Consider the following 144,179-nt stretch of genomic DNA (forward strand, 5'->3'; position numbering starts at 1 on the left):
AGTACGGTTTTGTCCCAAAAAGGGTTTTCCGACGAGGTTTTTAATGAGGCAACAAGTACAACGTGTTCTTTGAACAAGTATGAAGGGCAAAACGAGCACTCACCCGGAGGAAAATAACAGCACTCACCCGGCCTCAAGGCTCGGATCAGTGCTGGGGGACAACCGTGCCCACACCGACGACGACACCGATTAAAGTGGACAGGAAGATTCAACATTTGCTACGGCAAAATAAGGCTCGGCCACCGGCCACAGCCTCCAATGTAAGGACCAAACGATCATAATGAATCGTGTCCCATCCAAAAATTGCTACGGCAAAATAAGGCTCGGCCACCGGCCACAGCCTCCAAATGAGACCAAACGATCATAATGAATCGTGTCCCATCTTTACACTTGCTACGGCAAGGGAAGAAAGAGTCAAAACTCCCATATGTACAAACGTTTTACAAAAGCAAAGTTGTCAAAAGCTGTCAAAGTTAGCAACTTCCTGTTAAATTGTACTCTACAAAATAGCAAGGGCAACCGACCAAAAGCTCGATAAGACCCCTAAACGGGGGCTGAAAAGACACCGGCCCTAAAACAAAGCCGAAGTAAAATGCCGACTCTAGTAAAACGGCCCTCGAAATTCGGAGACGACCGAACTCTCGAAGAGTCGGATAAAAAACCGAACAAGCATGGTGAATCGGTGACCACGAGTCACCTTACCGTAAAAACGGACCAGCAATCGCAGTAAAAACAATGACAAACATTCAAACGGAGAAGCTGGAAAGATGCACTTTTCATTTATATACAACTGATGTTCTTTACATTGAGAAAAAGAAAAATGAAAGTTCTATAAAAAGATAGATGCCAAAGTAATGGCTCTACACTATTCGGCATGGCTAGAGGAGGATGAGTGTTCGGACTCGGTCCGCTCGGAGTCATCTGACTCGGACCCGAGAGCGCGGTTGGCCTTCTCCTCCATTCCTTTGGCTTCTAGTATCAGGGCCGGAAGGTCCTCGAGGCCGTGCTCAACTTGCTCGAGGGTGAGGCGCCGAGATTTTCACTTCTCATACTCGGCAACAATAGCGGTATGAGCCTCGGCCGCCTCCACACTTCTCCATGCTTCCTCCAAATCGGCTTCAGCCTTGGCCAGTTTGGCTTCTATATGAGCCCGGTTTCTTTCAAGGTCATCTTTGACATGGTTGGCCGCATCCAACTTGGCCCAAGAGTCACATCCCGCTCTATTCGCCCCCTCGAGTTCGGTTCTAATACCCTCACATATCCGGGCCCGCTCCTCGGCTCTTTCCTCCAAAATTCTGCTGCGCTCGTTGAACAAGGCAGCCTCAGACTCGAGCTGCCGGTTCCTCTCGGACAAACCCGTAGCATCGTCGGCCTTCACAGTCCCGGTTCTCCCGAAGTTGGGAAACCGTGGCCTCAAGTTCGTCCAACCGCATAGAGAATTGGGTCTTATCCCGGATAAGGGCGATCTTGTCGGCCTCGAGACTCCGGTTATAATCGGTCATGGCGGCCAGGTCGCTCGCCAAACGACGGTTCTCCTCCTTAACCGCATCAAGCTCGGGGCGAAGATTGGCTAGTACGGCCACCCGGCTCAGCTCTCCCTCCTTCTGCTGAAGTAGGTGTTGATATTTCTCCGTCTCCCGGCCCTGGGCATCGAGTTGGCCCCGGAGGTCGTCTATCTCGTGTTGGGCACGGATGAAGGCCTCGTTAACCAGCACCACACTCTGCAGATAAGACAAACCAAAGGACTTAGGCGAAGAAGGGATGGCATTCTGAGAATAAAATGTACAAGGGTGGTTAAGAATCTTACCCGGTTGCCCGCGTGCATACCCTCGTTCATAAGGCACGCGCAAGTGACCCGGTCATTTTGCGTTTGTCCGAATCCGAGACAAGGGGGACGCAAATAGCTCGCAACGCCCACTGGGCGTGATAAAAGCTAAAGTCTTCGGGGACAGTGACTTGATAGCACGATCGGGTCTCAGGGTTCCACGCTCGGGGCTGGGAAAACATTCACCAAACTGTCCCTAGCGCCGGATTCGGATGCTCGGTTGGCCGGCCTAGTGACCCGAGGAATAGGAAGGTGACCGAATCCCGCTGCTTCGCAAGAAGCGGGGGGAGTCCCCGAGAACATGTCATCGAAATCATCCACACGATGAGCTGGAGTGGAGGAACTTGGAGCGGCCTCAATGTTTTCGGCAAAGGCCAGGGGCTCCGCAGTCACGGCAGGCTCGTACCCGGAAGATGGACGGACACCTGTGGGGGCCTCGATCTCCGGTTCTCCCGCTGCCCTTTCACCGGCCTCGGCAGCTACCGCTTCCCCGGGTCTTTTCCTTTGCAGGGGAGTATCCTCCGAAGAAGTTTCACCTGAAATGTCGACAAAGTCAATCGACCGAAGAGGGACCGGTGAAAGTATTTCTTCCGCACCTGAGTGTGGGGCAGGAACCAACGGGCCTTCGCCGGTAGGAGAGATGGGCTGAACGGAGGCCACCTCCTCCGGAATTGGGGCCACAGAATGGACCGGGCCGACCCTCCGAATGACGATGTCGGGTTCGGCCTCCTCCCTCGATGACCGGGCGACACTCCGTGCCTTCTTCCTTTTTGGTGTCGGCGCCTTCTCGGAGGTCCTCTTTCTTTTGGCGGCATCGTCAAGGACACGGGAAGAACCCGCCGTGTCGAACCCGGATGACGGTGCAGGACGAGTGGTTCCCGATTCGGGCCTCGAGGCCACCGAGCCCTTGGGCAAACCTGAAAGGCAAAGGCAGTAGCGAGGGTTGTGGATTCAAAAGGCCACGAGCAGTGGAAAACACAACAAAACATGAAAGAAAATATTACCATGGTTTTGCGCCACCCACCGGCCACGAGACAGGTGAGCCCATGTTCGATTCTCATAGGGGTACTGGCAGAGGAGCGCAGTGACCCATTCGCTCAGATCGCGAATAACGGGAGGAACGTATCCGTTGGCTGAACAAAAGCAAAGAGGAAGCAGTGAGGCAACGAAATCGAAGAAGAACAAAAGAATGGCTAAATGCATAAAAACGATTGCCCAAAGACTCGGACTTACGCTTATCGTTCCATTTCTCCGGAAAGGGCATGTAGCCGGCGGGGATGATGTCCTCGGTTTTCACTCGGACATATCGCTCTAACCAGCCCCTGTCCCGGTCTTCGTCCATCTTCGAGAAGAACGGGTTCCGGCTGCGCTTGACAAGTTTTATTACGCCGCCCCGGAAGACCCTCGGGGAGTACAGGCGTATCAAATGGCCCAGCGTAAATTCCTTCTCGGCGTTGTTGGCTAAAAACCGGAGACACGCAACGACCCTCCAAACGATCGGACCGATCTGCGCTAAAGTCACACCGTAGGTCCGGCACATATCGAGGATGACCGGATCAATTGGAGGATCGATTTTGAGGGTAAAAGGGTAAGTATATACGAACAAGAACCCTTCTCGGTGATCGGTGACAGATTCATCTGGGCCCGGTGCAAAAACCCTTACTGGGCGGGTATCCCATCCGCAGTCGGCCCGGACTACGTCGAGTTTTTCCTCGGTAATCGACGAAGGGTATCGCCTCACATCGTATCCCCTGTCCGAGACAGAGGACGGCTTGTCGACCTCGAGGTCTTTGTTAAAATTGAATTTGGCCGGAATAATATCCGAAACTGCGAGCTCGATTTTAGCCGGGGATGCAGGACCGGATCCCGGGGGTGACATCGGTGGAACTTCGTGGGAAGTGGATTCAGACATCTCGAAAGTACGAAAGGAGAAGAATTCGAAAGTGAAAAGGGAAGTGAAGGAACTGGTAATTCAGGGATGACGAGACAGCAGCACCCAAACCAAAGCGATTGGTGAAGTCAACTCTTTTGCACTAATTTCGAGTTAGTAAGTTAAACAGCAAGTCGAATGCAGCAGATGACGAATTATGGGAACGTGAAGGAATGTAGAGAAGAGAGGAGGCTGAAGAGAAACAGGATGTGAAAATGATAAATGAATAAGTAATGGGCCTTATATAGGCATGGAAGGGGAACGGTTACCGAGGGAGCCCAATCGAAAAGCGCCGCGTGTCCCCATCATTAATGAGAGGCAACGTGACACGACGTGCAAAAGGCGGTTGGTAGAGCCGTTACGTAGTCGTTCCCGCCAAAATGTGAAGATAAGAACGAGCTGGCCGAGTCACCGGTTTCTAAGGTTATTCACTCCCCGCTATCCCGATGGATCGGCATAACGGGGAGTGAGGGGCTATCTGTGTACGGTGAAAACCGGACATAACGTAAACCGATGAAATGAGGACCGAGGCAAGGAAGATTGGAACGTGCGGTGAAATCCGAGAGCTAAACCGGAGGAGCGCGCGGACCGGAGGGCGAGTGAGGACACCATTTGGTCCGTACAGCCATTGATCCGTGTGACCATTGGGTCCGTATAGCCGTTGATCCGTTTGGCCGGTGGTCCGTTTGGCCGTTGGTCCGGTACAGCCGTTGCAAGTGAGCCACGCGTCAGTAGCGCCCTGACATGGTCAGCCACCAACCGTGCGTGTGTCAGACGGCGCCGTCAGTCTAATCCCACCAAATCCGCTGGGTCCTTGTTATTATTATTTTATTTTATTTTAGTTCACGTTGTACGAAGCCCATGGAGGCAGCACTATAAATATGGGACACCCCCCTCCTTTGGAGGGGTTGGCTCCCTTTATCTTTGAAGAACATTTACAATTGAACATCTCTATTTTCATTCCCCTCTCATGCATTCGGCCTAGGCCGTTTCTTTGTAGAATTATTGCTAATCATATAATACATTGTTCACAAACGTTTACATCTTCGGCTGCTTCATTAGTAAGCCTTCCAATTCCTATTTCCTTTATCTAACATACATCAAGAACAAAGCACATATCCTATACCCACTTACAAATTCAATTGATTATCCGATTTCGGGGTAAACAGTTATACTTTAGTAAATGTGAAGAAAATTAAATGTGATGAAAGAAAGATTAGCATGTATTAAATTGAGATCTAATAATAATAATTTAATTTATTCAAATTATCTTTTAATTAATACTATTTCTTTAAAAGATCTGAAAAATATGATACTTTTTCCGTCCCAATTTAAGTGACATTATTTGACCGGGCATGGAGTTTAAGCAGGAAAAAAAAGGACTTTTAAAATTTATAGTCCAAAATAAGCTTTAGATATTTGTATGATTATAAATCATCGCATAAAGTTAAATTGTTTATATATATAAAAAGGTGACATAATTTTTGGGATAGGCTAAAAACAAAAAATGTGCCACACAAATTGAGATAAAAGGAGTAATAAACAAATAAATCGAAGGAAGTATTGAGTAATTTTCGATTGACGAGGTTCTGTAATAATGATGGGACAAATGCAATTTCTTCCTCTATCTCTGCTTTTTCTTAATTGACAAAGTCTGCCTTAATTCGATGGCCACAAATATTAGCATCTACAAAAATTCTTGTGCTGACAATCCGAAACGATAATCCAATCTACTTCTATCACACAATTTACTTTCTTTTGTAACGAAACGACAATCCAACCTATTTCGGTCACACAATTTAATTCATTTGTATCAAAACTCCCGTCCGCGGTAGAGTCAGGATTTCATCAACGGAAAGCAAAATACAAAAGAAAATAATAATAATAATAATAACACAAAAAAATTAAGAGAATTCAACATTTATTAGATATATATATAAAAAAATAACTTTAATCTTATATATAGTTTTGTGCGAAGGGGTTTGTGTGAATCTCGCCTCTTAAATCCTCCCATGCTCCATCTTATTTTACTAATTGAAATAGTAATGTTCATTAGCATCATCTACACTACTAAAAAAGTAGAAATTAGCGACGAACAAATTTTATTGGTTATTAGTATCAGATTATCAAAAAAAATTATTAATTGAAATAGTAGTGGTCATTAGCATTTGATTATCAAAAAAATTGTTAGCTACGAACAACAACAACAGCTAATTATTATTGGCTACGAAGCAATTTAGCAATAAATTAGTAATGAAGTCCGTTATTTTATATTATATATATATATATATATATATATATATATATATATATATATATATATATATATATATATATATATATAAGGGAGGATCAAATTTTTTGTTGTCTCACAAAGAATTTGATCCACTTATGCTGCGACATGTGGCTTCTCTTTTGACTTTAATTATCCTATTCTCATTTGTTCACTCAGGGCCCATATAATTAGTGTATAGTGATATTATAGTACTCTCCCGTTTCAAAATGTTTGTCCTACTTTTCATTTTAGTCCATCTAAAGAAAAGAATGTTTTTCTGCTTTTTCAGCAACTCTTTAATTTTAACTTTCTACATGCTATGTTTAAGACCATAAGATTAAAGGTCATTTTGATATATTCTACGTATCTTTAATTTACAAAAGATTCAAAAGTCTTCTCTAATTTCTTAAACTTCTTGCCAAGTCAAAACCAGACAAACATTTTAAAATAGAATGAGTAACTTCTGGCGAATCTTTTTCTGCCTCTTACTTCCTCGGGTCATATTATATAGTACTTTTAATTTTCATATTTAGTTTAATTTCTTGCCAAGTCAACCTAGACAAACATTTTGAAACGGAGTGAGTAACTTTTTGTGAATCTTTTTTGCCCCTTACTTCCTCTGGTTCATATTATATGGTACTTTAGTTATCATATTTAGTCCAACTTAACTTGCTAAGTCAAAACCAGACAAACATTTTGAATAGAGTGAGTAACTTTTTGTGAATCTGTTTTTGCTCCTTACTTCCGCTGGTTCATACTGTATGATACTTTTAGCTTTCATATTTTGTCCAAATAAATATTTTTTTATATAGTAATTAAGAAGGTATTCTTTGGGTTTATATATCAAATTTATTATTATTTAGATAAGTGAATTTTTACACAAATAAAAAACCGTATTAAATTGGCACTCTTTAATTCAGGGGATTTAGTGAAATGCTTCTTACTTTCTAAGGATAAGTGCTTTCTTAAGGGGTGTGCCCAAGCTAATATGGACCTACTCGACTATTAAAATACCCTTTACATTATTTGGCATTATATATTTTGGCAAATTTTAAGCAACTTTGGAGCTAAGTTTTCATTTCTAACAAGAGAATTTTATTAGATCTTGCTAATCACTCTTGGTCTTGATTCTAATTTGTGTGGCACTTTTAGTTTTCCTAGAGTCAATTTGACTAAACTTTGAAGCTAAATTGAATTAGATCAACTGAAAATGTTAAATTAACATTAGATTAAACTATATATGAAGAAATAAAATTGATTCTTGATGTTCCTTTAATAATTTTTTTTTTTTTTTTTTTGCTTAATTTTGTCTAAAATTAAGATTAAATCACCACATTTAACTAACATAAATCCTTGCTACATGAAATATTATAATAAGTGAAATTAAAACTAATAAGTACCAAAAATAAATATTTTTATCTATAAATACATAAATATATGCTCACAAATTCATAAAAATGACAATTTTTTTAAAATTTATGAAAATTTTACATTATTTGAATCATGTTACTTCACAGAATGTCGAGTCGCTCATGTTCCTGTGGTATTTTGATAATTCTTCTACCAAATTTTCTTTATCAACAGTAAATATTGAACGTGCCACTGGATTTTATTAATTATACGATAAAATATGATACAACTATACTTTTTTAATTAAAATTTCTTGCTTTTATATTTTGAGTTTGGGCCCGGACTTAGCACGGGACTAACGTAGCTAGTGTATATATGTATATAGACAGGGGAAATTTTCAAAAATATAAAGCCCAACATAAAATATTAGGCACGTAGCGCAATACACAATATTATACTTCGGGAAAGCATTATACATAATGTATCAACCTTGTATAAAAGTGTATAAAATGTGTTTATACTCAAATATGACCTAAACTAGGTAATAAACTCAAAATATGGACTACATGATATAATATTTTCTCACATTAGACATAGAACGTAATTTCTCATTTAAAATAAAATCAAAATTTTAAAACTAAACTATTTCTAAATATAAAAGAATATTGGTATTCTTTAAAAAAATTAAAGGAAAATATATCACATAATTGAGACTGAAAAAAATAATATATTCTTGAAGTTTTTATCACTTAATCATGATACATTAAAGTTACTCTCTTGAAGTTTTTAAGAGAGTTAGTTTTCCTCTTTTAAGAGAGTAACTTCTTAGGGGTCATTTGGTAGTTGGATAAGAGACAAGTTATCCATGTATTAATTTCTGCATTAACTTATATTATGTTTGGTAGCTAGTAAAGAGACATTTATTCATATATTAATTTCTGCATACTTATACAACGTTTGGTAATGGAAAAAACATTTGACTAAACTTTGGTTAGAAATCTAAAAGGACTGACCAGTAAAAATTCTCTCTCTATACAATTCCTACCGTTACATCATCAACGACTAACTCCACGAAGATTTCCGGCCACGCTCCTCCTTATGGAGTCGGCGGTCGGTCCTAATTTGGTACCTAAAGTGCGTCCCCCAGACCATCTCGGCGCTACGATGACTCCCCAAGATCCTAATTCATCCAAAAATTCCTATAGATGCGCGTTTATTTCAAACCCACGACCTCGGAAAACAGGCCATCGCCGAGAATCGATTACGGCGACAATCACATCACATAATGGAACACCTGCTGCCATCTTTGATACTGATGAATATTACGGAATGATGGCAGAGGAATGCAAATTCATAATTGTTGGAAAATTTATGAAGATTCGACCCCAAATTGAAGTTGTACGGACCACAATCAAGGAATTATTTACTCTAAAGGTACAGTGCAAGTTGGGGTATTCGACAATCGACATGTGTTTATCGAGGTTTTTAATGATGAGGACTTCAACACGGTTTATTTTAGACATGCAATTGAAGTTGAAGACCAAACGATGTGGCTTAGTAGATGGTCACCGGAATTCACTCCTGATGAAGACAGCCCCCTTACTCCGGTATGGGTTCTTCTTCCTAAACTTCCATTCCATCTATACACATGGCATTACCTCAAACAAATATTAAGCATTGTTGGTACACCTATGGCTATGGACCTTGCTACGATAGGAAGAACCAGACCTAGCATGGTTAAGGTTAGGGTTGAAATCGATCTTTCAAAACCTAGAATTAATCATATATGGATTGGATCAAAGAACTCTAATAACCCTATGGTGGGTTTTGAGCAGAAGATCGAATACGAAGGAGTTCCTAAGTATTGCAATCATTGTAGACTACAGGGACACTCCATTAGCTAGTGCAGAAGACTTGAAAGAGAAATGGCAGATAAGAAAAGGCAAGAGGAGATCAATCAAAATAGCAACAAAGGTGACCACGGGAAAAAGAAAGATAAGGTTGTACCTTCTAACAGTGATAAACAAATCCCAAATGAGAAAGAGACAGTGGAAAATGGGGGAAATTCTCAAATGGCTACAAAGGAAAAACAACAACCCCACAAAAGAGATTTTGGAAAGAGTCAAACAACCCAAGTGCAGAATGAGCAAGAGATAAGGGGAAGGACTTTGTCTATTGAAAAGAACAATAGTAACACAGCTAAAAGAGGTAGGAGTGAACCACCCAAAAAAGTCTACTTGCCAACAGGAGCTATATTTGGAGTGGATAAGCCTCCTCCAACTAATGAGGTGGTGATCAATAAAAATAAGAGCCTATAAGATAAGGATCCGGAATTGAGGAAAGATGAGGTGGGTCTTTCTTGAAGTGGACAAGCCCCTTCCCGATAATGAACTCGCCAAGAAAAGTAGTGTGGAAAAACAGAATGTGCCTATTATTGAGAAAATGAACTTGGCTATTACATGTGTTCCTATTCCTGAAAGCTCAATTTCTAGTGAGAAGGTTCCCGAGACATCAAAACAGGATCAATCCCAACATATTATTCTGAGTACTGCTCAAAGGGAGACTATTATTATTGATGATCCAAAGGCCCTTCAGGTAGTATTATTTGAAGATGAGAATGAAAAATAAAAACATGAGCAATAATGGATGATTGAAAATCCCAAAAAGTCAGATCTCCCAAGAAACTGAATAGCACTTCTCACGCACCACCAATTCAGAACAGATTTGCAGAATTGCTTGAAAACAAAGAAATAGAAAAATTTGAAAATGTCAATAAAGTAAGTGCTAAAAAAAAGACTCAAAGCGGAAATGTTGATCCTGATGAATGGGCAGAAAGTTCCTCTACTGAAGAAGAAGATTCTACAGGAGACTCATCGGATGAGGGAGCAGAAATTTTAATCCAATCTGTGGTTGGAAAAGAATCAGAGGTGCAAACTGATAAGATGTCCGAAGGTGATGAAGGTAATGTTTCTCAGAAGAAGGGTAATATGATCACCCGGAACCAAAAGAAAATTTTACACAAAAACTCCAATACCTCCAATAATGTTTAAGATCTTAAATTGGAATATTAGGGGGATGAAGTCTCAAGTCAAGTGAGAGGCTTACTTTTATGACAAATCATCATCAGATTTCCTTTGTTGCACTGCAAGAACCATTTATGAAGGAAGACAATATTGATACTTACAATAGAATGCTTGGTATGGATACTTGTCTTGCTAACATTAGCAATAAGATTTGGGTGTTCTGGAAAGCTGGTATTAAATGCAACATCTATTCCAACGATTCTCAAATGCTTACTTGTAAAATAGAACAAGATGATCCCAATTCTGAATTCTATATCTCCATTGTTTATGCTAAATCCAGAAGTGCTGCTAGAGAAGAGCTTTGGGATCATATGAGAGCCTTTGCGTCTACCATATCCCTCCCTTGGGAAGTTTTTGGGGACTTTAACAGTATCCTAAATTGTGATGAGAAGCTGGGAGGAAATGCTCATAGGTTGAACAAAAGTTTACCTTTTCTATAATGCCTCAGTGACTGTAATCTCTCTGATATGGGTTACTTTGGTCATGCTTTTACTTGGTGCAATGAAAGAAAGAATCAAGATATCATTTGGAAAAGGCTTGACAGGTTGACTGCAAATGAAGAATGGGGTAATTGTTTTACAAAGACTACAGTTCATCACCTTACCAGGGTGAGTTCTGACCATTGCCCCCTTCTAATTTGCTGTGAAAATGATGATAGACAATATATCAAATATTTCAAATTTTTAAACTTTTGGGCTGATGAAAAGGGATTCTATGACGTGGTGAAGCTGAATTGGGAAGTTAAGATTTCTGGTAATATCTTTTGGGTTGTTCGATGAGAAATTAAAAAAGGTTAGCAAGGCTCTTAGTGAATGGTCCAGAAATAGCATTGGAGAAATTTTCAGTAAAGTCCATCAATTGGATAGCCATGTTAATAGATGTGAAGAAATTTATATGAGATCCTTGAATCAAGACCACAGAATGGATTTAAATAAGGCTAAAGCTGAATTAGTTCTACATCATAAAATTATTGATAGTTTTTGGAGGCAAAAAGCCAATCTCAAATGGCATCTTGAAGGTGATGACAACTCTCATTACTTCCATACCATTGTTAAAGGCAGAAGAAGAAGAAGATTAAACATTCACTCTATCAAAGTGGATGATCAATGGATGGAAGGTGATGAGAATATTGCTATTGCTGCTGTCCAATTTTATGAAAAATTATTTGGCAAGGATGATAGGGACATTGACATGAACATGATCAACTTACTCCCTAGACTTATTAGGGAGGAAGACAATGATATGTTATTGGCGAGTACCTACTAATGAAGAAATTAGGAAGGTACGTTTTTGATATTGATCCCAATAAATCGCTAGCCCCTCGATGGATCCAATGGTTTTTCTTCCAGAAGACTTGGAATATTATTGAAACAGATATGGTAAGGCTGGTCAGTCTTTGTTTTTGATGGTGAATCTCTTACCAAGTTTTATACTAGCACTTGCCTTGTCCTTCTACCAAAAATTGAACATCCTCAATCTTTTTCAGATTTCAGACCATTAGCTTGAGCAATGTAACTCAAAAAATTATCTCCAAAGTTTTAAATGAAAGTTTATCCTCCCTCATTCCTAGGATTGTCTCTCAAAACCAAAGTGGATTTGTAAAAAGGAGAGCTATAGGGGAGAATGTTTTACTAGCTCAAGAAATCATCCATGGCATAAAGATCCCTAATAAAGGGGGTAATGTGGTTATTAAACTTGATATGAATAAAGCATACGATAGGCTTTCTTGGCATTTCTTGTGTCTTTGTTTTAAGAAGACTTGGGTTTCTTGAACGGTGGGTTCATATGATCCGGAATCTCCGTCCAATGTCCGGTATTACGTGATTCTTAATGGGAAAAGGCATGGCTTTTTCAAATCTGAGAGAGGTGTCAAACAAGGGGATCCCATATCCCCTTCTTTATTTATCATTGCTGCGGAAGTTCTGTCCATGCTCCTCAATAACTTGTTTGACAAACCTGAATTTAATGGCTTCAGTATGCAGCCTAATGGTCCAAAGATAAATCATATCTCCTATGCAGATGATATTATTATATTTTGTTCTGGTAAGACTGCTACTCTGAAGCTTATTATGGCTACTTTAACTCAATATGAGCTCAATTCTGGTCAGCTGATCAACAAAGAGAAGAGTTGCTTCCTGGTGGCTGATGATATCTCTACTAAAAGAAAGAACATCATTCTCAGAAATTTGAACTTCCAGGAGAAACAATTCCCAATTACTTATCTAGGATGCCCTTTATTTTTTGGAAGGAAGAAGATTCAATATTTTACAGAGGCTGCTACCAAAATTATTCAGAAAGTTGATTCTTGGCAAGGCAAAATGCTATCTATAGGTGGTAAGATTGTTCTTATCAAACATGTCCTCAGTGCTATGCCTATTCATCTGCTATCTATATGCCAGCCCCCTAAGAATATTCTTCAACAAATTGAGAAAGTTTTTGCCAACTTCTTTTGGGGTACTCATGAAGGTAAACATAAATATCATTGGGCTTCATGGGAAAAAATGTGTCTTCCTACCAGTGAGGGTGGAATAGGTGTGAGGAGCATGATTGATATTACTGATACCTTTTCTGCTAAGATGTGGTGGCAATTTAGGACAAAAAAATCCCTTTGGACTGATTATCTAAAGGCTAAATATTGCAAAAGGGTCCGTCCTTTGCCTTGGAAAATTCAATTATGCCCGTTCTCGTGCTTGAGAAGAATGATGAAAATTAGGCACAGAGTGGATCATTTTATTCTCTGGCAGGTTAATTCAGGTAACACAAATTTTTGGTGGGACAATTGGTCAGGTCTGGGCAGTCTTGCTCAGTTTGGAATTCCCTCAAAATCTATCAAAACTATGGTCTCAAGCTACATTGACAACAACAGATGGAATACTTCTAAACTTTCTCTTGTACTTCCCATAGAAGTGGTTCATCATATTCAAGAAGTTAAAATTAACCCTTCCTCTGCCTTTGATCAGCCCATTTGGACTGTTACTGCCAGTGGGAGATTTGATTGTAATTCTGCATGGAATAAGCTCAGAACCCTTCATATCTCTTCTATCATTAATATGATGATTTGGCATAAGAAGTGCCCTTTCAAAGTATCTTTCTTCCTATGGAGAATCCTCAAAAACAAGACATCGTTGATGTTAATCTTGGAAGATTGGGTATTAATTTACCGTCTATTTGTTCATGTTGCGTCAACCATGCTCGGGAAGATGAAGATCACTTGTTCCTCAAGGGCGTTAATTGCCAGAATGGTATGGGATTATTTTTGCAAAATGATGGGAATACCTATGGTTCAAGGTAATATGAGATGGATGCTCATCAGTTGGTGTATGGCTAAGAAACACAACAACCTGGAAAAGATGGTGATTCAAATTCTTCCATGTATTATTGTTTGGCAGATCTGGAAGGATAGGTGTAAGGCCAGGTTTGAAAAATTCTAAAATGTCTCATAATAGAATTATTCTCTTATCTACTCAAATGCTTAACTTGACTGTTCATAAACAGTTCCCTCAAATACCTCCTTATATGAAATGGTATCACTTTTTTGAATTAATTGAAAAGGCTAGAAATTCCTTCTCTATAATTCAAGTCAAATGGAATCCTCCTAACAATGGTTGGGTGAAGATTAATTCTGATGGCTGCTCTAAAGGTAACCCTGGCTTGAGTGGTGGTGGTGGTGTTATCAGAGACCACCTGGGCAATTTGGTGATGGCCTATGCTATGAATCTCAATATTCAAACCAATAACTATGCAGAGGCCATTGCCATGAAATCTGGGATTGATTAGTGTATCAACAATGGTAAAAGAAAGGTGATGATTGAAACTGACTCTATGATGCTAATCCACCGGATCGGGCATTGCTTCTACCCCTTGGCCACTTCAAACATCATTTTGGATATCAAGACTCAACTGAATTTTTTTGAAGACAAGACCATTAATCACTGTTTTAGGGAATGCAATAAGGTTGCGGATCGTTTGGCAAATTTTGGTTTGAACTGCAATGGTATTATTTGGCTCTACAACTCCCAGATGCTACCAAAAGAGGTCAAAGGTGAGATCAACATGGATAAATTGCAACTTCCCTCCTTCAGAATGAAACACCTCAAGAATTCATTCTATCTGGACAAACAAATTCTCCGAATGTACAACTTTGATGTTCCTTAATGTTGTTTCTTTTGTTGAAGAGTGCTTTCTATTAAGGAGCCTCTATTTCATAGCTTTAGGCTATTTTTTTGGGAGCTTAACTTGATACCTACATCTTGTACAAAATGGAGCATGTTCCATTCTATGGTAGGCCTGATTTTCCAGTTCTTTCCACTTTTGTACATCTTTCTGTTAATAATATATCTTCCATGCCCTAAGGAGTAGGGATGGAAAATTGAAAAAAAAAAAATACAACGTTTGGTAGCTAGTTAGGAATAAGTTGTTCATGTATAAAATTAGTATGACGTTTGGTTTATAATTTAGAAACCCGCATAACTAATACATGAATAAGTTATGGGGGAATTTATGTATTATTTTATGCGGGGTAGAATATGGAATAACTAATACATGAATAAGAAGTTGAAATGACAATATTACCCTTATCATTCCCCACTTAAATACTTTTCTTTTCTAAACCATATTTTTATATAGTTTTTTAATATAATATTTTAATATTTTTCAAATAAATAATATTTTAATTTAATCGTAAACAAATTAATTTTGAGAAGTATATATGTAACGACCCGCTAGGTCGTTATGTGCGTTTTGACCATTTTACCCCTGCCGATTCATTCCGAGACTAGGAGTGAGCCTAGTGAAAACTTAAAGATTTAGAATTCTAAAACGAAGGCAATTGATTTTATTTTGTGCACTTGTTTGATGACTTGTTTTATTTCGTTTGGGGGTTGACTTAGTAAATTAGACTTCTGTTGGGAATTCCGAGGCCACGGGTGAGTCCGTAACGTGTGTTTACATATATGTGCATATCTGATTTGTGTATGTAAGGCCTCGGATTGATGTTGGTATTTGAAGAAAACTTGGTGAAAAACCAGAGGATTCTGATTTTGGTGCGACCGCCACAGCGGGCATGGGGCCGCTGCAGCACGGCGCTGGCCGCCCCCGCTGCTAATTGGGTCTTAGGGAGAGCCCGCCATACCGGGTGTTGTACCGCCATAACGGGATCTCTATGGCGCGGTCTTGACTGCTATGGCGAGTCGGAACGTTTAATGAGGTCCGCCGTAGCAGTGGGTCAGGCTGCTACAGTGAGATCCCTGCATCGCATAGTGACCGCTACAGCGGTCGACGGGAGGCAGAAACCCACTTTTATATTTCTGATTACGAGTCATTAGTCATATAACTCCAAAAATAGTTCCCAAGAAAGATGAGGTGATTATTCAATAGCTTGGTGGAATCATCCTTAAGGGTAAGTTCTAAACTACCATTTCATTCCTTTACCCTTCACCTTTAAGTTCCCATGGTTAGTTTTAAGGTTCATTAATGGTGGATGAAAGTTCTAGAACCCTAAATGCATGAAACCCTTATTGGAAATTGTGGAATATTTTTATAGCACTGTTTATATCATCTAGAAGTGTAGGTTATCACTTTCTAGGATGGAAATTGATTAACTATGGTGAGAATTATGTATTGAGACTCAAGGTTCCACCCAAAATGGGGTTTTTTGCCTAAAATCTTATTTGAAAGGGTTAAATTAATTAGAAACCTATTAATTGGAGGATTGTGATTGTTGGGACTAAGGGTAGGATAGATTCACCCTTAAATACTGGTTTCGCCCGTTCGAATAGTTATGGGTGGTTTGGGGTATTCTTTCCCAATGTTGATTTCTATGTTGATTAGATGGTCTATCGCTTACTTAGCATTACATTACTAGACTTTGAGCATTCCGAGGCGTTACGAAAGGGGAAAGCTCTAACGAAGTAGCTTACATTTGTTCAGTTTTGCATCCGAGGTAGGTTATGGTTTACTTGAGTTAGACTTTGATTAATTGATTATATATATAGTAGAATTGGCGGGAGAAAGCATGATTAGGTCTTTGGACGTGACATCTGGTTGGAGATTACTTAGGTTGGTATGATTGCTAATTCTGTGGGCTTATCGCCATTACTTTTTGTACCGAAACCTGAGGTGTATTTGTTATGATATGGGAAGGAAGGAGTTGATATATATATATATATATATATATATATATATATATATATATATATATTCTTCTTGTTGATTGAGATGACTTATGCATTTATGTTGCTGTTGAGTTGATTTATTTGAGTCTTGTTGTGACTTGTGACTTGTGACATGGTGCCTTGTATTCCTTGACATTGATATTATTGACTGATCATGTTTCCTATTGAGTGTTGAACTGGAAGTATGTTGATATTCGTCTTCTGATGAGATACAGAAATATATGTAAGACACATTTGATAGGGGGTGAGGATGTGGTCTAGTTTACGGTACATTTGACAGAGTGTGAGGATGTGGCCTAGTTATGGGCTCGTGATTCGAGGTCAGTTCCGGAGCGAGTGGTAGATGGACACTATGGGCCCCCTGCAAGTCATGACTATTGTGCAAAAATGCCTTTAGCATGTGTGTACAGTTGAGATACTATCATTGGTTGCATTTCATTGCATTGGATCTTATCTTATTCTTGTGATTGGTTGATGACTGTTGTTGATTTTATTTGGTTGTGTGTTGTTGTGCCTATCTGCCTATTTTGTTGATTTTACAAATGCATGCATGATACTAATCTTAATCGGCCTATGATATCTACCGGTACAAAGTGTTTGTACTGATACAATCTTGCTGCACCCTTTTTGAGTGCAGATTGCGTGCTAGAGACTTTGTCCAGACCTCACATTTAGCCTGAGGCCATTTCTCGTTCAGATCAGAGGGTGAGCTCCTATCCATGCCATGCCGCCTGAAGATCTTTCCTTATTGATGTCTATTTCATTTCTAGATACTTCATTTCTAGATACTTATGCTATTTCAGATTGTAATTTATTCTTTAGACAGCTTTATGTTTAGAGTTCTTGTACGATGACTTTCAGATCTTTTGGGGTTTGTAATAGTTTAGAATTCCGCACTTTATTTTATTATGGCATGACTAGACAGTTTTATGATTATCTCCATTGTTATTGATTTATAATTGGCTAAATGAATGAGAATGTTGTTAAAAGGTTGGTTGGTTAGCGTGGATGCCATCATGACGGGTTGGGTCGTGACAATATAATATTTAATAACTTTTAATATAACAAACCAACATCCATAGAAATAATTTATGCATAACTAAACCTTGCATAACTAAATTATGCATAACTAATACCTGCATTACTAATACTTGCATAACTAATACCTACATTAATAATACCTGCATTACTAATACCTGCAGAATCCTAACCAGCTACCAAACGACCCCTTAGGAGTTATGGACATCCACCATAATTCTAATATTTCATAAAAGAAGCAAACTAAAGCATAAAGCTTTATATAAAAGTTTAAAACTCAAAACCAGATGGTTTACATTAAGGCTTAAAGGCCTCTTCATAGGTTTACAATGTTAAGAAAAAATGTTTATCCATCAATGTGGAACTAATCCTACTAAAAGATAAAAACAACAGCTAGTATCTCAAATGTAGTGTACGGAAAGATATCTTTGCTAAAGCGGATGTTCGATGGTGATCCCATCACCAATAGTTGTGGCGTTTCAGTATTGGAAAGAATGTTTTGCTTTTATGCTACTTATGTAGTTCAGAGGAAGCACATCTTGTTTACTCACATTTACATACGTACATGAGGTAAGTGCCTATATATATATATATATATATATATATAAGGTAATAAGGATAAGGATGATTAGCTTGCATCACCATAATGTACGCATCTGCATCATCATGAGGTAAGTGCCTAAATCACCATGAGGTAAGTGTATGCATCAGTCAGAAAAGGAAAATAATTAATTTGACTAGAGTACAATTAGGTTTCTATTATCTTTAATATTCTTTCCCTAAATTTTAGCTATAAAAGTTACCCTGATTAACCCTAACAAGTATAATAAGAAATGATATGTTTTGATGACATGACAAACCTTAAGGAACTAGATATAATTAGGTTCACTTGTGTGAACTTGGTTAACCTTATGATATATCATATGCTGCTATTCTAACATGCTCCTTGAAGGATCAGATGCCTGTAGGATTTGCTCATCTATGAAAGACCAGATATGTTTATTCAGAAGGATTAGATGGGATTAGGTCTCCAGCCTACTCAGCCAACAACGTAGCTATAGAGCTACTGGCAGTGTAACCAACACTTACAACTTATTCAAAGGATATATGAGGGACCAGGTTCCTCCAGATAAAGGTCCTGGTCATTGAAGCGTTGAAAGTCCAAATCCACAGCTGTAAAGTGTGCTGCTGAAAAGTACAATGCAGCTGTACAACAGCACCTCAGCAAGGCCAATTGATTAACTGTCCAGATTTCATGAGCGGTCACCTCTACCCTCTCTCTCTCTCTCTCTCTCTCTCTCTCTCTCTCTCTCTCCTTGCATATAAAGACATCATCTTCCAAGAGAACTTACTCTTGTACAAAAATGTAGATCTCAAGTGCAAGTCTCCACTCTCCAAAAGGTGTACAAGAACAAGGTGTTAGCAGATCCAATGACCTATTCTCTACAACTGAAAATGTGTTGAGTTCTAGGATTGTTGAGTCGTTGTTCTTTTGTGCTTAAACTGTAAACCTACTCTTCCATAAAAAGAAGTTGATTGTAGGTGTTTTGAAGTCTCAAAGGTTTCTTGTTGGAAGTGTGTTTCCTCAAGCCGTTGAGTGGTACACTAGGCTAGAGTTGGCTTAGTTATATTAGTGTATGGGTGGCTAGTGTTAGTCACCGTGGTGAATTCTCAAAGGGTGCCTTTGAGTGGTACGCTAGGCTAGAGTTAGTCTAGGTGCATTAGTTGAATTCTCAAAGGTTGCTTATTGGAAGAGTGTCTTCACAAGAACTTTGAGTGGTACACTAGGTTAGAGTTAGTGTAGGTGTATTAGTATGCTTGGCTAGAGGTAGTCAAGTGTAAGGGTTGCATAAGCGTTATTGTAAGGGTGAGGGGTTATGTGAGTTAACTTCTAGTTTGCAATAGAGTTGTAACCTGAGTTTGCTCGGTTAGTAGAGTTGAAATCCTACTGGGGTAGGTCGTGATTTTTAATTCCTTGAGTAAGGAGTTTTCCACGTAAAAATCTTGTGTTGATTCTCGTACTGTACTGCAGAAGGGAGCTGGTACACAACCAGGTCCCTCATACATGATTTGGTGGACGCATAGCCTGCAACAATTTGTATCAGAGTGGGTACTTTCTAAAAGGCTAACACCTGGAAAGGATCTCCATCACGGCTATTTCATCAAATCTGGAGAAAAAAAAATCTATCACAAGACCACTAAGATCCAACAGAGAATATCATGGATGGTGGAAGGGGAGAAGGCATAATTTTTCATGGCTGAGGATCTAAGTTGTGGGACATCATTTGTGATTGACCTTATGTTCCTATGAAAAGTTGTGGGGCTGGATCTGGGACTGGTCAAAAAATTTAGAAGAAGCCAAGAGTTGACTGACCTAATTTCCAGAAAAGGAAGAAGGTGCTACCTGCATAGACAAAAAAAAAGCTTAAACTCACTCGTTCTATGATTGTATGAGACCCAAGATACCTTGGGTTCCAAGATCAAATGGGTGAATCTGGTTGCAGGCTTGAGTGGGAAGGGACAGTCAAAAAGTTACATGAAAGTAGACTGCTAGAAGTATATAACTGAGAGAATGGACGATTCCCCTCATTCAAGGACTTTCAAGTGGGAGTGTGAAATGACGCTGAACAGGAAGCACTTTGGAAGATATTAGATGGGTTTGATTGAGCTCAACTTGTTGCCTTTCCTCAAATTTCCTCATGCTTGGCTATGTTAGGAGCAAATGTACAATGTTAAATGGTGTTTTTTAGTGGCATCTAACTCACTCTTGTATCGTTACAGGTACACTCGGGTAGCAGGATCAGGAAAGCACAAGCATAAGTGACACTGCACATCTCAGAGCTCTTGTATCGTCTTCAAAATTGTCAAGGGACCTAGTCACTATGACCCAGGTTAGTAGTCTCTTTGGTGCTTAATATGTCTCGAACTGTCTAGAATGCCGCATCATTATGACTCTTTCGCTTCCTATTCCAAATTAAGCCCTTTAAATGCCTGTCCATCTTGAACCTCTTCGGATTTTAAAAGAAAACCGTTCTTTCTTCAGATCTTGCCAAAAAATATCACCATATCTTAAATATGAATCGTCCTTCCTTACTTGCCAGAATCTAAACCCCACCATATCACTACCAGATCCAAAAATAGTCTGAGTCTAGTAAGCCCCACTTCCATTGATCATTCTAGAATAGACAATGGACTCTATGAGCCCTGTGTAGACCTTCTCCTTGATGACTCTAAATGGGGGAGAGAGAAACATATCTAATATCATGGAAAGTGGAACTAAAATTGTTAAGGGGTTTGTGGAGGCCTTCAAGGCAAAAGAAAGGGGTGAAGGAATTCAGAAGCATCTGATGACAAACTGATGAAGGGGGAGGAACCCATTAGGGAAGAAATGGATGCAATCCGCAAGGCATGCAATTCATTGGAAGAAGGGTATCTGTCACGAGTAACCCTTGTGGTATTGCAGAAGAGACATCATACACATTTGCTCCCTGCAAATCACAATGATCCTAACATGACAGACAAGGATGGAAACATCTTGCCAGGTAATGTGATGGCTACCAAGATGTGCTACCTTATGGAGCCTGATGTTTACTGGTATAGCCACGCTAAAATCCGAGGTACTAGCCATCTAGATCATTACCATGTACTGATTGATGAGAATAGATCCGGTGCAGCTATAAACTGGCCCAAAGTCGCAGGTGTGCAAACACAGAACCAGCCAGAGAAATCCGTGTTTTTGAAACGCGTAATATCTCTTATAAGTTGAATTCTGTCAATCTTAATTTTGGAAGACACCTTAAAGCAGCTTCTTCCAGTAGGCTTATTCTTTCTTTATTCAACACTTGGTGGAGCTGTAAAGCTCAAAATTATATTTTTCAGACTATCTTGAGCATCACCCCATTATTATATGCTGGGAACTATGGAACGAAAGATGCGCTGCAAAGTATGGTGCTAAGAAATTTTATATTTCCAGAGTTCATTATTTTATTCTTAACCATCTCCCATCTCAGGTGGGTCATAATATCAATATCGATGAAATCTATATTTGGAATGGTAGTTGTGATGTTCTTACCTCCCTCGCCCTCGTATTGTTTGTATAACTGTGGTATGGAAATATTCTTTGTTTGGTTGGGCGAATATCAACACGGACAGAAGTAGGTTGGATGATGGAACAATTGGAACATGTGGAATAGTTCGGAATCACAGGGGAGAACTCATTATGGCATTTGCGCTAAGGACTGGGAAATGGCTCTAACAACTTGGCTGAGGCAAATGCGGCACTTTTTGGATTAAAATGGTGCTATGATAATGGTCCTCATAGGGTTGTGCTAGAAAGCGATTCCAAATTAGTGATTGATATGATCTACAATAAGAATAAACCTCCATGGCACCTAGAAGATATCATCAGGAAGATCAAAGAATTAAGTATCTTCAACAATGTTTATTTCAATATTGCTACCAAGAAGCAAACCAAATTACGGATGCCTTATACAAATGGAGTCACAATCCATGACAAGATTATGGACCAATCCAGTGAACTTCCAAGGACAGCGATAGGACCTTACCGAATGGATAGGCTGCAGGTACCTGCTTTAAGACGAAAAGTCACAAAAACATTATTCACCCGGAATACTTAGTATGTAAGACATGTGAACTAAATGTTAGTTTTCATGTCTCCAGTTTTTTGTTTTTCGTTTTCTTCGGAGGTTTTTGATTTTATGTCCCCCTCCTCTTGTCAATAATTATCTCTTTTATGATATATAACGAGGAGGTGAAAGCCTGGGTGGATGGGTTTAGATTAAGAAAAATAAAACCGACCTGCATCACCCTGAAAATAACATTCTCATGCAACCTCATAGCCATGATAGATCAATAACATGTTTCAAGGTACAAACTCCACTGTAGAGGGGCGTAATTTTATTGACAAAAAACAAATACGAAAGATGAAGGCTATCAAACCTTACCTTCCTACACAAGATATATATCAGAAGATAGTACATATGGTAAAAGCACTTTGATATTAAGAAGAACAGTTAATAAAAAGCAACATCCCCTAGATTTTATTTAGACTAAAAGGAAGTCCTTGATCCAAATGGCAGAACGCTTTGGGTATCTTTTGAGATTATCCGCCTAGTCTTTAAAGTTGATGCCAAATCTCTGGCTATACCCGTCACTCCATTGAAAATTATCTAGAAATGACCATGCGTAGAAAGCTTTAACATTTACTCCATGACTGAAAAAAAAGTAAAAAGAGAAAAAAGCCAAAAAAAAGGAAGAATATATTAATTGTATCCCAATGAATATCTTAAATAAATATTTCTCAAATTCAAATTAATGAAATAGTGAGTATCAATTTACAAGGTCCTACTGAAAAAACAAAGTAGAGGTTCTCCCTTGATTGCCTGATAGATCGCGAAAATATGAGATTTATAGAAATCAACCCTCTGAGAATCATTGACACCCTCTTCAATTTTGGTAACATTTAACTCAGTCATTCCTGATAACGTAATAGCAATCCAAAACATTATAAAAATAAAAATTTAGGTGAAATTGCCGATATATACTTTAACCTATTCAATAGGTAGTTAAAATTTCATTTGGATGTAAATCCGCAATAATTAATTGGCTTACCACATTCGGTGATGTAAACAATTGGATTCTTGTAACGATGCTTTATGAAAATAAGAAGCTTTTGAAGTCGCCATGGAACAACAGATAAGGTACTTGAACCAGTCTACAAATAATTGAATTTAAACTTGTTGGATTTTTATTGTGGGTTGGGTCATGGGTCGCTCATGACCTGACCCGGCCCTAATTGAAGATAACGCCAGTATAAGCTTCTTGAAGTTAACACCCAATATAACTCCTACACACTATTTAGTAAGTGTACGTGGTTTTCGGATGAAAACTTCAGAATCGCTTTTCTTTTTTATATAGAAAAGAACGTTTTTTTCTCCATGAATAAGTTCGCAAAAATATTCTCCTCTTCTAAAATTCTAAGCAAAGAACAGACATACAAAAGGATATCTAGTTCGTGAATAGAACTTTGTTTCCTAGTGAGACGAAGTCGACCTTGGGCAATTTCTTTGGTGGTAAAATCAACAACTTCCGCTGCAATTGAAAGGTACACAATTCGTTGTTCTTGCCCCAATCGTATCAGAGCCTAGGGCTTTATCTGATTCTAGTATGTGTTTCTTCGTTGTCGGAAGCATGGTTCAATAGTCACAGATTTTCGAGACCTAACTATTATAATATGATGCTAAAAGTTTCATGCGTTGTGGTAGTATGTGACTTTGTATATTTAAAGCCTAAAATTGGCCAAATTGAATAGTCTGACTTTTTTTGTTTGTTTGTTTCTGGTCATGTTTTTTAACCTAACACAGTTATTCTATAAAGATGGACTTGATAACTTGGTTGGAATCCATTGGGATTTGAGAATTGTTTTTTAGTTATCTATTACAACTAGAAGTTTTGTAATTTGACTTCGTGTCCATCAATCAAAACCGTGTTAAACATGAGAACATTTGTTACTGTTGAAATCATGTTGGATTTTTTTTTTTTTTTGTTCTCATTTAAACCAAAAAAAAAGACATACTGGAAATCTAATTACGTGTTTCAGACCTTCAAAATTTCAGCATGAATCTTATACATTCATAATCTACTTGTTTAAAGCTTTCCGTTGATATATTACTCATTAAAAAACGGATTTAAAACGAGTACGATATGATTTATTGAAGTTATGCTGAAAATTATGACAGTTTTTTTTTTTTGGAAAACAGCATTCTGTAATTTAATTTCTGGAAATTGCTTGTTATGAATTATAATTTTTGGTATATATTTTCAAAATCTACTCGTTACAGGCTTTCCGTTGATATATTACTCATTAAAAATGGATTTAAAACGAGTGAGTTATGATTTTTTGAAGATAAGCCGAAAATTGTGATAGTTTTTTTTTTTTTTGAAAAACTGCATTTTGTAATTTAATTTCTGGAAATTGCTTGTTAAGAATTACAATGTGCGATATAAATTCAGAATCTACTAGTTACAAGCTTTCCGTTGATATATTACCCACTAAAAACAGATTTAAAACGAGTGAGTTATGAAGTGTTGAAGTTATGTTTAGTAAAATAAAATAAAAGTTTTTTTTTTTTTTTTTTTTTTTTTTTTTTTTTAAATTTAAAAAAACCTCCTAATAGCCATGCCATTATATTGGTATATGATCCTTAAACGTATTTTTGTCTTCTACGAGTAATGTGGCTTGTGTTGTCATATTGAATGGTATGTCCACTCTTATTGTTTCATTGTTCCCATTTCGTACATGGTGGACAGGACAAGCTCTAAGTACTCAAGTGGGAGTTCCCAAAATCGAGCAAGGAGACAATGTAGAAGAGTACGTTGTCGTGGGACACATTTCCATGGACGTGAAGTCAAAAGGAATAATGTTCCGAGGGCGACGCAAAATCTACTAAGGGATCAAAGGGCTATACGAAGGGAAGGAGAGAAGAAATTCAAAGAGTTTAAAGCTTTTAAGATGTCTCCTAATACTTCAGTGCCTGAACATATTGAACTTTTTCGGTTGCAACGAGAAGAACTGGCTAATTTTATTGAAATCTCGGATTGGGAAGATTTAGCAATTTTAGTAGATTGCCTCCGAGAGCCTTAGAGTGGTATTTTAGTTAATATTTATCACGATTTCTTTCCAAGTCAACATTTTAAGGTGTATGTTCAAGAACTTGAAGTGGAGTGGGAGATTATGAACTTGTAATTTGAATTGTGAATTTCTTTTCAATATATGGTTATGTTGTTTAACTTTCTTTTAAATCCTGTTTATTTATTTATTTTAAATGGGTTGAGACTTAATTGAAAGTTATTAAATGAAATTCACGCTAAGATTTTTTTTCCATTTTTGATTAAACGTTTAGACTGTAGATGATGATCAGAAACTTTGTGACCTTTCGATTTTACACTAAATGTGAAGTCATTTATGGCAATTAATTTGCTTGAGTGTGAATATCACATGCATAAATTTGTTAAAGTAAATATTGATGAGTATAAACTTGCTTAATTGTCTCAATCAACATATATGACATCTAAGAGCATCATTACTGACTTAAACAAAGGAGAAAAACTGAATGGCGAGAATTATGACATCTGGAGTCGTAAAATGTGGTATGTACTAGAAGAGCAAGATGCTCTAGAAGGTATTAACCATGTTTTGGTTCACCCAGACGAGGGTAACACTGCCCAACACAGAAGAGATCTGGAAACTTACAATGCATGAAAAAAGAAAGATTCTACTGCATGTGGAATTATTGTAAATTCTGTCGTTGATGATCTCATTCACGAATGTGAAGAATACCCTACTGCTCATGCTATGTGGGTACACTTACGAGAGACTTATGGGGGTGCCACACTGACCCGCCTTAGACAACTGACTATCAAATTTGACACTTACAAGAAGCGTCATGATCACAATGTCAAGCAACACCTTAGGGTGATGTCTAACATGATTGCTCAACTCAAAAGTGCTGGTCATGTTCTCTCTGATGAGCAGCAGGTTCAGGCAGTGATCCGATCTCTTCCCAATAGTTGGGAACATTTAAAGGTGAACTTAACCCATAATGATAGCATCAAAACTTTTTCTGATGTTGCCTGTCATGTCGAGCTTGAAGGCGAGCGGCTTGGTGCTGCTAAAACTGTATCTAATGCCTATGTGGTAGAATCTAGTGGCAAAAAGTCTTCAGGATTCAAACGCAAGAAGAATCGAAAAAATGACGGAAAGGGTAAGGAGACTGGAGAAGGACCGTCCAAGAAAAGGAACAAGCCAAATGCCAAGAAAGGAAAACGTTTTTTCAAGAAGAAAGACAAGAGTAAGATGAAATGCTACAACTGCCATGTTCCAGGGCATTTTGCTCATGACTGTCCCGAGCCGAAAAAGGTAGCATTTCAAAACGCATCTCTAAGTGCTACATATGTTTCTAGCACTGTTTTACTAACTGAATCTTATCCTGTGTGGATTGTAGACTCAGGGGCCACTGACCATGTTAGTCGTGATAGAGAAGCATTTGTGGAGTTTCGTCGAGTCTCACCTGGATCAAGGTGGATATATGTAGGAAATAATACAAAGCTTGAAGTCAAAGGGATAGGCACTTGCAAAACGGACTTGCGTGGTGGGCGAACTTTGATGTTGCATGACGTCCTATATGCTCCAGAGATCCGACGTAACTTAGTATCTATGTCTGTTCTTCTAGATCTAGGTTTCGATTTAAAGTTTAGTCGTAATGGTGTTAGAATTACTCAAGACAATGTTTTTGGACTTCGTTATGATGGTATTATCGTTTTAGATTGTAATCCTTCAACTTATGACTATTATGTTGACTGTTGTGTAATGACATGTTATTCTAGTAACAGTGATGTTGATGTTATTACATGGCATGCAAGATTAAGTCACGTAGGGCAAGACCGGATGAATAGATTGGCAAAGGAAGGGCATTTAGGTCCTTTCTCCAAAATTGAAAAGCCAATTTGTGAAAATTGTCTTGCCGGAAAGATTACGCGTAAACCATTTGGGAAGGCTAAGAGAGCAGATTCCCCATTGCAATTAATCCATTCTGATAGTTGTGGTCCAATGAATGTGAGGGCAAGGTCAGGTGCTTTGTATTTCATTACATTTATTGATGATTTCACGCGCTTTGGTTATGTCTATTTGATTTCTCATAAATCTGAAGCACTTGAATGCATTAGAAAATATATGAATGAAGTTGAGAATCAATTAGATAAAAGTATAAAAGACTTTAAGAATCGATAGAGACCATGAATATTTATCAAAACAGTTTGAAGAATTATGTAATGAAAAAGGCATTATGAGACAGTTAACTACTCTTTACACACCTCAACAGAATGGTGTAGCAGAAAGGAGGAATAGAATATTATTGGACATGACAAGATCCATGATGGCGCAGGCAAATTTGTCTATCACCTTCTGGGTTGATGCGTTATTGACTGCAGCCTACATACTAAATAAAGTGCCTTCTAAATCGCTTCTTCCACTCCTATTTATGAGCTATGGACTGGTCATAAACCGAACTTGAATGATCTATGACCTTGGGGTTGTGCTGCATATGTAAAGGATCATTTTGGTAAGTTTGGAAAACTAAGTCCAAAAGGGAAGAAATGTATCTTCATAAGATACTTAGAACACTCCAAAGGGTACATGTTCATTGGTGAATTAGAATATGGAAGTATAACTGAAATTGAATCCCGAGATATCACATTTTTAGAAAATGATTCCTAAAAAAGGTGAAATAAAAGAAGGAGAGCCTCTTTACGAAATGTTAAATTCAGATGATCAGACAATGTCTTTGGACATGTTTGATAGTCAAATAGATCAAGGATCGGTTCCTGGTCCAAGTGGGAGTTTTGAATCCCAAAATCCTTTAGAGGAATTTGAATTTCAATAGCATAAGAGTACCAGAAAAAGTGTATCTAAACGATCTTATGGGATTGAAGATTATGTTTTCCTGGTGTCTCCCACAGAATTGGATGAGCCTAATTCTGTGACTGAGACTTTGGCAAGTCCTGGAAAAGAAGAATGGATGAAAGCAATGAAAGAAGAATTGGAGTCCATGAGAACCAACAAAGTCTAGGATCTGGTTGACCTTCCTTCTAGGCATAGAGCTATTAGGAACAAATGGGTTCTCAAGGTTAAACGTAAAGTGGACGGGTCAATAGAAAGATACAAGGCACGATTGGTCGCTAAAGGTTTTACCCAACAAGCTGGAATAGATTATGAGGAATCCTTTTCACCAGTTGTGAAGTTTACCTCAATTCGGTTACTTTTGGCTATTGTTGCACGTTTGGATCTAGAGTTACACCAAATGGACGTGAAGACAGCTTTTCTCAATGGAGAATTAAACGAGGAAATCTACATGGAACAACCTGTAGGTTTCATCGTTAAAGGCCAAGAAAAGAAAGTTTGCAAATTAAAAAGATCTATTTATGGCCTGAAGCAGTCTTCAAGGCAGTGGTATTTGAGATTTCACAAAGAGATGATTTCATATGATTTCACCATGATCAATGAAGACCATTGCATCTATGTGAAGAAGTCCAATGGAATGTTTGTAATTCTTTCCCTTTACGTGGATGATATTTTATTAGCGGAAATAATTTGGAGTATGTGAAAACTATCAAGTCATGGCTTTCAAAGTCATTCGACATGAAAGACATGGGTGAAGCAGACTATATATTGGGTGTTAAGATCCAAAGAGATCGTTCCAAGAAGGTTTTGAGTCTATCTCAAGAAACTTATATAAGGAAAATTTTGGAACGCTTCTGAATGAATAGTTGCAAACCCATGGATACTCTTATAGCAAGAGGTGAGACTTTAAGCCTTGAAATATATCCAGAGACTGAAAAAGAAAAAGAAGACATGTCTTGAGTTCTATATTCTAGTGCTGTCGGGAGCTTGATGTACGCTATAATGTGCACTCGTCCGGACATTTGTTATGCCGTAGGTCTGGTTAGCAGGTATCAGTCCAATCCTGGAAGAGATCATTGGAAAGCTGTGAAGAGGATCTTTCGGTACCTGAAAGGAACTGTTGATTATTCACTATGTTATAGTGGAAATGATTTACACTTGAGAGGATACACAGATGCTGATTGGGGTGGTGACCGGAATGATAGAAAATCGACATCCGATTATGCTTTCTTACTTAATGGTGGTGCTATTTCATGGAAAAGTAAGAAACAAACTTGCACGACTCTTTCAACTATGGAAGCTGAGTTTGTGGCTTGTAAAGTGCATCCGCGTACAAGAAGCTGTTTGGTTAAAAAGATTCTTTGAGCATTTGGGCGTAGCAAAGAATTCTCAAGGATCAATGATTTTACATTGTGATAGTCAAGTGGCTATTGCATGCACAAATGATCCTAAATATCATAGCAATACCAAACACATTGACATCAAGTATAACTTTGTAAGAGACACAGTAGCAAGTAGAGAAGTAACTTTGCAATACATACCTACGCGAGAAATGATAGCTGATCCTTTTACAAAGGCGATATCTAGAGACCTATTTGAGAAACATATTATGGCTCTAGGTTTGCTTAGGATATGATTATATTTTTGTAAAATGACTTGGTTGTTATAATATTTTCATCAATATTTGACTCTTGAATTTGTGTTCATATCTTCTATGCATGTGATGATGTAATTTTATTGATAAAGTGTGTCGAACAAGTCGCGAGATTAGCTTTCTCACACGAGCAATCACCTCTTACGTTGAGTAATGTGAAGAGATATGTTCCACCATCATGTTATGACTTGTTTTGAAAGCCAGATATGAGTTTCTCTAAGAAGATGGAGCTGAGGATCATCGAAGAGAGAAGCTCAGGTTAGACATCTGGAGGTGTCTAGATCAAGATCTGTACGGTGTTGAATAAGTGAATGAATAAGACACACACGCCATTAGAAGATGAGAACACCGTAACACGTGGTTCATACCACGTGTGCTAAGCGACTAATGGGTTAATGGAAGAATGAATCCCTGCTTCTTCATTGTGTGAGACCTCGAAAAGTTACATTAACTTTTCCATGGAATACCCTTTGACCTTTGACTGTTTCTTGAAGTCACAATCAGTGTTGCTACTTAAGCATGTTACTAATAGCCATGAGTGATTCGGCAATGCAGTGCATGTCTAGGAAAGCAGTTGATTTGGAACAGATAGATTCGAGTAGAAAGGGAAGACAATAAAATTATTAATTTAACTTGTATTCAAAGGCCGGCCATTACACTTACCATAAGGGTGTCAAGTGTAATTGTGGATATAAAGTTAAACATGTACTCAAGTTCACCTCTTTAGAGGACGAGGGATTAGATAACTAGCTACTAGTGTAGCGGATGATATCTGGGGTATTACGAGTAATATGATCCTTATAATTGATAGTGGATTCTTTCCGCATGTGATTGAATTGCTATATGGAGCTCTTGTAAAACCTTAATAGGTATTGGCTCTTGAAGCTCGTAGGTCGCACGAACTATTTGTCTGTATGAATTATGTGTGTTATTAGCATGGTACTGATTTGGGTCTAGTCCACGATGTGCGAAGTGGGAGATGTGGGATTTTTATTGTGGGTTGGGTCGTGGGTCGCCCATGTGGACCCGACCCGGCCCAATTAGAGAAGATAACCCTGCAGGAAGTTACTTAGAAGTTAACACCCAATATAACTCCTACACACTATTTGTAAGTGTACGTGGGTTTTCAGATGAAAACTTCTTGTAACTGCTTCTCTTTTATATAGAAAAAGAACGCTTTTTCTCCATGAACAGCAAGTCTACAAAAATATTCTCCTCTTCTAAAATTCTCCCTAAAGAACACACATACAAAAGGATATCTAGTTCGTGAATAGAACTTTGTTTCCTAGTGAGACGAAGTCGACCATGGGCAATTTCTTTGGTGGTAAGATCAACAACTTCCGCTGCAATTGAAAGGTACACAATTCGTTGTTCTTGCCCCATTATTGATTTATAACAAAACTCTTGATGAGAAAACATAAAATAGACACACGCGTGCGAACACATTGTATATATTTGTATTTTTATGTTTATTTTGTATTTTACCTATTTGTTATAGCTTTAATGACTTAAATCCTAATGAGATATTAGCATCATAATGGCAAGCAATACACGTTCTAGGCCATTAGATCAAATGGATAAAATGTTAAATCTATACATGTGAAAATGAGATGTACAGATGTCCCAATAAGGGGGTATGAGAGGTTGACTATGGTGAGCATTATAAGAGGTAGAGGTAGAACAAAGAAGTATTGGAGAGAGGTGGTTATACAAAACATGACATACCCTCAGCTTACCAAGGACATGGACCTAGATAGGAGCATATGAAGCTTGCTGATTAAGGTAGAAGGTTAGTAGGTAGTTGAACGTCATCTAGTTTCCCTTTTCAGTAACTTGTTATTATTAATCTCCTACTATCTTATTCATTGATTTTATTATTACATATTGTTTCCTTTGGTTCGATTACCGTGTTAATTGTAGTTGTTATTATTATCTTTTCCTTTATATTCAAAATGAATTATTTACTACTGTATTTTCTTTTCATATCCGATTTTAATATGCTTTACTCGAGCCGAAGGTCTATCGAAGACATACTCTCTACCTTCAATAGGTAGGGACAATGTTGCGCACACATCACTCTCGACAGACCCCACTTGTGAGATATTATTGCGTATGTTGTTTTAAATAAAATGTTAAATCTGACAAATCAAAGTTTTTTCAATAACGGATTTCAAAAGTGCTCATTTTTGGCACACTTGAAAGACCAAAAATTGTTCATAACTATATTTAAGGAATCATTTTAAACCTACCCTCAAACAGAGGAATCATTTTTATCATTTTCACTTTGAGTTTCATGGTCGTAATTATTTTCGTTAAATTATACGTCAATAAATTTAGAAAAGTGAAATTTTACTACATATTAAAGAATTAAATTATTAACTTTTACCGTAATGTATACTCTATATTATCCTAAAAGTAGGAAGTATAAATGTCAAAACTGAATTACCAGGACACCTATCAAAAGTTTAACGATTATTTTACTTCACTAAATTAAACGCTACTCCTGAAACCAAATTATCTTTTCAACATTTATGTACAAAAAATGTAAAACCATTATACAAATAATGATGCCTTATAAGTCTTTTCCATTATCTATCATTACTGATTACCAAACACTAGTAAAAATAGAAATTAACGACAGATAAATTCTGTAGCTAAACAACAAAACTCGTCGATAATCCTATTTAGCGACATATTATCAAAAAATTGTTAATAACAATTTAGCGACGAATTCCTAGCTAATTTCAAATTTTGTAGTGAAAATAGAAATATATGATTTCATTATTTGATCTGAACATGAACATGAGAGTAATTGAAGAGATCAATTAACTTGCATTTAGTAGTTGCAATTAGTGTTTTTCTTATGGATGTATGTAAATTTTTATGTTTTTTGAGTTAACTTTCTTATTTTCTAAAGTTTGACTCTTCAATATTCTAGATGATTTTATGTGAATTTTGGCTTATAAATAGTACGTCAGTTTTATTAAGAGACATATCTTCAGTATTTGAAAATATTCGATGAAGATATATATTGTTGTGGTGATACTTCTTTTATATTGCTAACCAAATTCATGGAGGTTGAGATAATGATTATTTACAAAGTTTTCATTTTTTTGGCTTGAAGAACAAGCTAATCAAGTATTGGTGAAGAATATTAAAGGAGCACTTCAGTATCTCTTATAAAAATATGTTTTCATCTGTAACCATGAACTGTAGTTAATGCTTTTTCTCCATTCCAATAGTAGTGATTTCTGTTGAAAGTGCCAACAAATTCTCTTCCCTAAGTATTTAATTTCTTCTCAATTTTCCATGGTTGTTCTCTACTCCCTTGCCCCTTCACCTAATAAACTCCATTCATCATGCTTAATTTTTTTTTTCCCTTCTTCTTCTTCCTTTCTTTCTTTCTTTATTTATTTTTTTTTTTTGATTGAAGGTTTCACCCATGAAGGGTGTGATGAGGTTTAGAAGGAAGAGCAAGTTGAGCCCGAGGTATATTGGGCAATTGGAGATTGTTCAGTGTATTCGGGAAGTGGTTTATGAGTTGGCTTTGCGACCTGGTTTATTGGATGTTCATCCTGTATTTCATATTTCAATGCTGAAGAAGTACCACCCGGATGGTTCTCATTTGATTCAGTGGGATTCTGTGTTACTTGATCAAAATCTAGTATTTGAGGAGGAGCCGGTGGCAATTCTGGACCAACAGGTTTGAAAGTTAAGATCAAATGAGATAGCTTCGGTGAATGTTCAATCAAGGAATCATCCGGTCGAGGAGGCTACGTGGGAGACCAAGTCAAACATCTGGAGTAAATACCCTCAGCTTTTCAACAGTTCAGTTGCTTCCTTTTCTTTATCGTTCGAGGGACGAACGTTTATTTAAGTGGTAGATGATGTAACGATTCGCTAGGTCATTTTGAGCTTTTGGACTCTTTTCACCCAAAATACCCTTCCTGTCACTTTAGAATGGTATTCATGACTTGCGGAGATGGATTACACAATTTCCGAGGCAATCGGGTGTGTATCAGAGAAGAAAAAAGTTAAATTGGAAGTTCTTAGGTTAAGAAAATGGAAAAGTTTGACCAAAGTCAACATTGGAGGTTAAACGAACTCGGATTGGAGTTCCACCAATTCCATTAGGTCCGGAACATAATTTATAACTTCATCGAGTAGTTGGTATGCATCCTAAAGGCTCGGAGGTGTTTTGCAATGTTGGTTGAGAAACTAGTCAAGTTTATAAGTTAGAGTTGACCACAGCTAACATCGAGTCAAGGCGACCCCGGGTCGGTATTTTGAGTGCACGAGCAGGTTCGTAGCGTGTTTTATGATTGAAATTCATCTTTAGTTTTTATTCGAGAGGTTGTGAATGAGTTTAGAGGGTTAAATCCTAAAATTAGAGTGAAACGCCCTGAACTTTCATATTAGAATTCGTCGTGAGTAAGTTAAGATGAACATGAAAGGTTGAAGGAATTAATATGGATAATGATAGTTTAAAATGAAATTTAAGTAAGTGTCGTAAGGTTTCGGGGCTAAACAAATCGAAAGAAACAAGTTCATCAAAAGTTGGCAGAAGTTGTCGCAAGTTACGTTCATAAGTTTACTGAAATTTGGGTCCAATGTCACTGAGCTTTTCTCCCAATATACTTGGATTTACGGGGTGATCTACTAACCTAATTGAAGATCTACGAGTCTAGTTTCCAACACATTAAACCGCTCATCGATACGACATCAGAGTAGAGAGATATTCGTGTTTCTGCGAGACTGTCCAGGCAGCCAGCTTGGGACCCAGTTGAGGCGGTGGCCAACTTTATCCTGTTATTTATGTACACCAACCCTTGTATCTTGTCATTTTTTCACTTCCACACAGTTCCTAAGAGTTCCCAAATGCTCTCTAAGAGATCCCCAATCATCCAAGAGTGAAATCTAAAGAAAACAACGCAAATCAAACATAGAGAATCCCGGGGTGCTTGTAGATTATTTCTTCTTCTCTTGTGGTTGAATTGGAGAATTCTTCAAGGTGAAGTAACGCCTGATTTCAATTTTTCCTTGTTGCTAAAGGTAAGAATATGTCTCTCATTCATGTATTTGAGCTTGTAGAAGTCATAGCTAGCTTGTACGGCTGAAAACCCGTGAAATAAAAGTCAGAAATCATTGTTGAGTTGTTGTAGTATATTGGACTGTTTTGGAAGCTGTTCCAAGTTAAAGCAAGCTATAATCTGGAAAAAAAATTGCTGTGTTGAAGGTAAGAAATCCTTTTCCCATGATATATATGAGTTGGTGCTAGTTATAGTTGTGTTATCTCCATGGAAAAATTTGTGGAATAGCAACTACAAGTTATAAATTAGTGTTGAATGTTGTTGTAGTGGGTTGTTGGGACTGTTCTTGTGTTGTTGAAGGGCTGAACGTGTGATTGTTTGTTTTTGATGATGTTTTTTGTGTTGTTGTGATGCTATGAACTTGGGATATGTAAAAGAAAAAGGGGAGATACTATGTGATTCGCCGTAAAGAGAGCTTGTTACTCAATGCGTCATGTCCTAGTTTTCTGTTTTAGTTGATGATAGTTCTATTGTCGTTGTTGTGACAAGTTATGGGTTGTTCATGTCATGTTTAGATTCTGGAAGTATGAGCATATGGTGTATGAGTTAGTTTGATGGTTTGATTATGCTTAGAAGGGGTAAATTGTAAGTTGAATAACTAGAAAATTTAGTTAAAGTTGTAAAATGTGTTGTAAAGCATGATGATGTTGTTCTTGTGGTTTAAGGGGACTGGAGATGTTGGTAAGTTAGTAGTCGTGTGTTGTTGATCATATTACAAGGGTTAGAAAGGAGTTAGAAAAAGATGTACGCCGTAGAACCACGTATAGAACGATTGCCAATAGTTGGCTAAGTTATTACACTTTCTTGTTAATAGTAGTGATGTTTTCTTATTGTAGCATGGCTATGGAGGAAGGATGGTTCTTCATCAGCATCCAACGATTGACATTAAGGTACGCAAGGCTACTCCTTGACCTGCCGCTATGGCACGACGTGTGTTGTTTGTTTCTTATATTAATCATGAGTGTCTAGAGCTGATGAATGTGTTGCTTTTATATTGTAAGTCCTGTGAGCCTCTTAAGAAATTGTATATGTCCAGATTAAGTGCACTCAAGCGTTTACTCATAGAGTCATGTTTCAAGTTGTTATGATGGAATTATAGTTTCACCTAAGTATGAAGATGTGAATGGTACATGAAGTATAATGAAAGAGGTAATAAAGCATTGTCAATTATGAAAAAGGCTTAAGATAAACGATAGTATGTGACCGAGGTCCAAGAGGTTGTCATGGGACATAGAGTGTAACATAAGGAGAACAGGTTAAGAGAACCCAAGCTGCCCAATTGAGTCATAGAGCATCCTCTAGTGTAAATTAGGTATCACAGAGAGGCACTTCTTTTTTCTTCTTTTGGCATGACTCCAACGACCGAACGTAAACGAACAAACGATACTAAAAAATGATACTATTCTTAGTAAACATAGAAAGCTTATGTTCATTGTCCTTTATAATGTAAATTCGGATTCATGGCATTGATTCTTGATTCTTATTGAATGTTGATGATGTTAGTTCATAAGGTAATCAGAGGCTGAACGACTATCGGTCACTCCAAAAGATGTTCTAATGATCTTGAAAGACTCTTCAGATAGTCTATCTATATTTGTAACAGTAATGACGTTGTATACGCTTATACAGTACATATAAAAGCATGGCTACGTATTCAAACTTTACCACCGAGCTACGGCCGATTGGGCAGTTACGTATTTACCACCGAGCTACGGTCGGTTGGGCAGTTACGCATTTACCACCAAGCTACGCCCGATTGGGCAGTTACGTGTTTACCACCGAGCTACGGCCCATTAGGCAGTTATGCATTTACCCTCAAGCTACGGCCAGTCGGGTAGTTACCATTGATCAGTTAGGCAGTTGGTGTTATAATGTTGATATTAGCTCTGAAGAGCAGCTCGATATAAATAATATAGCCCTTTAAAGTGGCAACATACATAAGTATAATCATTATGCATATCATGGCCCTCAGTGGCGATACAAAGGTTTCAAGTTAATTTGTTGTTCCTTTCATTGATAATGTCTTATTGTTATCTTTCATACCTGCCTTACGTACTCAGTACAATCTTTCTGTACTGACGTCCGTTGGTCGGGGGTGTTGCATTTGTTTATGTTTATATTGCAGGTTCAGGTATACCGAGTAGTAGGAATGCGTTCTAGATGGTACTGATGTTCAGCGAGATGGTGTAAGCTCCACTTCTTCCTGGAGTTGAGTCAGGTCTTGTACCTATACATATAGATATTATGGGTAGGTTGGGGCTATGTCCCGACTATGTTATGGCAGTCAGTGTAACGACCCGTTAGGTCGTTTTGGTTGTTTTGTTATTTTTAGCCTATTTTGCCCTTGTGGACCAGCCCTTTTACTTATTTTGGTTTGTTGTGTAGTGGGTGTGGGTGGCACAATTCCCGAGGTGGTTAAAATATCTTAAGTTGGAAATTTGCTAAGTTGAAGAATCTTTAAATGTTAGGTTGACTTTAGGCATCATCGAGGGTATTTGTGTCATTTTAGAAATTTCATCGATTTCATTAGCTCCAAAATATCAAATATAGGCTGGTTGTGTATTTGGATCGGTTCCCAAAGGACTTGGGTGCGTTTTGGTCATTTGGTTAGAAAGTTAGTTCTTGGCCGTTCAATGTTGACTCGGTCAACGAGACCTCTTTTTGGAACTCCGAGTGAGCGAGTGAGTTCATAGCGTGTTTTTACATATGTTTGCATATTCGGTTTGTATTGGGGAAGTTCCGGGAGAGTCTCGGGATTTTGGGGTGTGAGAGTCAAAACTAGTTTTTGCTGGTTCTGGCGTTTTCGCTTCGGTGAAGGTAGTTCCGCCCCTACGGGACTGCTCCTGCGAGAGGAGCCCACAGGATCAGGGTTGGGTGATTCAGTCTGTCTTGGCTTTTGCAAATATTATTCCGCAGAAGCGATGCCGCTGCTGCGAGGAATTTTTCGTCGCTACGGAACCAGAGTGTTTAATCAATTTACGCCTCGGCGAGGTTTCTTCCGCCGAAGCGAGTGCATAGGTGCGATAATAAGGACGCACGAGCGAGAAATTGCTGAACAGAAACCTATTTAGTATCCCTTTACACTTAGACCTATCATTCAAAACCCTTAAGTCTTGAAAGCGTTTTTGGAGGTGATTAAGGAGATTTCAAGGAGAAGCTATTGGGTAAATCTTCTAAACTTGATATTATGATTATTCCCATGATTTAGATTCATAATCCATGCTTAGAATACTTGAATTAAAGAGGAAAATTGAGGGGTTTTGGAACCTAACCTAAGAATTGGGGTTTTGGTATTTGCGCATGATTTAGTGATTATTAATTGATGATTCTTAGTTTATGAGTAGTATTAAGCATGAGGAACATGATTCTAGGTTCAATTTACTGTTTTTCCCTTTTGGGTTTGGAATCCTAATTTTAGGGCTTAATTTAGGGATTTGGATTTATGTAGCAATATTGGTGTTAATGGATTTGTTTTCGAAAGTATAATCCATATTTTTCTAGACTTTGATCATTCAGAGATTATTCGGAACATCAAGCGGGCTTTGTAATTCTGTAAAACTCTGTAAATTCGGGTTAAGTGTGAAAGCATCTTGGAGAATCAGACTCCACTGTTTTGTTAATGGAAAAATACGGCCAAAGAATACGGCCTGTATTTCGAAATACGGTCCGTATCTCTTGGGTGTATTTCACCTGTCTCCCTATGGAGTCCACTATTTTGTTAATGTAAAATACGGCCACAAAATACGGCCTGTATTTTGAAATTCGGCCCATATTTCAGGGCGTATTTTACCAGCCTCCAGCCGTGTGAATATATAGCAGGTTCAGTTAATTTTATCATTTATTCACAGTCTCATAAACCCTAAGGACGAATATCTTTCCTCCAAGTCTTCTAACATTATGGTGAGAACATCTTTAACATTATTAATCAATCCTAGCATTAAACCCATGATTCTTGAATGAAAAACCTAGGGTTGCAAGGTAATCTTTCTCAAAGTGACTCAAGATAGGGTTTTGGGTGTTCTTCATCGTAAATGTGAATTGTTGAATTACGTAAGGCTTAATTAAGGTATGTCTCTTTTGAAAACCTTATTTTGGATGTGTGTCTCCTTTTCAAAAGTTCTTTATTGAATAAAAAGGTGAACTTTTCATACCTTAAAACCCTAATTCATGCCTTGATTATGGTTGGTGTGCGTGAGGGGAAAAGCCCACATTATACCTTGATTGTATTATACACTATACATGTATACGTAATTTTAATCGTTTTCCTCTATAAGAGATGATCATCAATAATGACTAAGGAATTGGTAATGGTGTTTTATGATGAACTTAAATGCTAATTGATGATGTGACTACCTTGAGATGAATTGTGATTTGCTAATTGATGATCTATGCTATGAACTTTATTGTTGTGTTTGGCCTAGCTACACGAAGGGTAGTCACTATGGATCCTAGTGTGGTAATGCCTAGCCATTCGGGAGGAAGAGTAGCTACTGCGGGTTCGCTACCCAGGTGCGGTTTATGCCTAGCTATTCGGGAGGAAGGATAGCCACCGAGAGTCTAATATTTCGGTGTGGTGCGCAGTTATGTTTAGGGAACCTCAAAGGTCATCCCTTCGATGTGATTCATTCTTGGCCTGCATTGGCATGTGTGATATCCTTATCTCTTTGTGAAAGTATTATTGATGATAATCTAGCAAATTGAAAGGACATAACCGAAAGTTGTAAACTTGATAAAAAAGGGTTCTCATTCGTTTTGATAAGCATATTGAACTAAGTTGAACATTTGTTTAACAATGACCTCACATGGTTTCCAGAACTCATTTCTTTACTTATTATTGTATTTGATTTTTTTATATGTCATATTGTCCCCGAGGCACACAATGAGTACGAATTACTCAAGCATACCATTGTTATTTCTGATGGTATGTTAGGTAACGAAGAAGAGCAGGTTCGTGGAGACTAAAGCGCTAGGAGCACTTGCTGTTGCTGTTGATTTGGTGAGCCCACATGCTCATTCGTGGGTCATCCTCTATATATTCATTCCATTTATTTATATTAGTTTTTCGGGCTGCGTCCCGATGATTAGACGGTCATTCTTTATTCTTAGATGCTCCATAGTTTACATTCATTTTGTGAGTAGTTGAAGGATTACTGCTAAATTTTGGCTTTCTTTGTTTTGACTAAATTATACCTTTATCAAGACTTCCACTTATTTAATAATTGACATTTCTTTATTGTTAGTTTCTTAGCTATAAACTGCTGGTACTTGAGTAGTGAACCTTGCGGGTTCTAGTGTTGGATATTGAATGCTTAGGTTCTTCTGATGTTGTTCATGACGTCAGATGCCGGTACATCTAGAGTGGGTTTTAGGGCGTGACGAGCTTGGTATCAGAGCCTAGGTTTAGATACGTCCTAGGATTACTGTTGGCGTCTGTGGAGCTGTGTCTAGTGGAGTTTTCCTTATGCAGCCTGATCATCTGCACGACCGAGAAACTTCCAGGACATTCATAGGTGTTTCCTATTCTTCTTAATTCTAAATTGTGTTGTAGAGCTTGAAGTCCTTTTAGGATCATTCTAATTCGCTCGTTAATTCGTGCCTTGCAGAAATGGCCCTAACTCGATCCGAAACTGGTAACTCAGGACGCGCCACATGAACTCAAAATCTGGTGAGAGCAAACGCTAGCAACGGGAACAACGCTGGGAACCGGGTGCCACCTCAAAAACCTCTTGCTCTTGCTACGGGTGTGCCTGAGATTGGGTCAATGCAGACGGCGATCCAAATGCTAACTGCATTAGTTGCAGCTCAGCATCAGCGTGGAGGTATGGAATCTCATGGTGGAGGAATGCTTAAGCAGTTTCTTGATTTAATGTCACCAGAGTTTTTTGGGTCACGAGAGTCGGACGACCCCCAACACTTTATGGATGAGACTTTCAAGGCACTGAGGGCAATGAATGCCCAGGATTTTGAAGCTGCAAGGTTTGCATCATATCAGTTGAAAAATATTGCTCACACTTGGTTTGAGGTGTGGGAGTCTGAAAGCGATAATGATGTTGTACCTCCTAGTTGGGCTGAATTTGAGGAGGCATTCATAGAGAGGTTTTTGTCTGATGAAGAGAGATTTTCTATGGCTACCAAGTTCGAGAAACTTGAGCAAGGTACAAAATCTGTTCGTGAATACAGCTTAGAGTTCACCCGTCTGTCAAAATATACACTGTACATGATTCCGACTGAGAAGCATAAGTTGCCTCGTTTTGTACGTGGGTTGGTCCCACGAATTAAGTCTGCATGTGTTGCTGCTATAGCTCCTACTTGCACTTTCTCATCGTTAGTTAGGTTTGCTGAGCAACAAGAGAACTGGAAAAATGAGGAGAGGGTGGAGAGAGATCAAAACAAGAAGGCCCGATCTGCAGGTGGCTTTAGTGTTAATGTTAATGGAGGGAAAAGGAAAGGGTACTCAGCATCTACTTAGTCTAGCGCTTATTCTAACGCTAGTGTACCTTGTGGTAGACAAGGGCAACGAACTAATAATAATCAAAGCATATTTTCTCAGGGTAGTAATCGATCAGCTGTGTGGGAGGATCGTATTTGTCATCAATATGGGATTAAAGGCCACGTTAAGAGAGAGTATCAGAAATGGCTACGTGAGATGGCTAGTATGTCTAATCAAAAGAATGATTCGCCTGCTTTTACTTCTGTTAAGAATTTGCCTGCTGGCAATGCTGATAATAACCAGAATGCTCGCGGTAATTGTAAAGGGAAGGAAATTGCTAACACTTCTAATGGGGGAATAGCTCGACTTTATGGGTTGACTCGTAGGGAGGCAGCTGAAGCCATTGACGCTTTGGTTACAGGTATTCTTACTATTTGCTCCTTTGATGCGTACTCGTTGATCGATCAGGGTTCAAACTTATCTTATGTGACCCCATATTTTGCTCTCAATTTTGGTATGGAACTTGAACTTCTGTTGAAACCCTTTCTTTGTCGATACACCTTTCGGTATTCCTGTTATTGCTTCTAGGGTCTATAGAAATTGTGTTGTTATGATTAAGGGTCGTGAGACTATGGCTGATTTATATGAACTTGAGATGGTGGATTTTGATGTCATTATGGGGATGGATTGGTTGTCCGCCTGCTATGCTAATGTGGATTGTAGCCATAAGTTAGTTCGTTTTGTCTTTCCTGATGAGCCTATTATTGTTTGGGAGGGCAAAATTGCTAAGCCCGGGGTAGGTTTTTTTCCTATCTTAAGGCTCGTAAATTGATCACTAAGGGGTGCATCTACCATTTGGTTGCGGTTAATGATACAAAATCCATAGTAATTGAATTTGCATCTATTCCCATAGTTAGTGAGTATCCCAAAGGGTTTTCCGAAGATCTTCCCGGTATTCCTCCTGATAGAGTCATTGATTTTTGGAATGATGTTATTCCAGACACCCAACAAATTTCCATTCCTCCATATCGTATGGCTCCAGTGGAGCTAAGGGAATTAAAAGACCAATTAAAGGACTTGTTGGATAAAGGTTTCATCTGACTAAGTTCCTCACCTTGGGGTGCTCCAGTCTTGTTTGTTAGAAAGAAAGATGGTTCCCTTAGGATGTGTGTTGACTATCGCCAGCTTAATAAGGTGACCATTAAGAATAAATATCCTTTGCCTAGGATAGATGATCTATTTGACCAACTTCGGGGTGCTAAGTTCTTCTCGATGATTGACTTAAGGTCTGGGTATCACCAATTGAAAATAAAGAGCAGAATATTTTGAAAATAGTGTTTTGTACTCGTTATGGGCACTTCGAGTTTCTAGTAATGTCTTTTGGGTTGACTAATGCGCCTGCTGCATTTATGGACTTAATGAATCGTGTGTTTAAACCTTATCTGGATCATTTCACCATTGTTTTCATTGACGATATTTTGGTGTATTCAAAGAGTCGTGAGGATCATGCAAATCATCTGAGAATAACCCTGACAACACTTGAGGAGAACGAGCTTTATGCAAAGTTCTCTAAGTGTGAATTCTAGCTTAATTCTGTGGCTTTCTTAGTTCATGTGGTGTCTGGCGACTATATTAAGGTTGACCCTCATAAAATTTCAGCAGTGAAAGATTGGCCTAGACCCACGAGTGTGACTGATATTCGTAGTTTCTTGGGTTTGGCTAATTATTACAGAAAGTTTTTGGAAGGATTTTCATCAATAGCCTCGCCATTGACTAAGTTGACGCAAAAGGCTGCTAAGTTTTAGTGGTCTGAAGCTCGTGAAAAGAGTTTCCAGGAGCTTAAGGCAAGGTTGACTTTGACTCCTGTTCTGACTTTACCCTCTGGGTCCGATGGCTATGTAGTGTACTGTGATTCCTCTAAAATTGGGTTGGGTTGTGTGTTGATGCAGAATGGTAAGGTGATTGCTTATGCATCGCGACATTTGAAAAAGCATGAGAAGAATTACCCGGCTCATGACTTGGAGTTTCTTTGCCATGGTATTTGCTTTGAAGATTTGGCGTCACTACTTGTATGGTGAGCATTGTGATGTTTTCACTGTTCACAAGAATCTACAATATATTTTCAAGCAGCGAGAGTTGAATCTCAAACAAAGGAGATAGTTGGAGTTGTTGAAAGATTACGACTTAAATATCTTATATCATCCGGCTAAGGCAAATGTGGTTGCTGATGCTCTGAGTAGAAAGTCTATGGGCACATTGGCATATTTGCGCGCACCTGACATGCCTATAGGAAGGGAAATTCGAAGACTTTCTAATCTTGGTGTCAGACTTGATGAAACCGATGATGGTGAGTCAGTGGTACTCACGCCAGCTCGGTCTGACATTGTGAAAAGGATCAAATCCAAGCAGTATGACGATGAACTTTTGATGAAATTGCGGGATGGAGTGGAAAGGGGTGAGTACACTTCATTCACTGTTGGGACATGTGATGGTGTCCTACGGTTGCAAGGGCGGTTATTTGTTCCTGATGTTGACGGACTTCGACAAGAATTGATGGTGGAGGCGCATAGTTCTAAATACTTTGTGCATACGGGGTCCACCAAGATGTATAAGGATTTGAAACAACACTATTGGTGGAAGAGCATGAAGGTTGATATTTCTAACTTTTTGGCTAAGTGTTTGAACTATCAACAAGTTAAGGCTGAACATCAAAGGCCTGGAGGCCTAGCTCAGAATATCAAGATTCCGCTGTGGAAGTGGCAGGTGATCATTATGGATTATGTTGTGGGTTTACCCCGCATAAAGGACAAGTTTGATTCAATTTGGGTGATCGTGGATAGACTCACAAAGTTTGCCCATTTTCTCCCTGTGAAGACATCATATACTGCAGCGGAGTACGCCAAATTATATCTAAAAGAGATAGTTAGATTGCATGGGATTTCGGCATCCATCATATCTGACAGAGGTACGCAATTCACTACTCATTTTTGGAAATCCCTTTAGGAAGGTTTGGGAACTAGAGTGAAATTGAGCACTGCCTTTCATCCTCAAACTGACGGGCCAGCGGAGAGAACTATTCAGACTTTGGAAGATATGTTGCGAGCCTATGTTATAGATTTCGGACGAAATTGGGATGGACATTTACCTATTGTGGAATTCGCGTACAGCAACAGTTATCAAGCGAGTATTCAAATGGCTTCTTATGAGGCTCTTCATGGGAGGCGTTGTTGGTCTCCAATTGGTTGGTTTGAACCAACTGAAGTAGAATTGTTGGGTCTTGACTCAGTTCATGAAGCAATCGAGAAAGTTAATCTTATTGTACAACGACTCAAGACAGCTCAGAGTAGATAGAAGTCTTATACGGACATGAGGTGTCGTGAGCTAGAGTTTTCTGTTAGTGACAAGGTATTCTTGAAAGTGTCGCTGATGAAGGGAGTAATGCGGTTTGGTAAAAAGGGAAAGCTTAGTCCTCGTTTCATTGGATTTTATGAGATTGTTAGGAAAATTGGGACGGTGTCTTATGAGTTGAAGTTACCATCTGATATGGCCATGGTGCATCCTGTGTTTCACATTTCGATGTTGAGGTTGTACAAACCCGATCCTTCCCATGTGTTGAACCATGAAGATATTGAAATCAATGAAGGGTTATCTTATAAAGAGGAACTAGTTCAGATTCTAGATCATCAAGTTAAAAGGTTGAGGACAAAAGATATAGCTTGAGTTAAAGCCCTGTGGCGAAACCATGATACCGAAGAAGCAACTTGGGAAGCAGAGGAGGACATGAAGAAAAGATATCCTCACTTGTTCCCTATTGCAGGTATGAGTTAAACATTTTAGCTATTCTTGCGCGAATCATTTGAAATAATTTGTGACTTAGTGAATCCTTGGTAGGCTACGATTCTCATTCGAGGACGAATGATCTTGAGGGGGGGATAATGTAACACTCTGTAAATCCGGGTTAAGTGTGAAAGCATCTTGGAGATTCAGACTCCACTATTTTGTTAATGGAAAAATACGGCCAAAGAATACGGCCTATATTTTGAAATACGGTCCGTATCTCTCGGGAGTTTTTCACCCACCTCCCCATGGGGTCCACTGTTTTGTTAATGTAAAATATGGCCACATAATACGGCTCGTATTTCTGGGCGTATTTTACCCGCCTCCAGCCGTGTTTATATATACCGGGTTCAGTTAATTTTATCATTTATTCACATTCTCATAAACCCTAGCGACGAATATCTTTCCTCCAAGTCCTCTAACATTAAGGTGAGAACTTCTTTAGCTGTCACGACCGAAGCCATGACGAGCACCTGGAGCTAATCTACCGAGTACCTCTAAACATACACCTCATAATCATATTTAGGTGGGCTATAAGCTAGCTCATATGCATCATACATTGTAAGAACATGTATCACAAAATAATGGCACGTCTTCATGTAATCATCAAAAGCCAGGCCCATAAACATAAGCCAACAAGACTGTCTATATACTGTATATCAATACGTATTGTTAAGACTACGGAATATCTAGATACATGCACTGGTCTACGAGCCTCTAGATAGAATACATGAATCCATAAGGACGGGGCAGGATTCTGCTATGCCCAAGTGTATATACATACAAAAGAGTAGTACCAATAAGCTGCAGCTCCGGGACAATTGGAACCTTTCTGACACTCCGCTGATAAAGCTCCTAAAAATCAGGTCCGTCTACCTGTCTACCTACGGGCATGAACGCAGCATCCACAAGAAAAAGACGTCTATACAAACAATGTACTGAGTATGTAAGGCATGAATAACAACATAATAAGAAATATAGAACATAACAGGAGATAAAGATAATCTGTACATCTGATTGCCTCATAAGGCGAAAACCATGCATGCTTAGCTTTCAAAAGAAAACATTTCTCATATACATATATAACATAATCATTAGCCCGCGTCCGGGGTAACCATCTCACGCCGCCCACTAGTGATGTTGCCCGGCCATATAGGCACGGTGTTAATATCATTATCCATAGCCGCCCACCGTAGTGGTGCTGCCCGGCCGCATAGGCACGGTGTTAATATCATACATCAAGCATGCACGAGAGCCCAACTAAAAACTACAACTCTATCGGAGTGACGTAGGGTCGGTAACCTCCGATTTATATTATGGAACAATCATCATCGCTATATCTCACTTTGAAGGAACAATTATTATAAGGTGAGATCAACAACAATGAATAAAATCGAGAAAATCATGAAATATGCTCTATAATCTTATAATAGCACTAAAATCTTAAGCTTTGGAATTTTTAGAATTAAAATCATCATCATCATGTTCATCATAGAAAACATCTCATCTTTAGTATCATAAAAAGTTTTTAAGAATCATGAACTTCTAACTTTTGGAAGTAAGAAGGTTATGGAAACATATATGGAATCATAACATAAGAATCATGCCTTTTGAAAGAAAGGGACTAGCCTTAACATACCTGTTTGATCCCCTACTACTTAACGCTTATTCTCCCGAGCTCGTAATTCTACATTCAGGAGAAATCATACTATTGTTAGACTTATTGTCATATGCCTATCTTAAGTCTTTAAATTAAACTTAATTAGAATACGCCAAAATTCAAATCAATCATCTCCCCTAGTTATATCCTAGCCGAAATCACAATACCAACACAACAACAACAATAGCAATACTAATGTCAACAACATCATCATCAACACCAATATACTCCATAAAACATCCCACACGGTTTTTCCCAATTTCTCAACCAACCATAACAATATTCACAATACCATAATCAAAGAATTTTATTCAATTTAATCTCAAATTAATCCAAAATCTCCTTTCAAATTATTCCATAGTCATCTTTTTCACTTTAATACTTTGCAACTTCTCTTCTATGATTCTCTTCTTTTATAGGACTTGCTAAACCTTCAAATCAACTTAATCATGAGAAATAGGATGGAGAACATACCTTACGCTAGAAGAACTTCACCCCACTCAACTTCTTCCAAAACAAAATTCATCAGAACATTAAGTAGAGACAAGAACAATCCTTCGCCATGAATTAGCTTAGGGTTTTGGAGTTTGATCCTCTTTTGTGATGGTATAGAATTTTTTGGAATGGTGGAGAACTTTCAAGAACACTCTTATAATGGAGAGAGAAGTGTGGGAAATTCTAGAGAGGTGTGGAGATGTTAAGATATTTCTAGAGGGTTGTGGAGTTGAAGAAAAATGAATAAAATGAAGTGTAGAGGCCCTTTTATAGGTGCCAAGCTCGGATTGGGCGGGGTCACCCCATAAGTGAGCTTCCCGAATTTTCCGCCGTGTTCGTATTCCTCTGACTGTCTGTTTAAAATGCCCATAACTCCCTACTCCGATGTCGTATTGACGAACGGTTTGTTGTGTTTGAAACTAGACTTGAAAAAATTCATTTTAGGCTCTTGAAACACCTCAAAACTCCTGATATACCCGGGGATATACCCCTCTGAATTTGACCCAAAATTTCTGTCCAAAATTCTTCCAACCTTTTTTCAAATTTTTGACAAACTTATTTTCTTCGATTTGCTTAGTCCCGGAACCTTTAGACACTTGCTTAAAACTTGTTAAGAGTATTCATTAACCTTATAAGAGTTCCATGACCTCTCCGAGCTTACGTTAGTTTACTTACAATGCAAACGATGCGAAAATTCCTCCCCCCTTAGGAACATTTATCCTTGAATGTTAAGCTCTTAGGGATTTCTACGAAAATTTTGCCAGAGTTTCCCCTGTAATTGTACCACTACCATCCTATCACAACAACCCAAAATATATAACGCCTCACAAGGCTACAACATCAATACTCATATTGGCCACACACGACCAAGAAATCATTCAAAGAAGTATCACATAACTGAGGATAATGGTATCCCTGGCTGGAGCTTTTTTGGGAGTGAAAACAAATGTGGGTACCTGTACTTCATATCTTCTTCAGCTTCCCAAGTCATTTCTTCTCTATTATTGTTTCTCCATAGGACTTTAACTGAGGCTACGTCTTTGGTTCTGAGTCTCCGAACCTTCCTATCTAGAATAGCAATGGGTACTCTTCATAGAACAATTTCTCAGTAACTTGGACATCTTCTATAGGCACAATTCTGGAAGGATCTCCCACGCACTCACAAAGCATTGACACATGAAAAACTGGGTGGACTGACTCCAAATTCGAAGGCAGATCTAACTCATAAGCTACTTGGCCTACCTTATGCACAATCTTGTAGGGCTCGATATACCGGGGACTAAGCTTGCCCTTCTTGCCAAATCTCATTACACCTTTCATCGGCGATACTTTCAGGAATACCCAATCGTTAACTTGGAATTTCAAGCCTCGTCGACAATTATCTGCATAGGATTTTTGATGACTTTAGGCTGTTAATAATCAATCTTGAATAAGCTTGATCTTCTCCTCCACTTGCTGGATCAAGTCTGGGCCCACTAGCTTTGTTTTCCCTACTTCAAACCATCCAATTGGCGATCTACATTTCTCGCGTATAAAGCTTTATATGGGGCCATTTGAATACTAGAGTGGTAACTATTATTGTACGCAAACTCAATAAGCGGCAAATGATCATCCCAACTACCTCCAAAATCTAGCACACATGCCCTTAACATATCTTCAAGGGTTTGAATAGTGCGCTCAGCTTGCCTATCAGTCTGTGGATGAAATGTTGTGCTAAGTCTTACCTGAGTCCCCAGACCTTCTTGAAAAGACTTCCAAAAATTAGCTGTAAATTGTGCTCCCCTATCAGTGACAATAGATACTGGAACATCATGAAGTCGTACGATCTCCTTAATATACAACTTTATATAATCTTCTGCTGAGTACGTAGTTCTTACTGGTAGGAAATGAGCTGACTTCGTAAGCCTATCCACGATCACCCATATAGAGTCATACTTACGCCAGGAACGAGGCAATACTGTAATGAAGTCCATATTAATCACTTCCCACTTCCAAGTTGGAATCTCTGTAGCTTGCAGCAATCCCCCAAGCTTCTGATGCTCGATTTTCACCTGTTGACAATTAGGACATTGGCCCATAAACTCCGCTATATCTTTTTTCATTCCATCCTACCAATATGTAGATTTAAGACCATGGTACATCTTTGTCGCTCCTGGATGGACAGAATAACGGGAATGATGGGCTTCTTCCAGAATCTGTCGTCGTAGTCCTGCAACATTAGGAACACATAATCTGCCTTAGTGCCGGAGAACTCCATCTGCAGGAACCTCAAATAGTGACTTTTCCTTCTGAGCAAGCGCATCACTATAATGAACTAACACAGGGTCCTCAAATTGGCACTTCTTTACCTTATCTACTAAAGATGACACGGCTGGATTCTGGACAGTAACTCCCGTATTGCCCGAGTCCATTAAGCGAACTCCTAGGCTGGCTAGCTGTCAAAGCTTACGAACTAACTCCTTCTTCTCCGGTTGAACATCACGTAAACTACCCATAGATTTTTGGCTAAGAGCATCGACTGCCACGTTCACCTTCTAGGATGATATAAGATACTTACATCATAGTCTTTTAATAGCTCCAACCACCGGCCTTTGCCGCAAATTCAATTCCTTCTGTTTGAAAATATATTAGAGACTCTTATGATTCGTATAAATATCCACATGAACACCATATAAATAGTGCCTCTACGTCTTTACTGCATGAATAACCGCAGCCAACTCTAGGTCATGAGTTGGGTAGTTTTTCTCGTGTTTCCGCAATTGTCTTGATGTATAGGCAATAACTTTGCCATGTTGCATCAACACACAACCTAGCCCCATTCCTAAAGCATCACAATAGATAACATAGCCCTCTGATCCTTCTGGAAGTGTTAGGACTGAAGCCGAAGTCAATCCATCTTTCAGCTCCTGAAAACTACGCTCGCACGTATCCATCTACTGAAATTTTGCTGATTTCTGATTCAACTTCATTAGTGGTCTTTGAAATGGAAGAAAATTATTCTACGAACCTCCTGTAGTAACCGGCCAACCCGAGAAAACTACGAACCTCCGTAGGCGTTGTAGGCCTCAGCCAATTCTTCATTGCTTCAATCTTCTGGGTATCTACCCGAATACCTTCAGCTGAAATAATATGCCCTAGAAATGTGACAGAATTCAGCCAAAATTCACATTTTGAAAACTTGGCATATAGTTCCCGAGCTCGAAGAATTCCAAGAACAGTACGTAGATGATCTGCATGCTCTGCCTCCGATCGAGAATATACCAGAATATCATCGATGAACACGATCACAAATAAATCTAGAAAAGGTCTGAATACATTATTCATCAAATTCATGAATACCTCTGGGGCGTTAGTTAGTACAAATGACATCACTCGAAACTCATAATGGCCATATCTAAATCTGAAGGCTGTCTTCGGGATGTCTTCTTCCTTAACCCTTACTTGATGGTATCCCGATCTTAGATCTATTTTTGAGAACCATTTGGCACGTTGCAGTTGATCGCATAAATCATCGATCCTTGGAAGTGGATATTTATTCTTTGTCTTCACCTTGTTCAATTGCCTATAATCAATACACATCCGCAAAGAACAATCTTTCTTTCTTACGAACAGCACCGGTGCTCCCCATGGCGATGAACTAGGCCTAATAAAGCCCTTTTCAAGTAGATCTTTCAGTTGCGCCTTTAACTCCTTCAATTCTGCAGGGGCCATCCGATAAGGAGGGATAGATATGGGCTTAGTATCTGGCAATACATCAATGGTAAACTCAATCTCCCGTTCTGGAGGAAAGCCTGGAAGCTCGTCTGGAAACACGTCTGGAAACTCATTCACTACTGGGACAGATTGAAGAGTTGGCAGTTTTGCTTCGGTGTCATGAACCCGGACTAAGTGATAAATATAGCCCTTAGCAATCATCTTCCTCGCTTTGAGATAGGAAATAAACCTACCTCTCGGGGACGCTGTATTACCTTTCCATTCCAAGACTGGTTCTCCCGAAAATTGGAAACGAACCATCTTTGTTCTACAATCAACATTGGCGTAACAGGAGGCCAACCTATCCATACCTATAATAACGTCAAAATATAACATTTGTAACTCATGTAAACCAGCCATAGTATGGCAGTCGCAAACTACAACTACACAATTCCTATAGACCTATTTGGCTACCACTAGTCCCCCTACAGGTGTGAACACCTCAAAAGGTTTGATTGGCTCAGGTTTCACCCCGATACGATTGGCAATATAAAGAGTAATATATGACAAGGTAGATCCCGGATCAATCAATGCATACACATCATGAGAGGATACTGACAATCACTACTAAAAAAATAGCATTTAGTGACGGACGTATTCCGTCGCTAATCAGCATATATCTGTTGCTAAACATGTGTTGCGACGGATTAGCGACGGAATTTCGTCTGTTGCGATTTTGCGCGTTGCAAACCCATTAGCAACGGAAAATTGAAATCCGTAGCAAACTTAGCGACAGAGTAGCGACGTATGAGATCCGTTCCACATTATAGCAACGGATTATTTTTGTTGCTATTGTTATGAATTCCGTGACTAATTTCATATTTCATTTCGTCGTTTTAGTAAATTAGCGACGAAAACCATTGTCGCTAATCCGTCGCAAAATATTGAATTATTTGTGCCTGCATTTAGCGGCAATACAATATTTGTCCCTCTAGCAACGACCAAAATCCATCGCAAATCTGTCACAAATATTTTTCTTCTGTTTTTTTTTTTTAAATACACCTGTTGAAACATACTAAATACAAATTAATAAATACCCTTAAAAATAACTGACATTCACATAAAATAATATTTATAAAAAAAGTTCAAAATAGATAGCGAAATCCCAATCGTTAAGTCCAAAACACCGACAACACCGAGTTATCAACTACCAAAAGAACCCACACATCCATCAAGTATTGTTTGTGCATAAGTTTGTTCTTTCCAACAAAAAGCAAATAACATAAAAAAACTAATGCATGGGTGAAGGACTACGATCATCATCAGAAACTAAAGGATCAACATCGTCAACGTTAGCAGTAGTAGGAGGAGGCACTATGGGTGTCACAACCGATGGTTTGTCGACGGAGTATCCGGATGATGTGATGGTGAAGAAATCACTCCGCGTGCCTTCTCAATAAATAAAGGAAGCAAGCGATCAGTCAGTGTAGGAATCAATCGCATCACTAACTCCTCCATATTTTCTGTAGGTGCTAATTGAGAAGTTGAAGGTGCTGCTGATGCTGAAGCATTAAAGCCAAAATTGACGCAAAGATTCGGCCCATAATAACTTTGTGATTGAGATCCAAGACCATATATTCTTCTCTTCCTTGTTCCCCCCCAGCCTTCGTAATATGCTTCACATTGATCAATATCGACCGAGATTGTGATTTTTCCCGTAATATTTCTTGATATCTTTCCTGTAATAATTAGTGAAATTAAAACATCAAGAATACTAACCATTCAATTTTACCAAATAAAAAGAGAAATGAATTCCAAAGATAAGAGAGCAGATATTTATCCATTTTTCGTTGGAATTGAAGTCTCATGATTACCAACAAAAAAGAGTTTCATACAACTTGGATATAAATGATCATATACACTGTCTCATAGTCAAGTAACAGAACATGAAAAAAAAGACAATTAGAGTTCCTAAACAACAAATAAAAGGTCAATTTCAGGCTATTTCCTACTGATTTAAGTCATTACTGATACTACTTTTCAGTTCTTCCTGTCTAGTAGACTGTTTATATCAAGAAAAAGTAAATTGGCCAACATCAATAGGATATACAGCTTAGGAGTTGGTTGTTGCTGTAGTGATGGTAGGAGAACAGCAGCGTTATGTGCAGCAGGTGGAAAGCAATAGAAGGGCTCAAAGGATTCAATTTCAGCATTATTACACAAGGAGTAACAGCTATGGGAGTTTGAATAGCGCAACTAGCAGCTGGTTCCACTGCATCACAGGAACAGGCTAGTTTTGAAGCTAGAGTAAAATGAATTTGGCATTATGAATTTGACACACTTGAAAATTTTGTTTGGAACAGCTATGTATGTATCAGTGAGGAATTAAATTAATAACAAGTGAACATACCATTGATGGCTGAGGCACATGGTTGATAAATTAAAACTTCACTTGACTAATGACTTGCTGAATGATTTGCTTAAACAAACTTAATTAATAGACTTAAGAATGATAAACGACGAGCATCAATTAACTGCACAATTATGCTAAACACAGTCTTTATGCTCATCAGTTCATCAGTCTTAACAACATCCTAAGCCAGACTTCTATTCATTTATATCCAGGATTTCTTTCACATAAGTTAAGCAAAGGATCATGCTTCATGGTTCACATCTCACAATATCTTTAACTACACCAAGAGGTTCAAATTTGACAGGAAATGAAGTTAACATGCTTATTTTTTCAATGTAAGACCCCAGACAAGCATCACAGGCTTCATAGGTTATTAGGAAAGTTCACAGATGCCACAAATTACATTTTAAAAGTCTTTTGAACCACTCTGCATACATTCTGGGACTGATCCACTTTCTAGTGGAAATGACCTGGGGCATTTTTGGTGGATAATGGCATATTTCATTAAAACTGTGCTTTGGTTTGCTACTGTTGGAACCAAGGACATCAATACTATGCTTGCTTATAGTATTGCTTGTATCAGTTTTGGATTATTGCTGGTGCAAAGGTGGTTCAAAGGAGATTTTGGCTGTTCTATTGATCCAACAAATTATTTCAAATTATGGAGGAAGGCAACAGCTCATTCAAATTTTCAGGTAAGAAAAAGAAGTCAAAGCTTGCAAAACAGCAAAAGGAGCATGCTGAGAAGCTGGTAGCCATCAATGAGCTCAAGAAAAAGAGAGAAGAAATGAAAATTCAATTGGCAAATAAGGAATTTTCAGAGGAAAAGGAAGAGGCTTTTAAAATTGGTGAGAAGTATCAAAGTGAAGTTGAGTTCAGTCATTTTTCAGAACTACCAAGTACTGGAAGAAGGATTATCAACATGGATAAGTTTCATATTCCCAACCTTAGAATTAGAGCTATGCAGAAAAGAGGAGCCAATGGATAAAAGACAATGCAGACAAAGGAAGAGATGTACTGTGTGTGTTCATGCTAAACCTGCTATTGTATGGTTTTTAATGGGTGGTATTAGCTATGCTCATTCCTATTGAAAACTTGCAATATCTGGCTAAGTTTGACACATATAGTAATACAAAACTACTTAGCATTACAACTACTGAGAGGAACAAGAAGCACTTACATATTGAGCTGGTTTGATAACACTGGTGTGTGGTTAACAGCAAACAAATGCATGGAAGCAAACCAAGTTCATATAGTGATAGGTCTTTGGGCAATGATTCATAGCATAGAATTTGTTTATTGTTGTGCTTTTATTTTGACAGTGTTACTTGTACAGCTGATTGGTTTCGTTTGATATATAATAATAACCACTAAGAAACATGCTTAGTGGTATATTTGATTTTAAAAAAAAAAAAATACATTCTGGGACTGCAGAACACCAGACTATCTAACAGGATTCATAATGTATGCTTCACTTCTTAATATAGGATCCTACATAGGTTTTGATCTCAAATAAAAGCCATTTTGATTTGTTAAAGAAGCAATTTTTAGCTTTGACAATCCAGAGATTCCATGTTTTATTGTCCTTTCTTTATAACATCTGTATGAACAGTGCTAAAGCTCAAACAAATCATCACAAGGGAAACAATCATAGCATATATCAAATAAGGGGGTTCTGGATGACCTTAAACAACAAGTTACAAACATATCACAACCATCATACCAGTCTTTATGCTAAACACAGTCTTTAGTTATCATTAACCACACCTTTACGAGACGTCGGCAAAACACTGCTGTTTAGAGCAGCTAGGTAAAAGCAGTGCAATGCAAAACACTGCTGATTGAACTTACATGGACAGCTCGGGCACGCTCATCAACAAAAGATTCTCCATCATGATCATGTGTATGGACATGCAAATGTACCTCACCTGGTGTTGGATCTCGACCCTTTGTAACAGCCTATGCAAAAGTTACTCATTTCAGAAAATTACACCAAGAACAATAGCAGTATAACCAACAATAGACAAACCTAAATAATTCAAGAAAGACAACAACATAGTAATCAAGAAAATAGCAATATATATACCTAGGTAAACCAGAATCAAGAACTGCAAAAAACACCTTGAAAAACCAATTTTCAAGTAGTAAATATACAAAATTTAAGAGTGTATGAAAAAAAATATATATACTTACAAGTCTCTTGCGATGCTCCCCAATGCAGATAGAGCCACCCGTGTGAGTCCCGGCAGCAACTTCTTTCCCTCCACAACGATTCTTTGCATTTATCTCCGACTTTTCGACACACTTAGGATCCGCCCAAAGTTGTAACCAGCGTTCCCACACATTATCAGACACATAATACGGCTTAACCCTTTTATGTTTAATTTTTCTAATGAAATTCCTATACTTTGTTGCTGCCTTAGTATTCCAATGTTTTCTTATTACACTCTCAGGAATCGAAGAGTCCCAATGGTATGTCTTCTGAAAACAGTTTGTAAACTAATATTATTAGTATCCTAACTATAAAAGCTAATACACTTATAAAACGAATTATATATGATGAAATTTATACCTTGAATTCCCCAAAATAAAAATTTCTAGTATCTTCTGAGACACCTTTCCAATTGATTCCATTGGGATCAAGTTGATTTTTGAAAGATGCGGATATGGTATTAGAGCATTCTTTAGAAGGTTCCAACCTGCATAAATTTGAAAATATTATTTCAAGACCTACCACAAATTATATAAAAAAAAAAAATACAAGCATGGACTAACCCTGCAGGAGTAAGAGTAACAAGTGTAAGTGTCCGCTGTCTACGACGACTACTGGACTCTTCTTCGCTGACAGTGTTGCTCTGGTTTGATGTACCCTCATCTACCGGGCCGCTCGTATCGTGTGTAATGGGAGATAATTCGGGGATGGTTGGGTTACTACCGTGATCCGACGCTTGAACCGTGGCGTACCTAAAGTTTGAACATGGTTTATAGGATCTGGCCCACCTATGGAACTCGTACCACCTTGTTGAGGACTAACTGTGGTGGGAATAGGAATAGTAGGCATGTTTGCATGACGAGCAGAATCACCCCTAAGTGAGGACTTTCCTACATGACCTTCGCTACCTCGACCATTTCCTCGAGCGATATCTACAAAAAAATGTGGACGTGAGGAAATTAAAGCAACCATCAGTAAAGAGGTTTTTATACAAGCTGTTTGCAAGTCTACAAAGAGGTTTTAACAGACCTGAGGCTTGAACCGGTGGCGTACGTACAGTTTGAACTTGGTTTATAGGATCTGGCCCACCTATGAAACTCGTACCACCTTGTTGAGGACTAACTCGTACCACCAGGTAAAGCGTCTTTCAACAATTGTATCATTTGGTTATAACCTCTCTGTGACAAAGTATTCTCCATTTTAATATTTAACATTCTAGAGACTACTGCAAGTTGAGAGAGAGAAGAACCGGGATATAATTTTTCATCGCTGACTTTGTAGCAAATTGTAAAATCTTTGGGACTCGGGATTAGGCTCCTCCTCCATTGAAGGATTAGGCTCCTCCTCCATTGAAGGTTCATAAGGATGAGAAGAATCAACTTCAATATTGCTATAAGATTACGAACTCGAACCCTGACCAAAGTTGGGTCCAGCTGCATCCAAGACCATTTGTCGGTATGGATTATCGAATCCCGATTCAGGTTGAGAACCACCATGCAAATCATTACCAGAAGCTATCTCACCTATCACATCTTTTTCCCCTTGATACTCCCAAACAAAATAGTCCTCAACAAATCCAAAATTAAAAAGGTGATATTCAACGATTTCAACATCCATGTATTTAATGTTGTGACATTTTTTACATGGACATCTAACCTTGTTACCGCTCATGTAATTTCGTTGAGAAAGTGCAAATTGGATAAAATTATCTACACCGGTTACAAAGCTAGAGTTTATACCCCTCGGCCATCCAACCTATTGTACATCCAATCACGCTCTAGATTATTCATGTTCCTATTAATGTTGACATAAACAAAGCAATCAAATTAATGTTCGTCTTCATATCATTAATACAACCGAATGACCTCTAAATGGAAGAACAAGCTGAAATAACTTAGTGAAACAGAACATATCATTCACCTTTTAGTTAAAAAAAAAAATGACAAACTGAAACAAAACTGAAACTGAAACAAAAAAAATCGAGTAAGAAACCCAGTTCACTAACACTGATTTCAAATCACAGATTATATAAAAAATGTTGAGTTCTTCAAGCTTTTTCTCGACATGCAACGAATTAAAACAAACTTTAACCACCAAATAATATTATCCTACAAGATTTAGCACAAACAAAGGTCGAATTTCCATTTTCATCAGATTTTGGCCGAAATAGAGATTCCCAACACTTAACCTTCAAATAAATTATAAATCCAACAGTTTTCAACACACCCAACTTCGATTTTAGCCCAAAAAAACACTTAGAGACACTCTGTCCTTTAGATAATAAGTAAGAAAACACAGATATCGCTTTCAATGGTGATGAAAGAAGGGGAAATGTATCTTAATTTCGTTTTAGATTCAATGTCAGAAACACACGTTAAGGAGATAAAGAAGAAAGAAACTGCCCATAAAACATAGAAATATCAAAACATACCTTTCCTTTAGATAAAAGTTGCAGTAGAAGAAGAGAAAAACACAATAGAAACCCTAGATTCACATTATTTTGATCTATGTTGTGCTCTCTCTCTCTATGTTAGCAATTTCGCACAGTCTATCTCTCTATCCGTGTTGGCTGCTGTGTTTGGAAATGAAATAATGTGTACCCTAGCTAGGAGATATCTGTTTTTTTTTTACATTTAACGACGGAATAGAGACGGATTTTATATTCCGTCGCTAAATAATACATTCATTTCTTTTGATAATTAATATTGCGACAAAATATTCCGTTGCTGCAAATATATTTTTTTTTCTCGAAAAATTAAAGGCCTAGCGACGGATATTTCGTTCTTTGAATCCGTCGCTAATTAAAAATAAAATTTGTCGCGCCTCTTCTGTTGCTAAAGGATTAGCAACGAAAACTGAGTTTCGTTACTAATAATTAGCGCGAATTTTTGGGGGATAATAGTCAAAATACCCCCCAACGTTTGACCAAAATGCCAACTACACAACGAACCTTTGCGGGGGTCCTATTACCCCCCTGGACAAATTTTTTCGCAGCAAAATGGCCCTTTTTGCCGATGTGGCGATCAATCGCCAACCCCCAAATATTAAATGGCGGTTGTCCACACGCGCCTGGCCCACGTGCCACGTGTTTAATTTTGCCCCATTTTTTATTAATTTCCCCCTTCCTCCATCCATCTACTCTTCTTCAAAAAAAAAAAAAAAAAATCTCTCAATTTTCCATACTCCATTTTTATTAAGGATCTGAAAACCCATACCCAATTCTCCTTCATCTTCATCAACATTATCATCATCATCATCATCATCTTCACTAGGAGTTGAAAAAAAAATCACACCAACTTGCTCAAATCTAATCCAAACAAACCCAAATGTGAAAGGAAGCTTCCTAACACCAAATAGAACAAAGTTCATCCATTAATTTGATTAAACAATCAAGAATTTAGAGAAACCCATTTGGTGTTCTTCATAGCTTTCTCCAAATTCTTAGCAATGAAGTTTAATTTTCTCCCCAAATCAACTCAAAGAATTAGTGCTTAAATAACTCCAACCAAGCAACAAGTAGCAACTCCAAACAAGCAACTTCCAATCGATTTTCTTTAACAAGATTAGATTTTTCATCCTTATTTTTTTTTCCGCATTTTTCCTTTTTCTTTCTTGATTTTTCATTTTTTTTCTTGATTTTCGTTTATGGTGGAAAGTCGTTTCTTTAGCAAGTTGTTCGGAATCATATGTGGATTTTCTTCAGGTTGAGATTTTCGTTTATAATGTATATTTTTTTGACAACAAAAAATGGGGATGGATATTAAATAGGGTGAAGATGAAGATGAAGTAGCCTAAAAATGGAGGAGTTCAAATTTTATCTACTTGGCATCATATGTGGCGACTAGTTGGCGTCCAAAACGAGTCGGATGCGCATTTTTAAAGGCCGTCACGCGCCACCGGGCGGTGTATTCACGCTCTCTGCCACATCAGCAAAAAAGGGCCATTTTGCTACTGAAAAAATTTGTCCAGGGGGGTAATAGGACCCCCGCAAAGGTTCGGTGTGTAGTTGGCATTTTGGTCAAACGTTGGGGGGTATTTTGACTATTATCCCCCAAAAATTCGCGCTAATTATTAGTAACGAAACTCAGTTTTCGTTGCTAATCCGTCACTATATAATGAGATAAAATTTTAGTTGCCTTTTTTGCGACAAAATGAGAAATCCGTAGCTAATCCGTCGTTAATTAGCGACAGAATATGGTCTGTCGCTAATATTCCGTCACTAAACGTTGATTTTTTAGTAGTGAATATACCTGTGACAACGTCAGGGGAGGACTCAAGATCCTGCCGTCCAACTAGTACATATATACGATTCTGAGAGCCGCTTGCACTGGATGCTCCTTCCCTACCTCACGCCGACTTCTCTGTCGGTGCTCGCGAACCCCGCCCGCGGAGCGTGCAAACGATGAAGAACTCCACTCACCGATCCCGGCGGGTTGGTTCCTACCTCTGCCAGCCACCGATGGAAAATCACGCATTATGTGCCCTGGCTGACCACAGGCATAACAAGTATCTAAACCAATGCGGTACTATCCCGAGTGCAGCCTACCACACTGAACACATCATGGTATAGGTGGACTCCTTTGACTGGGATCGCCTCTATGCTGGGAACTCAAAACTCTGGAGCTCTGGCCCGGTTCAGAATAAATAGGACAATCAAATCTTTTACCAGCGAACTGCGGAGGTGTACTGCCCGCCGATCGACTCCGTATGAATGGAATCGCCGCCTTTGACTCCCTCTGAACTCGCTAGCGGCACCGGAAGATCTGTCCCTCTTACTTTACCTTCTATCAGAATCACACTCGCCCCTCTATGGCTACTACTGTTCCTCCAAATTCTGAGCATAGGCCTGAATATGAGTACCTTCTATCAGAATCACGCTCACCCCTCGGGCACTTATATTCCCCGTCCGATATTCAAGAACTTGTCGGCTCTGGCCCGTCGAACTTCCGGTGGCAGATAATGTCGAAGGAAAGCATTAATGAACTCTTGCCATACTGGGGGACGTGAATTTGCCCCTCACGAAGACATCTAAGTGTTGTACCAGTGGACGGCCACATCCCGCAGTCTTTAACAAGACAATTCAACTGACTCAGTATCAGAAGCATGTATTATTCTCAACGTCCTCAGCATCTTATCTATAAAACCCTGCGCAGTCTTCATCCGGCTTTGACCCGTAAAATTCTGGAGGATTCAGGTTAATAAAATCACGGGCTCTTGCGCTGACTGCTCTATCACCCTGGCTCGCGCCCTGCCACTGTGGCCAAGCGGTAACCAACTAGATCAGCAACTGAATAGCCTCGGTCATCTGCTGGCCTGAGCACCTAGTGGAGGAACTAGGGGTACTGAAGCTGGAGCTGAGGCCCCTTCATGCTCCTCTATTAAGGGTAGAGTAGGAGAGGTCCGAGATGGAACCTCATTGTGAGACTCACCCTCTTCTATCTCTGCCGATGGCTCCCGATTAGTCCTCCTTCCGGCTACCGTCTTGTCCTTCTGGGCTGTTGTATCTTTCCTCTTCATATACATCGCTGAAATTATAGCACACGATTAGGAAAAAGGGAAACATGATAACATGGCTCTATCGTACGATTTAAAATGAGAAACAAAGGTCAATTATTCCTAAATGCCCTGCAGCCTCCTGTTTATAAGTGTGGCGCGCTTCGCACCCATAAATAGGACTCAACCGGACACGGCTCATAGACACGCCCTAGGACAAACTACTCTGATACCACATTTGTCACGACCCAACTCGAGGGCCATGACGGGCACCCGGAGCTAACCTACCGATTACCTCTAAACATACACCTCATAATCATATTTAGGTGGGCTATAAGCTAGCTCATATGCATCATACTCTGTAAGAACATGTATCACAAAATAATGGCACGTCTTCATATAATCATCAACAACCATGCCTATAAACATAAGACAACAAGATTGTCTATATACTGTACATCAATACGTATTGTTAAGACTACAGAATATCTAGGTACATGCACTGGTCTACGAGTCTCTAGATAGAATACATGAATCCATAAGGACGGGGCAGGACTCCGCCATGCCCAAGTGTATATACATACAAAAGAGTAGTACTAATAAGATGCAGCTCCGAGACAATTAGAGCCTTTCTGACACTCCACTGATAAAGCTCCTAAGAATCAGGTCCATCTACCTATCTACCTGCGGGCATGAACGCAACATCCATAAGAAAAGGACGTCAGTACGAACAACGTACTAAGTATGGAAGGCATGAATAACAACATAATAAGAAATATAGAACATAACAGGAGATAAAGATAACCTGTACATCTGATTGCCTCATAAGGAGAAAACCATGCATGCTTAGCTTACTAAAGAAAACATTTCTCATATACATATATAACATAATCATTAGCCCGCGTCCGGGCCTCCCACATCCGGGGTAACCATCTCACGCTGCCCACTAGTGATGCTACCCGGCCATATAGGCACGGTGTTAATATCATTATCCATAGCCGCCCATCGTAGTGGTGCTGCCCGGCCGTATAGGCACGGTGTTAATATCATACATGAAGCATGCATGAGAGCCCAACTAAAAGCTACAACTCCATCGAAGTGACGTACGGTCGGTAACCTCCGATTTATATTATGGAACAATCATCATCGCTATATCTCACCTTGAAGGAACAATTATTATAAGGTGAGATCAACAACAATGAATAAAATCGAGAAAATCATGAAATAAGCTCAATAATCTCATAATAGCACTAAAATCTTAAGCTTTGGATTTTCTAGAATTAAAATCATCATCATCATGTTCATCATAGAAAACATCTTATCTTTAGTATCATAAGAAGCTTTTAAGAATCATGAACTTCTAACTTTTGGAAGTAAGAAGGTTATGGAAACATATATGGAATCATAACATAAGAATCATGCCTTTTGAAAGAAAGGGACTAGCCTTAACATACCTATTTGATCCCCCACTACTTAACACTTATTCTCCCGAGCTCGTAATTCTACATTCAGGAGAAATCATACTATTGTTAGACTTATTGTCATATGCCTATCTTAAGTCTTTAAATTAAACTTAATTAGAATCTGCCAAAATTCGAGCAGCATCTCCCCTAGTTATATCCCTAGCCTAAAATCACAATACCAACACAACAACAACAATAGCAATACTAACGTCAACAACATCATCATCAACACCAATATACTCCATAAAACATCCCACACGAAGTTTTTCCCAATTTCTCAACCAACCATAACAATATTCACAATACCATAATCAAAGAATTTTATTCAATTTAATCTCAAATTAATCCAAAATCTCCTTTCAAATTATTCCATAGTCATCTTTTTCACTTTAATACTTTGCAACTTCTCTTCTATGATTCTCTTCTTTTATAGGACTTGCTAAACCTTCAAATCAACTTAATCATGAGAAATAGGATGGAGAACATACCTTACGCTAGAAGAACTTCACCCCACTCAACTTCTTCCAAGACCAAATTCATCACAATATTAAGTAGAGACAAGAACAATCCTTGTCCATGAATTAGCTTGGGGTTTTTGAGTTTGATCCTCTTTTGTGATGATATAGAATGTTGTTGAATGGTGGAGAACCTTCAAGAACACTCTTATAATAGAGAGAGAAGTGTAGGAAATTCTAGAGAGGTGTGGAGATGTTAGGAGATTTTAAGAGGGTTGTGGAGTTGAAGAAAAATGAATAAAATGAAGTGTAGAGGCCCTTTTATAGGTGCCAAGCTCGGGTTGGGCCGGGTCACCCCATAAGTGGGCTTTTAAGTGAGCTTCCCGGATTTTCCGCCTAGGTTCGTATTCCTCTGACTATCAGTTTTAAAACGCCCATAACTCCCTACTCCGATGCCGTATTGACAAACGGTTTCTTGCGTTGTAAACTAGACTCGACGAACTTCATTTTAGGCTCTTGAAACACCTTAAAACTCCTACTGTACCCTGGGATATACCCCTCTATATTTGACCTAAAATTTCTGTCCAAAATTCTTCCAACTTTTTTTTTAATTTTCAACAAACTTATTTTCTTCGATTTGTTTGGTGTCGGAACCTTTAGACACTTGCTTAACACTTGTTAAGAGTATCCATTAACCTTATAAGGGTTCCATGACATCTCCGAGCTTGCGTTAGTATACTTACAATGCAAACGATGTGAAAATTTTAAGAGGTGTAACATTAACATTATTAATCAATCCTAGCATTAAACCCATGATTCTTGAATGAAAAACCTAGGATTGCAAGGTAATATTTCTCAAAGTGACTCAAGCTATGGTTATGGGTGTTCTAAATCGTAAAAGTGAATTGTTGAATTACGTAAGGCTTAATTAAGGTATGTCTCTTTTGAAAACCTTATTTTGGATGTGTGTCTCCTTTTCAAAAGTTCTTTATTGAATAAAAAGGTGAAATTTTCATACTTGAAAACTCTAATTCATGCCTTGATTGTGGTTGGTGTGCGTGAGGGGAAAAGCCTACATTATACCTTGATTGTATTATACACTATACATGTATACGTAATTCTAATCGTTTTCCTCTATAAGCGATGATCATCAATAATGGCTAAGGAAATGGTAATAGTGTTTTATGTCACGACCCAACCCCGTAGGCCGCGACTAGTACCCGAACTGGGCACCCGAACACACATACACATCAGAATCCCAACACTGGTCTACGCGTACACAAATATCAAATGTAACGTCACACTATCGCAAACACGAATACAGACATATCGAAACCGGTAAGGCCGTGTCTCAAATTTATTTTATTTCCGTAAAAATTTTGACAGAGTTTCCTTTGTTTTTCCGACTATCCAAAAATAACCCCCGCACGCAGTAAAATACTAAACGAGGCCACACGGGGCCAACAAAACATCATATATATATATACACGGGCCGACAAGGCCGCCACATGGGCGAAACCGCCCAACACACGTATCATACAAGTCCAACCAAACCAATCGGGCACAACCCACGCACGTATATCCACGTACCCTAAACGTAATGCCGTAATCATATGACGGGACGGGGCCCCGCCGTACCCCCGAATAGACAAATATGTACAACGTAAAAGTATATACCAAAATACGGCTCGAAAATAAAGGAGCACTCCAACAAGCAGAGAGGATGACCTACACTCGCGGATCACCAAGTGGAGCGTCCGTACCGCGGGCATGAAACGCAGCCTTCGAGAAAGGGGGTCAGTACGGAATATGTACTGAGTATGCAAAGCGGAAACAGAATTAATATAGTCATAACCGAAACAGGGAGTGCGAAGAGTGTATACAACAATAAAATAATTTAGGCGAGTCAACATTAATCGACCGATCAAGTCCAGGCTATCCCAGCATAGCACATCATACAATACACATACATGTAGGCCGCGGCCGAGAATCGCACACCCATACCGCGGCGAGATAGTCAATAACACACACATACCGCGGTCGAGTATCCGGCGGTCAATAACACACACACGCGCGGTCGAGTATCCGGCGGCTAATAACACACACATACCGCGGTCGAGTATCCGGCTAACACACACACACATACCGCGGCCAAGTATCCGGCGGCTAATAACACACACATACCGCGGCCAAGTATCCGAACCCGGTGACCTAATAACACACACATGAACAATTAAATAATTAAGTCATTTGAAATAGGTAAAATAATTAGTTAGTACGAAAGTTTATTTCACAAAATATTTCTAGAGTGGTACGTATGGCTCCAAAACATAGCCTAATGTTTCATAAGGTCCAAAGCATTATTTTATAAGAGAAAATTTCAAAATCGACGATTCTTTATCGAAGCTTATCCAAAAAGAAATCCGGTAGGACAAGTAAAGCATCTCGGGGTTATCGGGCCCACCTCGGGTCGGATCGAGGCGGCGAACATAATTTACGAACAATTGGAGGCCAAAGGATCATACATAATGATTTCGAAGTGACCCGATCACATTTCGATAAGTTTCGGGCTTTGGATTGCATTCTAGCCAAAATAGAGCCTTTAGGCTTCAATTGAATTGAATGAATAGTAGCCGTCTTGTAGATCGAGTTTCGAGGAGCGTAAATGCTCCGGAGGTTCCAATATTCACCTAACATACTAAGACATGCCCAATGAAGGAGTAGGAAGCTTCACATACCTTGCGGACGTCCTACGCTCGCTTAAGCTCAATTCCCGTTTCCTCCAAAATCTGCAATTGGTCACATTTACCAATTGTCACTTGTAAGCTTTAAGGCTAAAATTTGGAAGTAATGCTTGCCTATGGAAATTCCGACAGCACTTCCCCTATAAATTTAACATCCCCGAGGATTCAACTCGGCCAATTCAACAACACAATACCAACAATAACAATCACCAACAACAATATCCAATCCAAACACACATTCTAGCATCAATAGTGCTTTTCTACATAAATTGCCAACATTCATAGTCCTCAAGGTAATCACTTACATGCAATTTAACATTATTATTTATTCATCCAAATACCAATCCGAACTCGTTCCAACGACATTCAAAAGCATTCTAATCAAATCACATAAACGTTCAAACAATCCAACAACTACTCCAAGTGACACTCCGAACTCAATACGACATCCATAATACATTTTTAACTTCCAAATTCATTCTTTTCATCAACAATCCACATATTTACAATATCATTTCCATAGGTACAATATTTACATAAAAAGCACATTAAAGTGCCAAACGCCCCAAATCATTTACAATCTTCAACTTAGTTCATAAAACTCTCATTTAAAGCATGACATCCGTAACGGCGTCAATCAACTACTACATAAAATTATTACATTCTTGTCACCCATAATGACCCATTTTCGGCCACACCATGCACACCCATATTAATGATTCTCTTCCATTTCATCACACTACAACAACCAAACATGCTAGAATAGAATTGTTCAACACTTCTAACACAACATACATATACACGGCCACACCTACACCACACGGCCTCACTTTCTACATACCATATTTCATGATTTTCATACATTTTAGCATATTACAACATACACACATCATTCATAACACATAAAACAAGCTTAATTCTTACCTTTCTTCTTCAACTTCCAACTTGTCTAGGGTTGACAAATGTTGAAAACGGATGGTCTATCGCCCCAAACAACAACTCCACGTCGACGAGGACCCTTCAATTAGTGGTTTTACTAGGATGAAATAATTTTGGAAGGGCTAATTTTTGGTCTTGATTTTTCAAGCCTTGGCCGAATGGCTCTAGGTGTTGTTCTTCAAGTTTCTTGATTTTTCTAAGTCTTGAAAATGAGAAGATGACTAAGTGGTCATCTTTTGTATATACATATATATGCCACACAAGTGTCCAATGGGTTGGACTAATTAAATTATGCCAAACCATGTGTGGGACCTACATGACCATATGGATGATCTCATAAATTTTTCTTGCATTTTCATCTTTCCAAAATTCCTTTTAAGTCCCCAATATTCCAAGTTCCAATTTTGCCCTTAGCCTTTCTCGATATTTCCACAAGCCATTTTGTGAATTTCCACTTTTACCCCTAACCTTTCTTAATATTTCCGCATTAGTACTTTCATATGCAACTCATGTAAGTTTAACAAGATCAATATGTAGCATTGCCCTTGTCTCGTCGCAACGATTTCAAACTATCCGAATGTGCGAACTCACGGGATATAACATCCTCCCCCCCTTTAAAACATTCGTCCCCGAATGTTAAATTAGCCTTACGGAATCTTATATGCATTTGGGGGAGTTTCTTTTACAACTATCACAAATAGTTCATACATCAATCATAATAACCAATTAAAGAGTTTAAATTACCTGTACCCGCATCTGGTGGCGCCTCCTGATCCTGTCCACGGGTGAACGCATATAGGCGGTTTGATGGACCGCCAGAACTGGGGGCTCCGCCACGGCCCCTGCCACGGCCTGCTGGCGGCGGCATGCCCCGCCCCATCGGGCGCATAGCCGCAGAGGGTGAAGACGAACCGGCAATCGACCCGGTAGGTCGCGCCGCCCCCCGTACCGCCTCCGAGTGGACAATCTCTCATATAGTGGCCCCGCTGGCCACGCGTGAAGCAAGCACCCGCGGCACGACGACAATCCCCTCCCAAGTGGCTGCCTCCTACAATACGGACATCGGGGTAGGGGGTGGCCTCAACTCGGCCGGGGTCTAAGTCCATCCGTGGCCCGAGGCCCGGGAGCTCGACCTCGTCTCTAAATACCCCGCACTACCCGGGCTCCATCCGGTGAACCGCGGGGGCATACCGCGCCGGGCCGGGGAGGGCATCCGTCCCGCCGCCGCCGAGGCCGCCCGCTCGAAAATCTCCGCAGTACCCCGCCGATCCGGCCCTCGGGGCCTCCTCCCGTCATCATCTCTACCGACCGATCGGCCCTACGCCGATCCTCCACACCCCGTGCATAGGCCCGTAGCCGGCGATGTCCATGTCGGGTCCGTGCCGCCATCGCCATACAACAACAACCAAGTAGCGATCTAATCCCATTACGTACCGGTGCATCCGGTCACCATATCCGCCACTATAGTAGGTGCATATCGGGCCAGGGAATCAAACTCCAGATTATATTCACGAACACTCCGCCCCTCTCGCTTTTATCCGTGTAAAAATCTGTCAACTCTCGCCCTCCGCAACTCTGGAGGCAGGAAGTGGCGGAGAAAAGCAGCTGTAAACTCGTCCCACGTAGCTGGGGGAGCACCCTCACCCCTGGACAGTTCCCACGACTCGTACCAGTTAAGGGCAATACCCCGTAACCTGTGCGAAGCGAGCTCGACAGACTCGGTCTGTGAGGCCCTGACCAGTCCCAATGAGCGCCTCATCTCCCGAATGAAGTCATGGGGGTCCTCGTCGGGTTTAGACCCGAAAAACCGGGGGCTACATGTCAAGAAATCACGAACTCTCAAGCCTGTCGCGTCCGTCCGCATCACCACCCACCGCCGCGTCCGCGAGTCCGTCCCGCCACTATTGTCGCCGCACCAGAATCGTACGGCCTCCCTCGCCGTCCATTTCTCCTGTCCTCCATACCCGGCTGGGGAGCGGGCGCTGGAGCTGCTGAGGGACCTACTCCAGCCTCCCTGGGTGGTGGAGTGGCTGAACCCTCTGAATGCAAAACAATACCAGGTCTAGTCTGCGCACGAGCCCGTGTAACTGTAGCCCTCGGTGCTCGACTAGTCTCATCTGCCTTCGCCTTGCCCTTCTGGGCAGCCGTCGTCTTCTTCGGAGGCATCTCTGAAAAACATAGCAATTGATCGAAAAGAGTCATCCTAATATCACGCCTCTAACGCACGATCTAAGATTCAAAGAAAAGTAACACCCTAGATGTCCCGTAGCCTCCCGTTTATAGATGTGGTGCACAACACACCGATAAACAAGACTCTACGAGACACGGTCTCGTGGATATTCCGAGGACGAACCGCTCGATACCACTTTTGTCACGACCCAACCCCGTAGGCCGCGACTAGTACCCGAACTGGGCACCCGAACACACATACACATCGTAATCCCAACACCGGTCTACGCGTACACAAATATCAAATGTAACGTCACACTATCGCAAACACGAATACGTACATATCGTAAACCGGTAAGGCCGTGTCTCAAATTTATTTTATTTTAAAAATTTTGACAGAGTTTCCTTTGTTTTTCCGACTATCCAAAAATAACCCCGCACGAAAAATACCAACGTAGGCCACACGGGGCCAACAAAACATCATATATATATATACACGGGCCGACAAGGCCGCCATGGCGGGTGAAACCGCCCAACACACGTATCATACAAGTCCAACCAAACCAATCGGGCACAACCCACGCACGTATATCCACGTACCTCTAAACGAATGCCGTAATCATATGACGGGACGGGGCCCCGCCGTACCCCCGAATAGACAAATATGTACAATATATAAAAGTATATACCAAAATACGGGCTCCGGAAATAAAGGAGCACTCCAACGGCGAGAGAGGATGACCTACACTCGCGGATCACCAAGTGGAGCGTCTGTACCTGCGGGCATGAAACGCAGCCCCCGAAGAAAGGGGGTCAGTACGGAATATGTACTGAGTATGCAAAGCGGAAACAGAATTAATATAGTCATAACCGAAACAGGGAGTGCGAAGAGTGTATACAACAATAAAATAATTTAGGCGAGTCAACATTAATCGACTGATCAAGTCCAGGCTATCCCAAGATAGCACATCATACAATACACATACATGTAGGCCGCGGCCGAGAATCACACCCATACCGCGGTCGAGATAGCACACACATACCGCGGTCGAGTATCCAGCGGTCAATAACACACACGTGCCGCGGTCGAGTATCCAGCGGCTAATAACACACACATACCGCGGTCGAGTATCCAGCGGCTAATAACACACACATACCGCGGCCAAGTATCCAGCGGCTAATAACACACACATACCGCGGCCAAGTATCCAGCGGCTAATAACACACACATGAACAATTAAATAATTAAGTCATTTGAAACAGGTAAAATAATTAGTTAGTACGAAAGTTTATTTCACAAAATATTTCTAGAGTGGTACGTATGGCTCCAAAACATAGCCTAATGTTTCATAAGGTCCAAAGCATTATTTTATAAGAGAAAATTTCAAAATCGACGATTCTTTATCGAAGCTTATCCAAACAGAAATCCTGGTAGGACAAGTAAAGCATCTCGGGGTTATCGGGCCCACCTCGGGTCGGATCGAGGCGGCGAACATAATTTACGAACAATTGGAGGCCAAAGGATCATACATAATGATTTCGAAGTGACCCGATCACATTTCGATAAGTTTCGGGCTTTGGATTGCATTCTAGCCAAAATAGAGCCTTTAGGCTTCAATTGAATTGAATGAATAGTAGCCGTCTTGTAGATCGAGTTTCGAGGAGCGTAAATGCTCCGAGGTTCCAATATTCACCTAACATACTAAGACATGCCCAATGAAGGAGTAGGAAGCTTCACATACCTTGCGGACGTCCTACGCTCGCTTAAGCTCAATTCCCGTTTCCTCCAAAATCGCAATTGGTCACATTTACCAATTGTCACTTGTAAGCTTTAAGGCTAAAATTTGGAAGTAATGCTTGCCTATGGAAATTCCGACACTTCCCCTATAAATTTAACATCCCCGAGGATTCAACTCGGCCAATTCAACAACACAATACCAACAATAACAATCACCAACAACAATATCCAATCCAAAACACATTCTAGCATCAATAGTGCTTTTCTACATAAATTGCCAACATTCATAGTCCTCAAGGTAATCACTTACATGCAATTTAACATTATTATTTATTCATCCAAATACCAATCCGAACTCGTTCCAACGACATTCAAAAGCATTCTAATCAAATCACATAAACGTTCAAACAATCCAACAACTACTCCAAGTGACACTCCGAACTCAATACGACATCCATAATACATTTTTAACTTCCAAATTCATTCTTTTCATCAACAATCCACATATTTACAATATCATTTCCATAGGTACAATATTTACATAAAAAGCACATTAAAGTGCCAAACGCCCCAAATCATTTACAATCTTCAACTTAGTTCATAAAACTCTCATTTAAAGCATGACATCCGTAACGGCGTCAATCAACTACTACATAAAATTATTACATTCTTGTCACCCATAATGACCCATTTTCGGCCACACCATGCACACCCCATATTAATGATTCTCTTCCATTTCATCACACTACAACAACCAAACATGCTAGAATAGAATTGTTCAACACTTCTAACACAACATACATATACACGGCCACACCTACACCACACGGCCTCACTTTCTACATACCATATTTCATGATTTTCATACGTTTTAGCATATTACAACATACACACATCATTCATAACACATAAAACAAGCTTAATTCTTACCTTTCTTCTTCAACTTCCAACTTGTCTAGGGTTGACAAATGTTGAAAACGGATGGTCTATCGCCCCAAACAACAACTCCACGTCGATGAGGACCCTTCAATTAGTGGTTTTACTAGGATGAAATAATTTTGGAAGGGCTAATTTTTGGTCTTGATTTTTCAAGCCTTGGCCGAATGGCTCTAGGTGTTGTTCTTCAAGTTTCTTGATTTTTCTAAGTCTTGAAAATGAGAAGATGACTAAGTGGTCATCTTTTGTATATACATATATATGCCACACAAGTGTCCAATGGGTTGGACTAATTAAATTATGCCAAACCATGTGTGGGACCTACATGACCATATGGATGATCTCATAAATTTTTCTTGCATTTTCATCTTTCCAAAATTCCTTTTAAGTCCCCAATATTCCAAGTTCCAATTTTGCCCTTAGCCTTTCTCGATATTTCCACAAGCCATTTTGTGAATTTCCACTTTTACCCCTAACCTTTCTTAATATTTCCGCATTAGTACTTTCATATGCAACTCATGTAAGTTTAACAAGATCAATATGTAGCATTGCCCTTGTCTCGTCGCAACGATTTCAAACTATCCGAACTTAAATGCTAATTGACGATGTGACTACCTTGAGATGAATTGTGATTCGGCTTCTATGCTATGAACTTTATTGTTGTGTTTGGCCTAGCTACTCGGGAGGAAGGATAGTCACTATGGATCCTAGTGTGATAATGCCTAGCCATTCGGGAGAAAGAGTGGCCACTGCGGGTTCGCTACCCGGGTGCGGTTTATGCCTAGCTATTTGAGAGGAAGGATAGCCATCGAGAGTCTAATAATCCGGTATGGTGCGCAGTTATGTTTTGGGAACCTCAAAGGTCATCCCTTCTGTCACAACCCAACCAGAGGGCCATGACGGGCACCCGAAGCTAATCTACCGAGCACCTCTGAACATAAATCTCATAATTATTTCTAGGTGAACCACAAAGATAGCTCATGGTTATCATCATTTGTAAGGCATATATCACAAGATAATGGCACATCTCTATATAATCATCAACAACTATGCCCATCGTCACAAGCTGACAAGGCTGCCAAAATATTGTACAACAATATGAACTGTTAAGGTTATGGGACATCTAGCTACATACATCTGTCTACGAGCCTTTATATAGAATACAGGAATTCATAAGGACAGGGCAGGACTCTGCCATACCCAAGTATATACACAAATGAGTAATACCAATAGACTGCAGCTCCGAAACAAATGGAGCGCTCCTAAAACTCTGCTAATGAAGCTCCTAAGGATCTAATCCATCTCCCTACTTTCCTGCGGGCATGAACGCAGCGTCCACAAATAAAAGGACGTCAGTACGAACAATGTACTGAGTATGTAAGGCATGAATAGTAATATGATAAAAGCATGAAGAATAGCATAAGATAAAAGAACCGTTTATACCTCGCGATACCTCGTAAGACATTCGTCATGCCTACTTAATCTTTCTCTAGAAGAGACATTTTATATACCTACATACATACCCATACAATACCGTACCCGGCCATATAGACTCGGTATTCTCCGTACCTGACCATAGTATGGTTCAATAATATCCGTACCCAACTGCAGTAGTATGGTCGCAATAGATATCGTACCCGGCCATATAGGCTCGGTATTATATATATATAGTATCTTAGTCGGCCATTAAGGCTCGATATTATATATATAAATACATATAGCATGCATGAGAGCCCAATTAAACATTTCTACTCTATCGGAGTGACGTAAAGTCGGTAGTGTCACGACCCATTTTGCTTAGGCCATGTGGGCACTTACCTTCCCACTTCGGTAAACGAACCCTTATCCCAACAAGGAACTAATACATATATTGAAGAAGTTAAGTAGTGGAAATCAATACATATGTAAGTCTCGCTATATATATAGATAGCTAGTAGCAAAGAGTGAGGAAGACGGTAAATACCCCCAGGGTATAGTCTGAATAATACAAGAGCATCTAGGGAGAATAATACAATCTGGAAGTACTAATACATGATATTTATGTCTCTGGAATAAAAGTAAGACATGTAATAGGAAAGTCTTCAAGGTCAGCGGACCCCATGCTCACCCTAGAAACTCGAGTGGAAGCTGAAGAGTCGCTCAACCACGGGTCAGAGAAGTAGATCTGACCTGGTACTCTGCATTCATAAAAGAACGCAAAGAAGTGTAGTCAAGACAAACAACAAGATCGGTAGGCATCATCGTACGACTAAGTATAGTTAACACAATTCAGAAGATAAAGCAGATAAACAAGGAATCTAGCAAGTATAAGACAATATAATCACAGCCAAATATCCATCATCGCCTACGTAAAGCAACTAAACCCAAATCTGTCAAGTCCAAATGTATCTGATCCAATCCAATCACCACAATAGTCCATCATCATAACAGAGTCATCACAATCCAATCATCACAACATCTCAATCAAGTCATAATGCAATGCAGTGCAATAATGGTATGAATGCGATGCCATGCCATGCAAATGAGGTGTACACATGTACTCCGGACGGAAATATCAACGTCTCGGTAGCACAAACCAGCATGACTCGCGAAGTCTAAGTGCCGCCCATCTCGTACTTTGCCCAATAGACAGATAAGACCCTGGCTAATTGCTCACAGGGGAAGTCTCACCGGCACCACCCTGGGGGATCCGCAGAGTCCATGACTAACAACGATTCCGAAATAACATCGGAATCGGCCATGCGATAACGATGCCGGAATAGCTTATCGGACATCGGCCGTCTCACAGTCACTCAAGTAAAAGAGTCTGTCAAATATTAGTTTTACACAATCAACAATTTCGGAATTGAACCTCAGACATCGGCCTTCTCACAATCACTTAAGTAAAAATAGTTAATCAAATATCAGTTTCATATAATCAACGATTCCGGAATAGATCTTCGGACGTCGGCCTTTTTACAATCACTCAAGTAAAAGAGTCTATCAAATATCAGTTTCGATCAATCAATGCTACCGGATCATCACCGGGTATCGGCTATGCATGAATATGAGAGAATGTGTGCAATGCATATATAAATCGATCAAGTTCAATATCACAAGTACCACAAAGAGGTACGCCAACAAGTATCACATCACAATACCAACAGTGGGTATGCCAACATATATCAATAAGTCAAGTACCAATAGTGGGTACGCCAACAATATAACCAAGTACAAATATCAACCATGGGTATGTCAATTCTATTCAAATCAAGACGATAAGACAGAAGTCGATAATTACCAACTACACATGGCATCAAGCACACACAATTGAACAATCAAGCACGCATAACGGGGTGGCTAGTCCCAACACACTTCAGGGCCCAACCTAAGGCAATATCTATCCCAACTTCATACCCGAAGGTTCACATACTATCTCCAACCTTATAATCTAAATATATGATTCACTATACAAAGTCTCATTAAAGGTAAACCATAACCTACCTGGACTGCCGAACCGCAACACCAACAAGTCACTATTTTGCCTTGCCCTTCCTCTGAAGCTCAGAACTAAAGTAGTCTAAGCATAATTGAATTCTATATTAGAAATCATGAAGAATGATCCTAATATTGCTATGATATCAACTAGGTCCATTTTAACCCTAGAAATTGGAGAAACGGGCCCACAAGGGCAAAATAGAAAATTTGCGAGCAAAATACCAAATTAAGTACTAGGCAACCATAATCCAACCATTAATTGCTGATTTAGCTCAATAATTAGCTTAGATTCTGATTTCATGCAAAACCCCCAAATGGGGTAGAAACCCTAAATCTCCAAATCCAAAATTCAACGTTAAAAGTGGAAGATCAATGATTAATGAGCCTAGATTAGTCAATATCTAACAAAACATCACCAACTTATTCATTTATAATCCTAGGAACAATATTCTTCCAAACCCTCTTTCAACTCTTACCACCTTGGGTTCATTGAGGGAGAAGGGGGAATCTTAACATGATTATGGTTTAAAGGAATAATGAAGAAGTGAGTAGGAATTACCTCAAAGATTTTCCTCCAAATATCCTTGAGAGCAGTTTCTTCAAGCTCAAATATCGAAATGGGGTAAAATGAGGGTCTAGGGCTTTTTAACACTTCATCAATATTATTAACTGCCCGTCACCCACTGAAGTTGTACCTGGACCGCCCCAGCGGTGCCGCCCCAGTGACCCCCTGGCCGCTTCAGCGGTAATGACTAAAAGTCATTGACTGCTCTAGCGGCAGGGCTACCGCTCCAGCGGGCACCAGACACCAGAAACTTAACCCAAGATTTCTTTTCAATCCGATTTTTTGACTAATTCCCGAGGCCATCTGCTAACATACAGGACATATAGTCCCACACAAAAACGCATTACGAAAGAGCCTGTGGCCTCAAATTTCCAATGGAGGTCTCATTAACTAAGTCAACCCCCAGTGTCTTAATTTCAAATTTTCATCCCAAGTCTCGAAATGCACCCAAGTGCATTGGGAACCAAACCAAACACAGACACAAGTTCTAAACAACCCTCCAGACCTCTAAGAATCGACGGAATCCAAAAAAGGTTCGTTTGCTCAAAAGTCAACTTTGGGCCAACTATTTTTTACTTTAAGCCTATATTTTCACCAAAGTTGCCCGAATTTGGTCTAGGCACCCCGAGAAGCATATCAGCGGATCCCTCGGGTCAAAAGCGAGCTAATCAATGCTCGAGAATGGGCGAAAATGCCGAAAGAACTATAACAACCAAACGAGTCGTTACAGGTAGCCTCCGACGTATCATTATGGAATCATCACCATCTCTATATCTAACCTTGAAGGAACAACTATCATAAGGTGAGACCAATGACAATGAATAAAATCAAGAAAATCATGAAATAAGCTCAATAGTCTCATAATAGCATCAAAACCATAAGCTTTGGAATCTCCAGAAATGAAATCATCATCATCATCATTATCATCATAGAAAACATCTTTCTTTAGCATCATAAGAACTTTGAGAATCGTGAACTTCTAGCTTTTGGGAATAAGGATATTATGGAAGACAAGTATGGTTTCATAGGAAGAGAATCATTCCTTTAGAAAGAAAGGGACAGCCTTAACATATCTTTTTGGTCTCCTTAACTACTTAACGCTTATCCTCCCAAGCTCGTAAATCTACATTCAAGAGAATTCATACTATTGTTAGGCTAATCGTGATATTCTTGTCTTAAGCCTTCAAATTAAATCCTCTTAGAATCTGCCGAAATTCGGGCAGCATCTCCTCTGTTTATATCCCTAGCCCGAAATCAAAATACCAACAACCAACAACAACACTAACGTCAAGAAAATCATCCTCAATACCAATATACTTCATAAAACATCCCACACGTTGTTTACTCGATTTCTCAATCAACTAATTTATTATACGACTATTTAATAGCTCTATCTTCGTAAGTAAACCTAAATAAATATCATTAAGGAGAGATTCATACCTTGTTCTTACTAGAAGAGCAATATCTTTAATATTCACCTTGAATCCAAGCCAAGATCCACCGCAAAATAATACTATAATCACAACTATACACTATCCGAACCTAAATCCCGAGATTTCACTTGATTTGGGCTAAAATTTTATGGGTGGGAGTTAGGAGAATGTTCCAGAGGGTTAGGGATAGTTTTGAGGGGTGAATGGATGAAACTAAGGGGTAAACCCCCTTTTTATATTATTTTGGAGTCGGTTTGCACCGACCTAGAATTTGCTTTGCGCGTTCGCGTAGAGTTGCTCAGTGCTCCTCTGCGCGTTCGCGCCACCTCCAGGCGCGTTCGCACAGGGTAAATCCCTACCCTAGAAGTCCGTCTTGAAATGCTCATAGTGTTTGATTCTGATGTCGAATCGATACGCGGTTTGTTGCGTTGGAACCTAGACTTCCTGAACTTCAATTTAGGCTTTGGTTTTACCTCAAAACTCCTGATATACTAGGAGATATTCCTATCTCAAATTAGACCAAAATTACCATACGAAACCTTGTCCATCCTTTCTCCAAAGTTCCAACAAACTTACTTTCCTTAATTCACTTGTTCTCTAATCCTTCCGTAACTCACCAAACATAAATTTAAACACTCATAAACACAAGTTAAACATGTCCAACCTCATATATCCTGGAAACAAATCCCGATGTCTAAAATTAAGACAGCTAGGGTATGACGAATCTTGATGTAGAAAACTACAAGGTGTAACATTCTTCCCCCCTTAGAAACATTCATCCTCGAATGTTAACTCCCAGGAATTCTATTAAAATAGAGCAAAGTTTCCCCTGTAACTACACTACTACCAACCTGTCACACAGCAAACCAAACCATACAATGCCGCACAGGGCCACAACAATCAATAACAAAAATGGCCTCACACGACCAGTAATCACAAGAAATGGAACAATACGTACCTGAAGGCAGTAATGTTTTAGTTCGGGTCCCCTCCTTACAAACTGAATGCGGATATCAGAATCTCCTGTCTTCCTCAACTTCTCAAGTCATTTTCTCTATATTCACCTTCTTTCATAGTACTCTTACTGAGGTTACATCTCTAGTTCTCGATCCCTGAATCTGGGACTTGGTGATCCGATAGGGTAGTAGAAACTTTCTCGATTGACAATTGTTTTGAAACCTAAAAATCATCAACTGGCACAACTCTAGAAGAATTCCCAACACCTTTACAAGGCATGGACATATGAAAGACTGGATGTACAGATTTCCAATCTAAATTTGGCCCTATCCTGTGCATGATCTCATGAAGTCTAAAGTATCAGGGGTAAACTTGTCTTCCTTATCAACTTTCATAAATCCCTTCAGAATGAACTTCCAAATCTCAAACCATTTGATATTCTTCCGTTCTTATAGGGTTTCATACAGGTCATCTAATTATTGGAATGGTGAGTAGGACACACTAACTGGTTATCCCAAGTTCCTTATAGTTATAAAATCCATACTAATCGTTCCTTCATTTCTCAACGACATATCCATATATTTTCCTCGTTCTGGCTTTCGGTTTATTTATTAGCGCACTATGAACTCTTTAATATTTCCTTTCCTTTTTTTTTCGATCCACTAAGGTCATGATACATCTTTATTACCTCTGAACAGATCATCTATATTTGCTACATTTGATATAGGTTCGGCCCTGATATCTTAGGAATCCACTTTACTGAGATACTCTTTCCTAAATACCCTTTCAAGCATCGGTTTAAGAGATATGCCATATCTAGGATACTATATCTTTACTCAAGTTTTTAGACTTATATCATATTATTTTCCATTGCTACCCTCGACTACGCTACGCTTCACCAGTTGAATCTCTATAATAATCTTGACAAGCTTCTCATATACTTGTATCATCTCTGTGATACATAATTCTATACCGTTCTGCTACCTCCCAGAATGAACGTATCCATCTTGGTGCTAGATTTATCCTTATTCCTCTTAATACAACCAAGCCATTTTACGCGAAGTTACTCGTCGTTATCCTTCTTCATCACCACTACCAGCCTTTACTTCCTCATTTAAGTCTATCTGGTTCCATTTTACTTACAATGTGACTTTACTTCCTTTACATCCTGGATCTTCTGTACCTAATATTCTCGTATCATCTATAGGCTTTTGCTTCCATGTTGTCATACCCAATCCTTCTTTGTTTTTTCATTACTGGACCTTTCATAGCATCTTTGTCTTGAAACCTCGGGTAAGACTTTCCTTGGAATCTTATCTCCCAACCTTATCCTTTTTAAGGTGGTCCCCAATTCCTTTTTGTTGCTATCTTTCCAACTTCTAACAAAGCATACTCCTGATCCAATACTTGTTTGTCTCATCTTCCCCCCTTAGGGTGTTAGCCCATTATTCCATATTTAACATCATATTAGTTCTCCTTTTTCTTGCAAGTACATACTCTTAGCGAATCTGCAACTAATCTTAGTTGTGACTATTCATCGTCTGAATTTATCTAGTCAATTGCACATATTTGTAATGAATCACATATTCTCGTAGACGTACTGGCCCTAGATGGGCCTAATCTTTCATCAAAAGGATCTTCATAGTTCCTTTCTTTGTTCTTCCAAAATCACCTTTCTCCTATTACTCGCTTTCCCATTTCATCACCGTCATGATATCTAGCGCAAATTCTATTCTCAAAATCTGCCCTAATTATTAATATTCCTCCTTTTCTTCGTTACATAAACATTCGGTCTTTATACAAGCTTCTTTTAAACTATAAATTCATCTCATAAATGAAGGGCACATCTTATATCAACTCGCGACTTCAGACTCATTCATCTACCATCATACAACTAATTTCTTCAAAGCATCATTCACATCCTTCATTAGCTATTCAGCCTTGTATTACTAACTCAATAATCTTGTGACAAGAGAACTTCTGAAAGAGAATTTTTCTGTACCTTAGTCCTACCTTCGTCTTATATTCATATATCCTTATACTCGTACCTCAGTACAACATCCTTGCCAATATATTTTGATACAATAAAAAGGCCCTTGTCGATAGTTGGCTTTTTTAGTAACGTACATCATTCTCTTACCTCTGCTACCCCTTTGTACCCATAAATCATTAGCATATTTATACTCAAGAGTCATATTTAAACATATACTTATCCCTTCAACTTCTCACTTCGAGAAGAAGCTACAACTTCAATCAATCATACTGATGTCTCATTAATGAAACACTTTGAAAGGTTTAATCGACTCAAGTTTTGCCCCAATATGACCAGCAATATAAGGAGTAATAAATGATAAAGTAGAACTCGGATCAATCAATGCATATACATGATGAGAGGATACTGATAATATATTTGTGATAACATCAGGGGAAGACTCAAGATCTTATCGTCTAGCCAGTGCATAGATGCAGTTCTGAAGGACGCTTAAACTGAAGGCTCCCCCTATGCCTCTACCACAACCTACCAGCACCTGCAAACCTTGCCCTACAGGGCGTACCGATGATGAAAAATCAGTTGCTGATCCTGTGGGTTGGACCCTACTTTGACTGCCTAGAAATGGACACTCACGCATAGTATGGCCTGACTGACCACATGCATAGCAAACATTCAATCCCAAGCAGCACAATCCAAAATGTGGCTTACCACATTGATTGCACCGTGGTAAGGGCGGTCTCATCTAACCGGATTCACCTCTATACTGGGAACCCAAAGCTCTAGAGCTCTGACCCGATCTGGAATAATTAGGATGATCAAATCTCTTGCCTGCAAATCGAGGAGGTGCACTAGCCACTGAATGGAATGAGTACCTAGAATGTTGTTGCCTCTGACCCCCTCCGAACTCACTGACGGCACATGAAGATCTGGCCCTCTTACTATAACCTCTATCATAATCACGCTCACCCCTTTGCGGTTGCTATTATTCTCCTAGATTCTGGGCATGGGCCTGAATACAAGGGATATCCATCCTATCCTGAAGTGAAGCCATCAAGCACTCCATAATCAAATGTGGCCCCAAATCACTCACAAACCGATGTACGTGGTCCCCCATATCGGCTACCATGGCTGGAGCATACCTTGCCAAGAAATTAAAGCGGAGACTGTACTCTCAAGCACTCATATTCCCCTGTCTAAGATTCAAAAACATGTCAGCTCTAGCCCATCAAACCTCTGACGGCAAATAATGTTTAAGGAAAGCATCTACAAACTCTTGCCATACTGGTGGAGGAGCATTGACTCCTCTAGAAGACATCCAAACCGTATACCAATGAACCGCAACATCCCGTAATCTATAGGAGGCCAACTCTACCGACTCCACATCCGAAGCATGCATTATCCGCAAGGTTCTCAATATTCCATCTATAAAGCTTTACGGGTCGTCATCCAGTTTTGACTCAAAGAATTTCGGAGGGTTCAAACTAATAAAATCATGGGCTCTTGCACTGACCGCTCTATCACCCTGGCCCGCACCCTACCGCTGGGCCTGGGCGGTGACTAACTGGGTCAGCAACTGGATGGCCCCTCTCATCTGCTGGCCTGAGGCATCTGGGGGAGGAACTGGAGGTATTGGAGCTAGGGCTGAGATCCCTTCATCCTCCTTTGAAATAGGTAGAGTAGGAGAAGTCCGCGACGGAACCTCATTATGGGACTCACCCTCCTCTATATTTGTTGGTGGCTCCCGTTCAATCCTTCTTCCAGCCACTGTTGCTTTTCTCTTCATAGGCATCGCTAAAATTATAATACACGATTAGGAAAAAAGGAATCCTGATAACATAGCTCTATTGCACTATCTAAGATAAGAAAGAAGGTCAATCATTTCTAAATGCCCCGCAGCCTCCTGTTTATAAGTGTGGTGGGCTTCACACCCATAAATAAGACTCTACTGGACACGGCTCAAAGACACACTCTAGGACGAACCGCTATGATACCACTTTTGTTATGACCCAACCAAAGGGCCATGACGAGCACCCAGAGCTAACCTACCGAGCACCTCTAAACATACATCTCATAATCATTTCTAGGTGGACCACAAAGATAGCCCATGGGTATCATCATCTATAAGGCATCTATCATAAGATAACAACACATCTCTGTATAATCAACAACAACTACGCCCATCATCACAAGCCGACAAAGCTACAAAAATATTATACAACAATATGAACTGTTAAGGTTATGGGACATCTAGCTACATACAACTGTCTACGAGCCTCTATCTAGAATACAGGAATTCATAAGGACGGGGCAGGACTCCTCCATACCCAAGTATATACACAAATGAGTAATACTAATGTGCGGCTGGAAGCAAATGGCGCTCCGAAACTCCTCCGATGAAGCTCCTAAGGATCTGACCCGTCTCCCTGCTTTCCTGCATGCATGAACGCATCATCCACAAATAAAAGGACATCAGTACGAATAATGTACTAAATATGTAAGGCATGAATAGTAATAAGATAAAAGCATAAAGAATAGCGTAAGATAAAAGAACCGTTTATACCTCGTGATACCTCTTAAGACATTCGTCGTGCCTACTTAACATTTCTCTAGAAAATACATTTTATATACCCACATACATACCCATACAATACCGTACCCGGCCATATAGACTCGGTATTCTCCGTACCCGACTATAGTAATGTTCGGTAATATTCGTACCCAACTGCAGTGGTATGCGCGCAATAGATATCGTACCCGACCATATAGTCTTAGTATTATATATATATATATATATATATATATGTACATACATATATATACATACATACATATATGTATGTACATATATATATATATATATGTATATATATGTATGTATGTATATTATCTTACCCTGCCATTAAGGCTCGGTATTATAAATATAAATACATATAGCATGCATGAGAGCCCAATTAAACATTTCTACTCTATCGGAGTGATGTAAGGTCGGTAGCCTCCGACGTATCATTATGGAATCATCACCATCGCTATATCTCACCTTGAAGGAACAACTATCATAATGTGAGATCATCGACAATGAATAAAATCAAGAAACTTATGAAATAAGCTCAATAGTCTCATAATAGCATAAAAAACATAAGCTTTGGAATCTCCAGAAATGAAATCAACATCATCATCATTATCATAGAAAACATCTATCTTTAGCATCATAAGAACTTTGAGAATCGTAAAATTCTAGCTTTTGGGAATAAGGATAATATGGAAGACATGTATGGGTTCATAGGAAGAGAATCATGCCTTAAAAAGAAAGAGACAGCCTTAACATACATTTTTGGTCTCCTTAACTACTTAATGCTTATCCTCCTAAGCTCGTAAATCTACATTCAAGAGAATTCATACTATTGTTAGGCTAATCGTCATATGCTTGTCTTAAGACTTCAAATTAAATCATTTTAGAATCTGTCGAAATTTGGGCAACATCTCCTCTGTTTATATCCCTAGCCCAAAATTACAATACCAACAACCAACAACAATAACAACACTAATTTCAACAACATCATCCTCAGTACCAATATACTCCATAAAACATCCCACACGATGTTTACCCGATTTCTCAATCAACTAATTCATTATACGACAATTATATAGCTCTATCTTCGTAAGTAAACCTAAATCAATATCATTAAGAGAGATTCATACATTTTTCTTACTAGAACATCAATATCTTCAATATTCACCTTGAATCCAAGCTAAGATCCACCGCAAAATGATAATATAATTACAACTATACGCTATCCGAACCTAAATCCCCAGCTTTCACTTGATTTGGGCTAAAATTTTATGGATAGAAGTTGGGAAAATGTTCCAGAGGGTTAGGGATAGTTTTGAGGGGTGAATGGATGAAACTAAGGGGTAAACCCCCTTTTTATATTATTTTGGAGTCGGTTTGCACCGACCTAAAATCTGCTCTGCGCATTTGCACAGAGTTCCTCAGTATCCCTCTGCACGTTCGCGCCATAGCCAAGCCCGTTCACGTAGGGTAAATCCCTACTTGAGCAGTCCGTCTTGAAATGCTCATAATCTTTGATTCCGATGTCGGATCGATGCGTGGTTTATTGCATTAGAAACTAGACTTCCTGAACTTCAATTTAGGCTTTTGTTTCACCTCAAAACTCCTGATATACTAGGAGATATTCCTTTCTCAAATTAGACTAAAATTATCGTATGAAACCTTGCCCATCCGTTCTCCAAAGTTCTAACAAACTTACTTTCCTTAATTCATTTGTTCTTCAATCCTTCCGTAACTCACCAAACATCAATTTAAATGCTCATAAATGCAAGTTAAACATGTCCAATCTCAAATATCCTTGAAACAAATCCCGGTGTCCAAAATTAAGACAGCTAACATACGACGAATCTTGATGTAGAAATATACAAGGTGTAACACCTTCGATGTGATTCATTCTTGGCCGGTATTAGCATGTGTGATATCTTTATCTCTTTATGAAAGTATTACTGATGATAATCTAGCAAATTAAAAGGACATAACTGAAAGTTGTAAACTTGATAAAAAGGGGTTCTCATTCGTTTTGATAAGCATATTGAACTAAGTTGAACAACTGTTTTCACAATGACTTCACATGGTTTCCAAAATTGATCTCTTTAGTTATTATTGTATCTGATTTTTTTTATATGTCATATTGTCTCCGAGGCACTCACTGAGTACGAAGCACTCAGGCATATCATTGTTGTTTTTTATGGGATGTTAGGTAACGAAGAAGAGCAGGTTCGTGGAGACTAAAGCGCTAGGAGCACTTGTTGTTGCTGTTTATTTGGTGAGCCCACATGCTCATTCGTGGGTCATCCTCTATTTATTCGTTCCATTTATTTATATTAGTTTTCCGGGCTGCATCCCGATGATTAGACGGTCATTCTTTATTCTTAGAAGCTCCATAGTTTACATTCATTTTGTGGGTAGTTGAAGGATTACTGTTAAAGCTTTGGCTTTACTGTTTTGACTAAATTATACCTTTATCAAGACTTTCACTGATTTAATAATTGACATTTCTTTATTGTTAGTTGCTTATCTATAAACTGTTGGTACTTGAGTAGTGAACCTTGAGGGTTCTAGTGTTGGATATTGAATGCTTAGGTTCTTCCAATGGTGTTCATGACGTCGAATGCCGGCCACGTCTAGGGTGGGTTTTGGGGTGTGAGAAATTCGAGATTCGGCATTCCAGGCAAGTTGAGACCTTGCACTCTTTCTTGAACGTGTGGTTGGCTAAAAATGAATCTAATAAGAGGGTTATGGGTTAATTAAGGGGGTTTCAATACTTGTGAGGTGACGAGCACCAGTATCAGATACCGATCTTCATGTTAAGGATATTTGTGCACTTTCAATTGTATAGTTGGTCTGAATGCCATGCTTTGGGCACTAGCTGATAGATTAGTACGATCCTTTGGATTTGTGATTAGGGTCTGATGCCCGTACTTTATGTCGCTTATTATTGACAGTCTTATTTTTTTTTTGTATGCACATCACTCGTATATCCTCGTTGAGAATGAAAAAGAAACTAAAAGGTGAAGCCATTATGATAATGAGAACTTAAGAATGGATTTTATGTGTATATATTTGCCCTTGATTTGATGTATGCCATATTCATACTTTATATGTATTTTAGGCATATTATTTAAGGATAGGATTGTGAGTCCGAGGAGATCTAGTTCCGGATGAGTGATGATGCTTTAGCGCGTTTTATTGACAAATGGGTCTTGTCGGCTAAGTGACAGGTTCTAGAGACATGATATGTGGAAAACCGTGATCTGAGGGTGCTACCGAAGCGGTTCATGATCGAAAGACTTTCCGGAGCAGTGATATGTGGGCCTCATGAGCCCCTCATGAGTCACGATTCGTTGACATTCGAACGTGTATATATCGAGAAGTGGAGTAAAGGCCTTGCATTGCATTGCATAGCATCCATTCATTCCTTATGATGTTTGTTGTGAATACTCGTATTGACTTGTCTTATCTTGATATCTACCTACTATGTGAGTTTAACTGTTGAAATATGATTATCCTGTATCTCGGACTAATGCAAGACTAGTGTGCTTGTGGTATCGTAAATCAACCCTCATCTCTGTTCTGGACTGGGTCGGTCAACGATGCTGCTGAGTACTCGCTGATTATTGTACTCACGCTACACTAGCTTTACCTTTTTGTGTGAATATTCGATCCTCAGTACTAGTGGAGCTCGTGACTACTAGGCTGCCTGTTAGGAGGTTTCCTGAGAGATCGAGGTGAGCACCATGGTTCTGGCTAGCTTCGGTCACTCTTCTATTTATTACTTTCTGTCTTTCCTCATTTAAGACAGTTCCATTAATGTATTTCAGTCTATTTTTACTCTTAAGTAGTCCTTGTATGCGGGTGACATCAGATTTTGGGATAAGTGTGATAACTTCCTAAGTATTTTATTTAAGATTGTTTAAGACTTGAAAATTGTCTTGTATGATTTAATTCCACATTTAGTTTTCCCCTTAAAAAGGGGTACGTTAATGGCTTGTGTTGGCTTACTAGCACGGTGGGGCTAATGCCATCACGACTTGAGATTTTGGGTTGTGATGGTCAGATGTTTGTAGAGGCTTCATAGATGTCTATGGTCGGCTTCAGTTATGTACGAGTTTTATGTTTAGTTATACAGACAGAGCATCTTTTAGTTTATGCTAACAAAGTTACTGATTTACTATGTAACATAGACAATTATAGTTTCTCAGTAGATGCCTATAGTATGCACATAGAATATAGTCTGTCCCCGACGAGATGAGGGCATGACATAGTGGTATTAGAGCAGTTTATTCCTAGGGAATAGATGAAGCCGTGTCTAGTAGAGTCTCACTTATGGGCGAGTTGCACGCCACACTTATAATTGGGAGGCTACAGGACAGTTAAGGAGAGCAAAGTCTTAAAAAGTCATCCCGGTGACTAAAGTGACATTTAATTGTGTAAGTTCTTTATGAGCAAGGCAAAGTCTTCACTCGACCATGTATGTCTTAGATACATGTTTAGCCTGTTAAAGTCTTCAATTTCACTCTAACATTCGAGGACAAATGTTTCTAGTGGGGAAGGATGAAATGCCCCGAACTTTCGTATTAGAATTCGTCATGAGTAAGTTAAGATGAACATGGAAGGTTGGAGGTATTAAGAAGGATAATGATGGTTTAAAAGTGTCTTAAGGTTTCGGGGCTAAACGAATCGAAGGAAACAAGTTCGTCAAAAGTTGGCAAAAGTTGTCGCAAGTTACGTTGATAAGTTTACTTAGGTCCAGTGGCACTGAGCTTTTCTCCTAATATACTTGGATTTACGAGGTGATCCACCCACTAAATTAAAGATATACGAATCTAGGTTCCAATGAATTAAATCGTTCATCGATATGACATTGGAGAAGAGAGATATTCGCATTTTTGTGAGACTACGCAGGCAGCCAGCTTGGGACCTATTTAAGGCGGTGGCCGACTTTATCATGTTATTTAAGTACTCCAGCCCTTGTATCACATCATTTTTCACTTCCACATAGTTCCTAAGGGTTCCCAAATTCTCTCTAAGAGATCCCCAATCATCCAAAAGTGAAATCTAACGAAAACAATGCAAATCAACCATAGAGAATCTCGTGGTGCTTGTAGGTTGTTTCTTCTTCTCTTGTGGTTGAATTGGAGAATTCTTCAAGGTAAAGTTGTCACGACCCAACCCCGTAAGCCATGACTAGTGCCCGAGCTGGACACTCGTATACACTTGTTATCTATAGTCATACACTACTAGCATGAACGAGCTGATATAAGTATAAGGGCAAAACATATGCAAGTCGAAGCTACCTATCTCTGAAGAGTTATAACCTTTAACAGTTCTATATTGCGCAAAAGCCGCAAAGTCGTCATATATACATATATAGGGAACGTCCCAACAAAACACAAGCCGAGAAGGCTATCTTCATACATACGGTACCGCCATGGTAAACATATATAGCTACGCAAGCCGACAAGGTCGCCACTACAAATGGGTACGCCCCAAACACAAGTCATAACCATATAACAAAACAACAACCACACATAGACCCACGCTTGTGACCACGGACCTCAAGAGTGACAACGACATCATGTGACGGGACGGGGCCCCGTCGTACCCGAACGATAACATATGTACATATCAAAAGGTTATACCACGAAACTATGCTCCGAATAAAGGAGCACTCGAAATAGCCGGGTAGATATCCTAGGTGGCGGATCTCCGAAGCGTGTGTACATGCATGCGGGCATTAAACGCAGCCCCCGAAGAAAGGGGGTCGACGAAATATGTACCGAGTAGGTAAAGCATGAAACATAGTAAATAGAATCATATACGAGACAAGGTGAACAAGATTCAATACAACAAACGAGTTTCATAAAACTTGCCTTTGAACATATTTCATCGTATCGTTCTCATATCAATGTCACTATAGTATTTCATAATCAAAGGCCGCATAATCATTCGTATATAACATATATAACGTGTCCCGTCCTCTAGTGAGGAACTCGGTAATTATAATCATAACATCATAAACATAAGCATATACGTGTCCCGGCCCTTGATAGGGACTCGGTAATAAGGAATGTATGCCCTCCGGCCTCCATCTCCAAATCATCATATCGTCATATCATCATCATCATCATCATATATATATATATAACGTGTCCCGGCCCTCAGTGAGGGACTCGGTGAATAGTATAATGGATCGGCGCACGAGAACGTACACGGCCGGGACTCGGTGAAGGATATAGCGGTAGCACGAGCGAGAGTAATAAGCAACCACATATATATATATAAAACATTTTTGAGACTCAATGAATAGTAAACCAAATCGGCTCTCGGACATTAGCAAGTTACATTTTATAAAAATCAAGCATACTTATGCAATTCCTTTTAAGAATGAGAACTCCTATACATCACATACTAGTCCATCATGTAATAAACAACGAGATCATAATTCCACTATACCAACATTTTCAACATTACGGACGAATAACAATCACATGTCATACTAGAAGTTAGAGAGTGGAGTCACCCCGAGGCTCAGATTATATCTTACTTACGTCTAGGACATGCCAAAAAGAAGGAAGGAATAGGCTTTGCGTACCTTTAGCGTTTAGTCGTATAATAACTTGTACTTGCTGCCCAACAACACTTATCCTATATCAAGATATCAAAAGCTACAGTTAGTCTACAAAGGATTTTAATACGCACTCTAACGCTCACAATCCCTTTCAAACAGTTAGACGACGTTTCGTTCGCATTCAAGCCAACTAGTGCTACAAGCTAACATTGCTAGTCATTCCTTTCTTATATCATTCCAAACTTGTTTAACATGACTTAGGGAACTTTGGACAGCTTGTATATCATACAATTCAGTCCCAAACTCACAGCCAAACAACACACACAACATTTCCATTCTCATTTAGCAATTTTCCAGCTTTAACTTACAACGACAACAACACGTTTACAACATTACTTATACAAATATTTGGAACTGTTTTAACATCATATTTATTCTTACAAGAGCTCACAACCCATTTCAATTTCAACTTGAATCATTAAACTTCACTTTCACTATACACCCATAGCAACAATCAACATTCAAAACGCACAACTCCTACTCCTATCATCAAAGCAGTCCACGGTTTGGACTGTTTTCCCCCTTCAACATGATTCATTTCTTTACACCTCATTTCATATATTCCATATGCATACAATACACCATAATGTCCATAACAACAACAATTAAAACTTGGCACAAAACAATCTACAATCCCCTAAAAAAGTCCCCCTTACACGGTTTCCACATTACTCCAACAACTTCATAGTTTTCATCCATTTATCCATACAACAACACATTCAATCCACTTCCAATACATGTACAAGAAGATTAAACATGACTCTATTAAAGCCTACAACACACGGCTCATGTAAATTTTAGAGAACGGTCCAATATCAACATGCAACATTATAAACCAACTTTCACAATCTTTGTTCATTTACATATGTTGACACACATTCAATTCATCAACAAAACATGCAACATGAAACCAACCATGGCTTCACCAAGCTACGGCTCACCCTTGAGTTCAACCACAACATCAATCCCACAACAACATGCACGAATTGTACATTCAAATCATCATACAACACAAGAACAATGATCATTCTTACCTTGTAACTATACTTCAATCGGCTAGCCTCCACCTTCACTTCTTGGATTTTAACACTTGTTCTTGCTATATCAATGGATGCTTGCACGTGAATATACCTTCAATAGAGTTGGATTACTTAGGAAAACTGAAATTTTTGAAGAAATTTGGACCCTCACTCTCGGCTAGCTCTAGGCCGAGAGTTTCCCCTTTCTCTCTCTATGTTCTTAATCTTTGAGATGTTGAAATGAATTGTATAATGAGGTATGAATCAGAATTTTGCCTTATATATGAGTTGCAAGGGTTGGACAAGTGTCCCACTTAAATTTTTGGTCAAGAATCCTTGACCATTGCACTACTATGCACGGCCAAACATGGCTTAAAATAGTGGGCAGATTTTTTTGCTCCCAATCCCACTTAATAACCCACTTATGGTTGATTAATCCCTAATCTCGATAATCTTTCCATACCAAATGAAATCTATAGGCAACTTGTGCATAGAAACAAAATCGGGAGGTGAAAACCCTTACCGGGAACCCTAAAACAGTTTTGTCTTTAACTTGTCGCACTTAGCTTTATAATGTCCCAATGTAAAGATACGGGACATAACAAAAGTAATCTCAGATTTAGAGTTTTCCTTATTGCTAAAGGTATGAATATGTCTCTCATTCAATTATTTGAGCTTGTAGAAGTCACAGCTAGCTTTTATGATTGAAAACCCTTGAAATAAAAGTCGAAAATCGTTTTTGAGTTGTTGTAGTGTATTGGACTGTTTTGAAAGCTATTCCAAGTTGAAGCAAGCTATAATCTGAGTTGTTTTGTTTTTATTGAAAGTAAGAAATTATTTTCCCTTGATGTATATGAGCTACTGCTAGTTATAGTTGTGTTATCTTTGTGCAAAAATATGTGGAATAGCAACTACAAGTTATAAATTAGTGTTGAATGTTGTTGTAGTGGGTTGTTGGGACTATTCTTGTGTTGTTGAAGGGATGAACGTGTTATTTCTTATTGTTGATGATGTTTTGTGTGTTGTTGTAATGTTATGAACTTGGGATATGCAAAAGAAATAGGGGAGATGTTGTCTAATTCGCCGTAAAGTGGCTTGTTGCTCAATACATCATGTCCTAGTTTTCTATTTTAGTTGATGATAGTTCTATTGTCGTTGTCGTGACAAGTTATGGGCTGTTCATGTCATGTTTAGATTCTGGAAGTATGAGCATATGGTGTATGAGTTAGTTTGATGGTTTGATTATGTTTAGAAGGTGTAAACTGTAAGTTGAATAACTAGAAAATTTAGTTAAAGTTCTAAAATGTGTTGTAAAGCATGATGAGGTTGTTCTTGTGATCTAAGGGGACTGGAGATATTGATAAGTTAGTAGTCGTGTGTTGTTGATGACATTACAAGGGTTAGAAAAGAGATAGAAAAAGATGTACGTCGTAGAAACAAGTATAGAATGATTGCCGATAATTGGCTAAGTTATTATACTTTCTTGTTAATAGTAGTGATTTTTTCTTGTTGTAGCATGGCTATGGTGGAAGGATGGTTCTTCATCAGCAGTAAGGCTATTCCTTGACTCGCTGCTATGGTACGACGTGTGTTGTTTGTTTCTTATATCGATCATGAGTGTCTAGAGCTGATGAAAGTGTTGCTTTTGTATTTTAAGTCTTGTGAGCCTCTTAAGAAATGGTATATGTCCATATTCAGTGCACTCAAGCGTTTACTCATAGAGTCAAGTTTCAAGTTGTTATGATGGAATTATAGTTTCACCTAAGTATGAAGATGTGAATGGTACACGAAGTATAATGAAAGAGGTAATAGAGCGTTGTCAAATATGAAAAAGGCTTAAGATAAACGATAGTATGTGACCGAGGTCCAAGAGGTTGTTATGGTACATAGAGTGTAACGTAAGGACAACAGGTTAAGAGAACCCAAGTTGCCTAATTGAGTCATAGAGCGTCTACTGTAAATTAGGTATCACAAAGAGGCACTTCTTTTTTCTTCTTTTGGCATGACTCCAACACTGGACCTGCAAGGCCCTCCTAATAATATCCATAAATGACTTGTTTTTGGTAATAGAAACGACGGAACGTAAACAAACGAACGATACTAAAAAATGATACTATTCTTAGTAAATATAGAAAGCTTATGTTCATTGTCCCATATAATGTAAATTCTAATTCATGTCATTGATTCTTGATTCTTATTGAACGTATGTTGATGATGTTAGTTAATAACTTAATTGGAGGCTAAACGACTATAGGTCACTCCGAAAGATGTTCTAATGATCCTAAAAGACTCTTTAGATATTATATCTATATTTGTAATAAGTGATGACGTTGTATACGTATATGCAGTACCTATAAGGGCATAGCTATGGTATTCCTACTTTACCACCGAACTACAGCTGGTTGGGAAGTTATCCATTTACCACCGAGCTACGGTCGGTGGGGCAGTTACGTATTTATCAACGAGCTACGATCGGTCGGGCAGTTACCACTAATCAGTTAGGCAGTTAGACTTACGATGATGATATTAGCTTCGAAGAGCAGCTCGATATAAATAATATAGCCCTGTAGAGTGGCAAAATACATAAGCATAATCATTATGCATATCATAGCCCTCAGTGGCGATACAAAGGTTTCAGGTTAATTATTATTCCTTTCATTGATAATCTTTTTTTATTGTTATGTTTCACGTCTGCGTTACGTACTTGGTACAATATTTCTGTACTGACGTCCCTTTGCCTGGGCCGCTACATTTGTTTATGTTCATATTGCAAGTTCATGTATACCGAGTAGCAGGAATGTGTTCTAGATGGTATTGATGTTTAGCGAGATGGTGTAAGCTCCACTTCTTCCTGGAGTTGAGTCAGGTCTTGTAACTCAGCGTATAGAGATTATGGGTAGGTTGGGGCCCTGTCCCGACTTTGTTATGTCAGCCAGATATTCGTAGAGGCTCCATAATCGTCTTTAATTTCTGCTGCATTTGTTTATGTTCATATTGCAGGTTCAGGTATACCGAGTAGCAGGAATGTGTTCTAGATGGCACTGATGTTTAGCGAGATGGTGTAAGCTCCACTTCTTCCTGGAGTTGAGTCAGGTCTTGTAGCTAAGCGTATAGAGATTATGGCTAGGTTAGAGCCCTATCCCGACTTTGTTATGTCAGCCAGATATTTGTAGAGGCACCATAAAAGTCTTTGGACGGGTTCAGTCACGTACAGGTTTTATGTTCAGTTATATAGACAGAGCATCTTTTTGTTCATCTTTGACAAAGTTACTAATTTACTACGTCATGTAGACAATTATAGTTTCTCAGTAGATGCCTATAGTATGCACGTAGAATGTAGTCTGTCCATGAGGAGATGGAGGTGTGACATAGAGAGACCTTTGGCCTCAGCTAGTTTTGGAGCTTGCATATCTACGTAAGTAGGAGCGCACCTGCGGCGCTGCACCTGTGCGAGGTAGACCGCAGATGCAAGATTTGTTGGGGTGGTCGTGTCTGCACCTGCAGAAGATTCTCTACATCTGCAGGATTTAGGAAATTTGTGGATCCTATAACCTGTAATGGATTTTCTGCAAGCGCGGCACGGCATCTGGATGGGATTTCTACAGGTGGGACGTCCTTTGGATAGATTCACCTTTCATTTTCCAATTAGGTTTCTTAGTTCATAATTTAATTTTGGGGGCATTGGACCTCAGTTTGCGATTTTGGCAGTGTTTTCATGACTCGGCTTGGGGGGTAAGAACCTGACCTCCCTCCTATCATCATTTCATATATTCTCATAGTTTTAACCCTTTTAGATCATGATTTGGGTTGGAAGATTAGGGTTTTTTGCCCCAAGAAGTTGAAATGATAAAATCTTGATTTGGGGGTCCAGTTAGTAGGTAAAATTAAGTGGTTTTCTGGTTGTGAGACCCTAGGGCTATGGGTAGATCAATTTTCAGACCGAATTTCAATTTTTCCCTTAAGGACTCGGGTTTGACTTTTGCGTTGACTATTTGGGCCTGGAATATTAATGTAGGAATATGGGTGTCTACGGACTCATTTACTTACATACGTAAAGTATTTAAAAGGGGAATGTTATACCCCGTATTTCATATGCTGAGTTTCGCCGTAAGATAGCTGACGTGAAGTTAATAAGTGAGGTTGTTGTCAAGGTTATAATAGATTCTACATGATTATTCCACATATGCGGGAGTTTAAGTTGTGTACAGTAAGTATCGAAAGATTGGAGGTGAAACAAACAAGAAAAATCTGAGTTCTGCAGCAGAGCAATTCGATGGTCAAGTCGACGAACCGTCGACTAGTCGACTGCTCATCAACATGCCCGCCGAAAAACTCTGAGAGATTCAGGGGTTTTCGCAGGTTAACGGTGGAGAGTGGACGTACCGTCGAACCACAGGCAGTGGCAGTTTTTTTTTATGATATATTTCGACCCTTGTTCATTTTTGCTCATTTCCAACATTTCCCAAGTCCACGAAAGCTCTAGAAACTTCTCCTAAACATACCCAACCAAACCCAAGTGAAATCAAAGATTAAAAAGTCATAAATCAAGAGATTCAAGGGTTGGAGGCTCACTAGGGTTTGTAGAGTCCAAGAATTCCTTTGGTGTTGAAGTTGAAGGTTTCACTCTAGTGGAATAAATTGATCCAAGCTTGCTCCCATGTGATTAGGCTAAGTTTTCACATCTATTGCATGTTGTTGAGGATGTGTAACTGTTATACACCTTGATTGAGGAAGGGAAGTGGAAAAGGAAGTTCAAATATGAATTTGAGGGTATTTTGAGTAGTAAAGTAAGTTGAGTTATAACTATTAGAATGCTTTGAGTATAATCTTGTTATGAGGGGTAATAATTATGATGGGGAAGTGTTGTATCCAAGTGTATAAGGGTTGTCTTTGAAGTCGTTGTTATAAATTGATTATGAGAATAAGTCTTGGGATTGTATTGGATGTAACTTGAATGAAATCTCTTAATAATGATATTGTTGAAGTTGCCATTGTTGTTTGGGAGTTGATTTGGAATTTGGTGGAAGTAGATGAAATAGGGGAAGTCTTTGCCCAAATCCCGCTAGTTTATTAATTACTCTAGGTTGAACTTATGAGTATTTTCAAGACTTAACCTTAGCATGAATCCTCTTGAATGTAGATTTGCGAGCTCGGGAGGAGAACGTTAAGTAGTTATGGAGACGTAAAGGTATGTTAAGGCTAACCCTTTCTTTCTTAAGTCAGGATTCCCTTGTCGTGAACCTACACACGATATCCATAATCCTTATTCCTAAAAAAATGCTAGAAGCTCATGATTCTCAAGGTCCTTGTGATATTGTTGATAAATGTTCTTCATGATGATGATGATTCCATTTCTAGAGATACCAAAGCTTATAGTTCTTGATGTTCTTATGATATTATTGAACTTGTTCCATGATTATTAATCTTATTCATTGTTGTTGATCTCACCTTATGGTAGTTGTTCTTCCAAGGTTAGCTATAGCCATGATAATGATTCCATAATAGAAATCGGAGGTTTACCAACCTTACGTCACTCCGATAGATTTATAGCTTTTATTGGGCTCTTATGCATGCTTTATCTATATGTATGTATTTTCTCACACCGAGCCGCGCTATAGTCGGTAGGGTACGGCACATAGATGTGCACATCACTGCAGTGGGTATATTATGATGTTACTCCGGATACGGGATACCCCGGATGCGGGATGATATGATTTCTGGATCGGGCTGCACGTTCCGCAGCACTAACACTTGTATTATATATGTATGAAAATGTTTTTTTAAAAGGCTAAGCATGCATGAAATTCGCCTTAAGAGGCATTTAGATGTACAGGCTATCTCTCTTATCTTGTGTTACTTTCCATATCATTTTCTTATGTTGTCATTTATGCTTTACATACTCGGTACATTACTCGTACTAACATCATTTTTGTTTGTGGACGCTGCGTTGATGCCCGCAGGTAAGCAGGGAGACGGACCAGACCCCTAGGTTGCTTCACCAGCATTTGCACAGGAGCGCTCAATTTGTTCTGCAGCTACAGTTTAGCTGGTACTATTCTTTTGTGTACATATGGGCACGGCAGGGTCCTGTCTCGTCCTTATGATTCCATGCACTCCATGTAGAGGCTCGTAGACAGATGTATATAGTTAGATGTCCTATAACCTCATCGGTTCATATTTTTGTATATCATTTTTTTTGGCAGCCTTATCGGCTTGCGCATATGGGCATAGTTGATGATGTGTATATAGATGTGCATTTATCTTTTAGACTCATGCCCTTACAGATTATGATAGTTATGAGTTATCTTTGTGGTGCACCTAGATATGATTATGAGATGTATGATAAGAGGTGCTCTGAAGGTTAGCTCCAGGTGCCCGTCATGGCCCTCTGGTTGGGTCGTGACAGGGAAGTCGCTTCCCTGATTTGTTTTCTCAGCCTTGATGTATGTTAAGACTTTTTAAACTTTGTTTGAGGGACATTTTCGATAAGTAAAGACTAATAGTGACAATAATATGGGGTAAAGATGAAAGAGAAGGGTCTTTTACCCGTGACATAACAGACATGGGTACGAGTACCGGTGCTATGTATGAGAAATTATATAATTGTGTAGTTACGGATTGAAATCCGAGAATGCCAAAGCATGTCGGCATTAGCTGGTAGTTATTTGACTTGATATGTGAAATGCATTTGATATTCATGTTCATGTGATCATCCTTATGTATATTTGATGATGGCTCACGTAGTGTCGGCTTGATGTGATCTTTTAGATCTATTTGGTTGGAGTGATATGCTGAAGGGAAATGGTTCTGACGGATTTGTGATATTCCGGCGGATGCATGTATGCTGAAGGGAAATGGTTCCGACAACATATGGACCTTGTGAGTCTCACATGGGTCACGTCTTTCATACAGTCCCGTGGAGCTCCATGGATAAACAGATTGTGAAAAGGAAATTGCAATGAATGACATCTTATTGTATTGCATTGTGCGGCACATCCTTAACTGATTATCTGATTTACATGATTATTTGCTATTGAATTTACATGACATTTGATTTATCCTCTACCATGTTGATTGAACGATCCAAAGTAAGGTAAGCCAGATCAAGATAAAATGAGATTTTTCTTGATAACTTCGTCACTACCCTTCGTTGTCAGTTTATCAGATATACTGATTACACGTGCTTTCCGTACTCACACTACACTGGCTACACTTTTTTTGTGCAGATTCGATTCCAAGATACGAATGGGACCTACGGAGCTATTTGAGTCTGAGGCACTGATTTCAGGAGGTTGTGATGAGCTGCTTGGCTGATCCGCAACACCCTTCTCCCTTCATCCCGTTGTGTATTCCTATCTTTTATTTTTTTCTGGATAGTCTATTAGAGATTTCAGACTTGTATTTATCTTCCTAGTGGCTCTTGTACACATGACACCAGTCTTGGGTGGTGTTTGGATTTCTGCATTTTATCTCTTTATAAAAGACTTAGAATAATAAAATTCTTATGTCTACTGTAGGAAATGGGGTCCCAAGACCATCTCTTCGATGACGTAGACAAAGGGTCCCATCATGGGCAATCTGAGAAGATAAAGAAAAACAGCAATTGAACTAGAGAATGTAATTGCATTATAAGGTCTCAGTTGAACAGTTCGAGAGTGCGTCGACTCTTTTTTGTTTTAGAAGGTTTAAATAAGTGTCCGTAGATGCAAAGTAGTGTGTTTCTTCAACGATTGGTGCAGGATTGACCATTCAGCTATCCAAGTTACGCAAAAGACACATTTTGCAGTTTAGTTTGGAAATCTTCATTCTGCATATCTCCTCATCATTTTTTTTTAAACAAAAAGGAAGTCGTTCAAGAAAGCGAAGTGGAATCTATTAGAATAGAAAATAGTAAGATCAAAAAAATGTGAATTTCCCTATTGATTAACTTCTGAAGCTGATAAGATCCAAAGAAGTCTATAACGTTTTTTTCATTCGCTATGCGCTGACTGGATGCGTACTCGCGTGATCAATCAATGGACGGGGGAATTGCGTGAATGATGAGACCCCAAATCGTCCCAGAATAGGCGTTATAGCAAAGAACAAGAAGAAAACTAAAGGAGAAATTTGTCCAATAGTAACAAACGGTGCAGAAGTGTTCTAACATAGAGTAGAATCGAACATGGAAGAGATCCACTGACAACAGTAAAAGGATCCCTCTCGACCGATTAGTACAGATTCACACTGATATTAAGTGGGGAGCATATATAAGATTAAAGATAGGGGTCAAGGGCGGGCAGTGAAGGCTCATTTAGTAGACAGCGAGCGAGCTGCAAGCACCTACTCCTATCAAAATGAAAAGCAAAGCCTCTTCAATAAAAACCTCTTTTTTGGATTTCTCATTTTGTTGATTGAAAGAGAATAAGCGCTATCCCTTCGGCAAATCGCTTAGCCCCGTTCATCTTCGGTGCAAGAGCGCTCGAGTCAAAGCTTAGTGGCAAATTTTGTTGGAAAAAGAATGTTTTTCAGCAGGAGTCTCATCTGGGTGGCTGGTTCAGTAGCTTTCGAGAACCAATTCGGGAAAACTAGGCTAAGCATGTAGCCTAGCCGCTTCACTCATCAAAAACATGCTTAGTTGAATGGTACTAACTAAGAATGCTATTGGATGAGGAAATTTTGACTCCGGAAGACCTGGAAAGACGGAACTACTTTCGGCGGGTCGGTCCTCCAAGGCCTGTTAGAGCTCTCTTCAACCTGCCTATGGCTAGATCGATCGATTTCGGGTCAAATAGGAAGAACTAGAAGATTCCACCTCTGGAAAGCGCCTAGTTAAAAGACTTAGATAACAGACCGGGTTTACATATGAAAAAGTTCACGTAGAGAAAAGAGATTAAACTAGTCATTGCACTAGTAGCGTCTACGAGCCTCCTGCTAGTAACCTGAGATCAAGAACTAGCAATTGGGTTGAGGCAATACGTGGTATCATTTGTTATTTGGAGAATAACTTTTAGTACATGGAAGCTGAGAGTGATTCCAAGTTGATCTAACTGTGTTATTAGTGTGAATCTCATTCCCTGGAACATCTATAAAGAAGTTGCTGAACTCAGGAAAGGCATGGAATCAAATGATTTTATTCTTAAACATGTCTACAGAGAGGATAACCAAGTCGCCGATAAACTCTCTTGCTTAGGCCATGAATACTCTCACACTCAAACTTTTTTCAACTTCAATGAGCTGTCAAAGGAAGTTAAGGGACTGATGAATACTGATAGATGGGGAATGCCATCAAGAAGAGCTTGCAAATTGAAGAAGTCCCTGATCCAGTTCGACCCTCCATGACTTTTGTGTACTCCTCCTTGTATACGACTTTTTGGTGCATTTCAATTAGTTAGATCCATGGATAACCTGCGTATCTTTAGAATTTTCTCTATATTACTAGGTGATACTAGTTCAAATCATCTGTAATTAAGGTTTGGTTGTAAAGTGTACAATCCCCTCAGACAATCGTGTAACTTTTTGCCGAAAGATAAATAAAAATGCTCAGTTTATATTTAACAACAAAGACAGCTTGAAGTACAATTCAAAGAGGAAACATACCAGATCGCCTATCAGTTCTCCATTTCTCGAAGCTAAACCAAAATGGAAACATAAAGTCACATCGACGTAGTTGTCAAAATTACAACACAGATCCAAATCCAATATTAAGTAGAACGTATGTATAAAATTTTTGATTAAAATATTATACTAAAAACCTACTTGTTAAATTAACTTGTTTATCAGCAGAGGCACTCATGTTCACATGATTAGGTGGGGTAGAAAGATGTGATGCGTAATTTGAGGTGTAATAGTTTAATCCAATGAAATCAAAGGACCCTTTCAACAACTTTTTTTCCTTTGTGGTGAATTTTGGTAAGCGCATCCGAACGAGTGTCTTCATGTCTCGCGGATAATCACTATAAACCAACGGATGAAAAAAACTATTTACAATTTTTCATCATTTCTTCAAATGATAGAATATTAGAAAATCTATTAGACTCGAGGTGAATAAAAAATAACGTTTAAATATTGAAAAATGTGCAAATATACATCTCAACTTTGTGTTTCAGAGCAGATATATTTCTTGTTAAAAAAATGGTGCATATATACTCCTGCTGTTACACAAATCACGCAAATATACCCTTTTTGCTAATGGAAATTTTTTAAAAATTATTTAGCTTACTTTTTAATTTAAAAAAATGTCACATGGCTTTTAAAAATATAAGTCTGCCCATTTTTTTTAGTAGACTTATTTTTTAAAGCCGCTTGATAATTTTTTTTCCTGTGGGTCTGGTCTGATTCTTTTAAAAATCTGGATAGACTTTTTTTTTTAAAGCCACTGAGATATTTTTTAAACGAACTAGACAACCCATTAAAAAAAAAATTATCACGTGCTCTGGAGAAAAAAAAAAAAGTCTCCTACAAATGGATAGACTTATTTTCTTAAAGCCACGTGAAATTTTTTTTTAATAAAAAATAAGCTAAATAATTTTTTAAGAAACTTCCGTCAGCGAACAGGGTATATTTGCATTGTTTGTGTAACGGCATGAATATACATGCACCACTTTTTTAACGAGGAATATATGTGCTTTAAATCGCAAAGTTGAGGAATATATTTGCACCTTTGCCCTGTAAATATTGTGATGACACCTTGTTTTGAGAAATTATGCTTACCATCCGAGCATAAAATCAAGAGCTCTTCTGGAAGCTCTAATATCCTTCGGTTTCATGGAGTAAGGCTCGAATCAATGAGACACAAGTACAATTCCTATTTCACTAGGGATGGCAACGGGGCAGTGCAAGTGCGGGGTGGGGCAGGTTTAGACATATGCGATGCGGTGTGGGTATAGACATTTGCGGGTGCGGGGCAGGTTGAAATAAATTATTTTAAAATTCTTTGCGGTGCGGGGCGGGTGTGGGTTAGAGGTTAAAATTATGTATTTGTGTTTGCTTTCATCGTGCCAACTGGCACTTCTTCCGTCTATATCTCAATTCTCTAGATAATGGGATGAAAGTAAATTTGAAAGGCAACTGAATGCCATTTTTCTTGGCATAATATATTCTAACTTTGCAAATAACACATTAATTTACATGATCATTTTCATTTATTTTTTCCGTAAGAAAAAATAAGTTTGATAGAATAGTTTACTTAACTAAGACAAGACTTCGTTTATCATTTCATGTCCACGTAGATAATATTCGCACAGGTATGTGTCTAGTTATCATTTTAAGAAGATTCCGTCAAAGTTAAAATAAAGTCCATCTTATTTTATAGTAAGGGGCATCAATTTTCGCTGAGTAAAAGTAAACTCTTTAATAAAAATAGCATTACATATGTACACAAGAATAATTCTTTTCTAATTCCTAAATTTTCGTTTTCCAAAAAAAAAAAAAAAAACTAAACTTTTATATATAATTAGTAAAGTTAATTTTTTACTAACGTAAACTAATATTAGTTACTGTAAGTGAGCCTAGATTTGGATGAAAGCAACAGAGTGTTAAAATAATAACTTCGTTACATTTGCGTGGTTATTATCTAAAAAGACTTATTTAAAGTCCAGTTATTCTCAAAAGGTCAGAGTTCAAAAATGAATCAGAGAGTGGATCATCATTGTTGGAACAAGTTATACCCGCGGGTAGATGCGGTTTTGTGTGCGGTGCGGGTGGACGCCGGTATAAATGCTTTGCGGGGCGGGTTGAAAATTTGCGGGTTAAGATAGAACCTGCACCACACCCGCACCGCACCGCCCCGCCCCGTTGCGATCCCTATATTTCACCCTTTTGTTTTGCCTGAGCGTGTCATCAACATGAGAGAAAGAATAAAATAATAGAATTTATTGTTGCAGCTATTATTACCAAATATATGTGAAAGTTTATTCTATTCCGAGAATGAAAAAAAACATTCTCAAACTTACATTAGGTTATATTAATTCTAATTGGATCCAAACAATTTGTAAAGATAAAAGATTAATAAGTCATTATTGTTGAATAAAGGAATGATATGTTTTATGCTACTGCTAGTTACTACTCCATTCATTTCATTTTATATGATTATATTTTATTAGGTAAGGACTCTAAGAAATTGATATGACTTATACAATATGTATTGTCGATGACGAAAGGGAATACTAAATTAATGATCGTAAAAAGAACAACATGAGATACAAAGTTTAAAAGTGTGAATAATTAAACTAATTCAATATCACGAATTAAATTGTTAAGTTTTTTAAAAATAGAATGTCAAACATTTTGGAACGTCCCATATAACAAAAAGATAGACATGTTTATAATTAGAATACATGGGGCCCGGAGTAAGATAACGTATAATTAAGACCCTATGTATTCGCTTGCAAGAATATAATTGTAAACTAGCAACCAATTAGTTTTAACTAATCATTCGATTTATAATGCTTAAAAAAAATAAAAAAAATATATAAAAAAAAAAAGGCGAAGGAAGTTAGAGACTACTTTTTTTTTTTTCTTTTTTTTTTTTCTTTTTTGTTTAAGGGCTGCTCGCCCCGCTCGCGAGGCGTCCTTTCGCGGTAGGGTACCAATTAGCTCACCTTGCTCTTGCGACATGTTATGCTTCCCCTCTCTATTTTCAAATAAAGGGTAAGTCTCATACGTCAGTTTGTAGAATGCGGTATCACACTCTAATCCCTCCAGGTGCCCGTCTAGGCCGGCCGCCAATACCGATATCTAAACATAACATAAGCCAAACATCGCCTTAACTGACCTGGTACTTTTTCCTGTATAACTTGGTGACTGCAGCATGAGCAAGAAGCATGTTGTGTGCAACTAAATAAGGCTCAGTGCCAGAGTTACCAGTAGAGCAATAATCCGTCCAAGCTGAACAACGACCGGGTGCAAATTTGCCAGTGTCATACCCATATGTCAAGACAATATATGGTTCATTCATGGTTACCTAATGCTTAACCCTATTTCCAAAATATTGAAGCATATGTTCACGAATTGTAGGTAATTATCCCTGACAATATAAATCAAATGAAATCAAATGATGGACTAGCATTTTGTCCTTAAAATATATGTAGGCAAAAACAGAAGTGCTCCCCCTCCATCCAAATTTAAGTGTCTTAGTTTGACTAGGCACAGGATTTAAGAAATACAAAAAGACTTTTGAATCTTGTGGTTCTAAATTAAAGATGTGCATAATGTACTAAAATATCCTGTGAATCATGTGGTTATAAACTTGAGTGTCATGTAGGGTGTTTGAATTGTTAACTTACTAAAGATAGAAAGAGAGTCTTACTTTTTTTGGGACAGACCAAAATAAAAAACTAAGACAGTTATTGAGACGGAGGAATATAAAGAACTTGAAGGTTAATTACTTAAACAATTTTAGGACTGAGAAACCCGAGATAGTCATCCTCTAGGACTTGAGGTACATCCCAATGGAAAAGTGTTACCATAGGTTTTATACCTACACATCAAATGTTAGCTTCTATTTTTGTGTGTGTGTGTGATAAAATCATTATATTGATTTACAACTGGAAACTATTACATAGCTTGTTCCTACTAGGAGAGGGAGATAGAGAGAGAGAGGGGAGAAGGGGGGGGGGGGCGGGAGGGGGGGGGGGAGGACCTTGTGCTATGGTCTCATTGATGACACTATTGTAGAAGTTAATACCCGCCCAATTTATTCCTTTACTTAGCTTTCCCTCTGAAAATCACAACTGAAACTTCTTTAAAATCTAGCAAAGGATCCATGTAATTATTAGTGGGCATTTGGACAGAAAAAATGTGAAATTTGAAAAATGTTATATTTGGAAAAAAGTTTTAAAAAAAAAAAATGGTGTTTAAAAATAGAGATGTGTTTTGACATGAATACAATTTGGAAAAATGTTGAATTTTTGTGAGTGATCTGGAGTGAAAATCTGAAAACAAGTATTTCGAGTTTTTTGAATTTCGGATTTCAACTTCAAAGTTGAATTCCAAAAATTTATAACGACTCTATATCCAAACATGATTGCGAACTAAAATTCCTGAAAAAAGTGAAAATTATTTATGGCCAAATGGCGCCGTATACCTATTTCCTTTCAAATGTTAGTATCTGTTTTACCATGATTTCAGTTGCAACGTAATTGATTATTGCAATCTTAATAAGCGATTTAAGCAATATATTATGAAATAAGTTTGTCAGCTGTGAATTCATGATGATGTCGAATACAATTTGATTTACTATCTTACGCGGTAAAATTCTTGATCATGCCATAGAAAATCTAAATGAATCCAGTCCTTCAAATTTTGCTAGTTTTATGTCTTCCTGCAGACAAGTAGAAATATAACAAACATTAAGTGTGTGTTTGGTATGAAGGAAAACATTTTCCAAAGAATGTTTCAAATTTTCTCATATTTAGTTGGTCATTTTTAAGAAAATATCTTTCAATTTTCTCATGTTTGCTTACTTACCAAACAACAAAAAATAAGTAAGAAAAATACTTATTGTTTAACAAAATATTTAGAGCCCGTTTGGATTTAAAAAGCCCCAAAGGTTAACGTCAGGGGTATTTTAAGCCCCAAAGGTTAACGTTAGGGGTATTTTAGGCCCCAAAGGTGGATGGAGGGCATTTTTGCACCAAATCTAATAGTTTAAGGGTATTTTAGGCCCTTTTCCGTTTACACAATCCTCGTCTCGAGTTGAATTTCAATTGGGGCTCATGAGTTAAACATATTATTCATTTCTTTACGCATTCCTTGAAATCAATAGTAATTGAAAAAAGTCAATAAAAGAAAAGAAACATCTAACTTCTGTCACGATCAAGATGATTATTCAAATCTTAAGCTCTGTTAGCTATGGATTATTAATACTTGCTGTAATTGGTTATTAATGGTGTGATTGTGACGGCTACACAATTTGAAGTAACGGTAACAAACGTACACAAAAGGTTTCCAACAGCTTACTTCATATGGTGAAGGAATAACATAAATAAATAAAACTAGAGAAATAATAGAAACATAGAATTAACAAGTTGAAAAGTAACTTCATAGCCGGAATATATAATTTAATCAAAATACCACTCTTGAACGCAATTGGTCGAACGAAAAATGTTACCCTTGAATGCATTATACAGTACTAGGTCCAAGAAGGCAATACATTTTGGTCTTATAAATAAACAATGGTTAATGCAAGATATAACAGCAGAATCCAATGTAGAATGGAATTCAAAAGTTTTGCGAGAAAAGATATACGAACCACTAATATCTGAACAAGTATGCCTTCGGCAGCACCATAAATCCTTATTTTGGAATCTAATCCAGTAATAAATTGCCATATATAATTGTATACATATTCTATGATCTTTTCCAAGGCCTGCTACAGAAAAATCGCCACTAAAGGCCTGCCACAGAAAATTTAGGCTTTTTAGTGGCAACTAAAAAAGTCGCCACTAAAGGTTAAATATCCCAAAACATGTATAATATGTGTATATTTGTAAGAAATATTCCAAAAAACTCTGAGGCAATTTTTGTATATAATATGTATCATTTGTGTATAAAAATATATATCAGTACCTATCTGTAATGTATAGAAACTGTATAAAATATGAATCACTAAGGTATGTATCATTTTTGTATATAACATGTATCATTTGTGTATATAATGTGTATTATAGAATAGAAAATTGTATCATTTTTGTATATAATATGTATCATTTTTGTATAGAAAGTGGATATATAATTCCAGCATGTGTATATAAATTGTATCAGTCTTTTATAAAAATTGTATCATACGTATAAAAAATGTATCATAGAAACCGTATCATTGTGGTATGTAATATCCATCACTATTGTATATGTAAAAATATATATATATATATATATATATATATATATATATCATATCATTATTGTATAATATGTGTATAATAAATGTATAATTAAAGTATAATTTATATATAATAAATGTATAATTAATTCTAGCATATGTATATAAACTGTATCATTCTTGTATATAAAGTGTATCATTCTTGTATATAAAGTGTATATATAATTCCAGCATATGTATATAAACTGTATCATTCTTGTATATACTACTAAATATACACATATTATACATATTTTGGGATATTTCTTACTAATTATACACATACTATACATGTTTTGGGATATTTAACCTTTAGTGGCGACTTTTTTAATTGCCACTAAAAAGCTTGATTTTTCTGTAGCAGACCTTTAGTGGTGACTTTTTTTATTTTAAAAGCGCTTGAGCTGCTGGCCCGCCAGAGCTAGGTATTATTTTGGGTCGGTCGGCCATTTTTTGGCATTATTTTGGGCCGAGCAGACTCCTGGGGGTATTAGGCCCAAATATTGGCCAAATGTGGCATTACTTTGAGCCATTGGACACACAGTATTCTTTTCCCTTACATATAGTGGTGTCCACTCACAAAGTTCTTTACAGGTATACTTGTGTACTCTAGATGTATAATAATGTATAACGTCTATATATTACTTGTCTATTAATTTATAGGGAAAAGGGTCAAAATACCCCTCTACTTTGGAAAAAGGGCTAAAAATATCCTCTGAACTTATTTTGGGTCAAAAATACCCCTCTCATCCTTAAAGTTTTCAAATATACCCCTGTCTTGATGGAAATTATCCCCCAAAATAACTCGAAATTATTTTTTAAACCCGCTCCATCATTTAAACCCAACCCAACTAAATAATTACCCATATTGGGGGAATAAGGGGATCTTGTGGGTTATTATTTAGTTGGGTTGGGTTTAAATGATGAAATGGGTTTAAAAATGATTTTGGGTTATTTTGGGGATAATTTCACAAGACAGGGGTATATTTGAAAACTTTAAGGATGAGAGGGGTATTTTTGATCCAAAATAAGTTCGGAGGATATTTTTAGCCCTTTTTCCAAAGTAGAGGGGTATTTTTGACCCTTTTCCCTAATTTATATTATAATGCATATTGGTGCTAAACTTATGTGTGTTTATATATGTTGTTGGTACATTTTTGTATATTTGATGTATATTTCTGATATTGTTTTGCATATCGATTCATAGTACTTGTATGATATTGTGTGTATATATGCAGCATGTATATGTGGAGAATATAGCTAGTATATAGTAGTAATATACGAATTATATACAATGTATATAATAGTAACATATATGACGTGTGTGTGTGTGTGTAAGCGATAATGTATATATAGATGATTAATGTGTATTGTTTAGTTTTGGCTTAATTTATTGAGATTCATCTTAATAAACACATGAAGTAAGAAACGTAATTAAAAAATTATTCTTTTGCAACAATACATTTCAAGTGTGGATGATGAGCCATATTGAATAAACTAAACATATATATATATATATATTATTATTATTATAAAAGGCATGAATATAAATGTTGGTTGACTAAAATATCCTTTAAATATGGAACGACTTTTATGCCCTTTAAGATGAATTATTTCTTCAAAATATAATTCTATATTAGACAAAATTGTAATTTCATATTTCCTCTAATATTAACTTCCATGAATTCTAGTCACAATCAAATTTCAACTTTGCACGTCTTACCTATTTCTTTAATATCTAGGACTCCGAAGTATGCTACTTAACTATTATAGCCCTAATTGGAGTTCCGGAAATTAATTTTATGGTTATTAAGGCTTGAGTTTTGATATTTTTATTTTTTTTCTTGAATACAAGTTTCAAACTGAATCTCCTATTTTCTCTCCTTAAAATTTTATCCAGAAATTAGTTAGAATTCTAATTAAGTTGGTTATTCCTATTCTTTCTTCTTCTTTTTTTCACAATAAAACTAGCACATCCACGTTATGACTTAGGTATGAAGGAAGTCAACTCAAATTCAAATTCCTTTTAAGGGATAAATCTACTAATTAAATTTATAGGATATTGGTAAAAAAATTGAAATAGTTTTTACTTTTGAATTTGCAATCTAAAATTTATTATCTTAGTACAAATTTCATAGTAATTGAAATAAGATATTTTCATGCAAAGCACGAACATAGAGACTAGTATATACATATAAGCTAAACCGTCTTTTGGGCCTTTTAAAATCAAGCGTCACTAAGTCATTTTTTGCGCGGAATGGCCTTCAAAGGCACTGGTCTTGAATTTTCATTCCTCAAATTGGTGGTCTTTAATTTTTGCCCTTCCCTAAAAGCCTCTTGGTTCCGGGTTCGAACCGACCACCAATTTGAGGTGCAAAAATTAAAGACCACTGCCTTTAAAGGGTAATCGTGCAAACGACCCTCACTAAGTTAATCATGACTTCATGAGTAAACTAGTGTTCCATTCATTTCATTTTATGTGGAAACGTGATATTGCAAACGTGAGAGGTAGTCAGTGAAACAAACCAAAACGTGAGGGGAGGTCTCTAAAAAATTTCCTTAGTTTTATTAATAAATACTCCATCCATTTCAATTTATGTGAACCCACTTGACTAGACATGGAGTTTAAGAAAGAAGAGAAGACTTTTTAAACTTGTAGTGTTAAATGAGTCACATATATTTTGAGTGGCTATAAATCATTGTATAAAGGTAAATTATTTCAAATATAGAAAGGAGTCATTCTTTTTCGCACGGGCTAATAAGGAAATAGGTTCACATTGAAACGCAGGAGTATAAACTAGTTTCTAGTTAAGGGTATTTTAGTAAACTTACATGGAATTATACAGTACCATACAGTCAATCAAACAATAAAATAGTTATCAAACCACCATAAATGATACAATCTATCCAAACATTATATTTACTAATACAACAGTACAATACAATACAATATAATACGGTACTATACAATATGATAATGCACCTAATGAAGATGGGTGACGACCATCCAAACAGAGTGTAAGAGAATCATGACTTCACGAGTAAACTATTATTCCATTCGTTTCATTTTATGTGGAATTATTTGATTGGGCATAAAATTTATGAAAGAAATAAGGACTTTTATGTTCTAAAATTTATGGTCTTTTGTAAAATTATTGTGCTTGGCCAACCGAACGAGGAACATTTATTTAATTTCTCACATGGAAAGCATGAAATTTAGCAACTTGAAACTAAGTCGAAAATCTTTACGTCATGAGACTCCTCCTATTGAAGCAACCTCATGAAGTCCCTTAGATCAGAAAGAAGTACGATAATCTTTACATATGCTTGAGCCTACAAATTATTTGTGGCCTTTATAAAATCATTAAGTGTCACTAGGTTGGTCTAATATTGGACACAATAACAAGAACAAGAAGTCAACTACCTCCAATAAAGCACGTTCATCTAAAAATTGATAACAATACGAGTAGTTCTTGGGGGAGTGAAATTCGATTCAAGAAGTTCTTAATCGTTGATTCTAAAGGGTTGACTGCACTAGAGATCTTTTAATTTACTGATCTATTATGGTGAATGATTACCGTCTGGTATTTTTGTAAAAAGAAATGAATGATTTATACATTGAAGTTCAAGTCACTGTTGGCGAAGGAGATGCTCTAATAATTTTTCTTATTACAAATTGACTAATTTGGCAAAACTGTTATGCGTTTTAAGCTTAACAAGGAAACATTTATGTTCATCAATGGTAAGAAAATCAAGTTTGGCCACTTAAATTAACTAAGTTTAGAGTCTTTACGTTGTGAGACTCATATTAAAGCTTATCATATGTTATGAGAATTGATACCATGCATGTTAAGAAATGGATGATTTTAAATCAGCTTTGAAAGTTAGTTCAGAATTGTTCAAAACCATATAAGGAGACCAATTACGTACCCTATATATTCATAGCCGATGTGGGACTCTGACATATTATACTTGTATTTTAGATGATTAAAATATGGAAGTTGTACCACTATATATATTTGGGTGATTAAACACGAAGAAGAATTAGGTAAATGCTCTTGATGGCAAAATTAAAAGAAAAAAAAAAAGAGAAAAGAAGAGACCAGGATGATTGTGGGTGAAGGTATCCCATATACTTCGGCCTTTACCATCTTCATTCCATGTAGCTTCAATCTGTTAATAATTAATTTCTTAACTGTTAATTACTGCAAAATCATGTGCGGGGAAAAAAGAAAGAGGAAGAGTTTACTTGGCACCTTTCAGATTTCAAAAGTCAAATGAATTTTTCTTTGACCGCATACCTTTTAAATGTTTTAATTATTAATTATTGTGACTTATAGTAACTCTTACGTTATTTCCAATTATGTAAATTTTATTTTTAAGAGCTTAAAGATTTTATGCACGAATTCACGGTCAAAATTTAAAAATTTGCACATAAATTGAAACAGGGGGAGTAATATGCGAGGAATTGAGATCTCTTGCCCTCGTACAATTTGAATAAAAAAAAATGGCCTTTACAGATTTCTTATGTGTAAAAATGCAAATATCTTATAAAGGACATAAGCTAAAAATATTTTATAAGTGGGCTACAAAACCATTTCTTCCGTAATATCCTATATGCGAAAGACCACGACTGAAGAAGGAGGAAGCTCCAAACAGGAAATCAGAAGGAAAAAGGGTACGGTTGAATGGAACCGAAAGTTTATGGGTTGGTGCATTTGCAGCTATAGAGGAAACAGACCAAGCAAAGAAGATGACCAACGCAAAGAGGCTTAGGGACAAGGATCTTTGTAAAGCCATTGCCAACTCTGAGTTTCCTTCTTTGAACTCCCCCTTTAAATAGAGGTGGCATCTTGTGAAAAGTCCATATTGGTTCTTTAAGGGATGAGTGGTCTTTTTTAATATTGTTTAGGCAATTCTTTAACTTTTGAGTTAGCTTTTGAGGGGGTCATTGACACTTATGCCGTTATTTTATGCTGGTCTTTAATTTTTTCCACTCGTAACAAACAACTTTTTCGCAGGCCATAAATTTATATTTCACATCATAATATCCCACAAGTTATTGCCCGCACCATTAAGCTTATGCCACACTAGGCATTAGTTCGATTGCTAACGGCAAAAATTGAATATCAGTCCATTTGAAGGGCAAAAATGAAATATCAGTCCATTTGAAGGACAAAAATTAAAAGCCAACCCATTTGAAGGGCAAGTCATCTAATTTCTTATTTTTGGGGTTGAGTTAGACGCAATGTTCATTTCTTTACATGATATCAAAGCAGGACTCATTCAATTCTCGTTTCCCGAGATATTGGACCCCCATATTAAATTGTCCACGCTTCAGATGTCCAATCCTGACGTGAGGGGTATGAAGAGTCCCACAGTTGCATGCCCTTTAAGGGATGAGTGGTCTGTTTGATATGATTTAGACAACAAAAAAGGGCTGAAATTACCCTTGAACTATTAGAATTGGTGCAAAAATATCCCTCATCCACCTTTGGGTCCTAAAATACCCCTGACGTTAACCTTTGGGGCCTAAAATACCCTTATTTCTAACGAACCCATTGCAAAATCCAATGAACAATTTCATTTATTACGTGGCAGCCTCTCATTGGTTAATAATATAATTAACTTAAACTAATTAATCCCCCATTTAACCCGATCCAAATAATAAGTCCGACCCGCCCCAATTAAATCCCCTTTTATCCATATCAACAGAAAGCCAGTTTCTATAACATTTTAAAAAAGAAATAAAGTTGAGATCATTCACTTAACATAAATTAAACACTTTGAACAAAATAATGTAAGTACTTCCTTTGGCTAGTTGTGCATGACACTGAAACAGTTTACTATCAAAACAGTGATAAACAATTACCAACAATTACCGAAGGAAAAATCACCACCCAAATGTCGGAAGCGTTTGAGGGTCGGGCTTATTATTTGAATGGATTCGAGGGATTCTTTTGATATGGATAAAAAGGGGATTTAATTGGGGCTCGGGCTTATTAGTTGGATCTAGTTAAATGGGGCAATTAATTAGTTTAAGTTAATTATATTATTAACCAATGAGAGGCTGCCACGTAATAAATGAAATTGTTAATTGGGTTTTGAATAGGGTCAGTTAAAAATAAGGGTAATTAGACCCCAAAGGTTAACGTCAGGGGTATTTTAGACCCCAAAGGTTAACGTTAGGGGTATTTTACGCTCCCAAATGTGGATGGAGGGCATTTTTGCACCAAATCTAATAGTTCAAGGGTGTTTTAGGCCTTTTTCCGTTTAGACAATCCTCGTCTCGAGTTAAGTTTCAATTGGGGCTCATGAGCTAAACATAATATTCATTTCTTTACGCATTCCTTGAAATCAATAGTAATTGAAAAAAGTCAATAAAAGAAAAGAAACATCTAACTTCTGTCACGATCAAGATGATTATTCATACCTTAAGCTCTGTTAGCTATGGATTATTAATACTTCCTGTAATTGGTTATTAATGGTGTGATTGTGACGGCTACACAATTTGAAGTAACGGTAACAAACATACACTAAAAGGTTTCCAACAGCTAACTTCATATGGTGAAGGAATAACATAAATAAATAAATAAAACTAGAGAAATAATAGAAACATAGAACTAACAAGTTGAAAAGTAACTTCATAGCCGGAATATATAATTTAATCAAAATACCACTCTTGAACGCAATTGGTCGAACGAAAAATGTTACCCTTGAATGCTTTATGCAGAACTAGGTCCAAGAAGGCAATAAATTTTGCTCTTATAAATAGACAATGGTTAATGCAAGATATAACAGCAGAATCCAGTGTAGAATGGAATGCAAAAGTTTTGCGAGAAAAGATATATGAACCACTAATATCTGAACAAGTATGCCTTCTGCAGCACCATAAATCCTTTATTTTGGTATCTATCCAGTGATAAATTGCCATATATAATTGTATACATATTCTATGATCTTTCCAAGCCTAAATCTCACTTTTTGTTAACTAAAACTTTCGGGACTTACCCAGATGTTACCATAGAATACAACAACACATGGATGAATCAGGTAAGAGGAAAGAATCCAAAGCTTCTATATTCAATGAGAATGTGAGGCCTCATTATACCAAATCAAGAGTTAACACAAACAAAAAATTATGATTCTTCTTTTGATGGTACTATTGGAGAAGAGCCGGGACAAGCAATAAGCGCTAAGGTTGCTGTTGAGAAAGAAGCAGGATGAGACAGGCATAAGGGGTAAAACAGTCATTTCATACTAAGTCGCATTATCCGTGAATTAATTAGACCTTGGGACGCATATTAAATTTTTATTTCAAGACTTGATGAATAAAAGTCTAGAGCTTCCTCTTCTTTTCTACTTTTCATCTTCTTCTTTCTTCCTCTTGCATGAAGGTTGGGGCAAATTTATATGTTACATTACGCGGCACATGAAGTCACGGTCTATCCGTAAAATTAGGTATTTCATGTATATGTTTTGTAAAATTGGTACTCCATAATATTATATGTCGGTACCTATACTACAAGAAGGCTAAATGGTGCACTTGTTGAAGGATCAGTTATTTTCCTAGAGGACTTAATACGTTTTTTTCTTCTCTTTTTTTAGTGGTGCACCCATGTTCTGATGATCAGTTTAAGAACATGGTATCAGAGCTCTGAGCAACGATCAAAGATTCATCTACGAGTTTAGTTTGCAAGTTCAAAATCACTTCTGCTATGAACAATCATAATCAATTTTGATTTTAAAGCTTCGTGAACACAATAAAATGACTGTCAATGGCGAACAAATTGATCAGTCAACCCTACTAGTTCCGATGGTAATCAAGGTGTGAATCAAGCTCCGGAAATTGACTAGCTACAATCACCCCTTGTTTCTGCCTAAATAAGTTGTTAGTGGGATTCAAGCCATCTCTTTCCAGCTGACAGGTATTGAAAACTATGCGATTTGGTTTCATTTAATGAGATTTGCTTTATTGGGTAGAAACAAATTGAGGTCTGTAGATGGGTTGTGTAATAAAGAAAAATTTCTTAAATAAATGTGGAATCACTGGGATCGTGTGAATGTTATTGTTTAGTCATGGCTAATGAACTTGTTTCTAAGAGTTTACTTCGAGGGATTATGTATGCCTCGAATGCACATGCAGTATCACAAGAATTACATGAAAGATTTTTTTAAAATGATGGTTCATAATCATTAACATTCATAAAGAAATAGTTGTTTTAAATTAGGGAACAAATTTTATTTCTGTGTACTGTTTAAGACTCAAAAATCTTTGGGAAGAATTTGAAGCATTGGTCCCTACACCTTGTTGTGATTGTAGGAACAAATTTTATTTCTGTGTAATTGTTGAATGGCTGGAACCATCCCAATATAGTTGTGTGCTCTTTGTTCTAAAATCTCGACTGAATGCCTCTCAAAACTGAAGCCTTTGGCATAGAATATCAATTAGAAATGATAAGCATGAAGACACACACACACATATATATATACTACTTTGCAGGTATTGCTCATTGAGAAAATTTGAGAAATTGTGCAAACTGTTTAGAGCTTTCAATAGAGTAATTTGCAACATATCAAACTAAACTTTTCTAGGAGAAATAATTCTGCTTACAATTCTTACATTATTAATCCATGCATTACTAATCCATGTCTTTCTTGTGTGAAGGTTGATCATCTGAGAGTGTGTGAAGAACCAGGCCAAAGACTCTGGTGCTTGTGTCATAGTTTTGATTCATTAAGTAAAATCCTAGTCCACTTGTAATATGATTTTGAGTTGTAACCATTAGCTTATTCAGATGTAATGTTAGGTTGCGGTTTGATAAATGTTAAGGCTTAGAGTCAAGTCTTAGATTTTAAGTGTTTGTAAGTTAAAATTTTTGGATCACTTTGTTTAGTGGAGTTTGAAGTTAAATCCTACTGGAGTAGGACGTGATTTTTCCACTTTTTGAGTGGAGTGTTTTTTCACATTAAATTATGTGGTCATACTAGTCCACACATTACTATTTTTAGTTGTTTATACTGAATATTTATAAGAACTAGGTTCCATAGTCTTGTTACGCAAATTTTAAGAGGTGACAGCAATTTGATACAACCCGAATCACCTCCCTCTCTTAAATCGTTAAGGTGCACCTAACTAACAACTCTCCATGTTGCTTCATAAATTTTAGATAGGAAATGTTACAATTTCAGATATAATAGCAATAAAACAAAAAACAAGAACAGTAAGGCAAGGAACCAGACTTTTTTCTATTGAATAGAAAATGCCACAGCTGAATTCTGGAGAAAAGAAGTGTATGAAAAAACTCTGTACTGATAGTCTACTACTTCTAATATAGCTCCTAAGTTATAGTGTTTTATTCCACTAAACCAACTCCTAAACTTACTAAAAATCCTAAACTCCCATGCCACTTTCTAAGGCGATCAAACCTCACTTCAATAGTTATTTTACCTTGGTAAATGCAGTAAAAGAAATAAGGTTATAAGTTGCACTAATTTGTTACACTCCTCCTTAGTGCAAGCTCACGATCAACGACTCCAGAGCATCTCGAAAGTATTGGAACTTAGACTTCTCCAAAGCTTTAGTGAATATATCAGCCACTTGGGCATTGGTGCAAACAGTTTTAGTTCAATCTCTTCACTCAAAACTTTCTCATGAACAAAGTGATGGCGGATCTCGATATGCTTCGTTCGGGCATGGAAAACTGGATTTGACTTAAGTTTGATGGAGCTTTCATTGTCACACTTGATTTGCACATCATAGTCTACTTTGTGGGACAGGTCTTTGATCAACCTTTTCAACCAGATGCACTCTTATGCAGCCATGGTTGCTGCAATATATTCAACTTCGATGCTAGACAAAGCAATAACATCTTGCTTCTTGCTCAACCAAGAAACTACTGTCGAACCAGTGCTAAAATATTATCCCAAAGTCGAGCAACGATCATTTGTATCACTTGACCAATTTACATCAGTAAATCCACTCAATTAAAAATCAGCACACTTCTTGTACCAAAGTGCATGACTAGAAGATCCTTTCAGATAACGCAAAATCCTTTCTGTGGCATCTAAATGAGAAGTTGTTGGATTATGCATAAATTGAGAAACGACACCAACATAGTACAAAATTTCTGGCATTGTGATAGTCAGATAAATTAAGCTTCCAACTAGGTGTCGGAACTTTATCGCATCCTTCAAAGCCTTGCCTTCATCTTTCGTCAACTTAAGATTAAGCTCCATTGGAGTAGCCTTTTCTTTGGACTCGCCCATACCGAAATGCTCTAACAGACTCTCTGCATAGCCTTTTTGAAAAAAAAAAAAACCTTGATCGGATTTTTCTGCTTCTAGACCAAGAAAACATCCAATATGCCCTAAATTTTTCATCTCAAAACGAACAGATAAGTCATTCTTTAGATTAGAAATTTTTGATTCATTATCTCTAGTTATTATCATATCATCAACATATAATAATATAAGGAGATGCGCATTTGATTCTAATTATATAAATAAACTAGAATCTGAATAAAAAAACTCTAAAACCACAAAAGATTAAGTATTGAGCAACTTTACCATACCAAGCTGGTGCTGCTTGCTTGAGGCCATAGAGCACTTTCTTCAAACGACAAACATGACTAGGAAATTTCTTAGAGACAAAGCCTTGAGGTTGCTCAATACATACTTCTCGATCCAATCCTCCATAAAGAAATGCATTCTTTACGTCGAGCTACCACAGTTTCCGGCCTTTGAAAGCAACAAGGGAAATAACTTACCTTAGTGTCACCATCTTCGCAACTGGACTAAATGTCTCCTCATAGTCCAATCCATAGTTTTGAGAAAATCCACTAGCAACTAGACGAGTTTTAAACCTGTCAATGGTGCCATCTGATTTTTTCTTCAGGCGGAATACCCATTTGTAAGTGATTGGATCACACTTTTCTAGTTTGGGTACCAATTCCCAAGTTTCATTCTTGTTTAAAGCATCAATCCTTCTTGCATTGCTCGTTTACAATGTGGACAGCCCTTTGCTTCTTCAAAATTTAATGGTTATTCCGTAGTTAATGCTCCTGTAATGAAACATGAAGTCACAGAATAATTGTTAAGTTTGACCTCATAATCTTTGAGGTAATTTGGCTGCTTTTACTCCCTTGTTGATCTTCTCGTTGCTTGTTGTTCACCATCTTCTTCTCTTGAAATGTTCTGATTCAAAGATACAATTTCTGAAATATTTTGATTTGGAGATACAATTTCTGCCTCTTCATTACAAGGTATTTGCACATTTCCTTCAGGAAATAATAGCTCCAAATTGTTTGATTATCACCAAGAGTGACAAAATTTTGAGCAGAAAATAAGGATGACACTTCATCAAATACCACATCTCTAGAAGTAGTAAACTTATGTGTCTTTGGATCCATGCATCTCCAACCCTTCATATAAAAGACATAGCCAACAAATATATATTTTCTTACTTTCGGATCAGGTTTGGTTCCATCAGTTTTGGGAGCATGAACATAACAAATGGAACCAAAAATCTGAAAATAGTTCGCATTTGGCTTTTGACTATATAAATCTCGAAAGGGGATTTTTACATACCTGGTCAAGGAGGCAACCTATTTGTCACATGGCATCTAAATTGAATAGCTTTTGCTTATAGCTCTCAAGGAAGATTCTTTTCATGCAACCATGAAAGATAAATAGATGAAAGATAACCAAGCTTTCTTTCGGCAACTCCATTCTATTGAGGGGTGTCCGGACAAGTCATTTGACGAAGAATTCCATTGTCATGACAGTACGTGAAGAAATCATCTGACATATATTCTCTACCATTGTCACTGCAAAGACATTTATCTTCTTCCTGAACTCATTTTAAATAGAATCTTTGAACTCAACAAACTTGGATAATGCTTCGCTCATTTCTTTAAAAAAATTCACTCAAGTGAACCTTGAGTGATCATCCACCACACCATAACATAGCGATGCCCGCTATAATTTGGTGTTCTTGTTGGTCCCATCAAGTCTGTATGAACCAATTCAAACATCGTGGATCTCCGATTTGACGACCTTTTGAAAGGAAGACAATGAGATTAGCCATATTGTCAGCCTTGATAAATCACATCCCCACGTATATTCTTCAAAGTTGGTAAGCCATCTACCAACTTCTTTGAAGAAATCTGCTGCAACATTTGGTAGCCCACATGACCCAACCGAGTATGCCGAATTGCAGCATTATCGGCTTGTCTTGTTTTCTTTATATAAGCTTCTCCTGCTAACAGAAAAAAAAAATAACTTTCTTTTCGCTAGTAAAAATAATATCAGCTAATATCTCTTTCATATTGTTAAGCACCTTCACATCATTAGGACCAATAATACATATTTTCTAGAATCAGTAATTTTAGGAACTGAAACTAGATTTTTCATCAAACCTAGAACATGATAAACATCAAGCGACTTGATACTTTTGGATTTATCACCAGTGACATCAATCGTCACAACACCTTCTCTTGCAACTGGATATTTGAATTATCTGCTGTGATAATAACTTGATCTCCATGATGTTCTTACTTCTCCGAGAGTATAGAATCATCTCTAGTTACATGATGAGAGTACCCTAAATCAACGATCCACTGTTCCTTCTTATTGTTGTTGTTGGCATAATTGAGAAAATTTTGGGCTGACTTTTTTTCAACATCTTCAATGCTAAAACACTGCTCCCATTTAAGTTGGTCGTCTTCTTCATTTGTGCACGTGACATTGGCTTTGGAAAGTTTTTCTTGGCATTTTCTTGATGTGCCCAATTTTTCCACATTTATAGCACTTTTTGTTACTATGTGAATTGGCATTTTTTTTTCCATACTTGTTTATTCTTCTCTATTCTTGTTTGAGGTTGATGCATTCTTCTTGTTCAATTTCCCTTTAGAATACAAGAATCATAAGGACAAAAAAAAAACAGAAAGTCCAAGGCAAAGGCGTGTCTCTTTTTGGCAGTCTCATCAACAATTTTCACTCGTATCATGTCTCTAAAATCAGCAAAAACCATCTGGGATTATCTCAAGGCAGAATATGAAAAAGATGATCGTATCAAAGTTATGCAGGTGCTGAATCTCATTAGAGACTTTGAGTTGTAGAAGATGAAAGAGTCTGAAGCCATTAAGAAGTACCCTGATAGGCTTATGAACATAACAAACAGAGTAAGATTACTTGGTTCTGAGTTTAACGACTCTCTTATTGTTGAAAAATTTCTGGTTCTTTTGGACCTGAAAGAATTGAAGCAACCATAACCACTTTGGAAAACACCAAGGATCTGTCCAAAATTACTTTGGCAGAATTATTGAATTCCTTGATGACACAAGAACAAAGAAGGGTTATGAGAGAAGATGGAATTAGAGAGGGTTCGTTGCCAACCAAACATGAAGATAGTGGAAGATAAAAAAAAAGAAAAACATTAAGAAGAACCAGCCATCAAATGGAGAAGGAGCAGCATGCAACAACAATAAAAGCAAAGCAGGAAATTCCAAAGGAAACTACCCTCATTTTTAGCATTATGGAAAGAATGGACATGCGTCGTACAAGTGTTGGAAAAGACCTGATGCTAAGTGCAATAAGTGCAGCCAATTTTGGCGTGAAGCAATCATTTGTAAGAATAAACCTCAGCATGATGCAGATGCTCAGGTTGTTAATGAACCGGAAGAGGATCAACTTTTTGTCGTGTCGTCTTCTGCAAGCAATGTTTCAAAGGAGTCTTGGCTGATTGATAGCGGATGCAAAAATCACATGACTTATGATAAAGAACTTTTTAAGGAATTGAAGCCTACTCGAGTTGCAAATATTAGAATAAGCCATGGTGGTCACATGCCAGCAAAAGGAATGGGAACCATTGCAGTTAAGACACAATCGGGTACTAAAACAATATCTGATGTTCTTTATGTACCTGACTTGGACCGGAACTTGTTAAGCGTTGGTCAGTTATTAGAAAATGGTTTCAAACTTAATTTCGATGATAAATACTGCTTTATCAAGGATCCCTCGAGACAAGACTTGTTTAAAGTCAAAATGAGAGGCAAATGTTTCTCATTTGATCCATTTGAGGAAGAGAAAATGGTTTATTCAGCAAAAGAAAATGTCGTTGACTTATGGCATAAGAGACTCAGGCACTATCACTATCAAGGGCTTGTCAAAATACAAAAAATGAAGATGGTAGAGAACCTACCTAACTTGGGAGTAAGTTCTACAAATTGTTGTGCTTGTCAATTTGGGAAACAAAGTAGACTTTCGTTCCCAAAAGTAACTTGAAGGGCTACAAGAAAGTTGCTGCTGGTTCACACAGATATTGGAGGACCCCAAAGGACTCCTTCACTTAATTGCAGTCTTTATTACATCATTTTTATTGACGATCTGACATGAATGTGCTGGATTTATTTTCTAAAGTTCAAATTAGAGGTCAAGAGCATTTTCTGGAAGTTCAAACCTGTCACGCCCCAAACCACAGCCTGGGAGTAACACGGCACTTGATGCTTGACTGCATGTGAGCGAGCAAACCACATAGCTTGCTGACTCAACATGGGCATGAACTGATGCGGAATAAACTATGAACTTGCATAATTTAAGTAAAGCATGGGACCATAAATCATAAGTCTGAAAATATCATAATGCGGAATAGTCTGAATAAACATAATAATAATGAGCCAAAATGGCTAGACGACTCTGAATATCTAACATAAAATAATTGACTAGTATATGAAACCTCTTATATGAATCTGACTACTAAACTGTTTACCGGGACAAGGCCCCCAACATACTTTAGCTGCATGACTGAAATAAACATAAGTAAGCTAAAACCCCGAATAGAATGGGGCTCACCAAAAGCTGATACGTGCTGAGTCCTAACGTGCTGATCCGTCGTCCTGTAAATCTGCATCGTGAAATGCAAAGCCCCCACGAAAATAAAGAGGACGTCAGTACACTTGAATTGTACTGGTATGTAAAGCAACTGAATGAAATAAACATGGCACATGAAATAATAAAACTGAAACTGTAAGTTGAACATGAACATGAGCATCATCTGATATAAATAAATGTATAACGTGTGTCTCTCTGTGTGTGTGTGTGTGTGTGTGTGTGTGTGTAATGGGAGAGTCATAGTATAACTGACAACATGAAATCACCATATAGGTACGTGAAGTCTGGTACTTGGCCCGACCAGCAGAGCAGCCCCACACCTTGCGAGGGTATGAGACATAAGCCTGACATGAAAATGGATCCAATTCAACTATCTGAAGGTGTTGTCCAAATCTGGGTGGATTGACCCTTCCCTACGTTAGCATACGTAGTATCAGGCTATCTGAACCTTCTCGGTAAACCTATACTACTCCCAAAAAATGAACATGGATATAGTTGGCATCTCGGCCAATGGTCTGTATAACATGGCTTGTAATCATGACTTGTAAACTTGATTCATAAACATGGCTTGTAAACATGATTTCATGAGTATAGTATAGCATGGATATAAGTACATAGCATAACTTGTATAAAACACGGATGCATGTGGAATTTCGTGAAATATACGTAAAAGTTTATATCTTGCATTTAAGAATTCATGGAATGCAAAGTATGGGTTTTTCATGGATTACGAACAGATTCTAAATAACCAGATAGGAATAGTAAGAACACAATAACAAATTAATCATACAAACATAGTGAATCATGGTACATATACTTAGGGTTATCATGAACATGTTTAAAACCCTAGTTTTGGTAAACTTTCGTATAATCATGGAAGAACATGGCGTAGGGAAGAACAATGATGTTCCTTACGTAGATAGAAACCCTGCATACCTTAATCGCTCCAAAACTTGTAACAATTATCTGAAATTGGAGAAGAAATTCAAAAGCCTTAATCTTGAAGCCCTTAGATGGGTTTTCTTGAACCCTAGGTTAGGAATAATGAATTCTTATTTAGTGATCATGGATGCATGTTAGAATTCACTAGGAATGATTGGAATAGGCTTACCTTGGTGTATTTTAATGGTGGGAAGAGAGAACCTTCGTACTAGGACTTGAGAGTATGAAAAAATAGAATAAAAGACTGAAGTCCCGTATCTATACTTAAATGAGTCGGGGGATTATAAGATCAATTTATACGGTCCATATTTTGATATACTGTCCGTATAAACTGACTGTATTTAAGAATGACAAAAATTCTAGAAACTGAAATTTCTCGAACAATAATTACGGACCAAGATACGGTCCGTATTTCTTTATGTGGCCACCAAGTACGGTTCATATTTAAGCATTTAAATAAGTTGGAAAATTCCAATGACTTCAAATTTTTCATGCTTCGATACGATCTGGAAGTACGGGCCGTATTTCTAGATACGGTCCTTATTTAAGGATTTTTTTCCACCTTGTCCAAAACAGAATGTTAATATGCTGAACCTGTTTGATACGGCCAGAGGTACGGCCCGTATCTCAAAATACGGCCAGTATCTTTGGCCGTATAAATCCTTTTTTTGCTGAACTGAAGCAGTTTCCAACTCGAACATTCCCCAATTGATTTTCTAAGTCCTGAATTATGAATATGGCTTAGTTTAAAGGTACGAGGTGTCACAAAAGTGAAAGTGGAAAATGAAAGTTGTTGCAAAATTCATATTTTAAGATCTGACAATGGCAAGGAGTATACTTTTCATCAGTTCAGTCAATTTTGTGAGGAAGCCTGGATTGTACGTCAACTTACAGCTTCTTATACTCTAGAACAAAATGGAGTTAGTGAAAGAAGGAATAGGTTTATAATGGATATGGCAAGATGTATGTTGCACGAGAAAAATATGTCGAAGAAGTTTTGGGTGGAGGCAACAAACACAGTAGTGTTCCTACAGAATAGACTTCCCTCAAAGGCTGTGAAAGATCAAACTCCTTTTGAAGCAAGGTATGGGTACAAACCTCCACTGCATTTTCTTAAAGTTGTTGGTTGTCTTTGTTTTACTTATGTTCCTAAGGTTAAACGAGATAAACTAGACAAAAAGGCTACCTCGGGTATTTTTATTGGGTACAGTACTGTTTCAAAGGCGTACAGAATCTTTCAACCAGAAGTTGAGAAGATAGTTATTAGCAGAGATATCCATTTCCTGGAAAATGAAGAATGGGTTTGGGAAGACTCAAAGAGTTTTGTCCAGCAAACAAGCTCATGGTTAAACGAAAGGGAGGATGATCCACCAGTTAGGGGAACTCAGTTTCTCTCTGACATATATCAGAGATACAATATTGTAATATGTGAACTTGTTAACCCTGAAGATACTCTCAAAGACCCCAAGTGGAAAAATGCAATGAAGGAGGAGTTGTTTATGATTAAAAAAAATACGTGGCAGTTTGTTGACAAACCTCAAGTCAGAAAGGTAATTGGGGTAAAATGGGTATTTAGAACCAAGCTAAACGCTGATGGTTCAATCAACAAGCATAAAGCAAGGCTTATAGTTAAGGGTTATGCATAGATTTTTGGTTTTGATTATTCGGACACTTTTGCTCCGGTTGCTAGGCTCAACACAATCAGATTGCTTCCTACTATTTCTGCACAACGAGGCTGGAAAGTGCATCAAATGGATGTCAAATCGGCATTTCTTAATGGGATTCTTGAAGAAGAGATTTGTGTCGAGCAACCTGAAGGCTTTGTTATAGAAGAGAAAGTCTATTGACTACACAAAGCTCTTTATGGCCTAAAACAGGCACCAAGAGCTTGGTATAGTCGAATAGATGATTATTAACTTGGCCTCTATTTGAAAGAAGTCTTGCAGAATCCACACTGTATGTTAAACGCAATAACAGTGAGATTCTTATTGTTTCTCTTTATGTCGATGACCTTTTGATCACAGGGAGCAATACAAAGCTGACTGATGAGTTTAAGCTAGATATGATGCAAGCTTTTGAAATGTCTGATCTTGGTCTATGACTTATTTCATTGGAATGGAGATTACACAAGGAAAAGATGAGTTTTTTCTTTGCCAGAAAAAATACGCAAAGGAAAATCTCAAGAAATTCAACATGGAAAATGGCAAAGAGATGATTACTCCCATGAACCAAAAAGAGAAACTAAGCAAAGATGATGGAGCTGAAAAGGTGGAGGAAACATACTTCAGAAGTCTTATTGGGTGTTTGACGTATCTTACAGCAACAAGACCCAATATATTATATGTGGTCAGTGTTCTATCAAGGTTCATGCATTGTGCGAGTGAAGTACATTTGAAGGCAGCCAAAAGAATTGTGCGGTACATCAAAGGAACCATGACCTATGGAGTCAAGTTTCAGAAGACTAAACCTATGAAGCTTTTTGTGTATTCTGACAGTGATTGGGGTGGTTCCACAGATGATTTGAAGATACTTCAAGGCACTGTTTTAGTCTTGGTTCGGGAATTTTCTCATAGAGTTGTAAGAAATAGGAAAATGTGGCTCACTCCACTGCCGAAGCTGAGTTTCTGGCAGCTACAACAGCAGTAAATCAAGCATTGTGGCTGAAGAAAATTTTGGTTGATCTACATATGGAACCGACAGGAAGCATTGAAGTGTTCGTGAACAACCAAACACCAATAGCTATTCTCACAATCCTGTGTTTCATGGCAAAACTAAGCACTTCAATATCAAGTTTTTCTTCCTGACAGAAGTGAAAAAAGGTGGAGATATAGCTCTTGTCTACTGCAAGACGAAAGAACAATTGGCTGATATATTCACTAAGCCTTTACCAATCAGCAAATTCGAGCTTCTCAGACAAAAAATTGGAGTTTGCAGTTTCCAAAGCAAGGAGGAGTGTTAGGAATTTGCTTTAGAACTGTAGTAAATTTATTTTTACTTCTTTAGTTTTGAATAAGACTTAGTTAAATAGTTGTTAGCTATATTTTACTATTATTTACGAGATAGTTCTTAAAATCAGGATTCTGTGAATCTGCTAGGATTGTGTCTCCTTTTTTTGCTGCATTTGTTTTTCCAGGTTTTATATATGTAACCTGCAGCAGTAAATAAAATTTAAGTTCTTCTACTGCTATACTTCTCTGGTTTTCTCATATCTTTGTGTTCTTAAAATTACCAACACAAAGGACCATTTGAATTATGGCCTCAAAGTAATACCTTGTGGGATGGAATTATTTTAGTTTAATCTCTCCTATTCACTAATTTAATATTTGCTTATTTACAATCGAGACACTTTTTTATTTCCTTATCTATGATCGAGAGGCTATTTTATTTCTTCTTCTTTATTCTCGATGATCATGTGAAAAATTCTTGTTATAAGTTTTATGTATTGCTCGCCAATATTTTTGGGTTTTGAAACGTATTCACCAAAGCTGTCAGGTTACTTGCTTCACGTTCTCGACATTAGTCATTTCTTTGCTAGGAAAGAAGTGATTGAATCCCCCTCTCTTGTTTCAAGAGACTGTACTGTTTGTTAGAAGATTGGAGGATGATATCTCCAACACTTTGGCCATCAAAAGATGATGGAGGTTCAGACTTCAGACCACACAAGTCTCTATGGGTTGATTTTATGCAAGTTAAGTATTGCATAAGAGTCCATCCCGTGATTGAAGCTTGGACATCAGGCAACTTCCAAGTATGGAAACAATGTGATTTGGAGAATCAATAAAGGGAATTGTAGTCTATGGTGGGAGAACTCGACAGAAAATTGAGCTCTTGCCAGACTAAATCCGGGTTCTATTTCAAATTCAAAAAAATGTGCATAGACAACCATAATGAACTTGTATTATGATTTACTTCTATTGTACTATTTGTATATAAATCATTTATATTAGCACATAAACAGGGATTATACAACTCGAGAAATTTAATCTCTTGAGAGATTCATCTTGATTTTACAATAAATACCCTTTAATTCATGAACATAATAATTGAAGCCAACAAAAAAACTTAAAATAAATCTTACCGTTGGTGGTATGATACATCCCTGTAAATTAATATAGTCAACTCCTTAGTTTCTTTTCGAGTGAAAGCAAGTTAGCAAAACGGATAAGAGCTTCTTCATTGGTGCCCTCCCCATGAACTGGTTCATATTGGCCTGTCTCCAGGTTGACCCTTGACACTGGCTTTTTCAATAGATTTTCACCAATTTGCACAAGTGTCTCCATGTTTTTTGGGGTTGCTATATCCAATGATGCAGCATCCCCTATCAAATTATCATCCTGTCCAAAATATATATAGAAAGTCAACATGAAGGGAGTGCGTGTGTGCTCACGGTAGTAGCTTTTGTCTAGATTTTGTATATATATTAATAACATTACGAAATATCGAGAAATATTTTACTGTGAACTCAAGTATTATACATTGTATATTAACTTGAGATCGTAGTAGGAATTCGTAAACTTCAAATCCTTGATCCGCTTCTGTCCAGGGACCATTATATAAATAACAGGGTTAATTTAATGAATCGTCATCAAACTAAGCGTCGACTAAAACAAAGTAGATAATAAAAATAAATTTCACAACCAAAAAGTACAACTATTCATCAACCTGGTTCCAAGAATTACAATTAAAGTACCTCCACATATGATTATATTGTCAAATTAATAACATCAAATCCATAGAAAATGTGTCGTTGCTTCCGATTTTTACCCCCATTTACTCATATTTCGACCATTTCTTACTCCTAGTTAGATCGGACGGTGAAATATATATCAACAAACATAATATATGGAAGTTGAACTTAACTACGTGCCGATGAGGTAGTAGTGCTAATAACTATTTGATAGTGCTAATAATTATTTGACAAGTTTGTAATTTCCGCCGCCAAAATTTTGTTTTATGACTTTGCTTGAATAAACCCATATTAAGAAAGGAAGAATTTGCATCAGATATCTTAATTTCTACTCAAACATGGGTTTGATTCACATTCCATACATGTTATTAAAAAGATTTATCATCTGAAAATAGGGAAAAATGAAATCTTTGTCTAAAGAAATGTGTTGAGAAAGGGCATAAGTGATCTGCTTTTGTTCTGTAGAGGAGTTCTAGTGTCAGTGAACCTACTATTTGCTTTTTTTCAACACTTTTCTCATGCCTCTAGCCTAACATTAAACAAGCCTATAAAAGCTCAATTTTCTTTGGAGGAGTTCCAGTAGAGGAACAGAACCTAATACTTAAATTACTTGGTATCCCGCAGGGGTCAATACCAGTTAGGTACTTGAGGGTACCTTTAAGCACAAGAGGATTTCTTTGATTCAGTGTTAGCCTCTAGTAGAGAGGATGGTGGGGAGAATCACATCTTGGACAGCTAAATTTCTGTCATATGATGGTAGGCTCCAGCTTATCAAAAGCATCTTATTTGCACTGCAAACATTCTGGTGTAAAATATTCATCTTACCCAAGAAGATCATCAAGCAGGTGGAAAGTATCTGTAGAAGGTATTTGTGGACTAGAGAGAATGAGTTATGTAAGAAGGCTCTCTTAAAATGTTTGCCTGCCAAAGTCATGAGAGGTTTTAATGTGATGTGTATAGCTACCCGAAACAAAGCAGCAGTATGCAAACATTTCTGAAATTTGTGCAGGAAAAAGGACAGGCTATAGATCCATATTTAGTATGTCAAGGGGCAAAGTAAATGGGATCTCCATCCCAAATAGGCATCATGGGTGGTAGGGAAAATCTTTAAGGCCAGGGATACTTTTGCAAATGCAGGTTATTCACAAGATGAGATTCTAAACATGGAACAATTCTCTATTAAGAAGGTTTATAACAAGTTAAGGGAAGTATTTGTCAATGTGAAGAGGATGACTTGCAACAATTGTAGCCGTCCAAAGAGCATATTCATCCTACAACTACTTGCTCTGAGAAGAATATATACAAAAGACAGGCTTGCCAAATGGGGATTAATACAGAATAAGGTGTGCCCTTTGTGTGAGTATGTGGATGAATCCATAGATCATTACTTTTTGAATGCACATTCTCTAGTGTACTGTGGACAACATTGCTCAGATGGCAGGGAATTCATAGAATAGCAATGGATTGTCAACAGGAGATGAACTGGGAAGTCACTAATGCCAATGGCCAAAATGCAGTAGCAAATATATATAAGTTAATCCCGCGTGCCAATGTTTACCATTTAGGATTGAAAGGAACCAAAGGCAGTTCCAAGGGGAGAAGAGTACTATGAGGCAATTATGCAGATCTATTTTCCAGCAAGTTCACAGTAGAGGTGCTTGCTTTGTCAAAACTACAGGAATACTGAGAGGACTAGATTACTATCCTCATTGCTAACAGTTGTAATAGGCTGGAATTACATTAGTTGATAAATGATTGCTAGTTGTTTCTTTTTTTAACTGAAGCCTAACCAGTTAGATTTTTTGGATTTTTGCTCTTCACGTGTACAAAACTTTGCCCTGGTAATATATACATACAGTTACCAAAAAAAAAAAAATAGAACCTTTCAATGAGATAGTGCTTCTACGGTTCTACCTGAATCCTGAGGTAATTCTTTTCATTGCGAAGGGTTTGAAACATTGTTGAAACATGTATGTCCACCATATCAGCACTTGCATCGCTAAAAACATCTATTATTGGAGTGTCACCATTGTTGTATATCCAACCAAGTGAACCCCACTTTGAAGCCGACACTGCGTTATACTTCCCGTGGTGCTTGCCAATACCTGTGCCTAATGATAGAACCAACATTTTCTTGTTGTCCATTGTTTCCATGTCCTCATACTGATAGTTTCTCATCATTATTTCTTTTGAAATGTGTGTGATTGCCATCAGGGTCTATCAAAAAAGTTATATAAATTTGTAGTATGGAAATCTGTCGATATTGATTCAGCATAAGTAATTGATATGGAGTTTATGTTTTATGCACCGACAGTTTAAGTAATATTTACACAATCATATCACTTATAAAATAAATACATTTAAATTTCTATAATAAACATTAGTTATCGGTCGGAGGGAGCTCTAGGATTTAAGATTTATGGGTTCCTACAATGATCTCAAGTTAAAATACGACAATATTTGAGTTTGACTCAAACATTTATAGATTTAGTGAACTTCTTAATACATATACATAACTTGGGTTCACGTGAACATGTAGCTTACATGGGTAGATCCACTCATGTTCATCCCATGTATCTTAAAAAAAAAAATTACATTGATATCTTAAAAAATATTGACATCTCCATGAACATGGTAAAATAGTATAACTAACCTTCTATATATGATAGATCACATTGATATCTTAAAAAAAAAAAAAAATTACTCTGTATATCACTTAAACCCTTTGATATGAGTTTTAACTTAAATGCACCAACTCATTTGTAATATATCTGCACTATCAAGTCACATTTACTATAGCAAGTTATATGCCTTACCTTCATGATTACAAATCAAATCCTACTTTTTACGAAGCGTTATAAATATCTTTTGAATGACCCATTAGTTAAAGAAAAAATTATTTTGTTAGTGTATATAAGTTAAACTTTTAACATGTGCTTATATTCGTTCTTCCAAGAGTTTAATTTCGACAAATTGACATTATAAATAATTCTTTACACTATATTTATCACCTAAATTAAAAGATAATCACAAATAACCATTCACTTAAAGTAAAATTAGTAACCTGAAAAACAAGTAAAGTTACCTATAACATGTTAAAATACCCGTATATAAGTTAAATCCTTTATCTAAATGGATACTTACTGGATTATTTGCAGCTACAGCTCCATCAATAAGATCAAATGTGTGTGGTCTCCCTGCAGCATCCCTAGTCTCGAAATAGTGTATCGGGAAGTAGGTGGGGGCTGCAGATGTACTGAGGCAAATGTCGGACAATAGAGCATCCTTTGAGACATTCGCTTTGGCCTATAAACAAATTTGAATAACAATAACCATCATGTTCAATGTGTAGAAACATAAAAAGACTTATGTTTGGTACGACAAAAGTCATTTTTCAGAAAAAAAATATACGTTCTTGTGAAGAAGTCAATAGCTAGTGTTTGATTACCAAATCAAACGGTAGAAATTGACTTCCGTCGCTTATGAGTGGAAGTCCTTTCTTTACAGTTATCCTAAGTTTTAACTTCATATTATTACTCACTCCAATTAATGTAGTACTTATACATAATTATTGATCTTTAATAACACTCTTTAATTTGCTAATATTTTTATTCAACTTTTATATTTAAAAAAAATCCACTCACTAACCATGAAAAATAATTTTTCTAAGAGAAACAACTTTCATGAAAAATGAGTCTTGTCATACCAAACGCACTATAAAGAAGTTCCTCTAGATAAATAACACTGTACATCAACAGTAGTGAAGATAATGGGTTGAAAGCGCTTGATATCAAAAGCTGGAATGACTGTATGAGTTAACATCTGCTTTATAGTGAGGTTGCCTAATATTGAATCAACTAATAATCTCAAGTACTTGCCATCATACTTTGGTCCCCCAAAGAAATTTGCAATCTTATTCACGAAGCTGTTGCGCCTGCATATTACATATATATTTACATGTTTAAAAAAAAAAAAATTGTCCTTAGTACTTTGATCTTCAACAAAATTTTGGGAAATAATAACTCACAAGAATAATATTCACGGCATATAATGAGAACAAGAGAGTAACAAGGCACCAAATGCTTTTAGTGTGAAAAATATAATACTCGAGTTGAGCAATGTAATACATCTATGGTGAGAAATTTAACACTTGGTACTCTCCAAAGACTAGTAAAAACTTCAAAGAAATAACCGTATTTTATTCCACTCACCTCACTATATGCTACTCTCACTTTCTATTTTTTCACAGATTATTTTCTTACAGTGTCTGTGGATCACTCTCTATGCTCTATTGTTTGTCACTAATTTTTGTGTGTTTACACAATCACCCAAGAAAAAATAAAAGCCAGTTTTGTTTTTTCTATCATCAATATCTCCCACATAATCACTATCGCAAAATCCCACAAGGCTGAAATCATTAGAAGAAGAATAAAATAACCCAAAGTCAATTCTCTTAGGTAACACAAAGAACTCTGCTAGCAACCTTCAAGTGAATAGAAGTTGGAGCTTTTATGAAGCGATTTACTACTCCATCTTCAAATAGTATATCCTGTCTCTCATAGGTCAAGTATCTCAGACTTCCCACAAGACTTTTTAAAAGAGTGAAGTCCACTTTTTCTCCATCATCATACTTTGATAACTTTGTGTCATTCTCAATAGGTGTGTGTTCACAATGTTGCAACGAAGTATGTTAAACTTCTTCAAAATCTCCTTGTATAATTTTTTTGAGATATGAAGATGCCTTCCTCCATATGCTTCACTTCTAGGCCCAAGTAATATAACATGAGCCCTATGTTCGTCATCTAGAACTCAACAGACATAGTTTTCTTGAAAGCTTCAAATAAACTTGGGTTATCACCCACAGAAATAAGATCATCAACACAAAGAAAGACAAGCAAATTATCTCCATTAGAATGAACTTTAATGTAAAGAACATATTCATGGAGAAAACGAATAAACCTTTTTTCTTGAAAGCACTTGCCAATGCGACTACTCCACGCTCATGAAGCTTGCTTCAATCTATATAAAACTTTCTTCAACCTCAACACTTTATCTTCATAATTACTTACCACAAAGCTGGATAGTTGCTCAAATAGGCTTCCTCTTCAAGATATTCATTCAAGAATGCTGACTTGACGTCTAGTTGATGAATCATCCATTTCATTTGTGCCGCCAAATGTATAAAAAATAAATCGTGTCCATGCGGACAACAGGTACAAAGACTTCCTCATAGTCAATGTCATGCCTTTGCTTGTAGTCTTTAGTCACAAGTCTTTCCTCGTATCTCTCTACTTCTCCATGAGCATTCTTATTTTCTTGTATATCCACTTCACTCTAATGGCATGATGACCCTTAGGAAGAATTGTTAGCTCCCAAGTGTTGTATTTTCAATTGCCTTGATCTCCAGCTTCACATCTCGTCTCCACCTTTTATCTGTAACATATTTATTTAAGTTTTTTGATTCACTATCAGCAAAGAGAAAATACAAAAATTAAAAGTAGTAATCTCTCTAGTATCATCATACGGCTCTTGAATATTCCTCATCCTCTGGAGCCTTTCAGTTGAACTTATTTTAGAAGAAGGAGATGCCAAATTTGCTAAATAAGGATGTGAGGTTGCATCCTGTTTAGGTGTCATGGTCTCTTGTTCTTCTTCATCTCCAAATTATGGAAGAAAAACATATGTCCCTTCTTTCTAAGACCCTGAATTGCATGTCGCTTATTTATCAAATTCAACATCTTGACTCACCACCACTTTACTGTTGCTTGGGTTGATAATTTATAGACTTTTGAACTTGTGACATAGCTAATAAGTACATGCTTCACACTTCGATCATCAAATTTAGCTCTCTGTTATTGTGGTACATGAGCATAGACTATGCTCTCCAAAATTATTAAGTGCTTGACACTTGACTTTCTTCCACTCCATGCTTCTTGAGGACTTTGGTCTCACATTTCTTGTTGGAGACCTGTTACTCGAATAAAATTCATAAGAAACATCCTCGACCCAAAATTCCTTGGGCATACTCTTAACTTTCAACATATATCTAGCCATATTAAGAATTGTTCTATTCTTATTTCTTTGCAACTCCATTTTGTTGTGGTGAGTAAGGTACTATTATAGAAAGGTGGATTCCATGAGACTGACGAAATTCATTAACTTCTTTTGAAGTGAATTCACATCCTTTATCAGACCTTAAAGCTTTTATTTTATAGATGCTTTCTTTTTCCACAAGTGCTTTAAAAAATTTAAATGCAACAAAAGCTTCAAATTTTGCCTCAAAAAATAGACCAAAGTCGTTCTGCTGAAATCATCATTAATGAGAAAGAAGTATTTACTTTTACCAAAAGAATGTGAATTGATTGGCTAACACGAATTGGTATGAACAAGCTGGAGTGGCTTGGTTACTCTTGACGGTACTTCCTTCTAAAAACTCCTCCTTGCATGTTTTTCAAGAAGACAAGCTTCTCAGAAATGATCGAGATGGTTAATTGTAGGAATCCAATATACCATATTCTTTTCTTCCATTAACTTGAGTGCTTCAAAATTCACGTGCCCAAATCGCATGTGTCAACATCATGATTCATCTTTCACATTAGTCTTCAAACACTTTGCATCAATCATCTTAAGATTCAAACAAATATAACCTATTCTTTTTCATATGCACTTTACCAATAAAATTGTTAGTTGAATCTCTAAGCCAAAAATGCATATATTTCATATGAATATAGTATCCTTTTTCAAAAAGTTAGCGCAAATCCAAAATATTATTTTTCAATTTTGGCACATTATAAACATATTTAATCAACTTGTGGTCACCATTTTTAGAGGAGATTAGAATTGTACAGATCCCTCCAATTTGAATCTTTCTCCCAAAGACACATAACCTCTCACTGTTATATTAATCTCCACAAATCTGTCTTTGCATCCACACATATAATTACTTAATCCATTGTCCAAATACCACGAGAAAAAAATCATTTGCGTCTTCTTCCTTGAGTGCTAGCAACAATATTGACTCATCTTCTTCTTTCTCGTCGTTAGTAAGGTTAGCGTTTTCTTCAACCTTGCGACGACATTCCCAAGAGTAATGACCAAATTTATGGCAATTATAACACTCAATTTTAGAGCATACCTTCTTCCATTCATTTCTTGAAACTAACCACGTCCTCTTTCTCCTCTTTGTCAACGACCTCTGAATGTTTGGTAGCTTTGATCTTCATTGTTGAAGTAGTTAACATAACTTCTTCCTCTTTCACAACTATCATGGCCTCTTCCTCTTCCGTTCCCTCTATATATCTTGTCACTTCGATAACCTTTGAAGGATGCCTTCATTTCAAGAAGTTGCTCTAGTGGATCTTCTTGTCTCCTCTTGATTGTTTTTTCTTGGGCTTGTTAAGAATGCTCCAATTGATTCACAGTCATAGAGTCTAAATATTTAGACTCTTCAATAGAAAACACGGCATAATCAAATTTAAGTATTAAAGATTGAAGCATCTTCTGTTCCATGCATACATCGCCTATTTTCTCCCTGTACCTTCTTAATTGGTTCACAACAGCCATCACTTTTGAACAATACTTTAAAATGAATATTCGGTTCTTTCATTTTTAAAACTTCAAAATTGGTCCTTAGAGTTTGAAGTTTTATCTTCTTCACTTTATGAACTCTTTGGAAAGAATTTTGTAAAATCTCCCAAACTTTTTTTGAGGTGGTTACATCTGCCACCTTCTCAAATATGGCTTCATCCATGCATTGGTGGATGAGAGTGAGAACTTATTGATCCTTCTTCCTTGTCTTTGCCATGACATATTTTTCATTTTGGGGCAGAGTTTTCTAGTTATCAGGTTTTGTATACTCTTTGTCTACAATTTTCCACAATCTTGAGAGTCAAGAATGACTTTCATACTCAGACTCCCATTTCTCATTTTTATTGTAAGTCGGGGGTACTAAAAATACATTGGATCATTATTTGTTATAACTCTGATACCACGTTGTTGAGAAATAATAACTTAATAATATCCACGGAAAATAACATGAACAAGAGAGTAACAAGGTACCAACTTCTTTTAGTGTGGAAAATAGAATATTCGAGTTGAGCAATATAATACCACTATATTAAGAAATTTAACACTTGATAATCTCAAAAGACTACTACAAAACTTAAAAGAAATAACCCTGTTTTATTTCACGCACCTCACTGTGTGCTCTCACTTTCTATTTTTTCTCATAGATTATGTTCTTGCATTATCTTGTCTTGTTGATTACTCTCTCTGCTGAATTTGCTTCCCAATATTTTTGGTGTGTTTGAGACTGAGGAAAACTTCCTCTATAAAGGTCAACAAACTTGACCTCCAAAATCATAAAAGAAAAGCTAAAACAACGCTAAATTTGTTTTATTACAGCCAACGGATTTTCATAGACGCATGCCTATTACCAGAGCTATCAAATGAATAGACTCCACAAAGCATAGGCGAACTCAGATTTTAGGATTAACTATATCAAAATGGATATGGTATACTTAATATTTATGTTATTAATAAATTCTCTTGCATATGTTTAAGTATTGGAGTCGAAAATATTTTGTTGAGTTGAACTCGCTAAACTGGACTAGATCCACCTCTGATTCATAACAAAGAGATTTAAAAAAAAGGGATTATCAACTATCTTAACATGGATAAGTATAGTAGTTTACCGTCTTTGAGGAAAGATGTGAGGGCAGTGCTCCATGTAGAAGCTGGAGATATCTTTTGCTGCATATAAAGGGCGATTATCCCTGTTTGGAGCTGCGAGCATACTGGTTATTAATCCACCTGTGCTTGTTCCCGCAATTACATCAAAATAATCTGCAATTCTTGCATTTGGTCCATCAAGCTTCTAACATATCCAAGTATGTTGAGGATCATTAGACTATGAATTCAGTTATATACAATGATAATGTAAAAGAATTTACAGTTTAGCTTTTATGCACTTATACCAAAAAATAGTTTTTTCATTATCAATTTTTACTTAAAAAAATAATTACGGGTGATCGTCATTAATAGTGACAAAGTAAGTAATCAAAAAATAAAATATGTTACCTCCAACCATAGGTTATTGTACACTGGTTGGTGTAAATATTCACTACGTTGCAGTGAACAAAATCCACAACTTATTATAGCAAGCTAGTTATCATTTTTTCAGAATATCAATTAATGTTTATTATAAAAATTTACATTTAATTGCCTTATAAGTGATATGAACCTAAACACTTAACTATGATTTGGTGTAAACACGGCGCCAGTAAAGTTTTACCCTTAGACTATAGACAATTTGCCAAAAATTGAGGAGAAAAGAAGTACTTCCTTTGCCCAATTTGTCCCTAAAAGAAAAGTTTGTCCCAAAAAGAAAAGACTAACTTTTATTTAAAAATAATTAACTAAACACTACTAAAACATCTCTATTTTCCATTGAATTTCCCACTGAGAAATGTTCAGTGTTTACTCCCACCGTTTCATACGAAAAATTAGGAAGTTTCCCACCGTTTAAATGAGAATCTGTTTCTCACCATGTGTTTTCCCGTGAGCTGGTTCGGTGGGAAAATCATATTTGGTAGCACAAATTTCCCACTGACATTCGGCGGGAAAAACCTCTATTTCTAGTAGTGAAACTTCATATTATATCCCTAATGACATGATTTTATAGTCACACAAATATTAATGACATATTTTAGGACGCGAGTTTTAAAAGCTTACCTAATTTTGTTGTTTAAATTCTATATCCAATCAAAAATCATGACATAAATTGGGCGGAGGAAGTACTTAGCGCAGCAAAAAAAAAAATGTCATAAAGTACCTGGAGCTTGGATTCAAGAAAGGCAAGAAGGGTTCCAGGAATAATGCCTCTAATTCCACCTCCATCAATGCTCAACACTGTCACCAATTTCTTTCCATTGCTACCACCACAAACACTTCTTCCAGATTGCAAAACTTGAAGGGTCACTAACAGTGTTAGTGCACCTAAGAAAGTTAACCTCCCCATTATATATAACAAAGTGCTATCCTATGTGTTTTTTATATTTATAATTGAAAGAGAGCACAGTTAATGGCATAGCTACCACCAGAGACTTCTTCAGATGTGATTTTAATTTGTCGTCCTCTTGATTTTTAAATATCTTCCACCCATACCCGTGATTTACTTTATCACGTGACAGTCTTTTTCCTTGTCCAAAATTGATTTGACTTTATCTACGGTAAATATTTAACGGTTGTTTAAACTGTCTAATCGTATTATGTTGAGTGATTTATAAAAGTGAGGATGCATGTTATCCAATCATGACTAAGTGTTAAAATGCAATGTACAAGCAAATGTCATACATCTATTACTTTATGAGACGGGGTGGAAAATCTTTTGTGAGAGGAGCAGGGTGGAGGAAGGAAGGGCCAATTTGAACACCCTTCGACGGAAAATTACATTGTGTATATATAATTAAAATTATATTTTATTATATAGTAGACGTTGAACCCCTTTTTACTTTTTCGTGTATTTACTTTTTTATATTTGAACCCCCTTAATGAAAATCCTGACACGTAAATTTAGTAGTCCAAATTAGTACTATTTTCGACGTGAATTATAAATTTATGTACAAAAATTCCATCAAAATTGCAATGAATCGTATATCTGCTCGTAATATAAAAATGCAATGAGTTTAATGCTAAAAACGTTAAAATTTGAATTGTAAATTCTAAATTCGCCTATGACTATGGCATGTTATGGATAATTGTCTTAAGGCGCAAGGGGTAAATTTTGGTTTAAATATGATGAGATTATGCATGCTGGGCCCTTTGGATCTTATTTTTTGGTTTGATATATACATTACCACAATTTTATATGGCACATATTAAAGTGAATTCATTTGACTAGTCTCTTTTAGACATGTACACGAAAGAGTGTCTCTCTAAAAAGTAGGTAGAAGCTCATACTCTATTTCCTTATCTTGCTTACCTTTGGATCAGTTATCAATGATATAATTGAAAACAAAAATAACAAGTTGTTAAACGACGTGGTTCATGGTGGCATTTATATTCGTTGTTAATAGGTGACGTTAAATTTCATATACTCGGTCTATCTTAGAATACTTGTCACTTTTCGCTTCTCGAAAGTTATATTAAATAAATTCTAATCAATATTTTAGGATATATGTTTAATCATATTAATATGAAAAAAAATTACAACTTATAGTAATTTTCAAATAATTTTGAAATATCTAACTTTTAATTTTAAAATATTGAACTAATATAATTTAGTTTAACTCTAAAATTGCACCTCGAGAAGCAAAATGTGACAACTACTTTGGGACTGGAGAAGTATCTACTTTGACTATACCAACAATTATTCGTGTTTGAAGCACAATGTCATATTATTTTTATGGATGGCTACTCAATTCTCATTTTTTATTATATAAAAATCATTAAATTATATATTATATAAAAAGAGACACCCTAATTTATCTAAATATCACGAAAGGAAGACTATATTCTTTTTGTAATAAAAAAAATTACTCAACTGTATTTAAGCAACACAGAAAGTCATTAGAAGAAATAAAACAGACATTTTATATTATACGTAGGTAAAGTTGAAATACAATTCGTTTCCACAAAAAATATTTAGTGACATTCTGTGGAACTTAGGTATAATTGAATATTTTTTATTACAAAAAATAGTTTAATGACTTTCAGTAATAGTTAAGCAATATTAGGTGAAATTTAAGTTATACGAATAATTTAGTAATTTCCAATGTAATAAATAAAAATTAAGTGGCTGTTTGTGAAATTACCCACACTATATATATATATATATATATAGGAGAATAACCTATATATATATATATATATATATATATGGTTATTCTCTTAACTTCTTAATAACCTCGATGGATTAACTTTCGTAAATTCCATATATATATATATATATATGGTTATTCTCTTAACTTCTTAATAACCCGATGGATTAACTGTAAATTTCTAGGTTTTAAAAAGTAGTTTTAATGTCCAAATGATAAAGGACGATGTTGGCCGTGGTTCGGGGTGTGGTTAAAGAAACATCGTTATTAAGAACAAAGGTTAAGAGAAAGAGATGAACAGTATAACAAGATTCGTGACTGGACAGAGTCGCATTAAGTAAAAAAAAAAAAAATTCTCTTTTTGTTGTTCACTTAACAACCAAACGCGCTCACTTATTAATTCTAACCTTGGTACTATTATTTCTATTTTCTTTATTATTTCTAATATTAATGAAATTATAGTAATATTTTGTTGTAGTATTATTTGATCCGATTTAGCGTTAGGTATATAAAGAAGATTGTTATTAAGAACAAAGGTTAAGAGAAAGAGATGAACAATATAACAAGATTCGTGACTGGACAGAGTCCAGATTAAGTTAAAAAAAAAATACAACATATAAACAAGATATATGTTGTTAAAGAAGACTATTATTAAGTACAAAGGTTAAGAGAAAGAGATGAACAGTATAACAAGATTCGTGATTGGACAGAGTCCAGATTAAGTAAAAAAAAATTAAATGGATTGGCGTTATGGGCACTCCATCTGTTTGTGCATCACTTTTAACTCCCGTTTCTTTATCCACATCAACAACAGAAACCGGATCATTAATTGGCAACCCCAATTTTGCCTCAATCTAAAACAATAAAAACATGGTTCAAATAAATTTACGGGTGCAGAAAAAACAAATACCGATGCTTGTAAATTTATTTGAACCATGTTTTTATTGTTTTATAGGCCGAGTGTTGGGTTAATTAATGATCCAGTTTCTGTTGTTGATGTGGATAAAGAAACGGGAGTTAAAAGTGATGTACAAACGGATGGAGTGCACATATATATATATATATATATATATATATATATATATATATATATATGGTTATATACAGGGGCGGAGCCACATGGGCTCCAGGGGGTTCATCCGAACCCCCTCGGCGAAAAATTACAGTGTATTTTCAAAGTTAAAATTATTTTGTTATGTATATATAATAGATGTTGAACCCCCTGACTTCTTCGTGTATTTACCTTTTAGAATTTTTAAACCCCTGGATGAAAATCCTGGCTCCACCACTGGTTATATATATATAGCCATGGCTGTAAATCACTTTATAGCCATGTCGTTTGGACTGACACCCCAAGGAGAAACGAATAATCAACCTGTGTAACTTTATATACTAGTATAATATTGTAAAATTAATTAGTCACTTAAAAGTTTACTGCAATGACCAGTTATTAAAAGTCAGATATGTAACCTTAAAAACAAAACAACTTGCCTATTACATTATGTTAAAAGACACATTTAAATAGTCAGTATACGTAAACTAAATACTCCCTCTGTTTTAATTTATATGAACCTATTTCCTTTTTAGTCCATGTCAAAATGAATGACCTCTTTAATTTTTTAATTTGGAAACAAATTCACTTTATGAAATGATTTACAGCCACACAAATATTCAAAACTTATTTTTAACCACAAGTTTCAAAAGTCTTCACTATTTCTTAAATGTCGTGGCCAATCAAATGGATTCACATAAATTAAAACGGAGGGAGTATATAATAATTAGATAATGAAATAGAGTGAAAGACAGAAAGAATGACAAGTTGGAATATATGGAGAGCCTCGTTCTAGCATTTGGCCTGCATACAAATACACAATTCATGCAGTCCCGTGACCAAGTGCATATATATTACTTTACATTTTATGGGTTTTTTCTTCTAGTTTGTTAAAAAGAACGATATTATTTTTATATTTGGTGAAAATTTTAACTTAAACCTTTTTAAATTAATGCTTAATGACTTTTTATAGCCACATAAGTATTATGGTATGTTTAGATTACAGATTTCAAAAATCATTTTTTCTTAAATTTCGTGCTAAGTCACCAACACATTAATAATTTATTATGCGTTCTAAAATATAATAGCCCTCAAGTGCTGGGTGTGGAAATTTATTAAGGAAATTCAAAACAAAATACTTTATACTATATTTAAGGAATTCAATAGTTTACACACACACACTGATTTTTTTATCTATATGCAAAAATTTAAAGATTCATTTTAGGTTATTGATGCATGGTTTCCCCGAAAGTCTTAACTTCTGAGAAAAAAACAAATTTCCGACTGAATTTGTCAGAAATCAGCTCTTCGAAAAAGTTTTTGATGGATTTTTTCTAGCAAATCCCTTAACGACTAGCCAATTTCTTACGAAACGTCCATCAAAAATTCACCTTTTTTTTTTAGTAGTGTTTTTTCCTTTAATCTTTGCCAGTCGGTGTAGAAGCAATTACATTAATCTTGTTGGAGCAAGAGTAATTTTTGGTTATTGATAAAAAGACTCAAAACAGAGAGGAAAATTTAAAGAGAAATCTTGGAAGATTTTTGTTAAATAAAATATCTGGAAATATATGGCTGTACTGATTTTTGGAATGATAGAAAACGTCAACCACAATAAACTATCACAATAAAATAGAGAAACAAAGAAAAAGATGGAACAAGGCCGCCTTCTATGGCTAACATTTCCATCAACCTCCCAAAATTCAAGCACACTCTAATATCCTTCAATAAAATCACTAACTTATCTTCACTCTCTAATTTTCCACACTCAAAAGTTGATTTCCATAACCAATATTATCATCAATTCAAGGAGACCAACACCACATCGTATAATTACCGTCTTTGTTCTCGAAGAAGTTTTGTGGAAGACGAAGATGAAGACGAACTAAACTCAGAAAATTATAGTTTCCAAGAAGCTGTGGCACTTTTTAATAGCAGAGATTATTACAGGTAAAGGTAACAAATGGGTGGGTCAAATAAATAAACAATTCGTTACATAACGTGTTCAAAGCTTGCTTAGGTCAAAATTAGTTCAGTCTCCATTCTCCCATTTCTATTTTTGCTTTTGAAAAAATAGCGAAAGTTAATCTATTTTTCGTAAATTATTAGCTTAGTTTCTTTTAAACTTACACAATTTCCAATTTTCAAATTTGAAATATATGCTTGGACTTGAATCGCATTATGACCTGTTAGGTTACACTATTTAGTCCTGTTTTGACCCTTTTGAGGTCACTCATTAAACTATATATGTTCCCATTAGTTCAGTTGGACTAAATTTTGCCTTCAAAAGTAATAGGATTAATTTTTCTTTTATTGCAGACAAATTTGGTCAACTAGACTAATGGGAACAGAATTTAAATAATGTCTTCAGAAAACTGTAGTTTATGCAAATAACCTTAATACAATCCGTTTAAACTTAGACAGATTAAACAGGTTACTGAAAAATGAGTTTGTGTTGCACCTCTGGCAGATGTCATGACGTTCTTGAAGCTCTTTGGAACCGATCCCAAGAACCGAATCGAACTCTACTTCATGGAATTCTTCAATGTGCAGTAGGATTCCATCACCTCTTCAACCAAAATCACAAAGGAGCAATGATGGAATTGGGAGAAGGGCTATGCAAGCTTAGAAAATTTAACTTTGAAAATGGACCATTTTATGAGTTTGAAAAAGAAATTTCAGAAGTTTTGGATTTCATATATAGAACACAGCTAGAACTTGCTGCTTGTGGTGATGATATTTGTGTAACTATGGATCAATCTGAAAGATCATATCAACTTCTTGGTGGCTTTGGAGCAGGACAACTACTTTATAGTTTGGCTAGTTACCAAGATGACAATTACCTTGTTTTCACTTCCGGAAAATATCATGGCAATGTAGAACAACTTAGGATAAAACTTCCAACGATTGATGCTTCTGAAGAAAATCTTAAGGAGTTGGAGTATATTTAATACGTTACTTTCATCTGAGTAGAATTATTCGGTATCTGTGCAGGTGAAGAGCAACAGATACTCGGTGAAATAGTTGAGGTTTATGCAATTTTATGACACGTTACTTCCCTTGTTCAATGTACAAATGTGTGTACTATCCTTTTTTCGTTATTCTTTTGTTGTTCTGTTAAAAGAGTACTCGGTTTCTGTCTTGCTTTATTTATAGTTAACTTGGATTTAGATTTATGGTGTTATTATATATTGCCCGAGGCAAGATACAAAATCAAGAAGCAAATAATTACCGCCATGTGAAGTTGAGAAGAAATTTTTGGAAAACACCGAAATGGATTAGCACTTAGAAAACACCCAAAATAAACTGCAGAAGTCACTGTTTTGCACTCGCAAAGCACTGAAATCGTATCTCAGTAGTTGGTGCCTTTCCACTACGAAGTACCTCCATAGCATCGAATGTCGCAGCCCCCGCGTAAATAGGAAAGGACGAAGGGTTGTTTTGTCCTAGACTTTTTCTACCGCTTATAAAAAGTTTCTAACCTAGTTTTGAAGAGGTGTTCCATCTTGTAACTTCTTTTGCCTTGATAATAAAGTGTCGATCATTCTCTGTAGACGTAGGATCACATCAATCCGAACCATATTAATTATTGTATTTTTTTAATTATTTTTCTGCTAACATTTGGTATTCAAAGCCTTCGGATCCTGAGATCTAGAAGGCCAGGAGCTATGGCATCCATGATCAAGATCACTACATGGTCACAAAAAGAAGGATCATTCTATGTCTTGGACAATTCATATCCTGATGCTACAAAAGTGTCCGAGAAGAAGAGGGAGGCAAATCCGTCAAGTGCGACTCCATCTTTATCGAAAAATATGTTAGGTGAAGTCAATACCAAAGAAAAGACAAATTTGTGGAAGAAACTTGAAAATTTGTACCCCCAAAAAAAATCTGTAACAACTAGAATGTTATAAAGACGGTGTTTGCACACCTTCAAGATGAAGACAGATATAACTTTACAAGATCATATTGATGCTTTTAATAAATTGGCTACGATCCACATATATTAAAGTGGGAGATGAAGAACTAGTGTGCATTCTACTATTTTCATTAATACCAGCTTACAAAGATATAGTTAATTCAATGACGTAGAGTAAAAGTTTGTTTACCCCGTTTGTAGGTGACGATTAAATTTGTAAGGGGTAAATAGAATATGTGGATGAACCTAATCTTTAATAATATGAGATCCTATATATATAATGTACACTAGTGAGTAATAGCAAATATTATTAAACAATAACGATCAAAACCGGAAAAGGGAGAGTTAGCCGACGAAGCTGATTGGTCCAGCTTGGGAATACTTCCTATCTCCGGTCCAAAATACTTGAAGAAATAAATATGATCTTCTGCTTGATTACAATTTTTTGAATAGTAAAAGCTAACCTAAAAAAAGGAAAGGATAGCCCTCTATTTATAGGCCACAATCAATGGCCCTTAGTACAATGCTAAAAAGTCTTTCTAGTAAAACCCTAAAATGGATAAGGCCGGCCCGTACGGTCTGACGCCCATACTATTGTCAGCGCAAGTGGTGGAACGGTTAGGTGACGCGTGGCTTGCTCCATAACAGATTTGCCGAACCCATGTAGAGCGTGTTATTTAGGCCCGGATTCACCGTGTCCGGTGAAACTTTTCTCGGCGTTGAAGCAAAATTGATTATGTTCGAGACCCCTGGGTTCTATCCTTTGCTCCGGTTTCCCTCGAATACAAGTCTATCCGATTTTTACCGTATATAGATAG

At 37.5% G+C, this 144,179-nt stretch overlaps 3 protein-coding genes, 1 long non-coding RNA gene and 1 pseudogene across 7 annotated transcripts; 2 read left to right on the forward strand and 3 right to left on the reverse strand.

Annotated features, from left to right (window-relative positions):
• The first annotated feature begins 11,384 nt into the window (after positions 1-11,384).
• LOC132038092 (uncharacterized) lies at positions 11,385-14,240 on the forward strand. Its single transcript, XM_059428816.1, has 3 exons — positions 11,385-11,707; positions 12,304-13,816; positions 13,959-14,240. The coding sequence occupies exons 1-3, from the start codon at positions 11,385-11,387 to the stop codon at positions 14,238-14,240; spliced, it is 2,118 nt and encodes a 705-aa protein (XP_059284799.1).
• An 8,498-nt stretch (positions 14,241-22,738) lies between these two features.
• LOC132038093 (beta-glucosidase 13-like) lies at positions 22,739-105,348 on the reverse strand (annotated as a pseudogene).
• Positions 52,105-56,759, reverse strand: LOC132037447 (uncharacterized). Its single transcript, XR_009409890.1, has 6 exons — positions 56,665-56,759; positions 56,199-56,567; positions 55,996-56,122; positions 55,617-55,904; positions 55,275-55,382; positions 52,105-52,749 (listed from the first exon to the last, which is right to left on the reverse strand). It is a non-coding gene; the product is annotated as an uncharacterized LOC132037447 (long non-coding RNA).
• Positions 105,349-125,765: 20,417 nt separating the features above from the next.
• On the reverse strand, positions 125,766-136,640 carry LOC132036256 (patatin-like protein 3). 4 transcript variants are annotated; one of them, XM_059426546.1, is made up of 6 exons: positions 136,408-136,640; positions 135,269-135,447; positions 130,326-130,509; positions 129,720-129,881; positions 128,490-128,792; positions 125,766-126,222 (listed from the first exon to the last, which is right to left on the reverse strand). In XM_059426546.1, exons 1-6 carry the CDS (start codon positions 136,591-136,593, stop codon positions 126,004-126,006), a joined length of 1,233 nt encoding a protein of 410 aa, XP_059282529.1. In that variant the 5' UTR covers positions 136,594-136,640; the 3' UTR covers positions 125,766-126,003. The 4 variants fall into 4 exon arrangements, with proteins under 4 accessions (XP_059282529.1, XP_059282528.1, XP_059282531.1 ...); XM_059426545.1 differs by having other exon boundaries at positions 135,269-135,450; positions 136,408-136,639; XM_059426547.1 differs by lacking the exon at positions 125,766-126,222 and adding an exon at positions 126,867-127,496 and having other exon boundaries at positions 135,269-135,450.
• Positions 136,641-141,065: 4,425 nt separating this feature from the next.
• Positions 141,066-142,549, forward strand: LOC132036257 (uncharacterized). Its single transcript, XM_059426549.1, has 2 exons — positions 141,066-141,392; positions 141,913-142,549. Exons 1-2 carry the CDS (start codon positions 141,115-141,117, stop codon positions 142,391-142,393), a joined length of 759 nt encoding a protein of 252 aa, XP_059282532.1. The 5' UTR covers positions 141,066-141,114; the 3' UTR covers positions 142,394-142,549.
• Positions 142,550-144,179: the final 1,630 nt, after the last annotated feature.

The sequence above is a fragment of the Lycium ferocissimum genome, chromosome 11 (assembly GCF_029784015.1).
Source record: "Lycium ferocissimum isolate CSIRO_LF1 chromosome 11, AGI_CSIRO_Lferr_CH_V1, whole genome shotgun sequence".
Lineage (NCBI taxonomy): Eukaryota > Viridiplantae > Streptophyta > Magnoliopsida > Solanales > Solanaceae > Lycium > Lycium ferocissimum.

Bases quoted from the DNA above. Each gene is read 5' to 3' on its own strand.
- LOC132038092 (XM_059428816.1), top strand. From the start codon at position 11,385: ATGGATTTAAATAAGGCTAAAGCTGAATTAGTTCTACATCATAAAATT. The intron at 11,708-12,303 runs GTTATTGGCGAG...TAATGGGAAAAG, and splicing joins AGGGAGGAAGACAATGATAT to GCATGGCTTTTTCAAATCTG. The intron at 13,817-13,958 runs GTGATTCAAATT...GTTCATAAACAG, and splicing joins ACAACAACCTGGAAAAGATG to TTCCCTCAAATACCTCCTTA.
- LOC132036256 (XM_059426545.1), bottom strand. From the start codon at position 136,593: ATGGGGAGGTTAACTTTCTTAGGTGCACTAACACTGTTAGTGACCCTT. The intron at 129,882-130,325 runs GTACAGTGTTAT...ATTTGTTTATAG, and splicing joins TTATCTTCACTACTGTTGAT to GCCAAAGCGAATGTCTCAAA. The intron at 126,223-128,489 runs GTAGAACCGTAG...TATTTTGGACAG, and splicing joins AGAATTACCTCAGGATTCAG to GATGATAATTTGATAGGGGA.
- LOC132036257 (XM_059426549.1), top strand. From the start codon at position 141,115: ATGGCTAACATTTCCATCAACCTCCCAAAATTCAAGCACACTCTAATA. The intron at 141,393-141,912 runs GTAAAGGTAACA...CACCTCTGGCAG, and splicing joins AATAGCAGAGATTATTACAG to ATGTCATGACGTTCTTGAAG.